Source organism: Panicum hallii, chromosome 3, assembly GCF_002211085.1.
Source record: "Panicum hallii strain FIL2 chromosome 3, PHallii_v3.1, whole genome shotgun sequence".
Classification (NCBI taxonomy): domain Eukaryota; kingdom Viridiplantae; phylum Streptophyta; class Magnoliopsida; order Poales; family Poaceae; genus Panicum; species Panicum hallii.
Window position 1 is genome coordinate 19,720,828 of NC_038044.1, and position 124,191 is coordinate 19,845,018.

Sequence of the window (124,191 nt, forward strand, 5' to 3'; positions counted from 1 at the left end):
GCCGCCGTTTCCCCCGCTACCGCCGTCGCATCATCGCCGCCGCGTCGTGCCGCGGGCCTGGGGTGCCGGTGCCCCGCGCACGGCACGGCCACACCGCGGCCCTGGGATGCCAGGACCCGCGCGCGTGTGTGCACGCCAACGCCGCGGGGCCAAGCCGTGTCCCCGCCTCGCCGCGTCTCTGTTAGACCACTCCGAGCCCGAACGTGCCCAGCCTCGCCATGCCTGCGCCACGGCCTCGCCGTGCGCATCCACCCCGCGATGTGGCCGCGACATCGCGTTCGCGTCGCGGCCAAGCCTGTGAGGCCTTTCCCCGAGCACCCTTCGGGCGCCGCACACGCACATCGTGGCACGCACACACGCACGCCCTCCTGCCGCCCCGAATCCAGACCCGCCGCACCAGATCCCGCGGAGACCGACGCCTGGGCCCGACCTGTCAGTGTGAAGGAAGAAGGCGGAGGCCGCCAGCGTGGAGGAGAAAACGAAGGAGAAGGCCGCCAGTGGAAGAAGGAGAAGGAGAAGGAGGCCAGTGGAGGAGAAGGAGGCGGAGGCGGAGGCCGCCAGCGTGGAGGAGAAGATGAAGGAGGAGAAGACCTGTCAGTGGAAGAAGGCTGAGCCGCAGGCCGGGCTGACTCCGCGAGCCTAAGCCGAGCCTGTTGGGCCTTGAGCCGGCCCATCACCACTTTTGGCCCAGAACCAAACCAAGTCCTTTTTCCTTTTCTTTTCCGGCCTGACCCGAGGGGCCCACCTGTCAGCCTCAGGGCGAGGCTGACCCGTGGGACCCGTTGACCATGGACCCCCTTGACCTTTGACCGTTGACCGGTCAATGTTGACCGGTCAACGATGACGTCAGCAGGGCCCATTGCTGACGTCAGCAGACCTGGACCCCCCTGATGATGTCATGCTGGCGTCAGCATGCCACGTGGCACGCCCCCGGATGCTGCCACGTGTCCCTGTTACCTGTTTTTCCTTTTTCCAGAAATTCTTTATTAATTTCAGAAATAGGTTTTCCCTTAAAAAATTCATAATAAATCGATCGGACCTCCGAAAATTATGAAACTAGTTCCATAATTCTTCTAAAATCATGAACCACCCGTTAGAGTAGGCATTATGGTGATTTGGATCTTATTTGTAGAGTTTTGTGTATATTTGCACCTTGGTCCCTACTCTTACTCGTATTTACGAATAGGACCCGACCACGAGGAGTTGACCGACGGCCAGGACTACCCGGAGGCCCAGGAGGACTTCGAAGAGACGCCAGGTTCACGCCCATGTACGATTTGAATTCCTATTAGGCATTGCTTGTAGATATGCTATCGCTGTATGTGTGCTTATATCGAGATGAACCTGCATGGCCTATTTTATGTACCTTACTCCTTGCCATCCTATCTCACTTGTTTATTATATGAAATGCCTGGTAAATCCTTGAATGTGTATGTGTGGGAAATGGATGGATAGTCTTGGCGTGTGTGAAGTGGTTCTCTGCAGGAGTTGGTGATTAGGGTTTAGTCGGGAGTGGGCAACCTAACTCGATCATGGATCGAAGGCTTGGGGTGTGTATCTGGGCACACCCTACGGAGTACCTGTGGCGGGTACAGTTTTGGTTACGAGTTTGAGGTGTTAGAGGCACCCGTTAAGGGTGCAGTCGTGGACCACCGTGGTGGATACGCTTTTGACGAAGATGCCCGCTTCGGCAATTAAGGACCGGGTGAGAGTAACTATAACTTGTGGGAATCTGTTAAGCGTACACACCACTTACCTATTATGAGGGTGGGCCCGGTCTGGGGTTAGCAAGCGCGGTACCAAGCCGGTATGAGGATCGAGTATCAGTGCAGGGGGAGGAGGTGCTGACCTCACGTTCCCCGAGACGCATGGGAGGCTTCACAGTCCCAGGGCGACCTCCCGTGGGAGGATGCGCCCAAGACCCGGGAAAGCTGGATGGTGCCGTGGCTCCTAGTTCCGTTTCAGTAGACCGGTGTTTCGTATGCTAGTCGGCTGATCTCCGGCTAGTGTCGATTCGAGTGGGTCCAGGTGTACAACCCCTATAGGGTGAAAACTATACGTATAGCCGCGTCCTCGGTCATGGACATCCCTACTCCTCTGTTGCTCTTATTAGTTAGTGCTACTCATGAATTCTACCTCCCTCTAGAATAACTTCCTGCCGGGGGGCAGTTGAGATGCGAGGAGAGGGAGTTCTCGCATCGACTTGGTGGTTTTGGAAGGTGTGTGTTGACCGGGAGTCCGGGATGCCGGAAGGGCCCGAGTCGGGAACGAAAGGAGATGTGTATACTTATATATATATTTACTGCATGCATAGGGAAACCCCAGCTTTACCTCTTGAACTCTGTTATACCCGTAGTATAGACCACGATAAAGCTTGCATTCAGATGGTGACGTTAACCTATCCCATTTCTTGGGGATAGCCTGGTATGATGCAGGATCCGATCCGGAGTTCGACCCCAACGACGACGGTTGGTACGACTGAGGCTCGAGCTACGCTCAAGTCGCCTGTGGAGGAGGTTCCCGAAGATGAAGGATGGCCGAAGACCTAGCTACCGTTTTGCGCCTTCTGCTTGTTCGATCTAGCCGAGAGGCTTGTAATAAATTCCGTACTACAGATCCTTTGGATTTAGGTAATAATTAAACCCGTATTTGACCTTATGATGAGTATGACTATGATATTATGCCTGAAATGAGTCCTGTATGTGATAGCGCTTGATCCATGGACTATCACGATGATACAGGGAGTCGGATTCCTCGATTCGGGAATCCGGTTCGTTTCAGTTGGTATCAGAGCCATACTTGACCGTAGCACGAGCCTTAGACATGGTCGGTAGACCTAGGGAAGTCTATACGATTCTATCCACTTACTATAACACCTTGGGCTATTTTTCGTCGATACCTTGACTCAGTTTTCCTCCACTCTTGAGTTATTCTCTTACCTACGCTGACTCAATTCTTACGTTCCTACGTAGGGTAGCAGCCGCGATGACGACCACGATGGAGAGTGTGAACCACGACCCCGAGCTGTACGCGGAGTACCACCAGAGGCGTGTCCTCAAATGGTTTGAGCGCGTGGTGGAGCACATCGGCATCGACCTGAACTACGTCAAGCTCTCCCTGAAGTCGACCACCCCCCCATACTACTCCAAGATCGCCACACTCGTCGTCTTACCAGACCCCGCAGTACCCAACTTCGAGGGTAAGATGGTCTACAGCTTCGGCGTACTCACCGAGACAGCCGTCCAGTCAGCCGCTAGGAAGATGACGATGGAGCTACTCGCCCAGTTCTGGCAGACCAAGTTTGTGGACTCTTCCTTCCGCCTGCTACCTCGGGTCGTCCTGCCCAATGAAGATCCCGAGGCTGTTTACTTGGAGATGCACACTACTCCGGTTCAGGAGACCGGAGGGGACCAGCCCATGGTCCACACCACCGGTTCTTACCTCTACGACCTGGACCACCTAGCTGTGAACCTTTCCCTGGAGAGCGAGCAGCTCCACCAGGGATTCTACGAGAGTGTGAGGCACATCCACGTTCTGCAGCACGAGATTCAGGGATGGAACCAGATCTACACCACAGCCCGGTGAGAGGCCCGCCGCAACCAGGTGTGCTACATGGAGGCGAACATGATGCGTCAGACCCAGACCCAGCAGAGGATGGCCGCCGAAGCAAAGCTACTCCAGACCGAGACCGAGCTCCAGAAGCTCCGGGAGGAGAAGGCCGAGTGGGAGCTCAAGGAGAAGGACTACCTCGCCACCATCAGCAAGCTCAAGGATCAGGCAACCGACAGTGAGGTCGAGTGCCGCCAGTTGCAGACCCAGGTGGACGATCAGCAGGACTTCATGACCCTTCACGGCTACCTCGAAGCTAAGGTGGAGGATCGGGTGAAGGAACTTGAGACCAGGTTGGAGAGGAACAAGAAGAACATCGCCTTGCTGACCCGCACTGCCGTGTACCTCCGCGACAAGGCCGCTCGCGCCTTGCAGACATGGGAGATTTCCGACACAATCCGCATCGACGAGATCCACGAGCTGAGGAACCAGCTACCCGAGGAGAGCCAGCGCATGGTGAGGAAGGAGGATTTCAAGCTCATCCCCATAGAGCTTCGCCTACACTTGTGCCCCCACGAGGAGATGCCGCCCGCGATCGAGACCGAGGAGGTGGTGGAGGCCGTCGCAGCCATCGACGCCATCTTCCTGGAGGACTACCCGGAGGACTACAAGCGCGTGCTGTCCTACAAGAAGCCGCGCGTCACCATCTACTAGGGAGTGGGTCAGTGTCTTAGGTAGGGGTAGATGTAGGATAAGTAGCCACCGATGGTCCATTCCGGCGAGGGTTCCCATGAGTCTTGTTCTGAGCCGATGACATGTTTCCGGCTAGCGTCCTATGATGTCACAAGATCAGGTAGACACGATAGGAGTCGCCACCTTTTTGTAAGCATTCACAATGTGTTCTTAGAGTATGAGTTGAGGGCGTTATCTTGAAGGCGTATGTGTTGACCTCGAGATAACACCGGTGTTTCCTTGTACTACCTGAATGATGTCTAAATGGATGGGTGTTGTTTCTTTTTATTCTCGCATCTTTTGGATAATTGCTTTTATTCTGAATGTTATTGCTTCTTATTCTTGCATCTCTTCAGATAATAGGCATGTTTTGCCCTTGTGTGTATTCTTTTACTTTGGGTGGTGAGTGCCGACGTTTACACGAGGGGATTCCCCCTACATCCTATACAGGAAATGTCGATCTGGAGATCCGACCGCTTGATGGCCCGCTTCGAACAAGCCGCTCAGGAGGAAGCCGCAGCCGAGGCACGCGGACGAGGCCGCCCGTTTGGCCGTGGCCGAGGACGTGCTTCCCCAGCACGTGCCCCGGCAGCAGGACGTGGAAGAGGCATAGGACCTACCACGGGTGCCGCACCCCGCGTTCTTGGGGTGGCACACCGTGGAGACGAAGCCGATGAGGAGGAGGTCGATGAGGAAATCAACGCTGAGCCCGCACAGCAGCCACCGCCACCACCGCCGATGCTCGCGGAGATCGTGGACAGGCAGACTCAGCTACTCCAGTGCCTGGCCGAGTCAGTTGATCAGAGGAACCAAGGGGCCCACCATCATGGACCGCCTGAAGAGGACCTCCAGCGCAAGATCGAGAGGTTCATCCGCCTGAAGGCCCCGACTTTCAGCTACGCCGAGGACCCCTTGGAGGCCGATGACTGGCTAAGGGTGATCGAGACCAAGCTGGACCTCACCAACTGCACCGATGAGGAATGCGTCGCACTCGCCGTTCACCAGCTCGAGGGTACCGCCAAGTCATGGTGGGACAGCTACTGTGACTCCCACAACGACCCAGCACACATCTCATGGGAGGAGTTTGCCAGGGCATTCCGTGAGCAGCACGTGCCCCGGCAAGTGATGATTCAGAAGGCCCAGGAGTTCCGTACCATGACTCAGGGTACGATGAGGGTGGAGGAGTACGAGCGCCACTTCACCAAGATGATGAGGTACACTGCAGACGACACCAACATCGAGGAGAAGAAGCAGTTCTGGTTTCTCCGAGGACTATACCACGGCATCCGTCAGATTGTGACGGGATGCGAGTACCCATCGCTCCGCAGCTTGGTCAACCGTGCCATTGCTGTGGAGAGGGAGAGATTGGGATGGGAAGACCGTCAGCGCAACAAGAAGCGCCAGACCGACCACCAGGTACGAGACCGGCCCTTCCAGAAGGCAAGAAACGCGCCACCCCTGCCACCGAGGAGCGGTTTCCGTTCCGGCTCCAGTCAGCCGAGCAGGAACTACGGTGGGGGAGGCAACCTCTACTCCGGCAACAAGACCCACGGAGGACAGAACCATGGAGGAGGCAGCTACCACCGCCAGCAGCCGGCACAGAGGACCAACAGTGGCTCGACGCCATTTGTTTGCTTCACTTGCAACAAACCGGGCCACAAGTCCTATGAGTGCCCCGAGAAGAAGACCTCGACTCCAGCTCGCGTGCCTGGCTCCGCCGGCAGGCCCGCTCAAGCCCCGTGCTCCGCAGACCGCGGCCGCCTCACCCACCTGACCGAGGAGGAGGCCTGGGATGCTTCCGATGTCGTGACAGGTGAGTACCTTAGCAACGGCTCTAAAGCCTTGGTGTTGTTTGACTCTGGAGCCACTTGCTCCTACATCTCTTCGAAGTGTGTTGCACAAAAATCCCTTCCGATGACCCCGAGAAGCCATCCTATCATCACTAGCTCCCCGCTGGGGGATCATAGGTGCACACTAGCATGTAGGGGAGTGAGAATCATGATTCAGGGACTGCCGTTCACAGCTGACTTGACAGTACTGCCATCAGAGGGGATAGATGTCATTTTGGGGATGGACTGGTTGACTGCACACAAGGGTTTTTATATCTTGCTCGCCCAGATTGGTGACACTGGAACACCCTAGTGGGAAGAAGATCGAGGTGGAACCGTTGAAGCCCCGAGATGTACCTCGAGTGTACAATTTGAACAACTTAGAGAAGAGGACACTCGAAGACGTGCCAATAATTTGCGAGTATCCTGATGTGTTTCCCGAGGAGCTGCCAGGTTTACCACCGGACAGGGATGTTGAATTCGTAATCGACCTTGTGCCAGGGATGGCACCGATCACGAAGCGACCCTACCGCATGTCCGCAGAAGAGCTCACTGAGTTGAAGACACAGCTGAGTGACATCCCGAAAATCTAACCCAGGGTTTACGCGCTAAATCTTCGTTTCGCCAAAACCCTAAAACCCCCCTGAAACCCTAATTTTTTCCGAGACCCGAAACCGGCAACCGAATCCAACCGCAGTCACGCCATCTTTTCCCTCGTTCCGCGTGCGAACGCCGCACGCGCGTGGCCGACCAGCCGCGGTCACCGCCGCGAGTTCCGCCGCGCGGTCGCCGCCGCGAATCCCGCCGGCGCGCGTCAATCCCTCCCTTTTTCATTATTTCCTTCCCCTTTTCTTTTCTTTTTTTTCCTTTCTCCTTTTTCCTATTTTCCCTTTTTCCTTCCCCACCTTTTTCCCCTTTTCTTTTCTCTTCTTTTTCCCCTTTTCTCCCTTCTCCCTCCTTCTTTCTTCCTCCCTGTTCCCCGCTCCCGAGACCCTGCTCCCGCGCGCGTGCCTGGCCGCACCCGCCGCGCCGGCCACCGGCCCCCCCTCCCCTCGCGCGCGCCTGTGCCCGGCCGCCCGTACCCGCGCGTGCACCACGTGCCGCGCCGCCCGCCGTGCCGCCCGTCGCTGGCGCACGCGCGCGGCCGCACGGCCGCCGTGGCGCACACGCCGCCGCCCTGCCCCGCCCGCACTCGCCGCGCCCCCGCCGCTGTGCCGCCTCGCCCGCCGTGCCGCCCCTGTGCCCGCACACCGCCGCCCGGCCCCCCACGTGCACGGCTGTGCACGGCCGCGCCCCCGCCGCAAGCCACGGGCGCCATTAATGGCCGCCCGTGGAGCCGCCCCGCCGGCCACCGCCTCCCCGTGCCGCTCGGCCGCCTATAAGTAGGCCGGCCGCGGCCTCTCACCCCCCACAAGCCTCCACCGCCGCCCCTGCCTCTCCCCCGCGCTCCACCGCTGCCCCGCCGAGCTCCCGAGCCGCCGCCGCTTGCCACCGCCGGCCCGCCGCCTCACGCCGCCCCGGCCCGAGGTAAGGCCGGGAATCGAACCCCCTTGCCTCCCTCTTCCTTTCCCCCCACGCGCCCGAGCCGCCCGAGCCCCGGCCGCCCGGATCGAGCCGGCGCCGAGCTCTCCCCCTCCCTCCTCTGTTCTTGCGGGCAGGAGGAAGAAGAAAGGGGCATTTTGCCCCCTAGCCCCTCCCCTTTTTCCCATTTTGTTAAGAGCCCTCCCACCTTTGTAAAACTTGCAGAAAAGCCCTTGGTTACTATTTCTTTTCAAATCTAATCCCTCCACCCTATATTATTATTTCCAAATAGACCCCTCACACTTTTCACTGCCCCCTAATATTTCTAGGATTAGCAAATAAGCCCTTACCCCCTTTAGATAATTACGAACAAGTCCCTGGACCCCCGTTTAAGCCCTGAAACCACCTTTAGCGCGTCATTTTATGTGCGAAACGACCTCCGATCGACCCGAAACTTTACCACGCCCTTTCTAGTATAGTTGTAGTCATGCCATTAAGAAACCACCCAAAGATATCATCCCTAACTCCGTAACTAAATTATTTCCGATTCGAGCTCAACGATAAAAGCTTTCAGTTCTTGTGCTTGATTGTGTGTCTGTTTGTTTGCGTCGTAGGACACGGAGTGAACGAGGAAGGCCTCGACTGTGATCAAGCGAACGAGAACCAGTTCCGCGACTCCAAGCTCGAGGGACAGTGCTACGATCAGGACCTCCCGCAAGAGTTTGACGATGGCAAGTTCAATTCCGCCCTTTGATGCATGTTTCTGTCCTAGTTTTTATAAACACAACCCAGTGGCCTGTTTTAAAAAATTGCATAGTTTTGCGTGCTGAAAACATGGTAGGATAGCCACCCTTGTTTGAGATAACCCTACCTTGACCACCTGATTTTACAAAGAAAATGTGTGTGTGTGGGAAGGGATGAAATGTGGTTTTGAAAGACGAGTCGGACGGGATGGATGGCATTTCTGTGTGAATTGCCGTTGGTGTGCTCGTACCTGTGTGGTAGGGCAAGGAAGGGAGATATCCATCCTGTCACCCCTAAGGACCGAGTTGATGTGACATCTCACCTAGCTTCTCGTCGTGCGAACCACTTGACCGTTGTATGGGCAACGGCTTAGCATAAATCCCACTAGTTAGCCTGATAGTCATCAGGAGAGCTGAGAGCAACGGGTGATCAAGGAGAAGGGATAAGCTCTGTGTGACTTATACCCTGGTCAAACCTCGGAGATAGGTCGAATGACCCCTTGGTGGATCCCGTGATGGCTTGTCAGGTCTAGCTAAGGTGGGTAATGGCTTTGTTGGGATCTGCACCGACACTAAGGTGATCGTGTTGTGGTACCCCACCTGTGGGTAAAGTTGTACACCTCTGCAGAGTTAAAAATCTATTCGAATAGCCGTGCCCACGGTATTGGGCAAGTTATGGTGTGGTCACATAACTAGTGTTTCTCTTTGGGAATGGTTGGGCTGGCGTGAGTTGTTTGGAAAGTGTCCGGCAGTTATGCCGTGTGCTACGGCGGACGGGGAGTCCGGTAGCAGTTTAAAACTTGGATCCTGTGTGGATCAACATCGTGTATTCTTGGTGCCAGAAAACTCGTTTTGGAAATGGATTTTAAACGAACCCTTGCATACAATTGAGTTTTTCGCAAACGAACCATAACCTACCCTTGTATCGTCCTGTGCATATGATTACTGTTATACCCCCCTTCCGTGGGTGCGATTGGACTTGCTGAGTACGTTTGTACTCACCCCTTTCTTACTTTTACAGTGGAAGACCCAGACTACGTCCCCGAAGACAACGAGTAGGGTTTCGTCCTGCACCCAGTCTTGCCTGTGGTTGAGGCCACCGTTGGATTCCGCATGGCGCAAGACTCTGATGATCCTCTTTTCGTAACTAGTGTAGTGGTGTGGGTTTTAGTTGTAATCCTCGCGATAGTGGCGCTTCACTGCCCATTACCGCGAAGAGTTGTACGGTGATGTACCATCTGTTGTAATAAAAGTGTTATCAGCCTCCTGGGACTGATAAATTAACACTTTTAAGTCTTCCCTGATGGGGGGACGCTTCAAAGGACCTGCTAGATAAATAGTACATCAGGCCTAGTGCATCGCCATGGGGATCACCCGTGTTGTTCGTGAGGAAGAAGGATGGAACCACGAGGTTATGCATCGACTACCGATCGCTGAACGCCGTGACCATCAAGAACAAGTATCCGTTACCCAGAATCAATGATCTGCTTGACCAGTTGAGAAAGGCCAAATTCTTCAGCAAGATTGATCTGAGATCCAGGTACCATCAGATGAAGATCCGGGAGTGTGACATCCCGAAGACAGCATTCGTGACTAGGTATGGCCAGTACGAGTTCACCGTAGTATCTTTCGGACTGACCAATGCACCCGCCTACTTTATGAACATGATGAACAAGGTGTTCATGGAAGAATTGGACAAGTTCGTCGTAGTCTTCATCGACGACATCTTGATCTACCCCGAGACCGCCGAAGAACATGCTGAGCACCTGAGGATAGTGCTTGAGAGGTTGAGGCAGAATCAGTTGTATGCCAAGTTCAGTAAATGCGAGTTTTGGCTAGAGAAGGTTGCTTTCCTAGGCCACGTGTTGACTGCAGATGGGGTTGCTGTAGATCCCGAGAAGATCGAAGCAGTGTCAGAGTGGCAGCAGCCGAAGAGTGTTACCGATATCCGAAGCTTCCTGGGTTTGGCAGGCTACTACCAACGATTTATTGAGAACTTTTCCAAGATTGCCAAGCCTATGACCGAGCTACTCAAGAACAACGTACCGTTTGTATGGTCACCCAAGTGTGAAGCCAGTTTTCAAGAGCTCAAATCCTGACTCACTACTACCCCAGTCCTCACTCTTCAGGACATCCGGAAGGACTTCGTAGTCCATTGTGACGCTTCTTGTCAAGGCCTGGGTTGTGTGCTGATGCAAGACGGCAAAGTTGTTGCATATGCCTCCCGGCAGTTGAGGAAACATGAAGAAAACTACCCTACCCACGACCTTGAACTCACAGCTGTAGTGCACGCCTTGAAGATTTGGAGGCACTACCTGATTGGCAACAAGTGCGATATTTATACCGATCACAAGAGTCTGAAGTATTTCTTCACTCAGGCAGAGCTGAATATGAGGCAGAGGAGATGGTTAGAGCTGATCAAGGACTACGACCTGAATATTCGGTACCACCCCGGCAAGGCTAACGTCGTAGCAGACGCCTTAAGCAGGAAGCACTATTGCAGCAATCTGATGGTTCGTGACGAGCAGCTTGCACTGTGCGATGAACTCGAGAGGCTGAAGTTAGAAATAGTAGAGCAGGGGCACCTGAATGCAATGACAGTCAAGTACGATCTAGAGGATCGAATTAGGCAAGCTCAGCGACGATGCCCAGAACTTCAGAAGCTCAAGCGAGCAATGCGAGATGGAAAAGCGACCGACTACAGGGTCGACGACCAAGGGACCATATGGCTGAAAGATCGCATATGTGTACCCCAGGATCAAGGGATCCGTGCCGAGATTCTGGATGAAGCACATAACTCCAAGTACACCATACACCCAGGGTGCACGAAGATGTACCAAGACTTGAAGGACCGTTTCTAGTGGAACGACATGAGAACGGACATAGCCGAATTCGTGGCTAAGTGCGACATTTGTAGGAGAATCAAGGCTGAACACCAGCGCCCTGCCGGTCTATTGAAACCACATGATATTCCCATATGGAAGTGGGATGACATCTGCATGGACTTCATAACAGGATTACCCCGGACTCAGAAGGGCAATGACTCCATTTGAGTAATTGTTGATCGTCTAACCAAAGTGGCACACTTCATCCCCGTCAAGACCACGTACACCGTGAGTCGACTATCCGAACTGTACGTGGAGAACATCCTGAAACTCCACGAGGCACCACGAAGTATAGTATCAGATCGAGGCCCTCAATTCACCGCAAAATTCTGGCAGAGTTTACACAAGTCCCTAGGGACTCAGCTAGATTACAGCACCGCCTTTCACCCCCAAACCGATGGGCAGACCGAGAGAGTGAACTAGATACTCGAGGACTTACTTAGAGCATGTGTGTTAGCCTACGGAAGTGATTGGGAAAAGAGTTTGTCCTATGCTGAGTTCACGTACAACAACAGCCATCAGGCCAGTTTACGGATGTCACCCTTCGAGGCACTTTATGGCAGGAAATGCAGAACGCCCCTAATGTGGTCGAAAATCGAGGAGAGATCGTATTTTGGTCCAGACTCAATCATAGAAGCTGAAGAAAATGTCGCCAAGATCAGGGAAAACCTGAAGATAGCACAGAGCAGACAGAAGAGCTACGCCGACAAAAGAAGGAGAGACCTCTCGTTTGAAGTCGGAGACCACGTGTACCTGAAGGTGTCACCGCTCCGAGGCACCAAGAGGTTCCATGTCAACGGGAAGCTAGCTCCGAGGTTCGTTGGACCGTATCCGATCATCCAAAAGATCGGAGGATTGGCGTACAAACTGAAGCTACCAGAAGAACTTGCTGGGGTACATCCAGTTTTCCACGTATCTCAGCTATGCAAATGTTTGCGAGTGCCGGATCAGACAATACCCCCAGATGCAGTGGACTTGCAAGAAACGCTTGAGTATGTCGAGTATCCCGTGAAGATACTGGCCCGGGCAGATAAAGAGACTAGGAGGACCTCCATCCCCTACTGCAAGGTTCTTGGGAGTAATCACACAGAACGGGAAGCCACTTGGGAGAAAGAGTCCGACCTGAAGGAGAAGTACCCACACCTTTTCGAGAACCAGGTAAACCTCTAATCTCGGGGACGAGATTCTTGTGAGGGGGGAGTCTGTAACATTCCATGTCAACCTTTAGAAAGTTTGTTTAACGAAAATCGTGAATTTCCAAAAACTTTTGCGAATTATCTTGGTTTGGAGGGATTGATGAATTTTATTTGATTGGATTTTGAATTGCTTGATTCAAATTGTGTGGGATTTGAATTTGAAAGGGCCAATCAAATTCAAATCCAAAACCTACCCTATAATACCCCTCGTGGGCCACCAGCCCACCGGCCAACGCAGCCCCAGGCCCAGCTGACCTCTTCCCCTTTTCCCTTTTTCCTTCCCCGCACGACACCGGCCCAGCGCCACCGGCCCAGCCCTTCATCGCGAACCATCACGCCCCTTCGCCTTCCTTCCGCCCGGGGCAGCTGACGGGTGGGTCCCACCCGTCAGCTTTCCCCTTCCTCCTGACCGCTCGTGACCCCGGCTCCCGCTCGCTCGTTCCGCCCCGCGTTGCCGCTCGCCCCCGCCTCGCGACAGGATAACGAAACCGCCGCTCCCCTTTTCGCCGCGCCCGCGCTCGCCTGCGTCATCCCGCGCGCGCCTGTCTCCGCTCCGCGACAGCGCAGCACAACCGCCACGCGCGCCCTTTCCCCCGCACCCCGACCGCCCGCGCCGCGAACCCTAACCCTAGCCGCGCTCCCTCCGCGCCGTGATGCCGCCACGCGTCCCGGCGCGGACGCCAAAAAGCCCCGGCCGCAGCCGCACACGAGCCCCGGCGCCGCGTATAAGAACCCTAGCCGCGCTCCTAAACCCTAGCCACCCGTGTCTCTTCTCCATTCTGCCGTCGCCGCACGAGAGGAAGAGAGAGGAGAGGAGGAGGAGGAGGAGAAGGGCTCGAGGAGGAGGACGCCGACGCCACCCCCGGAGCATCACCGCGCCTGCACCCGTACAACGACACCGATGCAGCCGCGCACCCTGCACGGCCTCGACCCGCCGGCCTCGCCTCTCCGCTACCCCGAGCGCCTTCTTCTTCAGCCCCGCCGGTGAGCCACACCGCCGCCGTCCATTTCTTGTCCCCCTGCTACCGGCGTGATGCCTAGCGCCGCCGAGGAACCCTCCGTAGCCCAGCCGTAGGACCACCCTTCCCTTCCGGCCGCCGTGCCATTCATGTGCAGGGACCCGTCGCGCCGCCGTTTCCCCCGCTACCGCCATCGCATCATTGCCGCCGCGTCGTGCCGCTGGCCCGGGGTGCCGGTGCCCCGCGCACGGCACGGCCACGCCGCGGCCCTGGGATGCCAGGACCCGCGCGCGTGCGTGCACGCCAACGTCGCGGGGCCAAGCCGTGTCCCGGCCTCGCCGCGTCTCTGTTAGACCACTCCGAGCCCGAACGTGCCCAGCCTCGCCATGCCTGCGCCACGGCCTCGCCGTGCGCGTCCACCCCGCGACGTGGCCGCGACGTCACGTTCGCGTCGCGGCCAAGCCTCTGAGGCCTTTCCCCGAGCACCCTTCGGGCGCCGCACACGCACACTGTGGCACGCACACACGCACGCCCTCCTGCCGCCCCGGATCCAGACCCGCCGCACCAGATCCCACGGAGACCGACGCCTGGGCCCGACCTGTGAGTGTGAAGGAAGGAGGCGGAGGCCGCCAGCGTGGAGGAGAAGTCGAAGGAGGAGAAGTCTGCCAGTGGAAGAAGAAGAAGGAGAAGGAGGCCAGTGGAGGAGAAGGAGGCGGAGGCGGAGGCCGCCAGCGTGGAGGAGAAGACGAAGGAGGAGAAGACCTGTCAGTGGAAGAAGGCTGAGCCGTAGGCCGGGCTGACCCCGCGAGCCTAAGTCGAGCCTGTTGGGCCTTGAGCCGGCCCATCACCACTTTTGGCCCAGAACCAAACCAAGTCCTTTTTCCTTTTCTTTTCCGGCCTGACCCGAGGGGCCCACCTGTCAGCCTCAGGGCGAGGCTGATCAGTGGGACCCGTTGACCGTGGACCCCCCTTGACCTTTGACCGTTGACCGGTCAATGTTAACCGGTCAACGATGACGTCAGCAGGGCCCACTGCTGACATCAGCAGGCCTGGACCCCCCTGATGACATCATGCTGACGTCAGCATGCCACGTGGCACGTCCCCGGATGCTGCCACGTGTCCCTGTTACCTATTTTTCCTTTTTCCAGAAATTCTTTATTAATTTCAGAAATAGGTTTTCCCTTAAAAAATTCATAATAAATCGACCGGACCTCCGAAAATTCTGAAACTAGTTCCATAATTCTTCTAAAATCATGAACCACCCGTTAGAGTAGGTATTGTGGTGATTTGGATCTTATTTGTAGAGTTTTATGCATATTTGCACCTTGGTCCCTACTCTTACTCGTATTTACGAATAGGACCCGACCACGAGGAGTTGACCGACGGCCAGGACTACCCGGAGGCCCAGGAGGACTTCGAAGAGACGCCAGGTTCACGCCCATCTACGATTTGAATTCCTATTAGGCATTGCTTGTAGATATGCTATCGCTGTATGTGTGCTTATATCGAGATGAATCTGCATGGCCTATTTTATGTACCTTACTCCTTGCCATCCTATCTCACTTGTTTATTATATGAAATGCCTGGTAAATCCTTGAATGTGTATGTGTGGGAAATGGATGGATAGTCTTGGCGTGTGTGAAGTGGTTCTCTCCAGGAGTTGGTGATTAGGGTTTAGCTGGGAGTGGGCAACCTAACTCGATCATGGATCGAGAGCTTGGGGTGTGTATCTGGGCACACCCTACGGAGTACTTGTGGCGGGTACAGTTTTGGTTATGAGTTTGAGGTGTTAGAGGCACCCGTTAAGGGTGCAGTCGCGGACCACCGTGGTGGATACGCTTTTGACGAAGATGCCCGCTTCGGCAATTAAGGACCGGGTGAGAGTAACTATGACTTGTGGGAATCTGTTAAGCGTACACACCACTTACCCATTATGAGGGTGGGCCCGGTCCGGGGTTAGCAAGCGCGGTACCAAGCCGGTAGGAGGATCGAGTATCAGTGCAGGGGGAGGAGGTGCTGACCTCACGTTCCCCGAGACGCATGGGAGGCTTCACAGTCCCGGGGCGACCTCCCGTGGGAGGATGCGCCCAAGACCCGGGAAAGCCGGATGGTGCCGTGGCTCCTAGTTCCGTTTCAGTAGACCGGTGTTTCGTATGCTAGTCGGCTGATCTCCGGCTAGTGTCGATTCGAGTGGGTCCAGGTGTACAACCCCTGCAGGGTGAAAACTATACGTATAGCCGCGTCCTCGGTCATGGACATCCCTACTCCTCTGTTGCTCTTATTAGTTAGTGCTACTCATGAATTCTACCTCCCTCTAGAATAACTTCCTGCCGGGGGGCAGTTGAGATGCGAGGAGAGGGAGTTCTCGCATCGACTTGGTGGTTTTGGAAGGTGTGTGTTGACCGGGAGTCCGGGATGCCGGAAGGGCCCGAGTCGGGAACGAAAGAAGATGTGTATACTTATATATATATTTACTGCATGCATAGGGAAACCCCAGTTTTACCTCTTGAACTCTGTTATACCCGTAGTATAGACCACGATAAAGCCTGGTATGATGCAGGATCCGATCCGGAGTTCGACCCCAACGACGACGGTTGGTACGACTGAGGCTCGAGCTACGCTCAAGTCGCCTGTGGAGGAGGTTCCCGAAGATGAAGGATGGCCGAAGACCTAGCTATCGTTTTGCGCCTTCTGCTTGTTCGATCTAGCCAAGAGGCTTGTAATAAATTCCGTACTACAGATCCTTTGGATTTATGTAATAATTAAACCCGTGTTTGACCTTATGATGAGTATGACTGTGATATTATGCCTGAAATGAGTCCTGTATGTGATAGCGCTTGATTCATGGACTATCACGATGATACAGGGAGTCAGATTCCTCGATTCGGGAATCCGGTTCATTTCAATGTCGATGCAGGAAGAAGTTCGCAGTGCAGTTCCACGAACGGTCACACCGGGAAGTAGACGAAGTAGTCATTCCCACGAACGGTCACGCCGGGAAGTAGACGAAGTAGTCGTTCCCACGAACGGTCACGCCGGGAATTAGACGAAGTAGTCGTTCAGGGAGCGAGCAGTCGCGTCAAGATGCTCCCCAAAAACCTGATTGCCCGCATCCCGTGCAGGACCTTCAGCGAGCAGAGGTCCCGGAGACCTGCTCTCGCTAGAGCTGTGCGCGCAGCACTAGCGATGGGAATGGTAGAAAGCAGCTGAGGGAGAAGGGAGAGGTCTCCTAAGCAGGAGTACCTGGATCAAGTGCTGAGGTGAGTGAGGATGGGAGTAGGGGGTGGTTGTTTATATAGGTGTGGAGGTAACTCAGGTTCCTTCTCCTCCTCGCCCTCGGCAAGTACGCGCTCGCCGACCATGTCTTGTGCGATGCCGCCTATCCCGCCGTCCCTCACTGGGTTAGGATGGATCTCCACGTCCTCTCGTGGATCTACGACTCCATCACCACCGAGCTGTTCGAGATCATCACCACCGCCTCGCCGTCCGCCCGCACCGCCTGGCTCGCCCTCGAAGAACAGTTCGTCGGCAATCGCGAAACTCGGGTTGTCCTCGTCGACACCGAGTTCCGCACCTTGATGCAGGGCGCGCTCTCCGTCACGGATTACTGCCGCCGGATGAAGACCCTCGCCGACTCCCTCACCGAGCTCGGCGAGCCCATCTCCGACCGCCTCCTCGTCATCAATGACCTCCGTGGCCTGAACGACCGCTTCGCTCACCTCCGCCCCTACCTCAAGCGACAGCGGCCGCTTTGCTCCTTCGCCGAGGTCCGCTCCGAACTCCAGCTCGAGGAACTCTCTCTGGGTGCTCCGTCCACCGTCACGCCGCCCGTTGCTCCTCCGCCGTCTGCCCCCACGGCCCTTACCGCCGGCCCCCCATCCCCTGCACCAACCTCGGGTGGGGGCCGTCGCCGCCGCAAGAACAAGGGGGCCAACGGAGGCCCTGTCCCTGGGGGCGGTGCCGCTCCCACCTCCGGCGCATCTCCAGCTGCCGGCGGCGCTGCTTGGCCCAGCTTCTACAATCCGTGGACTGGCACGATCCAGACGTGGCCCGGACTGCGCCCGCCATCAGCCACAGCTCCATGGCCGCAGGCTCTCCTTGGCGGCCACAGCTGGGAGGATGCACTGGCAAGGAGGACACTAGGTGTGGTGGGGGAGGCCGGAGGCAGGAGCGGGTAGAGCGAGCCGGTGCTATTGCACCTGCTGATCAAACACCTGGTCCGGAGGTCCTTCACAGAAAAATCAAAGGGATCAAACTCGACAGAGCAATTATTATCGGTTGTAAATTGGCGAACAGAAACAAGGTTTTTGATGATGTGAGGGGCGACAGGAACATTGTTAAGGTGGAGAGAACCGATATGTGCAGTGCCGGTGGACATGACTGGAAGAGCAGAACCATCCATGGCTGCCGCCTCCAGGAAGACGTCGCTCGTCACGAGCGCGCCCTGGCCGACGCGCAGCGCCTCCTCCAGGAAGACGACGACGCTGATGCCGCCGCAGCCGGCGGAGGCAACGCCCCTGCCGGTGATGACGCCGCTGACCCGGATGTCACCAGCGTCTCCGCCCTTCACGCCCAGGCTCTCGGCATCCTCAACGTCCGTGCTCTCATCCCGACGGTGCTTGACCTCGCCACGCCGTCCTTCTCCAAGTGGTGCCAAATAATTGTCCCTTCCTAAAGGATGCATATATTGGCGCAAAGTCGTAACGATCCGAGAGTCCTAGTCTCCTAGATAGCATTTGTGTGAAAGTGGATGACCTTTTTGACCATATTGCCATGCGCACACGTGTTTCCGTCATAAATTATACTACTATCCCATGTGCATGGTTCACTTACCACATGCTTCCTTTGAATTTTAAATCCTTATTAGCACGGTAAAAAAATATATAAATTGTAACAACATGCACGTGGCTACACACCACTCTTTCAAACTTCAAAATTCAATGCTACACATTGCCAGAGCCACCACACAAACATTGCATAACGATTATTTTTAATATATAACTACACATAGTTATGCATCACACATTCAAAATTTAAAATCTAACATACATAATTTTTTTCCCAATGTACATACAAGGTACCATAGCAAAAATAACACGATAATGAATATTTATATATATATAGTTAATTTTATTTTTCACTTGCAGTTTTCAAGTATTGTATTGTATATGCCTTGTACATCCGAGCTACCTTGGAAAACAACCACACTAACGAAAATTTCTTATATTGTTAACTTTCAGTCTCTTGACTTACATTTTTTTAAAAAAAGATTATTGTACAGACCATGTGCATCCCAGGTGCAATAGCACAGCAAAATATAGCATACAATTTCAAAATGCAAGCATCCCCAAAATTTACACGACTAGAAAAACTAGATTATCTACATCAACATTAAAAATAACATGTACCAAAGGGGCACTACCACAAAAATGGTTTTTAGAGGCGGGTAAAAACATATTTCTAGGGGTGGATGGGTACCCGCCCCTACTTCTTGCAGCTAGAAACAACTATTTGGGTAACGCACCCGCCCTAGAAAATCCATTTCTAAGGCGAGTCACGCCTTCAGCCGCCCAAAGAAATCGATTTGTAGAGGCGGGTGTGGGTCATGGCATGACCTGCCCTACAAATAAACTTTCATGAAAAAAATAGAAAAATAGCAAAAATAGCAAAATAAAAAAGAGAAAGATATTCTAGCCCACCGGCTACCACCACAAGTCCCTCTACTATGCACGTACAATTTTTTTGATGAAATATGCACACTTGTATCAACCGGGGTTCGAATTGTTTATCTCCTCTCCACCACACTATACAGTCACTTGTGAATTTATGAGGTATGTTATTCTTTTGTATTAACTCTGAAATTGATTTGTAGGGGCGGTTGATGCCATGACCTGCCATTACAAATCCATTTCCAGGAAGGATCGTCACCCGCCTCTGAAAATATATTTATATTTATTCCAAAAATTTATTTAAAAACTTTAAATATAGCAAAATAAAATAAAAAAGTAAAAATTTCTACACTATAGTTATTGTGAACTACAGATACATGAAAAATATACCAAGTATATTTCAGTTTATATAAATATAAAGATTGTAGAAATCTCGAAGTATGACTTGAGTTGTATGAAATACTATATAGTAATAGTCATATGTTGGGCATAACTATTAATTGATTCTTACGATTATAAAAGATCTTAAATGAATAATTCATAAACTATAAAGTTTTAGATCTTACCATTGTAACTTTAATATGGAGCTACTCTACATCGGAGGTTGTTTGAAAAAAAATAAAAAACTCTAGATTTTAAAATTAGAGATCTTATAATATTTTTTTAACTACTAAATGACTCTAAATGAAAAGTTATCAATTAAAAAATTTTAGGTCTCATCAATCTCTATAATTTTGATGTAAAGTTTGACTTCATCCGAGATTATATGAAAAAGTTACGAATTTATTTGTGTGGAGCCATTTGTAGGACGGGTCATGCCATCATCTGCCCCTAACATCATTTTGTAGGGACGGGTCATATCATCACCCGTCCTTGAACAGTCATCCGCCCTTTAACATATTTAGGGGCAACTGATGTCCCTAGAAAATGCTGTCTCAAGAAATAGTAGCGATTTCTAGGGGTGGGTGATGGATAAGGGCGGGTGATGGGTAATGGTGGCCATATCTAGGAGTAGGTGATGACTGTCCTCTAAAATGCATTTTCAAGGGCAAAACGGAAGGTACAATAACTTCGTTCTATTTCTAGGAGTGGATTACCTTTTGAACCGTCCCCAACAACCAAGCATTTCTACAGATCGAACGTGGGGTCGACAGGCACAAATCAGTTTGAGAAAAAAGATTGTAGATACTTAAATACATCCATTGATATGTCGTACAACAAGTCTAAGGACTTAATTGCAAGCTAGCATCGTCGCACTTTGCACACTTCCTCTCCCCTATCTATCCGCATTTATGTCTGGGTCCACTCCAACAGGAACCGCCTCGAGTCGACGTTACCCCGACCCGTCATCCCAAACAGCGGACTCCCATTCCCACTCCCACCACCTGAAACCCACGATGTTCCCATCGCGCTGCCCAGTCCCCCACACCTGCACGACCGCCGAGCCACACCCTACGCCCACGAACTTCCTCTTTAAACCCGGTATGTATGGAGACGCTGAACTCAAAACGAATCAAAGCAACCCTTCGGGGGAGGAAAAAAGAAAGAAAGGTGGTGGAGGATACAAGTCAAGAAACTATGAACAATGGATCAGAAGCCAATTTCGCTCGAGCTGGAAAGACTCCGGATAGCTTGACCAATGTGAGAATTAAGTTTATATCAGTGATCAGTTAGCTTGCAACCCTTCATAGAAAGATATCTCTTAGTAAGATAGATATAATTTTTCACAAGACGTTCCGGACCTTTCGCGAAGGGGTTTGAACCCTCAAGGAACATATCCTTTGGACACATACTTTCACCGTGTATAAATATGTAATGACACTATTTATTCAATCAATCAATGAACCATTTATATTCCATTCCGCACTCTATTTTCTACTTTTAATACGTTATCAGTCACGTACCGCTGGTCGGTGTTTTACCGCCACGCCCACCGAGGGATACCCCCGAGGTGGTGAGTTTGTAGTTAGGGTGTCGCCGAGATTAGAAACTCTAACTCGAAGGTACAAAAGAACGCAAGATTTTAGACAGGTTTGGACTGCTGAGAGCGTAATAACCTACATCATGTGTGGTTTGTATTGCTTTTGTTGATTATTGTCCCCAAGAGGGTCCCCGTCCGCCTTTATATAGCCTGGAGGGAAGGTTTACATGAAAGTCCTAGTTGGGTAGTTTCTTACCGTGTCCGACTAGTTTCACTACTGTACGAGTAATCCTACGCATTACGAGTAGTTACAACATATATAAAGCGTGGACTATATCACATCTCGTATCTAAAAGAAGTGTACCATGTGGACAGTCCCATATGCTCGGATCTGACATTGCTCTCCGCTGAGAACGAGAATGTAAAACAAGAAGCAAGGAAGCAAGATCGACGGCCAAACGGCAAACCGCATGCATTGATGAAGAAGACCGGATGAACGACGACCGCTCGCCGGCGATACGCTCGGCCAGAAAGAAGACCGGAAGATCGGCGGCCACTTGCCAGCGGCAACAACGAAGAGAAGCACAAAGTCCAGCGACGACGTCTCCGAGAACAGCCTGATCCATCGGCACCGCCGCAATCTCCTTCACGGCACTACAACCAACACAAGGCAATGGAAACAGATGCGCACACTGAGTTCGAAAAAAGAACGGGAGGCCGCCCAACTGCATCATCATGACACCAATGCAGACACGATAACAACGACCATGCTGCAATCTTCTTCACCGCAACAACAATCCCTACAGGGAGCCTTGCACGGAAACCAACACAAGGAAACAGGAAGCATAGCCTCCGTATCAGATGGATCAGAAAAAAAAAGGGGTCATTCGGCCTCCAGGAACACGATCTGTTTTTTTAGATATATTTCTTTGTCACTTTTGCTCTTGCATCGCTAATCGATAACACGCAAGAAAGTTTGATGCTATGTCCAACAAGAGAACAAGAACTAACTGCAGGAACAAAGAGAAAAAGAAGAACTCAGGCAAACCGGCCTCAAATTGGACGCATTTAATATGTTCTTACTTTTTGTGAGTTACCATGGCAGTGCGGTTCTTCAAATTCTGCATCAAGCCTTCAGTTTTTGTGTTCTCCCCAAACTGCTTTGTCACCGTCATAGAGGGTCACCATCACGGAGATAGAGCCCGTGCGGCCGCTCTCCAGTTGCGAGCATCGGGATGATGGCTTGCATGAGGCCCTCGACGACGATCCGGTATGATAATAGCGCTCGCCTGCCAGCGCTCTTGCGGCGGTAGAGTTCGCTCACCACGGCAGTTGCCGATGGACCACAAGTCCATAGTGGCGAAGGGATAATAATTTGTATGCGGAGTAATTTTACTCCTATGCACTGGTTATTAGACAAGAAATTTGAATACAGCAACTTTATTAATTTTGCAATTTACTATTGTTGATATTTTACTGCCACGCCCACCGAGGAATACCCCGAGATGGTGAGTTTGTAGGTAGGGTGTCGCCGAGATCAGGAACTCGAAGGTGCAAGGAACACATGGTTTAGACAGTTTCGAGCCGCCGAGAGCGTAATACCCTACGTCCTGTGTGGTTTGTATTGATATAGATGATGATCAGGTGATCTCCTGGATGATTCCCTGTTTGGATGGGGTGCTTATCCGCCCTTATATAGTCTGGGGGACAGGTTTACATGGAAATCCTAGTCGGATACAGCCCTAGAGTTCTACCCGAGTGGTTTAGGGTAGTTTCCTACTGTATCTGACTAGTTTTACTATTGCATGAATAGTTCTACTACACTACAATTAGTTACAACAGATGTAGGGTGTGGGCTATGTCCCATCCCTTATCCTAGGAAAAGTACGCGACGTGTACAGTCCCGTGTGCCCGGTTCTGACAACCGCATAAATTGCATTTTAACTAAAAAATTCTCTTAATTAAGTTTTACTTGATTAATGATATATTCAATGAAAAATATACTACATGTCTTTGACTTGGAACTAGAACACAAGGTGATGGAGATCTAGGCATTGGCTGTAATAAGTTCTTAAAAAAAATTATTTGCTCTAAGACCAAGCTTTTAATCAGCAAATTACATACCTATCACTGAGATGGCTACATATTATGATGATTACATACACGTGTGCTTCTAAGAAAATATTTTGCAGATATGAGATTGGTCTATACCTTAGTTATTTTGTGCATACTAATTTCAATGTTTAAGTCCTCAACTGAAACTCGAATTACATCCGTGTTAAGCCATGCAAATTCACACTCCACACCCTATTTGCTAAGCAATGCAAATTTAATGTGTATGTGCAATCACTATAGCATACAATGCATTTAGTGATTTGTTAATTTTGCAATTTATTACCTATTGCAATTTTAACAATAATAATTCATCGTAATTAAGCACCAAATGTCATGTTAAATGATCGATGAGCTTAATTCAAGCAGAATTATATGATCACAAAAATTAACCAATAAACACTTGATAATGCCTAACAAGCTTAATTAAAGAAATCAATTTAACTAAGCACCAAATATCATGTAATGACGTGCTTTATTGAAATGGAACTATATGCAAAAGACAAGTGTCACCTCATCATTTTATACAATATAAAATTTCAAAACCTTATATATTAGCCATACATAAGGTAGTACGTTGTTACTACTGTGGGATATATATATACTGATTATTCTCAACGTGCATACCCAATATTAAAGTTTAGAATGATTAAATGTTACACCTTTCTTTTCGGTGATTATCTTAATTTATATTTCATATTGGCCATACACAAGGTAGTATCATAATACTACTGCAAGATCTACGCAATCACATAGTGACTATCCTCAAAATGCGTACCTAATTTTGAATATGAATTAAATAAGGTCTACACCAATATGTTAACCACCCCCTAATAATATAACACGTATAAGTAAAGTCTAAGACATCTATTGCGATGACGCCAAACTATGCCTATAGCAGCGGGTTTCTCGCCCACTAATGTGAGGTCTATACCATTTAGGTGACTACCTTTGAGTTAAATTGTAAGTACATAATAACAGAGTTGATATCTAGACGATGACTAATATTCACATTTGATAATAGCAATGGTTTTTATCGCCTATTAACTACACGTAGATCAAGAAGCAATTTGGATCTATAAATTTTGCATATATTAATTCAAGACTCAGCTTTAATTCAAATTTAAGCATTCATTTTTGCTTAGTTAAATAGTAAAAAATAGTGCAACATATTTTTTCGACTATCTTGACTCAAATAAGCATGGCATATGTTTTGACAATGATCATTGCATCATCTATTCATCATAGAATAGAGTTCAAAACCAGAGCAATGACTTTTAATCACTTATCAATTATTGGATAGTCCACTTATAATCAAGTATCACCTTGGTTAACAAATATGCACATTAATAATTTTATGATATATAATTACAATTTAAGTAAATTTATTATATACATGATCAACTAATGTAGGACATGGCTAATGTTTTCACAATGGGTTTTTCTTTTTCCTGAACTCGCATTAAATCGGGATTAATTCTCTAGAATAGGCACTAGATGATAATGATATTATTGGGATGCTCATGACACCATTGCCACTATAGCTCTTCCAAAAAGAAGTGCCAACCCATTCCTAAAATAACAACATATGCAATATAGTGTGTTTCTTCTACTCAATTTTTTTTTAAAAAAATATGAGTATTCAATGGAGCAAGGTCCATCAACCTTTGCAATTTTCATTCGGAATTGCTAACGAAGAATATAATGTAATATCGCCTGTACATAAGCAATTGTTTACTTAGTCATTTATCATGATTTTAAGTTAAATGGTAATTTACAAAGCAATGAATCTCTAAAACACATATGTTACTTTTTTTTAAGTAAACGACTATAACGACAAATGTCATATTTGTCCAAAATTGTGGTTGTAAAACTTAGATTTTATGCCAAATTAAACATTTGGTTGAATCATTCCTCCATCTCATTGGAGGTAGTCGAGTCTAAGGGATTAATTTGAAGCTCACTTCAACAAATGAGACCCACAAGTCTCCATATTATCCTAGAATTAACATTAGTTGAATATTATACTACTACACGTACTGTATTGTCCATCATAAATATCATATAATTATGCATGATGTTCAGATTTTGTATGAATTAAAATTCATACTAAAGTTCATTTGGGATCCAACCAGATTGAAAAAGAAATTTGTTTAGTGGAGCACTGCACCGCTAATATGATCATGTGGATCATACTAGCGGTATTCAATTATTAATCGCGGATGCACTCATGCATCTAAATCCGAGAATACCGCTATATGTTTTTCAAGTTGTCCATTTATATGATTTCTTATTAAAATCAATTACTTAGAGTAATGTTGAAATATCAGCACTCAACTTGGTACAATGGATGGGAAAACTAAATACTCATAAAAATAATCCTTTCATATCATCTAAGTGTATTATACGTACATCAATCACATTAAAAAATATTGCGTACAAAATAATCTTTCAATCTTGATTAAATCATGATTTGGCATAATAGCCTTGGTCAATCGACCTAAGGGATGATAAGAAAAATTATTATCAATTTTCTTGGTCATAGTTTATATTTTCTGAATCCTCGGATTTTATAGGCACCTCATGTGTCACAAGGGACTTGATTTTAAGGCCCTCTTACCTTAAAATTTGAAAAAAAAAAAAGCCATTCAATGGATCATCTAGGTAATCTAATATGCAATATTGACGCATTTGAAAATAGTTTCACATGTGTCCCTTATAAGGCACCACAATTTAACCAAATTCATTGCTTGTATTTTTTAAAGCAAATTATCCCAGACAAGGGATCAAATCCATTATCATGGAATTATTTGGTTTTGAAAATTATATCATTAAGTACTTTATATCCAAATTAAGTGTTGGCCAATTGAATCTCTTATCGAGATAATTTAAATGTATGTCCAATGAAATAGAATTGCAATTTATCACGTCAAATTGGTAAATGCAGACCTACACACTGTATTATTATGAAAAATTCATTAAACTACAATCATACGGCTCCCTCCGTTGCAGTTAGTATATGGAGTTTTTGGCCTTAGCCAAATATTTCGCTTCTGCGTGTCAAATATGTTTTACACATATCGATATCACCACCTGTGTATACATTCACGGTATTGAGGATCTATAAGGAGGTATTATTATCCATCATTTATAGGTACCTTTGATCACTCATAGAGGATTAATTCACGGCCTAGTATACTGACTACACTGTTGAGGGTAGTTCCAGGCATTAGGGGAAGATAAATACCACACATATAATGCCTGGAATCCAAAGTGAATATTTCAAATTCAGCCCTCGAATCCATGTACGCACCAAAGAATATCTGAACCAACATCTTATATCTGTAACACATTACAAATAGTCTGCCACAAGCGTTTACTCATCAAAAGTGTCATCACGTCCGATCCTACTGATAATGTATCAGAAAGAGTGGAAGTACCTAACAAATCACTCAACTCCCAAGTCAAAATAAGAGGGAGAGAATTATGGTCATTAGGGATATAGCTTATTTCAAGCATCTATGGAAATAGGGGAGAGATCCTCCGGATAGTAAATGTGAATCAACATTATGTATGTTGTTAAGACACTTTGTGTATATTCAAATCCAAAGCCTATGAATATTGTTTAATATTCAAAAGCCCAGTACTTGTGGACATAAATTCAGACACTGGGTCAATGGAACACCCTGAATCCATCATCGTGGGAAATGAGATAGAGTTTTAGAGGGTGGATATTTTCACAAGCTACATTGTTGGCGCCATCGAATCAATCATACAAAGATTACAAATTGTCGACATATACTCCTTATAAAAATTATCATAAGCTGAATCCAGACCAAAAGTTCTAGGCAGAGTGTCCAAACACTCAAATTGGTCAAATAAAAGGTGACAATTAGGGAGAAGTGTTCTCATTCAATAGTGAGAAGTATTTAGGATAGTAATATCTTCTCATAATGCGTTCTTTATGGAAGCAAGGTGGTGAAATACCGAGAACTTGTAGCACATGGTTCCACGCAGAGAGTGAGCAACATACCTGCATGGTATGTGTGAAAATTATGTTCCTATATTCAATCAATGGCAGATCAAATAAATTTGATAGATTCAAATATACAATGGATTTTGTTTTCTGAATTGAAATTGAAGTTGCAACATATATTGTGAATAACTCAAGTCATGGAGACTTGAAAAGGTTAAGCTGATTGTGGTACAACTAGCCAAGGGAGTATCATCCATACAAGGATTACTTCAATTGTTATGATTGCATATGTGTTGGTTCCGGAAATGTCCGGCAGCCAAAACTACTCGAAGATGTGTATCACGCGTCGTGATCGGATGTGGCCTAGCACACAATGACTAAAGATTTATACTGGTTCGGGCAGAATGCTCTACATCCAGTCGGGGGTCAGTCGGATGTATTGCTTGAGCCCAGGTGCTCGTGAGAGTTGGGAAGTTACAAGCTTTCGAGTGAAAGTTGTGAGACTGGAAGATTGGATTTCCTATGTCCTCCTTTTCCTAGGCAGGTGACCATCCCTTTTATAGTCCTGGAGGTCTCCTTCATAGGGGTGCTAAGGTAGAAGAAATGAGGTAGAGAGAGAGTTCCTCGCTTCACCAGTCGGGGCCGCCAACCTTGTCAGTTGGAGCCCTACGACGACTATTGTCCTAAGTCCTACATCGTGGGACAGCCGTCTCGTCTTGTCCATGTGCGTTATGCTCCATCGATCGGAGGCCATGGGGACGTCAATAGGTACGATACGGCTATCACGCCCCGTCCCTGGCGCCTCTCCCGGTCACTTTATCGTGATGGGGGCGTTCCGGCCGTATCATGATGACGTTCTGCCCATCCCTTTGCGAGGACGGGTAGGTAGAATAGTGGCATGCTGTTGCCACAGCAGAGAGGACTGTAACCTACCATGGAGGGGGTGGATGGCCGTGTACGATAAATTGACCCCCAAGGCTCATCCTTATCCTCCGCACCTACTCCTGGAGCCGGCTGGCAAGCTGAGTCCGGCCTTCCGACTGCCCTACCAGTCAAGGAGGTGGGCACATGTTGGGCAAAACTCAACCAAAACCCCAGTCGGAGCCTAGGTACGGATCCGGCCTTCGACTGGTTTGCAATCGGGGACACGGCCTTGGTCACCCCGACCGAGTAGTCAGGATTGCGGACCGAGGTGGCCCAGATGAAGTTGTCGCCAGGGACGAATCCCGTGCCGAAGGCACCTGATGCGCCGTTACTCGACTTTACTAGTCGAGCCTGTTTGATGTAGCCGATCAAGGTGCAGTCGATGTAGTCACCAGGAAGTAGTCGTAGATGTAGTCGAAGTAGTCATAGAGGTAGCCGAAGTAGTCGTAGATGTAGTCGAAGTAGTGGGAGATGTAGACTGGCACTCATTCTACGCGCGGCCTTGGGCTGTCCAGTGAGAAGTGGGCCCACTGGGACCCCTGAGTCCTTGGACCCGTTAGACTGCTTTACAGTCGGGGAGACGAGCCTTGGTCACCCTGACTAAGCAGCCAGTTGGGGAAACGAGCTGTAGTGGCCCCGACTGAGTGGCCAGTCGGAGACAGAGGCCTTTGCCACCCCGACTGAGCAGCCAGTCAGGGTTGTGGGCTGAGATTAGACTAAATGAATTTATGGCTTCGCACGGAAGGGCGTCTGTCCCAAGCGAGGCCTTGGACCAGTCGATGGAAGTGGGCACGCTGGGACCCCGGGTCCCTGGACCCATCAATATGTGTGTCTATAAGTGAATTCTGAAATAAATTTTATCATCTCACCACACAAAGAAGCAAGCAATCATTGTACGATGGATTTTGAGATGAATTTAGGTAAAACCGAACTATACTTAAGTCTACAACTTAAGTATGCACATCAGTTTACCAATATAGAATTGATATTGTACACCAATATCTAAAAATATTGGAAAGTCATATCTATCAAAATTTGTAGTCAGTCAATCCTAAAAGATTGATCATTTTCCATAAAGACCGGGGATGTCATCCTTAGTATCATTAAAGAACTTATATATGTATCTACATATTGCAACAAGCCTAATGCTGCATTTGTAGATATTTTGCTATAGCTCAAAATAGCGCAACTCAATAACTCCATATAGATGGGAGTCAAAGAGGATATCCACATATATCAAATGGTAAAAAAGGTTTTGATTTATTATGAATAAATCATGATGTGACAAAAGTGGGATATCAAGACACTGGCTAACTAATCCTCATATTGTCAGACTATTGACTGATGCTATGGTAGTAAAAAAATTTATTGGCGTTATGAAAATAAATTGTAATGGCAACTTCACTTGTCATTCTAAAGCATTATTTGAATATGCATAACTTTATTGAATGATTAATTATGATTCCTTTGAATCATTTAGATTATCTACAAGGATAATACGACTTGTATTGCTTGGATGATAAAAGGTTATACAAAAACCGTATTACTAAACATATTGCTGAACTTCTTGCAAAATTAGATTATGAGATAATCTCATAAGATTCAATCACAAAGTTATTACCAACCACTACATTCTAGAAATGTAATTTTGAAATTGGTATACAACGACTTTATTTTTGCAAGGTTTAAGGAGACACTCTCCTTAAGTTATAACCTATTCAAAACATCATATTGTACTCTCTTTCCCTATATGAGTTTTTCCTTACAACAGTTTCTCATAAAGGTTTTTCTCATAAAGATTTTAATAAGGCAATATCAATACAGGAAAATATGTCATATCTCCTATATCTCCTATTTTTCCATAGGATTTTTAAAGGTGGTATTCAGGACATATTGCATGTCACATTTTCTGTTTTCCTACAAGGGTTTTTAAGAAGGTATCAAAGACATTATTCTTCCTCATATTTTTCCATTGGGTTTTGAGGGAGGTTATTAGATTATAATCCACAAATCATGATTATTGATCTCCAAACTTTCTTATAATTTTCTCCTTTCGAGGTTTTCTCATATGAGTTTGAGATGAGACAATAATCTATATATGCTATATCATTTTCTCCTATTTTCCCACTAGATTTTAAAGAAATTTAATAGCGTATCAATATACAATTTGCTTTCTCCTCAAATTTTTTCCACAGGGTTTTTAAGGGGTTTTTCCCATATAATAATCAAGGATGATTGAACAAATATTACACAAAGCATACAAGGAGCTAATTGATCAAGGGGGAGTGTTAAAATTAAGTTTATATTAGTGATCAATTAGTTTGCACCCTTCATAGGGAGATATCTCTTAGTAGATAGATAACCTTTTACGAAAGATTCTGGACCTTTCGCGAAGGGGTGTGAACCCCAAGCGACATGTCCTTTGAAGACACCCTCTCACCATATATAGATATATAATCACATTGTTCGTTCATTCAATCAATCAATAAATCATTTATTCATTCCATTCCGCACTCTACTTTCTACTTTTAACAACCAAGAAGAGAACTTTGGCAAACAGGTCGCTGTTTCAGCGGTTGATGTATTAGATTAGATCGGAGTATCGGACTTCTGTAAAACACAAGAGGGAGGGGGGAGGGGGATGCCGCGCTAGAGCTTTCCCTTCGTAGATTGCAGGCTGGCGTAAAGGAGTGCAAAAGGAAAGGAATAGAACGCCATCTTTATGATTCTAGTCATGCGGTAACATCATGTAAATAATCAATTGATTAGGTCGAACACAATCCGTCAATCTGCTGCGGCTTGTCGACCCATCGATCATGCGGTGAGGACGGTGGACTCGGCATCTGATACGTCTCCGCGTCCGGATCTCGCGCCGACTTCCGGACCCTTGCGGCCACGGCCCACCGTGCGAGCTTCTCTCCTCCTCTTCCTCCGGCACCGCCGTTGCCGCAGAAGCCCAGCCGCCGCTGCCGCCGGCGGAGCGTCTCCCCTCAGCTCAAGGAGGACCCTGCCGCACGACGCGCAGGAGGCGAAGTCGCCCTCCGCCCGGAGGCGGCGGACCGCTCCGCAGTGAGCGCACCAGCAGCACAGCGCCGAGGGTGCCATCGCCACGACGCGCGCCGGAGGAACGTGTCGTCAACCGAGGGATGATTTATGCGGCAGCTGGCTACATTTTTTGGGAAGGTTTCCGGCCGTTCGGCTCGGGGATCGGACGGGCTCGGCTTCGCTAACGCATCGTCGTGTTTGGTTTTCGGTGGACGAGCAATGTGCAATGTGCCTCCCTGAGTTGGTGTTTCCTTAAATATATAGTGCCGGGCGAGTCGGCATCGAGAGGCGGTTCGAGAACCGGAGTCAAGGTAGGAAACTTGGCGGTCATGGCTGAGGCTTCTTGACAGCCAAGGTTCCTGTGTTTCTTGAGTCCTATACACACGGACACGGAATATACAGCTCAATCAAAGATTCACGTCGATTTTTCATAATAAATAATAAAGAAAGCAAAGAATAAAGCAACGAAGGCGTCATGCGAAGGCAATGATCCAAACCGGTCAACGCGGGATAAGCCTGTCCCTCCGGACAGAGGTTGCGATCAAAATATCATATGCACAAATATAGAACCTGGGAGTCTACGAATCTGAAGCATATATAAGTAGTTGCTAGTGCCAGAAGTATCAAACAGATTCAAAAGTGGCTATCTAATTTCGACGTCCACAACCAAAAAGGGGAGGAACTCAAAACTAAGGTTCATGGCACCGAATGCACATCGCTCCAGCTGGAATTTACAACAATGAGTACACCCGTATTTACCTCTTGCTGAATATAGCAAGAACCGTAGGCTCTTCAAGCATGGTTCCGTGCATTTTATCTCTACATTACACGGCGCATTTTAGAGTTACCTCCTGTTTTCCAGAAGAGGCTCCACAAGGTTCACTTGTTTTGATGGGTTAGATTCACCTTCAGTAGGTTTCTTCAGAATTCCAGCAGGCTGCTGTCCTTGGCGATTCTGCGCTCCCTGGAGGGGCAGCAAAATCAATAGGTTTACTAAGTTAGTAACTCACAAGTTATAAATATATGGTAATTCTGGACTAGTGATGAAAAGTTCACAGAAATGCCACTGGTAACTAGAAAAGGAAATATATCCAGCCATCTATACAAAAAAGGGAAGTTAACCTGTCAAAAGGGGAATCTGCTGAATAAATATGCTACTAGTCTACAAGTTTTGAGTCAAGTGACTGTTATTGCAAGTCCATTTAGCACGTGATTTCTGAACTGACCAAGCATATATTATTTGCATAAATACAATATTACAAAAACATTAGATATCACTGTCAGCTGACATCCTGTGTAACCAATAAAATATTGTGGAAAAAGAATATGTGGAAAAGATTAATGAACAGCAAAACCACATCAACAAACAGATGAGCATTTTTTGTAACACTCACACAGCATATAAGCTATCTTGAAGCTGAACTTAAAAGAACTTCACTCGTAGTTGATAAAATGTCCATTCAACGTGAACTTTGTCCATCAAATCTTCTGCTTAATTTCTTAGTGAATGAATACTTAACAGGTTGAACCAACTTGAACAACTTAATTTATAACAGAAAAGGATGAAATATAAATGTTTGGACATGAACAATTAGCATCCAACACTGCAATATCTGGCTGAGGTGGCTGCCTGGTATCCAGGCCAAGGACATTCAGCACAATCAAGATATCATATTAATATTTTATCTACTCTCCAGAAAATTTACATTGTCATTCTTAAATATCACATATAAATAAATTATGATAAGAACATCAACTCAGTAGCATGATGACAAACTTGTGCTAATACTATGAATGCCAGATACCAAACTTTCTACAGCCAGCATGGGTTGCAGTTTACATAACCATAGCAGAAAAGTCGCACTTACTGCAGCCTTTTGACCCGTTAATCTCCTAACAGATGGAGCCCTTGCAACCGACGATGCAGCAGCAGCAGCAGCCACTCGGATTCTGTAAGGGAGTGAGAATTAGTTGCTTTCTACTTAGCATATGTTGAAGAATGGATAAAAAAAAGTAGTATATGTGCAGTTGAGGCATACCTTTTATGAACATCAACATATTCATCAGTCTCATCCACTATCTCCTCCTGCAAAATTGAAGAACTTGAACTGAGACACATCATATAAAATGGTATTCCCTCCATTGTTATAAATGGTATTTCCTCCATTGTTATATGACGTTTAGGACAAGCTACCCAGAGGAATAATACATTTTTACACCTTACCTGCAGGAGTTCTTCAAAGACATCTTCAAGTGTGATGATACCAACAACCTCACCATCCTCGATATCCTCTGATGACCTAGGTACTGTGTTCGATGTTGGGTTTCCATTAACCTGCCTGTTATGTGGTCTTTCAATATCAACAACCACATTGTCTGCCCTTTCTTCAGCATTAGATAACAAGGGAGCAGTCAACTGTGCTGGCCCAACTGCTTCCCTGTTTGGTTCAGTTTTCTCAGCAGGTGGTTCAGTTTTGGGTTTAGCCTTCACAACAGCAGCCATATGACTACTTCCTTTCTGAAACTCATTGAGTATATCATACAAAGGCATGTCTGAAGGAACCCTGGAAAAGTTAGTATTAAGTTATTGACCCAATATAAGTCATGGAGAAAGTGTGTTAATTTACTGGCATGATACAGCAAAGAAAACATTTCAAAACCACTGAAGCAATGGTATCACATACTGAAACATAAAGATTCTACGCAAGAATAAAATCCAACAGATGAGGGGCATACCTTGGAATCCTTCTAATTGAAACAGCACTAACTGGTGTCTCTGTTTCAGCACGAACAGTCAAAAGACTTTTCACCTAATCAAGTTCAAAATGCTTATAAGTTAGTTGAGAATCCAAAATAACTGAATGATAATCAATGGCATCAATGAAACATTGAAACATACCAACAGGAGACCAATAATATTTTTAGGGTTTCCCGAATATACAGGAACACGGCTGTGACCACGAGCAAGAATTTTGCCAATTGCTTCCCTGCGAACACAAAGGGACCAAAAGACTGTTGTAGTTTAAAAAAGTTTCTAGTGGCAAAATACGAATAATACAGTGCTCTGGATACATATCGTGCAGAAATGTCAATTGTGTAGGTGAAACTCAAAACCTATGATATTCTAAGTTTACATCTGGACTTGATGTCTGTGGTTAGTCCAGTATGCCCATGTTAGTGTCGTGGTCCGTCTGTTGTGTAATGCTGTGTATCGTGGGCCCTGTTTGTGTCAGTGTTCATTGTGTATTTCCGTTGTCAGTGTTGTATGGTGTTTCTGTAAACTCTCCTTAATGAAATATGTGCATGCTACATTCTCGAATCGGCTAGCAAGTTGCTAGTATAGATCGGGAAGTACAAGACAGCACAACCAGAAAAGTGCCAGTAATGTCAAGTGCTCATTTCAACTTACAGCCAACTTATGCACATGGAGCAGATGATTTCCACCCACCCGGCCAACTGAAGTTCACAGAGCAAATATGGGATGCGCAAATTGTTGTGATTCACTTAATCATAATATATTGATAGGTAGATTGGCATATATGAGCAGAATGACAGGACTGTGTGTCCTTTGATCAATATTTAGCAGCCAGTCTCTTCATGCTCATTTGACTGCACTCGTAATGTCTAATGTAATGTGGGCATGTAAATGGAGTAGAGAATTTTCGACTGCATATTTCCTTTTCTCTTTCTTTTACTTTCTTGTTGGTGGCTCATGTTGGATTTCGCCTATAGCCAACCCCAACTTGCTTGGGACTAAAAGGCTTTGTTATTGCTATTGTTGTTGACCGAAAGTACGCAGAACAAAATATGTGATGGACCAAAGTTCGGCACTATCTGTGTCTGACTCTTGACTCCGAAAAAAAAATGTAGGATAATATACTAGTGATATCCTTCCATGTGTGCTATATGATTGCACCCCTAACCATCACTACAGACCCTAATTAATGATGTAGGGAAACAGAAACAAATAACAAAAGAAAATGTGAGCATAGCACAAAAAACATGAATTAAGATCAATAATAAGGAACATGAGCATGAATTGTGGTACAATAAGCGGCGATGTAGTATTACCAATCCAGCTTGGAATCCACATCTAGCGAGAAAGTTGACTCAATAGGTGTCATAGCTTCTGCAGCAGTCTGCACACACAAAGCAATAAGATTCCTGTCAAATTCAACTAGAAGCGTTTAGGGTTCTGCCATTGTCAACCAATTAAGTGAACTGTTCCTCAGCATGCACGGTGCTGCCAAACCTGAATCACCATGTCACTTTGCTTTCTAAGCAGTCAGCACATATATGAACTGAGGAACCTTGTATCGGATTTAACACAAGAGGAACTTGCATGCTGTTATTTGCACAAGAATTGCAACATAGATCAAACCATTTCCAGTTGAGCATCGTAACATGGAACTGGAAACCATTGTGCTTACAAACAAAAATAGAGAGATATAAAGAAAAACAAATTGATGTCTAATACAGGATATTAATAGGCATCCTAGCTTAATGTTGAAAGCTAACAGATAGAAGACAAAAGAGAATTATAGCTCATACCAAGGAAACTTTATATCAAGTACATTTAAATTTGGATATTATTACCAGTGTTCCCTTCAGATATATGCATTGTTTCTGTACTGTGAAAAATAGGTCTCAAATTATGAATATGATATATACCTTTTCAGTCAGATCCAAGGCTCCGCTTATGATTGTAGTCTCATCATGCGTAAGCTCTCCACCCTTGCCAGCCTGTCATGGTAGAGGCTACACTGTCATATACCCCTGGTTGAGCATGAAAACTTCTCAAGAAGCAGAGTGATACGATAATGTTACCTCTTTGCTATGGATTGAAACTAGAGCTTTCAACTGAGCTCGCCTAAAAAGTGCAGACTCATTGTGCCCAAGAGCACAGTCCAAGAGCTGAGGGCAAAAGCATACTTCAGTAGCCACGCAACAGACCATAAATCAAGTAAACTTTAAAAAACATAAACAAAAGATCATCGAACAAAAGAGTATCCAAAGATGCATACTGTGGTAGAATATGCAATCAGGTCATCTTTTACTAAACACTAAAAACACATTATATTAAGGTCTGCAATAAATCAGAGTACAGCCACTCCGATTTAGTCACTTTGATATTCAATCTCCAGTGAGGTCCCTGCATCATGTCAAAATCTGCATTCAATTCCTTCACTGAATTGCATACGAAATTAAATGCAGACTTTCCATGACAGGAACTTAGCATGTTCATATTTTCTATATGTAGAAGGGCAACTTATCACAAGTCACTTTAGTAAAAGAAGCTTGATACCTGCTGAACGGAAGGAGATATCAAGCTTCTATATCAGCCAACTCTTAAGATAATACAAAGTGTTAAGATAGAACTGCCAGTTACACCTGTACTGAGGGCCAGTATGTAGGATACTATCGCTAGATTCAATCTTCTCACGAGACAGGATAATAAGCTTGACAAATGGTAGAAAAAGAAAATCTCAACACACAACTGATCGCTATGGGGGGGAAGAATGAGAAGTGAGGACCAGTGTGCACTTTTTGAGGACTATAACATGATGACATGGAGTAAGGTCACAAGTTAAAAGAAAGACTTCACTGATCATTTAAGCATTAAATGTGCAGAAGAAACAGCTTGTAGAATGCTCACTGTTCTACAAAAAAAATATCATGTTTTTGATTGGCTCCTAGAAAATATCATGTTTTTAGGAAGCAAGATCAATAAATCAATACCTAGTTACTTACCAACAGGAACAGACAAGAAATAAAGAAAACATATGGACATAAGGAGAACTAACTTCTTTTTGCAGGAAACACATGTATGGAATTTATAAATATTCACTAAATCCACCTTTCCTATTTACATAGTTCGTACTAACTATTTTTTCTTTGGAAGTATAACAGAACTGCTTCCAGTGTGTAGCATCTACTAAGCAAATTAATTTTTCTTTTCCTAAGAGTATTAAAAATATTTAGTAGCCAATATATACAAACTGGCAAGGATGAAGTTTTTCTGAATAGAAGAGAAATAACCAATATTAAAACTAGCTTTAGCTATGACGTGTAATAGGTCGTCAAATATCTCGCATGCAAGTTGCTGGGGTTTTCAAGGACAGTGGAAACCAAAACATCGCTCTGTAACCAAGTTCATCAGCTATGCCATAAAGCTGAACAAAAATATGACTCTGAAATAAAGGCTTTATCATAATGTAATTCATGCGTTTCAAAATATATGCCATGACAGGAGCGCATAGAATTGCAGTATAGTAGGAACATAGAATTGAATCGTGTGATTTTGTTGATTTACCTTCCCAATAGGGTAAGCAATTGGGTAGCAGATGACCATGAGGATCCGTACAAGCCATACAAAGTTAGCACCCACTGCTAGACCATATCTGGTACAGATTGCTTGTGGTATAACCTGGTGTTGGAACACTACACAGTCAGTCAGACTATACAGTGAGCAAATAGTGAATTTTGGACATCAGATGAATACCTCTCCAAAGGCAAGAACAAATGTCACTGACAATATTACAGCAACAACAGGATGAAAAATCCTGTCAAGAAATATAGGAAGTGCCTGCAATGGTCACAGTGAGGTAAATGGAAGAGTCAATGGTTGAAGATATAAGAGAAAATATTGTGTAACATATGCTCTACCTATCAATGACTTTGAAGTTAAGAAATAAGGTGGATAGTGACATAAAGGAAAAAAGGGTACATAAGTGTCAACTAAGTGAAAGAACTCTCCGATAAGAAGCATGATAGCACATTTAGAATGAAGCAAATAATAATGATTGGACATACATGCATCGACTGTGATGCAGTTGGACTAACACTTAGCACCAACTTCCCCTGCAGTTGGATGATGAAAGAAAATAGTAGTACTCATGCATGACCACCGGAAGAAAGAATTTTGTGTAGTGAATGCAACAAATATTACACTCAATCTTATCTAAGCTTCGTCAACTCCCAGTTTCCAACATGCAAGATAACCATAAAATGGATTGCTGGAAATTTTATGATATGGTGAAAAAAAAATTGAACAGATACAGGCAACTTCAGAATACTATCTCTCTCTCAATAGTGAGTTAAAAAGTAAAAAGTGTTGATGCCTGCATAATTCATCAGAAGCTTCAACCAGAAAGTTCTGATGTTACCATACATTCTTTTGGCAAATGTACAATTGTAGAGTGCAAAATAGTGTGATGATTGATAAGATTCAATCCAAATTCTCTACCTCCATGGCAACAGCATTACACAACAGCAGGGTAACAAGAAGCTGGTGCTGCTTTTGAACAACTGGAAGGATGGCAGCTGCAGCAAATAAACAGCACATGTGAACAGCTGAACTATCAATCAAACGGGAAATATAATAACAGTGCTGGATTTCAAAAGGGGAAGACCAATAGAAGGTTGGTAACTAAAAGGACGTGCTAGAAGAGACAGTGTGTAGCCAGTCAAAGTGACTAAGCAGCGTTATTGCCACATTTAAACTGAATGTTGCCCCCGGATGCATTAGATGAACTCATGAAGACAGAGGCCGAGAAATGCCACTTACACTTCAGTGACTAGAGCAACCCAAAGGAGAATACATTATGAAAAGCTATAGCAGCATGCTACCCTGATAAACAAACCTGGTAGACCCAGGAAGCTCCAGGGCAGATACCTTTTATGCTTGTCCATTACATACTACCTCCAATTCCCAGTTGCCTGATGTATCATTTCATAACTCACCAGAAAGAGGTGAATCGATAAAGACAAATCCCGTCCACACTACTTTTTTTATTCCCTGGTTTCCTTACTAACTTTTTTGTTTGTTCTGCTTCCCTTTCCAAACATTTTTATAAGTAAAATGTCAGTATTAGCATCCCATCTTATCCTCACTGCCATAAACGCTACTTTCAGAAACCCAGCAGCCATACAATCGGGGCCAGAAAAAATCAGCACAGAACAACAAAGACATTCTAATCTTCAAAATTGCAGAGAGAAACTTGACAATTCAGTATGATGCTCTCATCCCCATTTACCAACGTAACATGCTGCAACAATATGACCGTCTACCAGAAGATCACAAAACCCGCTCCTAAAAAACAGCGAACAGATCGAGCAGAACGAAAGGGAACAGGGGGGTGGGGGGGCAAATGGGTAGGGTTTCGGATCGGACCAGCCTGCGCCTTCTCGGCGTCCGTGCCGCTGCGCTGGAGGATCTCCAGCTCGACGAGGCCGAGCGACATGAGCCCCAGGGTGAGCCCGGACATGATCCCAGCGAAGAGCACGAGGAAGCAGGAGATGCCGGCGTACGCCCACCACTCCAGCGACCCGAACGCCGTGTCCTCCCCCTGCACGATCAGCGCCATCGCGCCCACCCCCGCCGCCGCGGCCGCGCTCGACGCGGGCCGCGCCGTAGCCGCCACCACCCGCACCGCCGCCGCCAGGCTCACCGCCCGCGCCCTCCCCGCCGCCGCCGCCATCGTCCCCCGCGCCCGCGCCCGCGACGATGAGTCAGAGACAGAGACAGAATCAGAGCCCCCGCCCCCCGCGGCCCCCGATGCGTGGGCACCGTATAAGCAGGTCCAGAAACGGGGGGGCGCTCGCTCGCGAGTAAGAGGACAAGATGGCGCGGCGTGGAGGCCGCGTGATGCGGCCGCGGCCAGACTGGGGTGCTGGCGGCCGATCGGACGGCTGGTGGGACGCCACGCGGGCGGAGCGGCGGGCCACGTGGACCCGTCACCCGGCTCAGGCTGTGCAACCGGACGACGGGACACGGCGACACGCAGCACACGTCGTTGGCGTTCAGAGAGAGCTTGGTTGGGAGGCCGTCGGGGTCGTCGCGGCGTCGTGCTCGCGCTGGCACAGCTGCGCTCGGGTTTGCGAGAGGGGACAGGGGAAAAAGAAGGCCTCATGATGGCTTGGATTGATACAGATAGCAATGATGTGATCGCGACACCGCCTTGCTAATTGAGTTGGCTGTCTCCGTAATGGAAAATGTTGACATGAAAATGTCTATTTCTAGAAGCGAGATAACGCAGCCACCAATTGCACCAACGTTTTCAAACTTATGCAGAAGAGGAAATGGCTTACACAAAAAAAAAAGGTGGCCTTCAACAACTTTTTTTTGGTTGTAGAAACGCTCTTGGTAATGTGTAAAATTGGACCAACTTGCTACTACGGATATTGTGAGCGTAGCGGAAGTCTTCAAACAAGTTTGGAAGTAAATCCTTTAAACTTTAGCTTTCAGGCAAGTCACACATCTATGTGACGTGGCTTGTCAAAAGAATATCATAAAAAAGGGACGTGATGAGCCTTTTTTTTTGTATTTGTGCCGTATTATAGCCATGACGAGTTGTTATCGGTTCTTTAATTTTGGACAAAAAAATGTCCATCTGTCCTTTTTGTTGAGTACTACCATTTGTCTTGTATATAATCATGGACTCGCGTTCAAAATGGTTTTTTATATCGCGAGTGATGCTAATGCTGATATTTATAGTTTATTTTATTTTCCTCGTGCTTGGACTGGAGCGCCATAAGGATAAGAAAGGCACTTTACGATAAAAAGGTTGATGCAGTTTTCACCTACCCAAGACACTTCTCCATAGAGTACTGGTTGCGTGAAATGCAGAGTGGACGCAGAAGTATCGATGTGTTATTGACACTATCGGCAATCATTAAGAAAGCATAGATGATTCAAACATTCTTAAAAAAACAATCACGAGTAGATCAACATCAGGCATGACTACAAGTAAATAGCTTTATGGTATGATGAAAAGAGTTCTGAACCTTGCGGATGGCTAGGCCCATTTTGACCCTTGTGTCCCTGTCTTCTCCCCAGCCACAAAGCCTACCAAGGGCGAGCCCGTTTACATTTACAGCCCGGTTCACACCAAGGACGACATCAGAGCTAGCTGATCACTGAACAGCAGCAGCGGCAGCAGATCTTCCCCTGTGCAGTCTCTTTGGGACGGCGCAAAGGCCTGCTTAGCTATTTGCTTGTTCGTCGAGATCGAGTTGACTCGGATCGGCTCATTAATCTTGAAATCTTAGCTGAGCCTGAAAACCTCATGTATCATCTGGGTGTTTGGAAATGGTCGTACGTTTTGATTCGTTATTTTTCTATGGCCTTGTCTCCTTATCTGTTAAGCTATTAAGGTGTTGTTTGGTTGGATGATATTTAACATAAACCGATTACATACAGTAAGCAGTACTGTTCCGGCCATTGGTTTCCAATGGTATGTCGTTGGTTAACAATGTAATCAAATCTTAGCTAATACATATTTTGATCTTTTGGGATGGACTTTAGCACCTATTAACACTTATATTCATTCTAAATTTTTTTAAATTTTAGCTAAAGTTTAGTATATTCCATTAGCACTCTTATTTAGGTGAGTTAGTGCTAAATTTTAGTACTTTAGGATATCAGCACTTGAATCAAACACCCTCTTTGTTACCGTCGCTTCTACTCCAAAATCAGACAAAACAATGCAGCGCCACTCAGCTCGAGACGCGCTTTACCTGGATCTCCGACCACTCGTGCAATTCGCCGGCGCCTTGTTGACGATTTTGTTGCTCAGCTCACCGATGCTGGAACTGGAGATCCGCCCGCCACTCGGGGTTTTCCACCAGCGGCGGCGCTGACCACGCTGCTCCGGTTGGCCGATCTCTTCATGTTTACCTCCGTCGGTGGCAGACTGGCAGCAACTGCTGACGACGCAGCGGCGGCGACGTCAGCCGCTGCCTCTGCACCACGGCCGGTGACGATGGGTGCTCCAGCTTCAGCTTGAGGTCGATGATCTCTCCTCCAAGCCCCGCTTCCTCGCGGCCGCGACACCCGTCATCATTACCGCCGCCGGGCAGGCCGGCTGGAGCTCAGTCTCCTTGAACCCAGCATCGCCGCGAGCATTGGAAACCAGAGCCAGAATCTTCCAGCTCGTCTCAGATGATCAACGGTGTTGCTGCTGCTCCATCGACCATCGCCAAACTTCCTCCGAAAACGGGCCATTTAGGGTGTGTTCGTTTCCGGGTACCTAAATTTTAGAGAGGTCACGTCAAAGAGAATCTTATCATTTAGAAGTATTAAATAAAATCTAATTATAAAACTAGTTGCAGAACCCTAGTGCTAATTCGCGAGACGAATCTAATGAGGTATATTAGTCCATGATTAGCGAACAATTACTGTAGCATCACTGTAGCAAATTATGGATTAGTTAGGCTCATTAAATTTGTCTCGCGAATTAGCACCTAGCTGTGCAAAAAGTTTTATAAGCAGATTGTATTTAGTACTTCTAAATAGTAAGATTCTCTTTGATGTGATGGGTCTAAAGTTTAGATAATAGGAAACGAACAGGCCCTTAGGTTTCTATTTCCATTACAGCTTGCGAACCAAACAAATTAAAGGTTTCGTTTGGCTCCAAATGCGAATAGATGAAAGTGCTAAACTTTGGCACTAAACTATTTTGGCTCCAAATGCGAATAGATGAAAGTGCTAAACTTTAGCACTAAACTATCTAAACAGGAGTGCTAACAGGGTGGGCCAAACTTTGGCCAAGACTCAAAAACTCGTCATGCGCTAATATGTGCTAAAGTTTAGCACTGCTCCTCCAAACATGCCCAAATAAAGTTGTGTTGCAAAATCTGAACCAAATATCACCTAAGTCAAAGTTCTACCTCAGCCTGAGGCGGTTGGTTTGAGGAACGAGATAATCTAGGAGTCTCTTCTTACTCAGTACAATATTGTTTGATTTGATAATGGAATGGACTGATCAATTGCTCCCTCATGCGGTCGTGCCTCATAGGCCATCACGCACGCGAGGGATGGGAGTCATCGGATCGAAATCCCCCCTAGTTTAGTCTTGATACAAATTCAGACCCGAGAAAAATCATCAGCTGATCAAAGATACGCCTTATCCTCATGGAGACCAGGTGGCCGTACACGTATTATCCTGCCGGCGCATGGGAGTTTGCCAATAATATCGAGAGCTTCAAAATTCGACGTGCTCAGGCCATGCGTTCATTATGTTCTTTCCCGCTGGAAAACTCCAAGAGCTTCCGGTTTCGGACCATGATCACGAAAGGCTAGGAGGACCCGTCGACGTCGAGGACTCGAGGCCACGGGCACCTCCTCCCGCGCCCTCGCGCACAATCAAAGTGCTTGTGTATTCCCGGACATGCCCAAACGACGCGAGTACGCGGCATATATACGCAGCAAAGAGCAAAGCCCCGCTTGCTGGTGTCGTCGACCCGAGCGGTCTTATCAAAGGCATGAGTTATATATATATCATGAAAATACTTTTCAGATGAATCTAGTAACCCAACCCAACTTTAAGGTTTCAATCTATGAATATATACAAAAGTTTAGATATCATCGTTAAAAATGAAAAATATTGACTTAGGATGAACCTTTATATACTTTATATTGAGGAAGTGTCGAAGCCTCTGGATGCAAATCCCAACTAATTTTGCCATATGACAACTGCTCCCTTTATCCTAAAATATAAAAATATAAGAAATACACATATTCAACATTGTACTATTTGATCAAATTTAACCTTAGCGTAATTTAAATTTGTTTACAAAGACAATACCATCATATTGGCGTTTTAAAGATAATACCATCATACTGTACACACACAAACTCCATTGAACCATACGTGAATACGTCCATACTAGACTACATCACGAGCATTTGCCCACGGTATACGTGGCCACGAATCACGAGCACCCCTGTCAATCTGTGAATTCTTCTGAAGTTCTGAATGGAGCAAGCTAGCAAAACGAAGTACAAAGGAGGGCTGCCGTTCCACTCCAGTCATCCCTCTCCGCTTCGACACAAAGGGGACAAGCTCGCTCGCGTCTCGCCACGCAAGATGCCGCTGCGCGCGCCGCCTCTCCGCCTCCCCCTCCTCGTCCTCCTCCTCCTCCTCCTCGTCCCGGCCCTCGCCGATTTCCCCGACCGCTACTCCTCTCCGCGCCCGGGCGCGAGCGCCGGGCTCGGTAATGCGCCCGCGCAGGAGTACCTCGACCCCACCTACCCGACCCCGCGGCCCCCGCCGTCGGCGCCGTCCTGCGTCGTGCCGGTGCTCTCCTACTCCTTCGCCAACACCTACGGCGCGCCCCCCGCCACGGCCGCGTACGCGCCGCCCGCGGGGTGCCCCGCGCCCTGGTCCCTCGTCGTGCTCTCCTTCTCCGCGGCCATCGCCGGGGACCAGTACGACCGCGTCGCGGCCGTCTGGCTCGACGGCGCCGAGCTCCTCCGCACCACCACCGCCGAGCCCACCCCCGATGGCATCCGCTGGACCATCCGCAAGGACGTGACCCGCCACTCCGCGCTGCTCCGCTCCCCGCCCGGCGGCGTGCTCTCCGTCATGCTCGAGAATCTCGTCAACGACCAGTACACCGGCGTGTACAACGTCAGCGTCTCCCTCGAGTTCCACGGCGTCCCGGCTTACCTCGCGGACGCGGGATCCTCCTCCTCCGCCGCCGGCGCCGTCGATTCCAACCCACCGACGCCGACGCTGCCGGAGTCGTACTTCCAGCCGGCGGACCTGATCCTGCCGATATCGGAGGCCACGGGCAACAGCATCGGCTTCTGGTTCCGCATCCAGAACTCGTCGGACTCGCGCTCCAAGCTCGTGAGCGTTCCGTCGAGCACCTACCGCGCAGTCCTGGAAGTCTTCGTGTCCCCGCACTCCAACGACGAGTTCTGGTACTCCAACCCGCCGGACATCTACATCCGCGAGAACAACCTCACCACCGGGCGGGGCAACGCCGCGTACCGCGAGGTCGTCGTGAGCGTGGACCGCCACTTCGCCGGCTCGTTCGTCCCGTTCCCGGTCATCTACACGGGCGGCATCAACCCGCTGTTCTGGCAGCCCGTGGCGGCGCTGGGCGCGTTCAACCTCCCGACCTACGACGTCGAGCTGACTCCGTTCCTGGGCCTCCTGGTCGACGGCAAGGCCCACGAGATCGCCCTCAGCGTGGTGGACGGCATCGCCGAGTGGCTCGTCGACGCCAACCTCCACCTGTGGCTGGACCCCGCCTCGTCGAGCGTGTCCGCTGCGCTCGACCGGTACAGGACGCCGCGGCTGTCCATCACCCGCCGGTACAACACGCGGCTCCTGGACGGGAGCTTCAAGATCCGCGCCAAGAGGAAGTCCCGCTTCAGCGGGTGGGTGAAGTCGTCGTTCGGCAACTTCACGACGGAGGTGGAGACGGAGCTGAAGGCGACCAGCGTGGTGGAGTTCACCCACCAGGGCCGGAACAAGACCGTCCGGCTGCAGGCGGAGCAGGAGACGGAGATCACCGTCCGGTCCTCCGAGACGCGGAAGGAGGTAAGCAAGGTGGAGACGAAGGCCAAGTTCCCGCTTTGGCTGGAGATGGTGACCGAGGACGGCGAGAATGGCACGTACGTGATGAAGGCGAACCTGACGCACTCCCTGAGCATCGAGACGGACGCCGAGGCGGAGGGGCTGTTCGAGCGCGAGGCGCGGCTCGCCGACGAGCAGGCCGCGGCGGGGTGGATGCTCGTGAGGGACCACGACGTGCTCAACGGGTCGGCGGCGACGACGCAGGCGTACCGGTACAGCGACGGCGCGGGGCGGGTCGAGCGGGCCATCGACACGCTGGACGGCGCCGTGCTGAGCGACAACGTGACGGAGAGCTACAGCGCCCTGGATGTCGCGGCCTCGACCTCGACCGCTGCTTGCTGCCGCGTGAGGAGGTGCCACAGCATCGTGGCGGCCAGGTGCTCGGACGTCGCCGCGATGTAGAATCGAGCTCCTCAGATTTCAGAGCGAGCCGTGCTTCCTTTTCTTGCAAAGATGGCGGCTTGCTTCCATTGTGTTATTGGGTTTGGGTCCTTGCTGTTTGTATGTAGTTTCAACTTTCAAGTGCACGCGTGGCGGAATTTGTCAGCAGTTTTATATGTCCTGATGATAAACAAAATAAAACATTGGAGATGTCTCCGAAGACGTTAATAAAATGGGGGTTCCCTTGTTGGCTTGTTGCTAATCTTCTGGGCGAGGTCAGACTGCAAATTTCGTCCATCGGTACATGTATTTCAGAGTGTGCTTGGATTCATGCTCTAATTTTAGTTCGGATTATATAGAATGTTTGAATGCCAAATAGATGGATTAGATACAAGGTAACTATAAAACTAATTATATAAGTTGGTGCTAATTCACAAGATAAATATATTAAACCTAATTAATCCATCATTAGCATATGTTTCCTGTAGCACAATATGACCAAATTATGAACTAATTAGCTTTAATAAATTTATCTCGCGAATTAGCTTCCATTTATACAATTAATTTTATAATTGGATCATTAATATTTCTAATTGGAATCAAACATCCGATATAACGGACTAAAGTTAGTTCTGTGAAACCAAACAAACCCTTACTTTACCTATATGCTCTCGGCAAGCAAACATTACATCATCCTGATCGATCCATCTGGTGGTGACACTTATCCTGTTTAGTTCGATTATTGTTGTCGCGAGATCAGGTAAGTGAGCCTGCCAACCCAAACGCAACGGTACAACAGCAGCCAGGAGCCCAAAGAGCATGGGCAAGCCGTTCGCCGTGCCGTGAAGGGGACGAGGCACCGATCTCAATCTTGACGTCGACTCCGGCACGTAATTATTGTGTGATCGACACCGTTGGGTCAGCTGGATCAGCTGGGGGCGGCAGCAGAGCACCAATGGGACGCCGGGCGGCCCCCCTCGTCTCCTGCCCCGCGCGCCAACCAATAGGCCGCGCTCGCGGCTCTCCCGTTCCCACCTCGGGACCGGTCGCGCCAACGCTTTCCCAGTTCCCTACGCCCCGCGTCGCGTGACCACCTGCCCGCGCCCCCCTCCAATAAGTAGCCGCTGGTCCTCCGCCGCCCGGGCGACGCTTCCCCCAGGCCGAGAACCCTCTCCACCCTCCCGGACTCCTCGACGAGTTCGTCGTCGAGACTCGAGACCCTATCCTTCCCGGCGGCCGCGCCCGATCGAGACAGCCCACACGCACACGACGGGCGCGTCCTGTTCTTCTTCCGAGGTCAGGCTTAACCCGGTTGCAGATTATTGCAGCCGCCTGATTCGCTGCTACTTGGGCTGGCGACGATCTCTAACGCTCGATCGCCTCAGGTTGGTGACCGTGCGATTTCGCGTGTTGTTTGCAGGGTGGGGGAACGATGGCGGAGAACCTGGTCTTGGACGGGCTCTTGGAGGTGTTCCCGCAGGTGAGTGCCGCCTAATCCAGTTCATCTAGCCATCTAGGCCGCCTTCAATTTCCTCTCGCTCGATCGATTCCTGTGATCCTGTCCCGTGCTGCCGAACTCGATTAGTAATAAACAATGATAAATAAAGGAAAAAAAATACAGATCTGCTACGCAGAGTAGTGCACCGTATTAACTTTGTCCGGACAGTTTGTCATGTTGCGGTGCGAATGTGTCATCGGGGACGGGGGTAGCAACGCTGCTGATTGTGTGTCGTTGTCTGCGTTGACAAGGTCCAAACCAACTATTCAGCATTACTTAGCGAAGAAGGTAGTATTGACCTTTTTTTTATAAAAAAAAACTTGTGAAGAGAATTTGGTAACGAAACGGTTAGACCTCTTTAGACGAGCGGGAATGGCATTCGGCATAGGTTTAATTATGGAATCATGATTACTATGAACTTCTAAGGGACCGAATGGTGTTTCTTAATAGAAATTTATAACTTTTTGAAGGGTGTGCCATATTTGTTTATTTATCAGACTGATATGGAGTTTTGGGTTACTGTTTGCACATTCATCTGATTCAGCCTATCTCAAATATCCAGTGATCTAGGTTCTTTTTAACTCGCCAACAGATTTGTTGCCTGACATATATTGATAAAGGAGAGTATAAATTGATCTAGTTGTCTTCTTCCAGAAATGTGAGAACCACCCAATTTAAGATCATTTTAAGTGAAACCGTCGGTCCTTATCGTAAAGATGAGAGCTAACACGCGCTCGTACAAATGGCACGCCACGTGTTAACCCACATCTAAACTACCAAGGACCAACTTAACTTTTCGCCGAAAATAATATTAAACCCGGTAGTCCCGGTATGTGCTCCAACATATGCCCAAGATCATGCATGCACATACCGTCATAAGCTCATACGTCACCGATGATCCACAAAGAGCCAGTTTTAATACAAAGTTAAGCAACGAACCATTACAACATTAATATAAGGGAAGGTTCCAAATCTTAAGTTTAAAAGGTTCAAATAAGGGATACAAGCCTCGGGCTCACAAATAACATTAGAAAGAGATAAAAACCATAGAGCTTAATGTTTAACATGATAATCCCAAGTACGATAGCGCAGCGGAAAATATAACGAGATAAAGTAATGGCGTCTTGCTCAAGGACACCATTATAGCCGTATCGGCATACTCCTTGCCCGCGCCGGATTCGACGGGGTAGAAATGGCCAAACACCACTTCCGGCTCACCTGCAACTTGGTATAATATAGCAACATGAGTACAAAGGTACTCGCAAGACTTACGCGAATAAATAATAATCAAGGAGTATGCATATGAAGGCTCTCAAAGAGGCTTTAGGGTTAAGTAATATTCGTTAAGCATGAGCTCCCTAAGTTGTAACCGTTGAACATCACGCCTAACTTGCGCGGAGAGTTACCTAGGTCCACCGGCGACACCACTAAGCCTCTCTACAAAGCCCTATGGCCACACATCTAGCACCGTGCATCAACGATTATAACTAGAGGGTAATCGGTTTATCCACCCCATGAATGGATATGTGGTAGTACGATGATAAGTGCTCAATTTCCAAGGTCATCCACGGACGGTCCTTAACCAATTCGAGCGGACTATGCCTCCGAGACTCCTTTCACTAGGCCCTACCTTCCGCTCGAATCATGACATAACCATCTCGCTAACCCCCTTTTTCCAAACTTCTGACAATCAACGAATAAGCATGAATATACTAGGAGTAGTGTAGTGAACAAGATAACCCTATTCCAATGTATCTTGCAAGTTTAAAAGCCAACTCTAAGCATGACTAAGCCTTTGCTAGATCATTTGGTTGCTACTACACGTGACAAGGACATGAGGGCGAAAACAAGGAAGGTCATGACAAGTAAATAGGATCGACGATGCAATAATTAAACATATAGAATATACATATATACCCATTGAGATAACTAAGTCTAATCAAGTTAAAAAGGGTCAAGGGATCATGCTTAGCTGCTTGCCTTGGTTTTCTTCTTGTTCCACAACAAATTCAGCTCCCGGCTCGGTCTCAACGGTCTCGGTGGGCTCAACGGGTGCGTCCTCCGGCGTCTCAGTCACTATAATGCATGAATGAGATGTATGCATTAGGATGATGCCAATGATATGAAAATGAGATGACATGCAATGGCATGGCAATAGAAGAAAAATTTTACTCCAACACGAAAGCAATACGACCATGGCACAACAAGCTCGATTGCTACTTTTAAATTCTAGGACCGAGGCGAACTTTGCTTAACAAGGCATCTAACAAGCATAAGTCATGATTTAAATTGGGCACACAGGGGATCTCAAAATAAACTCATGATAGTTGAAATTGCATCAACAACATCTTTGTGGAATTACTTATGTTATTTATAATTTTCAGCTGCTAGACTCAAGTTAAATCTTAAAAGGTACTCAAAGCATCTCTATAAATTCTTAAAGAATTACTAGAGACAAAGAACATGATAATAAAAGTAACAGAAGTGGTTTTACCATTTTATCAATTTTCAATCAAAAGTTACACATTAAACAATTTTGCAGGCAGAATTTAAGTAAACACATTAAAACTCTAGCAAACAGCATGAAAACACTTGCACCAACTGTATCATCATCTAGTACTTTCAGTAAGGATTCTAACAAAACTTGATTTAACATTTTTAGAGCATCACAAAATAAGTTAAGCATTTAACTATGTTTAGAAAGAATAAATTATAACTCAAGGCACAGAACTTTAACATGCTCAAACTTAATTTCTATAAATAGATCTATCATAGAGGAGTCAAACAAATCTAGTTTCACAATTTTTAGAGACCTATAACATTCTGTATGCAATTTACAAATAATAGCATGAAATGACAAAAAGAAAAAGGGGCGGCAAGTGCTAGATCTACCCAGATCTAGCGCCCCTGGGCACCGACAGGCGGGCCCAGGCGGCCAGCGCACGACCCAGGCGAAGTCAAGGCCAGCCGTGGCCTTGACTCGCCATGGGCGCGGCTCATGCGCGAACGCGCGTGCGCGGCGCGACGCCGCGGCGGCCAGCAGGCGGAGAAGCGGCAGGGGGGCGCGAATGGGTTGGTGGAGGCGCGCGCGCGGAGCGGGACGCCACGGGGAGGCTCACCTGCGACTCGGATGGGCGGCGCAAAGCGGCGGGCGGCGATGCGGCGGAGCACGGCGGCGGCGGAAAGAGGCGGGCGTGGGGAGGTGGTTGTGGGCCGGGAGAGAGACGACGGAGGGTTGGGGCCGGGTGTGGAGGAGGAGGGGATGGTGCACGCGCGCGGGATTGAGCGGAAGTTCACCGACGGCGGAGGATTGTGGCGGCGGGCGGAGCGGAGGGAAGAGGAAGAGGCGGCAGAGCGTTAGGGTTTGGGCTGGGGGAGGAGAACAGGCGCGTTTGAATGGGAAGAGAGGAAGGCGAGCGGGCGGCAGCGAGGAAGTGAAGGGGCGGCGGCCACGCGGGCCCAGCCAGCGGCCGCCGGCGTGCGCCACCGCGCGGGCGCCCAACGGGCGTGGGAGAAGGCACGGGAGACGTGGAGGGGGCGGCTGATGCGCGGGCCCGAGCGCGCGGGGAGAGAGAGGAGAGGCTGACGGGTGGGGCCGGGAGGAAAGGAAATACCCAAAAAAGAAAGGCCCAAATTTAAAAATCTAAAAATGGTACTTCCCGGGCTCCAAAATTCACCAAATTTTTATTGGAGTAAGATCACACTACCAAGAACATAATTCAAGAACAAACACTCAAAAATCAATTAAATATTGCCCACAATAATTCATCCAAAACTGCAATTTTCAAACTTTCCAAGAATTTTATGGCTCGGGAGAGACATCTAAAAATTGAGGAAAAATATCTAAAAATCACCATTTGAAATCTAGTATTTGAATAAAATCTTTGAGGGCATAGTTACATAGAAAAATTTGATCTTGCTTCACAACTTTCACTTAAACCACACAAGAAATGGATAATCACTAGGTAATCAAATGCACATGATGCCCTTGATGCTTGGATGATGCTCATGATGATGTTGTTTAAATTTTTAACCACATGTTTTATTTTTTGGGGCCATGACAATTCTCCCCCCTTAGGAAAATCTCGTCCCGAGATTTGGTAGATAGAAAACGGTAAGGTTTCGGGTGTAGTAAGGCCATATTCACCTAGACAAGATAAATATCGAAGAAAGGATGTACAAGGCATGGGTGGTGTGGCGTGGTATGACATTCCTAATTTCTCTTTGATGGTGATTGTGTACACATATATGATATCTAGAACGATGAACTTCATAAAGAAAGTTGGGTGCGGTGGGGAAGGGCTTGAGGACTCACTCATGGAAGAAGAAATCGGGGTAGTCTTGACGCAAACGATCCTCACGTTCCCATGTGGCTTCGTCTTCGGAGTGGTTGCTCCATTGGACTTTCACAAATTTCACCATACTTCGCTTCACCTTCCTTTCAACATGATCAAGGATGGCAATAGGATGTTCTTCGTAGGTAAGACCCGCTTGAAGATTGAGTGTTTCAAGGTCGATGGCGTCGGTAGGAACACGAAGGCATTTCTTCAATTGAGAGATATGGAACACATTGTGAACGGTGGAAAGTGATTGGGGAAGATCCAATTGATAAGCCACCATTCCAATTCTTTTAGTGACTTGGAAAGGTCCAACGAAATAAGGTGCCAATTTACCCTTAACCCGGAAGCGACGGGTGCCATTGTAAGGAGAGACCTTAAGATAAACATAATCACCAACCTTGAAATGGAGTTCACGGCGGCGACGATCGGCATATAATTTTTGGCGGGATTGAGCAATGCGAAGATTTTCGCGAATAATCTTGACTTGGTCCTCGGCATCCTTCACTAAATCCGGGCCAAAGAAAGGCCTTTCCCCGGATTTGGACCAATTGATAGGCGTTCGACAATGCCATCCATAGAGAGCTTCAAAAGGAGACATCTTGATACTTGCTTGATAGCTATTGTTATAAGAAAAATCCACGAATGGCAAACAAGTGGCCCACTTCTTCTCATACACTAGAACACAAGCTCATAGCATATCTTCAAGGATTTGATTCACTCTCTCGGTTTGGCCATCAATTTGAGGGTGGTAGGGTGCTATAGGTAAGGTCGGTCCCCATGGCTTCATGAAGATTTCTCCAAAAGTGGGCAACAAATTGAGGACCACGATCGAAGACAATTGTTTTTGGAATACCATGAAGACATACAATACGAGTAAGATACAACTCCGCATATTGCTTGGCTTGATAGGTAGTCTTGACCGGTAGAAAGTGAGCCGATTTGGTTAACCGGACAACGATTACCCAAATGGAATCATACCCATGAATAGTCTTCGGTAACCCGGTGATAAAGTCCATCCCAATATTTTCCCACTTTCATGATGGAATACGCAAAGGTTGAAGAGTACCGGCCGGTTTGAGATGCACGGCTTTAACCCTTTGGCAAACATCGCACTCGGTGACATATCGAGCGATTTTCCGCTTCATGCGAGTCCAGCAAAACCTTTGCTTGAGATCTTGAAACATTTTAGTGCTACCCGGATGAATAGAGAATTGAGAGTTATGAGCTTCATCAAGAATTAGACGCCTCAAGTTGTGATCCTTAGGCACGACAATACGCTTCCCAAAGAATAGGACTCCTTGATCATCACAAGAAAAACATTGAGCTTTACCCTCCTTCATTAAGGTACGAATTCGGGCCATACCTTTGTTATTCTTTTGAGCTTCCTTAATTTGATCATAGAGATCGGACTTGATTATAAGAGCACCAAGATGACCCTCCATGACCATTCCCAATACAAGTTTCCGGAATTCATCACAAAGAGTATGAAGAGGAGGTCCCATGGTCAAACAATTGCATTGGGCCTTGCGGCTTAGTGCATCGGCAACAACATTCGCCTTACCGGGATGATAGTGAACTTCAAGATCATAATCTTTGATTAATTCAAGCCATCTACGTTGCCTCATGTTGAGATCGGATTGGGTGAAGATATATTTAAGGATCTTATGATCGGTGTAGATATTGCAATGATTACCTACAAGATAGTGACGCCATATCTTTAGAGCATGGACAACGGCCGCAAGCTCCAAATCATGGGTTGGATAATTTTCTTCATGTCGCTTGAGTTGACGAGAGGCATAAGCGACCACTTGGCCTTCTTGCATAAGAACACAACCAAGACCGACGCGAGAGGCATCACAATAGACATCAAAGTTCTTGTGAATATTTGGTTGAGCGAGAACGATAGCGGTAGTAAGATGATCTTTGAGAGTTTGAAAGGCTTCTTCACAAGCTTGGGACCATTCGAACTTGACCCCATTTTTCAATAATTCAGTCATAGGCTTGGCAATTTTTGAGAAGTTTTCTATGAACCGGCGATAGTATCCCGCAAGTCCAAGAAAACTCCGGATATCGGTGATATTTCGAGGTTGTTTCCATTCAAGAACATCTTGCACCTTGCTAGGATCGACGGCGACTCCTTGGAGAGAATGTGACCAAGAAAAGATACTTTCTCAAGCCAAAACTCGCACTTGCTAAACTTGGCTTTTAGACGATGCTTCCGAAGTTTTTGCAATACAATATGGATGTGGCGAGCATGATCATCTCGAGTCTTCGAATAGATAAGAATGTCATCAATAAAGATGACCACAAAGATATCAAGTTCCTCCATGAAGATACTATTCATCAAGTACATGAAATACGCCGGTGCATTGGTGAGGCCAAAGGACATGACGGTGTACTCATAGAGACCATATCTAGTAGAGAAAGCCATTTTTGGAATATCTTCTTGGCGAATCTTAATTTGATGATAACCCAACCTTAGATCAATCTTGGAGAAATAGCAAGCTCCCGAAAGTTGGTCAAATAAGATATCAATTCGAGGGAGTGGGTACTTATTTTTTATGGTGACCTCAGTCAACGGACGGTAGTCAACGCACATCCGTAAACTATCATCCTTCTTCTTCACAAAGAGAGCCGGGCATCCCCAAGGAGAGGAGCTCGGACGAATGAAACCCTTATCCAAAAGGACCTTGAGTTGCTCTTTCAATTCTTTTAACTCATTAGGAGGCATACGGTAGGGACGCTTGGAAATAGGAGCCGTCCCGGGCATTAATTCAATAACGAACTCCACCTCACGATCGGGAGGCATGCTCGATAATTCTTCTAGAAAGACATTCGAATACTCGCAAACCACGGGAATATCGCCGTGGTTTCGGTACCCGACAAGGCATAGAGACAAGCTTTCTTTGTGGCGAGAGAGAGAAGAACCCTATTCCCGGAGGGGTGCAAGAGATCGATGGTGCGTGGCCCACATTTGATAACCCATCATGTTTCCCCAACCAATTCATCCCAAGGATCACATCTAAGCCTAGCTTATCAAGGATGAGGAGATTTGCTCGAAAGGTGGCTCCCACAATAAGAATTGGGACTTTATCTACAAAATGTTTAGATATGATTTCCCCACCCGGTGATTCTATGTGGTATGGTTGTGGTAGGGTTTGCATTTGGAGTTTGCTATGCATCATGAACTTCTTGTTAATGAAAGAAAGGGTTGCTCCGGAATCGAAAAGAACAAGGGCGGGATGAGAGTTTATGAGAAGCGTACCCATGAGCACTTCGGCATCATCCGGAACCTCCTCCGCGGTGGTGCAATTGAGACGGCCACGCTTAGGAGCTTGCGATGGCTTGGCTCCTTGTCGTGGGGCTTGCGGTGGAGGGTTGTTGGGTCTTGGTGCATTAGAGGTGCCGCCTTGCCTTGGAGACGGACAATACTTGGAGACGTGGCCCATGCCACCACAATTGTTGCACGGACCCCTTATGGCGCCGCTTGGGTTGTTCCAAAAGGCATTGGCCGGCCTTGGAGGTTGACCTTGGGGTGGTTGAGGATGACGTACGACCCACATAGGGCACGGTGGTTGCGCACCCGGCGCACGAGGTGGGGGAGGTTGAGGCTCCACACGTGGGCGGGAGGAGCTACCACCCGCCGAGTTGGGAGCGGGACGCTTGTGCTTGGCCTCAAGTCTCTTCATCTTGTGCTCAGCGCAGATAGCAATGTTCACCAAGTCATTGAAGTCATCAAACTTGGTGGTAGAGAGCTTGTCTTGTAGTTCTTCCGAGAGGCCGTCATAAAATCTCTCCCGCTTCTTAGCATTGGAGGACACTTCGTCGGGTGCATATTGAGAGAGAGCGTTGAAAGCATTGACATTAGCCATCACATCCCGGTGGCCTTGAGTGAGATTGAGGAATTCTTTCTTCTTGATGTCCATGATACCCTTGGGAATATGGAAAGAGCGAAAAGCCGTCCGGAATTCCTCCCATGTGAAACGGTGATTTGCGGGTTGAGAGGCCTTCCGATTCCGCCACCAAGCCCCCGGGGCATCATGGAGTTGGTGGGCGGCGAATAAGACCATCTCATGTTCTTCACATTAGATGAGATTGAGCTTCTCTTCGATGACATGAAGCCAAAAATCCGCATCGAGTGGATCCTTGGAGCCACGGAAGATAGGTGGCTTGGTGCGGAAGAAATCCCCAAATTTGTTCACTTGTGGTTCTTCTCTAGGAGCTTGAATTCCCACATTGCCCAAATTGCCAATACGATTGACCAATTGTCCAAGAAGTTGAGTTTGTTGGGCAAGCACATCCGCAAGAGTGGGGTGGACGGGAGGGTCGGGAAGATTGTTGTTGTTGTTGTTGTTGTTGTTGTTGTTGTTGTTGTTCCCACCCGAACCGTTCCCGCGGTTCGCGCCGGTTCCCACGGTTCACCCACATGCTTTATAATTATTATATGCGTATGCGTGCATGCATGCAACATATGAGTGCAATATGTCGTTGCCTCGCGTCGTTACCACGCAATAATATAGGGGCTCATAATTAACTCTTTAGGAAGCACGCATGGATAGTACACAATTAACTTGCATAAATAAACTACTAATAACACATCGAGGCGTAACCATAACCATGAGACCAACTTAACTTTAGTTCACAAGCATTCAATAAAGTTCAACCAACACAAAATGAACGCGTCTTAACGTCCTAGCGCTTAATTCCTCCTTACAACCGCATTACCTCAAGTGCCATGACCCTCCTACTAGCATTTGGACTAATGGGCGACTTTCCCTCTCACTAGTCAGTAAACAAATCATGGGTCAAAAGGCTCCGGGAACCCCAAAAGATTCGCGCGGGTGGCGGGCTTCATATGGAACCGACACACGGGCAACCCCATCGAAATGGGATTGTACAATCCCTGCGTCTCGGCCCATGTACCCACCACATGCGAAAAGCGGTGCGACGGAGGCGCCTCTTCATGCGGTGTGTTCCGCATCCAATCGTCCATGATCCTCCTAGGCAACTTCTTCGACCGAAGGTAAGGCTCCACTTGGTATTGGAGGCGGACGAGATGACTCCTTGTCTCCTCCAACACCCATACCAAACTCTGGTGCGCCATCTCATAGGCGGAAATAGTGTCCGCCATGCACTTCTCCAAGGTGTACGGCCCATCCGGAGGCAAGACAACATGAGCAATGGGAGCCTCGGGTCCCCGCACCGAAAGGTAGGTGAACGGAGCCTCCCAAAGCTCGCGGTGCTCATGGCGAAGACGGGCGATGGCTTCACATGCCACCTCTTGAATGACCATCTGCACTGAGGTACCACAAGCGTAGAAGTTGTACTTCACGGCTCCCACCACCAACCTTGCCTCAAGGTGGAGGCTCGCCATGTAGACCACCAAACCAACACCATAGCCGCGAGCATAGACCTCGTACTCGGGCTGGAAGAAGTAGTGCGACCTCCTCAACATCTCATTGAGGATCGCCGGGAACCCAATCGTCTCCGGAGCGCGAGTCGCCATGATCAACGTGGCCATCTATCCAATAAGACATGAGAGATTAAGCATATTTAATTAACAGGTGAAGCATTAGAGAGAATAATAGATCTAAGACAAAGGGAGAAAGTTAGCAATCAATCCTTAGGTCCAATATTTTACAAGAGTAAATATTAATGTAAGTACTGAAAGGACCAACACTAAGCCTAGAGGGGGGGGGGGTGAATAGGCCTTGTTCAAATTTTTCCTGAAAATCATGGCAGAAAAACGTCAGCGGCCGGATGATCTGGCTCATGGTCGGATCTTCCGGGTTCCGGATGATTCGGCCCAGGGTCGGATCTTCCGGGCGGCGGATGATCCGGCCTAAGGTCGGATCTTCCGGCCGGGAGAAAATAACCAACAACTAAATTCAAAATATACTTAACTTTTGATGATTCCCTTTGAATACAAAATTGGTAAAAGGTATTGCAAAGCCTATGCAGGAATCCAATATACGAGATCTACACCTATCTAGTAGATCGGGTGGAAACAAGCTCAAGAACGATATGAACAACAATAAGTAAATGGAGACACAAGATTTAATCCGAACTTCACTCCACAAAGGAGCTACGTCTCCGTTGAGATGCTCACAAAGAGCCGGGCTGTCATTAGCCCCAAGTCTCTCACAATCAACCACAAAGCAGGATTGAGTTACTTACTATTGATCTCACAAAGAGAGGGGTAATACAAACTTCCGGGAGCTCAAAACACAAAGGAATGGGAGCTTACTGGCACCTCTAAACGTCTAGGAGCTGGGCTACAAGAGTAACAAACGCAAATCAACGAATCAAAAGATGCTTCAAGTGCTTCTTGAGATGAACAAGTGAAATCCCACAAAGTGCTCTCTTCCCACACCCCAAATCTCACTCCCTCTCAATCCCTAGGTGAATCCTTGCAAGAATCAAGCTCTTTGATGGAGGGGAGGGTTGAAATGAATGCTGTGGAGGTGTGTTAGGTCGTGGGAAGCAGCAGGAGTGAATGAGGGGGGTGAAAGGGTATAAATACCCCACCCACCTCAAGTGACCATTATGTGTATTTCTGAGGGGTACTGGATCATCCGGTGTTAGTCTGGATCATCCGAGCGAGCAACAGAATAGGTCAAAATACACTACGCAACTCCCATGGCCGGATCATCCGGCCTAAGGTCAGATCATCCGACCCAGCACTCATTTAAGCACGAAAAGCTCTCCAGAATTCCCAGGGCCGGATCATCCGGCCATGGGGTCGGATCATCCGACAGGCGACAAAAGGTTTCAGGCTTAGAGGCCGGATCATCCGGCCTAGGGTCGGATCATCCGACCCAGGACAGAGGGGAACAGCCAGGCAGACCGGATCATCCGGCCTAGGGCAGAGGAAAATTTGCTAGCAGGCCGGATCATCCGGCCTAGTGCCGGATCATCCGTCCTAGATGAATTTAGAAGGTAGATTTTCTCAAGAAAGAATTTCATCTCAAACTGAAGCACTTTGACAACCTGGATCAATCGACAGCATCCCCATTTATAGTACGGTGGTCCTATACTCAAATTCAAGATGAAAATCTGAATTAAATCACTAGTGAACTCCACCACCATACATTTTTGAATTGGGGACCTTCTTTTCATCTTCTTCTCAATTCTTTCATTTTATTTCTGCACACAACTTCATCAAAGCATCATATCCCAAATTGTGATTGAAAAGAATCACCAAAATCAATTAGGGGCCTAGATGCACTTTCAATCTCCCCCTTTTTGGTGATTAATGACAACACCAATTTGGGCTCACAAGGGAGGAATAAAATTGATGAATTGTAAACGACAAAATGGAAGAGCTCCTCCTAAATATGTGCATGAACAACTCAAAGTGGTCTCAAATACCAATGCACATATTTAGGTGAACTCCCCCTAAGACTTTGCATAGAAGTGCTCAAGTATGATGAAAATAACCGTGATGCATATGACAAGATATCCAAATCAACAAAGTGACAAATAACATTACATCATCCACACGCATCAAGCTAATAAAAAATCAAGTTCATCATCACACAAGCAAATAAGTCTTACAAATTATCAAATAGGTTAACAAAGTTCACGATCACCAAACATGACACCAATACATAGTTCTTACATGTCCAAAGATAAAGTTCGATAAGACATAAATTAAGATAGAGTGACGATGATGGCACCCAAATATCACTCCCCCTTTGGCAGAAAGCACCAAAAAGGAAGCTGTTCATCCGCTCAGTCGGACTCGGTCTCGTCATCGCCGCCTTCTTCCTCTTCCTCTTCATCACTATTGGCTTGACCCTCTTGGAAGGGCATCTCTTGTCCTCCATAGTCAAGCTCAACATCTTCACCAAATTGATACTCTTGAGGTACATAATCATCCCAAGGATTGTAGATGGATGGTGGAGAAGGAAAGTCTCGAGGCTCACGAACGGGAGAATGAGAAATGTCAACTTTGGCCATTAGCTCCTTTTGCCTCCTGTCTAACTTGAGGAGTTCCTCATCCATATATCTTCTATGTTCTCGCATTTCATGTGCATTTTGGCGACACATATTGAAGCAAGCAAAATGCCTTGAGCAATAAAGGATAACTTGCCTTTCTTGGACTTGGAAGCCTTGCGCCCGCGAGAAGTAGATGGAGCCGTAGGAGAAGGAGGAGCAGCTCGCAAAGATGATGCACCGGGAGTGAAGTTTGAAGCATAATCACCCAGAAAGGGTCCAGAAGCAGGAATCCCCGAGCCATGACCGGCAATATGAAGAGTCTGTTCGATCTTTTCTTTGTTTGACCGATAGGCCATGTGAATGGTGTTGTGCACTATGTTGAGCTGAGTTGCCGCCTTAATCATGTGAAAGATGTACGGAGCATAATAGCATGCACTAGATGAATCAGATGAACAAGCAATGATCTCATGCCAAATAAACTCCATGATAGCAAACTTGGGACGATCGGGGGCCATTTGAGCTAGTAGGTTCTTGGCTCTAGAGGATATTTATCTGAGTCACCACCTCTAGGAGTGAGAGTGAACCTAAAGAGAGTGTTGACCATCTTGTAATAAGGAGTGAGCCCCTTGATTTGCCCAAACACTATATCTCCATAAGCTCTATCATACATGAAGTGCATCTTGGAGGGCTCAAGTTCATTGCCTTCATGCAAGTCAACCTTGGAGTTGTCACGACCCACAATATAGCCACCCCCGTAAACTGTAGAGTCTCCAGTTTGACCAAATAAGATACTAAACTGAGCCATGTTGTATCTGAATCGCTTTCCTCCGATTGACCAATGGATGGTTCGCTCATCTTGCTCAACAAATAGTGTGGTATAGAATTGAGCCACAACCTCTTCATTCCAATCACATCTGAAACTCATGATCTCCACAAGATCCATCTCACTGCAGTGATCATACACAGCCTCAACCACTTCCTTAACCGGTGACGACAACCTCTTCAAGTGATCCCAATCAATCCACCTCATCTCAGTGGTAACGTGTTTCTTGGTCATGATAACTGATTCATACCAATCAGCTTGATGAGGAAACCAAAAGCGAACATCTCCAAAGAAACTGCGCTTAACATGTCTAGGATCTTCACTATATCGAAGCGTTGAGATAGAGTTGCCACCCCTCTTGTAATTCACCATTGAGGGATCATGGGGGCCACAAGTTGGACGCATGATACTTCAACCATGGTTTCTAGATATGAAAGATCAATATCATCATCATACTCATCTATTGGACGGCTAATACTTGCTTGCTTCATTCTGGGACGACCACTAGAACTTCCTGCAACCGTCGAGCCTCTCCCTTGAGGAATTTGTGCACCACGTCCTCTTACATTCCTCCGAAGGATGGTTTTCTTTCTTGTCTTTTCTTTAACGTACACCTCTCCATCGGAACCGGTTTCATACTCCGTAGACTCGGAGTCGGTGGGAGGACCCTTCTTCTTGGTCACCTTTTCCCTCACCATCTAGATCAAAAGATTAACAAGAATTTAGGATATGGATCGAGAGAATGATATAAATTCATGAGCTTGTTGTGCATCTCAGGGCAGTACGGATGATCCGGCCCTAGCTCGGATGATCCGGGAGCCGGATCATCCGGCCCACCATCGGGTCATCCGGCCCTGCTCGGGGATGAACTCCAAATTCGTAAATCCGAGAAACTAGCCCATCAAAATGTATGAAACTCTAGGCATGATCTCTAGATGGGTAAAGAAGATGATTCACCGGAGGAAATCGCCTAAGACATCCTACATTGAGAGATCGGGGCGAGAGGATTTTGAAAGAAATACCTTCGAGTTTCCCGCGCGATTTGAAACAAAGTTCCAGAGTAATGCCGAATCTTCCGATACGGAGGAAGCAAGGCACAAGAGGGCACGAAGAAATCTTGGTTGGGTCGAAAAATCGCCGCGCAAGTTTTGGAGAGAAAAGGGGCCGGCGGATGAAAGAAGAGGTGATGTCTAGGGTTCGAAATGGTCGGTTCCTTATATAGGTGAAGTGACAGGGCCGGATCATCCGGATCCGACGACTAACAGAGATACACGACTGGAGAGGCCGGATCATCCGATGTAGGGCCAGATGATCCGGTACGTAACAGAGGCAACCCGGACGAAGGGGCCGGATCATCCGGTATAGGGTCGGATGATCCGACGGTCGACAGAAGATAACATAATAGAGAGTCGGATGATCCGGTGTTGAAGCGTCCCCTCATCCGAGGTGACTAAATGTGATACAAATATCAGTCCCAAGAGGCTGATAACATATTTATTACATCAGATGGTTCATTACCGTACAAACCGTCGAGGTAGCGGGCACTGAAGCGCCACTATCAAGAGAGATAACATAAGAACTACAAGCCAAACTAAAGTGCCAATAAAATCTAAGATAACATCAGAGTCTTGCGCCATGGTAAGCTTTCTGTGGAGACCCTAAACCACAGGCAAGGTTAGGTGCAGGACGGCAACCTACTCGACGTCTTCAGGAACGAAGTTCGGATCCTCCTCTGTAAAAACTAGGCAAGAGTGAGTACATACGTACTCAACAAATCCAACCACACCCACTGGGGGGGGGATAATAAAGATCATGCACAGGATATATCAAGGGTAAGGCTAGGGTTCATTTGCGATAAAGCGAGGTTTTACACTTGCAAAGGTTTATTTAATAAAAGAGTTTTCTCAAAACATTTCTATAATATTCGAATAATAAGTGGGGTTGATCCTACACAAAGGATCCAAGTTTTAATGCTACCGGACTCCACGTCCATAGTAGCTCACGGCACAACTGCCGGACACTTTCAAAATAACTCACGCCACAAAACCAACCATCCCAAAATGTCTATTGAAGTGACCATGCCATAACTCGTCCAATACCATGGACACAGCTATTCGAATAGATTTTACACTCTGTAGAGGTTGTACACTTTACCCACAAGTAGGATACCGCACTACGAACACCTTAGTGTCGCTGTGGATCCTAACAAAGCCATTACCCACCTTAGCTGAATCTAACTAGCCAACACGGAAGCAACCATGGGGTTAATGACCTATCAACAAAGTTATAACCGGGACATAACTCATACATATCGTATTCCTTTTCCATGATCCCCCGTTGCTCACCAGCTCTCCTTTTGGCTAGCAGAACAACTAGTGGGGTTTATGCTAAGCCGTTGCCCACACAACGGTCGAGTGGTTGTACGATAAGTGGGTTAGGTAAGATGACACCTCAGTACATCCTTACATTGACAAGACGGACATCTCCCAACCATGCTCAACCACAAAGGTACAAGCTCACCCGTGGCATTTCACACAGGAAACACCGTCCATCTCATCAGATTATATCCTTCTTTTATTTTCCCGAAATCCCATTTTATCTTTTATAACACTCACACCTTTATTTTCGATAAAGAGCGTTGTGGTCATGATCAAAATATAATAAAGGGAATAAAAGGTCCTAAGCATCTCTAGCAGTAGTTAACGTCCAGCAGAGCAAACCCTATATAGACATTAATCTAGGTCATCAAGGAATCGTCATAGCAATCAAGGGGTGGCTATCCAACTATGTCTTGCAACAATGCATTTTATAAAATAGGCCAATAGGTTGTGTTTATAAAACTGGGATAAATATACATCAAAGGATGGGAATGGACTTGCCGTCCTCAAAGCCTTCCGGAAGCTCCTCCTCGAGGTACGGGTCTTCGGGCTCCGGCTCGCGGTCCTGCTCCTCCTCCGTCACACCGTCGGCTATAACACACAAACAATCACACAATGAAAACAAAGTTCGCTGATGAGCTAAAAAAAGAGGGAAATAGAGAGCTTCGATTAAAAAAATAGAGAAGACTATTATATTTGTCGGATGTGGATCCTGAGACTTGGAGAGAATATTTGATGCGTGGTCGAGTTTGGAATCGATTCGGAACATAATGTCGCATGAAATGGAGAGCTGCGTACTGCATAAGGAGGAAAAGTGGGGGGGGGTATGCACAAGTCTGCCTTTCTTCTTCCTTTAGATAGAACAGGAGGGGGGGAACGGTTGGAGGGGGGGCGGCCAGGCTATGGGCGCCGGCCCCCTGGTGCATGGCAACGCCCGGGGAGGAGGGGAAAACGGAGAGGAGGCCGAGGGGGTCCGATTCCGGCCCTCACCTCGTGCAGAGACGGTCTACGGAGGGCTGTCCACGGAGATCGGTGGTGGCCGGCAATGGTGAGTGGCGGCGGCGAGCTGCAGCGTGAGGTAGAGGAGGGGAGCTACTGGGGCGGTGTGGGCGGAGTGAGGGGCGGCTTGGGGTCTGATTTATAGGCCGACACGAAGAGGGGAGTTGGCCGGCATGGGAGGGTCACGGACAGTACAGGAGCCTCGCCATTAATGGCGTCCGGGATGCTCGGGGACAAGTCGCATGCGAGGGCGAGGGGACGGGACAGAGACGGGCCGATGCAGCAGCGGGCCGCACGCCGGCTTGGCGTGCACGGGCAGTAGGCACGCAACGGCACAACGAGTAGCAGCGGCCGTGGCGGCCGTGGCGTGACGCGGGCGGCGTGATGCGCGTGCACAGCCAGCAACGGGGGCAGCGGCGGGTCGTGCGCTAGCCCGCGCCTGCGCGCAAGGAGCGGGCTACAGCTCGAGCAGGCAGTAGGCAGCACAGAGGAGAAAAAGAAAGAGGAAACCAACAAAAAAAAGAGTCTGGGAAAAAAAGTTAGAAGAGAGAAATAAAATGGATTTGAACAAAATATGAGAAAAGAAAAGAGGGGACACGCGCACGGCACCGACAATCATGGCCGGGCAGGCGCACGCGGCCGACCGCGACACGATGGTGATGTAACAGGACGGCAGGGCCAGTGGAAAAGGAAAAGGGACGGGCGGCTCCGCGGAAAAATAGGAAGAGACTGCGTGATGTCGGAACGGCGGAAAATCGGGAGGTGGGCTTCGGGAGCTCAAGCGGCGGAAAAGGTTTAAAAGATTTTTAAGCGAGTGATTGGTAATGCAATTTAAATAAGATAAAAATACGGGCGTTACAGGTGTAGGGCCGGATGATCCGACTTCCACCAGAGATAAAAGTCTAGGTGATGTTGATTTGAGGAATTTGATCCGAAGAAGATGATTGGAAGTATGGACATATAAGACCCTTGAATTAAAATGATCAGCCACATTCATCATTACATAACTATGATCATTTGAGCCAAGGAAAGATCCAAAGATCTCAACACCAAAGATTTTTGAAAAACTCACACAAAAGAATTTTTCTTAGTCTAAGCATCAATACAAGGTGTATACAACAAGTCAAGTTAAGTTACGAGAATCCAAAATATTTAGCTCACTCCTCAAAGAACAAAACCTTTGCTCATCGAGAGGCTTTATGAAGATATCGGCTAGTTGTTTTTCGGTTCCTAGATGACTTAGTGCGATATCTCCTTTGGCTTCGTGGTCTCTAAGGAAATGGTGTCTTATGTCAATATGCTTGGTTCTTGAGTGTCGGACCGGGTTGTTGGCTAGTTTAATAACACTCTCATTATCACACAGGAGAGGAATCTTTTTGTACTCACAACCGAAATCACTCAAGGTTTGCCTCATCCAAAGCAGTTGAGCACAACAAGCACCGGCTGCAACATACTCGGCCTCGGCGGTGGATAGCGCAACGGAATTTTGTTTCTTAGAACTCCAAGACACCAAGAACCGACCAAGAAATTGTCAATTTCCTATTCTACTCTTTCGATCTACCTTGCAACCGGTATAATCCGAATCGGAGTACCCAAGTAGGTCAAAAGTGGAGCCCTTGGGATACCATAAGCCAAGGTTTGGAGTATGCACTAAATATCTAAAGATTCTTTTAACAGCCACTAAATGACATTCCTTAGGATTGGCTTGAAATCTTGTACACATGCACACAATAAGCATAATATCCGGCCTAGATGCACAAAGGTAAAGAAGAGATCCAATCATGGAGCGATATACCTTTTGATCGACCGGTTTTCCATCTTCATTGAGATCAAGATGTACATTTACAGCCATAGGAGTCTTGATGGGCTTAGCATTTGCCATGTCAAACTTCTTGAGCATATCACTTGTATACTTGGTTTGACATAAGAAAGTTCCGTTCTTCAATTGCTTGATTTGAAAACCAAGAAAGAACTTCAATTCACCCATCATGGACATCTCAAACCTCTTTATCATGATCCTACTAAATTCTTCACAAAAATTTTTATTAGTAGAACCAAAGATAATATGATCAACATAAATTTGGCAAACAAATAAGTCCTTATCTACTTTTTGAATGAAGAGAGTAGAATCAGCTTTGCCCATTTCAAAGCCATTCTTATGAAGAAATTTCTTAAGGCATTCATACCATGCTCTTGGAGCTTGTTTGAGCCCATAGAGCGCCTTATGGAACTTGTACACATAATCAGGAAATTGAGAATCTTCAAAACCAGGAGGTTGCTCTACATATACCAACTCGGAGAGAGGTCCATTTAAGAATGCACTCTTCATATCCATTTGATATAGCTTGAAGTCATGATGGGCGGCATAGGGTAGAAGAATACGAATGGACTCAAGCCTAGCCACCGGAGCATAAGTCTCACCAAAGTCTAGACCTTCAATTTGAGTAAAACCTTTAGCAACCAATCTAGCCTTGTTTCTTGTGATAATGCCATGCTCATCTTGCTTGTTCCGGAAAACCCACTTTGTACCAATTACATTTTGCTTGGGCCTTGGAACCAACTCCCAAACTTCATTTCTTGTAAAGTTATTCAGCTCTTCTTGCATTGCAATGACCCAATCCGTATCACCAAGAGCATCTTCTACCTTAAGAGGTTTCAAAGAGGAAACAAACGAGTAACATGCATAAAAATTTACTAAACGTGAACGAGTAGTTACCCTTCTTCGAATACTCCCAAGGATATTATCAACGGGAAGATCCCGTTGAATACTTTGATAAACTCTTGGGTGAGGAAATATTGATTGGTGTTGAATAGGCTCATCATCATCGCCCTCATCATGAGAACCATCAACTTGAGCATCTTCACCACTAGCTCCCCCTTGATCATTGCCACGATCATGATCGTCACTATGAGCTTGATCTTGATCTTGAGAAGAACTTGGTGGTTCGACTCTTGTTGATGATGATGAATTAAGATTAGGATAAATATTCAGAGCTTGGGTTTCTGCTTGCTCTTCTTCTTGATCTTCATGAGGTCTTACTTCTCCTAGACCCATCTTCAAGATGGATTGGTTTGGAGGCTCTTCATTACCTATAAGATCATTTTCAACTTGCTCTACTTGAGAGCCGTTTGATTCATCAAATTTCACATCTACCGTGACCTCAACACACCCGGAGGTTTTGTTGAAGACACGATAGGCATATTCGTTAGTACCATAACCAAGTAGAAAACCTTCATCGGCCTTAGGTGCAAACTTAGAACTTTTGGTTTTCTTGTTAAGAATATAACACTTGCAACCAAAGACTCTAAAGTAATGCACCAAATCTAAAGTAATGCACCTTTGGCTTGTTACCGGTGAGGATCTCATATGGAGTCTTGCCCAAGTACTTTTGAAGATAGAGACGATTCACGGCATGGCAAGCTGTATTAATTGCTTCGGCCCAAAATGAATCCGGAGTCTTATATTCATCAAGCATAGTTCTAGCCTTCTCAATAAGAGTTCTATTCTTGCTTTCAACAATGCCATTTTGTTGAGGAGTATAAGGAGCTGAGAGCTCATGCTTGATCCCTTCTTCATCAAGATATTCCTCCACATAGAGATTCCGAAACTCCGAACCATTATCACTTCTAATATTCTTAATCTTTAATTCACACTCATTTTGTGCTCTTCTAATGAACTTTTTGATAACCTTTGAGCTTCACTTTTATCTTGCAAGAAGTATACCCAAGTGTATCTAGAGAAGTCATCCATAATCACAAGACCATATTTATTCCCACCAATACTAACATAACCAATTGGATCAAATAAATCCATATGAAATAGTTTCAAAGGTCTTGAACTAGTCAATATGTTCTTGGGTGGATGAGGAGCACCAACTTGTTTCCCGGCTTGGCAAGCACTACATAACCTGTCTTTCTCAAAAGTAACATTTGTTAGTCTTAAGATGTGCTCACCCTTTTGAAGTTTGGCCACGTTTCTCATACCAACATGGGCAAGCCGGCGATGCCAAAGCCAACCCAAGTTAGATTTTGCCACTAAACATGTCTTAGGTTCCACTTTAGTAGTTGTGAAATCAACTAAATTAAGTTTTCCCTTTAAACGACCTGTAAAAGCAATAAAGGAATCCTCCCTTCTCAAGATGGTCACACCCTCATTAGTAAAGAGACAATTATAGCCTTTCTCATTAAGTTGTGAAATAAACATTAGTAAGTGATGAATCTTTTGAGATAGGGATAACACCTTGACCAACAACATCACCGTGATTATTATCACCAAACATGATTCTCTCAATAGGCGAATCATATTCTTCAAGATTAGTAAATATTTTCTTCTCTCCGGTCATATGATTTGAACAACCGCTATCTAGCAACCATGTAGGACCACCGGAGGAATATGCCTACAAAATAAATCAAATCTTGATTTTAGGTACCCAAATGAGGTTGGGTCCTTGAGGGTTAGATCGAGACATCTTGGGCACCCAAACACTTCTCATCATTTTCTTGGCATGAGCGCCAACATACTTGACCACCATCTTCCCATTTTGATCCCACATGACCGTATAATTAATTGTGTAGTTGGAAGATGGTTTGCGCTTAATGATCTTCTCTTTTTCCGTGAGATTGGTTGAGTCCTTGGCAACCTTGCTAAGAATCTTAACCAAGGGCTTTGCTTCAATGTTGTTCACCCTTGACGCACCATGAGCAATGTTCATCAACTCTCCAAGATTAGTGCCTCTCTTGAACAAGGGCACCTCATATCCATTTATTTTTCTTGTGCCATTTGACCTTACACCTCGTGTGAATCCGAGTCCATCCTTAATACTAGGACATCTCTCGGCCTTATATGCCGGATGTGACTCGAATACGCTCTTATCTTTGGCTTTACTCATGTCAACCAACTTGTTCAAATTCCTAATTTGAGCATCTTTCACTTTGACTTTTTCTTCTAGCTTAACAAGGTTAGTTACACAAGATTTGATATCAATTGAATAACATCTTAAGCAACCTTCACTAGTGGAAACATTTGGATCATGAGTTGTTTTGGAGTTGGTTTTGACATTTTTCAAAAGAGTATCAAAGTTAGCTTCAAGATCTTTATATTTGACCTCTAGGCTTAAATGCCTTTCTTGAAGCTCACTATGTGCATTCTTTAGATTAACAAAAGAGTCATTAATCAAAAATGATTCCTTAGACATCCTCTTAAGTGAGTCATTGGCACTTGACAAGTCAAGTGTCAATTTATCAACCTTCACCTTTTCCTCAACTAGAGTTTTCTTAAGGGCAAGGTTTCTTTCCTTTTCAAGGATAAGCAAGTCTTCTTGCCTCTCGAGAGTCTCTTTTCTCTTTTCCAATTTCTCCATTAGTTTTTTAATTTGTTTATAGCCCTTTTTGCCAAACCTATTTATCATGTTTCTTTCTAGTTCGGTCTCCTCTTCATCTAGGTTATTTTCTATGTCACTAGATGTTGAGGGAGTAGATGATGAAGAAGCGGAAGCATTTAATACCTTGGTCCCTTGAGCCATAAGGCAAATTGGAAATTCATCATCACTTTCAGAGTAGTTGTTGAAGAGTCTTTGAGTTGGTGTAGGGGCTTCAATAGCAAGAGTTGCTACTTCTTCTTTGTTGGAGTCATCACTTCACTCCCAACCTTCACCAACATGAGCATTGCCATGTTTCTTCTTGTATTCCTTACTCTTCTCCTTTTATCATCGTACTTGTCTTTTGACTTATTGTCCTCCTTGTCATTTTTCTTGTGAGGACAATCGGCGATGTAGTGACCTTTCTCACCGCACTCATAATATTTTCTTTGGTGAACCGGCTTCTTGTCACCTCTTCTCTTCATGAACTTCTTGAAGTTCTTCATCATCATGGCGGTCTCTTCATCGGTGCTATCATTGTCACTTGAATCTTCCTTCTGCTTTGACTTTAAGGTCTTCTCTTTTGACTCATTCTTCTTGCTTGGTTCGGCTTTTAGAGCATTTGCCTTGACTTCACTTTGTTCAATTAATTTGGACAGATCTCATGGAATTGCAACTTGTTGAACAACTCCATGGGTAGCATATGCTTAAATTTTCTCTTGTCTCTAATCATGGTTGCAAGCATTGGATTCTTCGAAGCATATGCTCTAAGCATTTTCTTGGTGACTTTGTGCTCATCCCAATCCTTACTACCAAGCGATCATACATTTCTTTAAGACTTTCATTCTTCTTCATGACAAATTTTTCCTGAAAATCTTGGTAGAAAAACGTCAATGGTCAGATGATCCGGCCTAGGGTCGGATCTTCCGGGCGGTGGATGATCGGGCCTAAGGTCGGATCTTCCAGCCGGGAGAAAATAACCAACAACTAAATTCAAAATATACTTAACTTTTGACGATTCCCTTTGAATATAAAGTTGGTAAAAGGTATTGCAAAGCCTATACAGGAATCCAATATACGAGATCTACACCTATCTAGTAGATCGGGTCGAAACAAGCTCAAGAACGATATGAACAACAATAAGTAAATGGAGACGCAAGATTTAATCCGAAGTTCACTCCGCAAAGGAGCTACGTCTCCGTTAAGATGCTCACAAAGAGCCAGGCTGTCACTAGCCCCAAGTCTCTCACAATCAACCACAAAGCAGGATTGAGTTACTTACTATTGATCTCACAAAGAGAGGGGTAATACAAACTTCCGGGAGCTCAAAACACAAAGGAATGGGAGCTTACTGGCACCTCTAAACGTCTAGGAGCTGGGCTACAAGAGTAACAAACGCAAATCAACGAATCAAAAGATGCTTCAAGTGCTTCTTGAGATGAACAAGTGAAATCCCACAAAGTGCTCTCTTCCCACACCCCAAATCTCACTCCCTCTCAATCCCTAGGTGAATCCTTGCAAGAATCAAGCTCTTTGATGGAGGGGAGGGTTGAAATGAATGCTGTGGAGGTGTGTTAGGTCGTGGGAAGCAGCAGGAGTGAATGAGGGGGGTGAAAGGGTATAAATACCCCACCCACCTCAAGTGACCATTATGTGTATTTCTGAGGGGTACTGGATCATCCGGTGTTAGTCTGGATCATCCGAGCGAGCAACAGAATAGGTCAAAATACACTACGCAACTCCCATGGCCGGATCATCCGGCCTAAGGTCAGATCATCCGACCCAGCACTCATTTAAGCATGAAAAGCTCTCCAGAATTCCCAGGGCCGGATCATCCGGCCATGGGATCGGATCATCCGACAAGCGACTGAAGGTTTCAGGCTTAGAGGCCGGATCATCTGGCCTAGGGTCGGATCATCCGACCCAGGACAGAGGGGAACAGCTAGGCAGACCGGATCATCCTGCCTAGGGCAGAGGAAAATTTGCTGGCAGGCCGGATCATCCGTCCTAGATGAATTTAGAAGGTAGATTTTCTCAAGAAAGAATTTCATCTAAAACTGAAGCACTTTGACAACCTGGATCAATCGACAGCATCCCCCTTTATAGTACGGTGGTCCTATACTCAAATTCAAGATGAAAATCTGAATTAAATCACCAGTGAACTCCACCACCATACATATTTGAATTGGGGACCTTCTTTTCATCTTCTTCTCAATTCTTTCATTTTATTCCTGCACACAACTTCATCAAAGCATCGTACCCCAAATTGTGATTGACAAGAATCACCAAAATCAATTAGGAGCCTAGATGCACTTTCAATTACTCAATTTTATTTCGCTCTCAACCCCTTTAAGCAAACTTTTAAGTTCACCTCATGGAACCTCGGCTCTGATACCCGCTGTGAGAACCGCCCAATTTAAGATCATTTTAAGTGAAACCGTCAGTCCTGATCGTAAAGATGAGAGCTAACACGCACTCTCACAAATGGCGCGCCACGGGTTAACCCACATCTAAACTACCAAGGACCAACTTAACTTTTCGCCGAAAATAATATTAAACCCGGTAGTCCCAGTATGTGCTCCAACATATGCCCAAGATCATGCACATGCACATACCGTCACAAGCTCATACGTCACCAATGATCCACAAAGAGCCAGTTTTAATACAAAGTTAAGCAACCAACCATTACAACATTAATATAAGGGAAGGTTCCAAATCTTAAGTTTAAAGGTTCAAATAAGGGATACAAGCCTCGGGCTCACAAATAACATTAGAAAGAGATAAAAACCATAGAGCTTAATGTTTAACATGATAATCCCAAGTACGATAGCGCAGCGGAAAATATAACGAGATAAAGTAATGGCGTCTTGCTCAAGGACACCATTATAGCCGTATCGGCATACTCCTCGCCCGCGCCGGATTCGGCGGGGTAGAAATGGCCAAACACCACTTCCGGCTCACCTGCAACTTGGTATAATATAGCAACATGAGTACAAAGGTACTCGCAAGACTTACGCGAATAAATAATAATCAAGGAGTATGCATATGAAGGCTCTCAAAGAGGCTTTAGGGTTAACGAATATTCGTTATGAGCTCCCTAACTCCACGCCTAGCTTCCTAGCATTTTAATTTAACTTGCCCAACCCACCTCAAGTTTTAGTTAATTAAGTTAACCAATCCCTAAACATCATCAAGAGGTAATATGTAACCAACCACATGACCAAAACTTCTACGAAGAATTCGTAGGATAAAGAGAGCTTGCTCATAACCGAGAGCGCGGCAATTCAAATTGATTCAATAACCTTGCAAGGGTGTACATATTTACCCACACGACACAAGGACCATGCGACTCACCCAACCGATCATGTTGGGCAAGGGGGTACTCGCATCAACCTTTCCCGATAAGTTGTAACCGTTGAACATCACGCCTAACTTGCGCGGAGAGTTACCTAGGTCCACCAGGGACACCCCTAAGCCTCTCTACAAAGCCCTATGGCCACGCATCTAGGACCGTGCATCAACGATTATAACTAGAGGGTAATGGTTTATCTACCCCATGAATGGATATGTGGTAGTACGATAAGTGCTCAATTTCCAAGGTCATCCACGGACGGTCCTTAACCAATTCGAGCGGACTATGCCTCCAAGACTCCTTTCACTAGGCCCTACCTTCCGCTCGAATCATGACATAACCATCTCGCTAACCCCCTTTTTCCAAACTTCTGACAATCAACGAATAAGCATGAATATACTAGGAGTAGTGTAGTGAACAAGGTAACCCTATTCCAATGTATCTTGCAAGTTTAAACGCCAACTCTAAGCATGACTAAGCCCTTGCTAGATCATTTGGTTGCTACTACACGTGACAAGGACATGAGGGCGAAAACAAGGAAGGTCATGACAAGTAAATAGGATCGACGATGCAATAATTAAACATATAGAATATACATATATACCCATTGAGATAACTAAGTCTAATCAAGTTAAAAAGGGTTAAGGGATCATGCTTAGCTGCTTGCCTTGGTTTTCTTCTTGTTCCACAACAAATTCAGCTCCTGGCTCGGTCTCAACGGTCTCGGTGGGCTCAACGGGTGCGTCCTCCGGCGTCTCAGTCACTATAATGCATGAATGAGATGTATGCATTAGGATGATGCCAATGATATAAAAATGAGATTACATGCAATGGCATGGCAATAGAAGAAAAATTTCACTCCAACACGAAAGCAATACGACCATGGCACAACAAGCTCGATTGCTACTTTTAAATTCTAGGACCGAGGCGAACTTTGCTTAACAAGGCATCTAACAAGCATAAGTCATGATTTAAATTGGGCACACAGGGGATCTCAAAATAAACTCATGAGAGTTGAAATTGCATCAACAACATCTTTGTGGAATTACTTATGTTATTTATAATTTTCAGCTGCTAGACTTAAGTTAAATCTTAAAAGGTACCCAAAGTATCTCTATAAATTCTTAAAGAATTACTGGAGACAGAGGACATGATAACAAAAGTAACAGAAGTGGTTTTACCATTTTATCAATTTTCAATCAAAAGTTACTCATTAAACAATTTTGCAGGCAGAATTTAAGTAAACACATTAAAACTCTAGCAAACAGCATGAAAACACTTGCACCAACTGTATCATCATCTATTACTTTCAGTAAGGATTCTAACAAAACTTGATTTAACATTTTTAGAGCATCACAAAATAAGTTAAGCATTTAACTAGGTTTAGAAAGAATAAATTATAACTCAAGGCACAGAACTTTAACATGCTCAAACTTAATTTCTATAAATAGATCTATCATAGAGGAGTCAAACAAATCTAGTTTCACAATTTTTAGAGACCTATAACATTCTGTATGCAATTTACAAATAACAGCATGAAATGACAAAAAGAAAAAGGGGCGGCAAGCGCTAGATCCACCCGGATCTAGCGCCCCTGGGCGCCGACAAGCGGGCCCAGGCAGCCAGCGCACGACCCAGGCGAAGTCAAGGCCATCGTGGCCTTGACTCGCCACGGGCGCGGCCAACGCACGCCCGCGGCGCGACCCGCGCGCGAACGCGCGCGCGGCGTGATGCCGCGGCGGCCAGCGGCCGGAGAAGCGGCAGGGGGGCGTGAACGGGTTGGGGGAGGCGCGTGCGGAGCGGGACGCGACGGGGAGGCTCACCCGCGGCTCGGATGGGCGGCGCAAAGAGGTGGGCGGCGGTGCGGCGGAGCACGGCGGCGGCAGAAAAGAGGCGGGCGTGGGGAGGCGGTTGTGGGCTGGGAGGGAGACGGTGGAGGGTTGGGGGCGGGTGCGGAGGAGGAGGGGGTGGTGCACGCGCGCGGGATTGAACCGAAGTTCACCGGCGGCGGAGGATTGCGGTGGCGGGCGGAGCGGAGGGAAGAGGAAGAGGCGGGGGGGGCGTTAGGGTTTGGGCCGGGGGAGGAGAACGGGCGCGTTTGAATGGGAAGAGAGGAAGGCGAGCGAGCGGCAGCGGGGAAGTGAAGGGGCGGCGGCCACGCTAGCCCAACCAGCCGCCGCCGGCGTGCGCCACCGCGCGGGCGCCCAACAGGCGCGGGCGAAGGCGCGGGAGACACGGAGGGGGCGGCTGACGCGCGGGCCCGGGCGCGCGGGGAGAGAGAGGAGAGGCTGACCGGTGGGGCCGGGAGGAAAGGAAATACCCAAAAAAGAAAGGCCCAAATTCAAAAATCTAAAAATGGTACTTTCTGGGCTCCAAAATTCACCAAATTTTTACTGGAGGATGATCACACTAGAAAGAACATAATGCAACAACAAACACTCAAAAATAGATTAAATATTTCCCACAATAATTCATCCAAAACTGCAGTTTTCAAACTTTCCAAGAATTTTATGACTCGGGAGAGACATATAAAAATTGAGGAAAAATATCTACAAATCACCATTTAAAATCTAGTATTTGAATAAAATCTTTGAGGGCATTGTTACATAGCAAAATTTGAACTTTCTTCACAACTTTCACTTAAACCACACAAGAAATGGATAATCACTAGGTAATCAAATGCACATGATGCCCTTGATGCTTGGATGATGCTCATGATGATGTTGTTTAAATTTTTAACCACATGTTTTAATTTTTGGGGCCGTGACAAGAAAGTTAGAAAAATTAGCTATGCCTGCAATTAGAACCTTTTTTACTTCAATCTTCTACAGTTCACACTGAAAATTCGTAAAACATCGGCCACTCTTTAGATATCATTAGGAGACATGCTATGCACTCTCTTTGGATTTACTGTTGTTTCAGTTGATTAGTTGTATGTGTGTTTAGAAATTGTAGACCTCCTACTTTAATCCAAATTTGATATATACATGCAGGTTGACTTCTCGACACTGATAGAAGTTTCCATACAATTTAAGGATGACATAGATTCGGCGGCAGATTATGTCATGCAGAATGTCCTCCCAAACATTATCCCAGATCCCAGTCTTCCAAACCCAAATGACGATTTATATATTCATGGTAAAGTTTGATCCTATTCTTTTAATTATTTGATTCTTCCTTCAAAGAATTTTATACAAAAGAAACATTCAGTATAAATTTATATCGTTTTATGCTGCATATCACCTTTATTTTGACTAAAAAAATGCCCGAACCCACCTTTTTATGCATATCTTCCTGTTCATATGTTGGATCGATAGTCTGCAGTCTGCACTAGGCCCTTCTATTTACTTGACTAAACACAGTGCTTTTCCCTGTTGGGCTACTGACCACAGCAAACCTCTTCCTGTCCTGTGGTTTTGATGTTATCTCGTGTATTATTGGCACCTGGAAACTTCACATATTTTTGGCAGTCAATGGCTACTTGGGACAGGTGCTTGCAGTCCTTCCAATACGGAATGCTGGCTTACTGATAGTGTTTCGGTTCCCTTAGGATCTTGTAGTCTTTACTAAACGTGCTGCTGAGTTAAGACGTAACACATAGTCATGGCATTGCCTCAATTTTCTTTTCATTTCACTTTTTTGGTGTTGACAAAATTCTTCCTCAGGACATCAGCTGGCATTTGATGACACAAGAACCCAGTTAGGGCTTGATCCAGAGTTAAATGATGCAAATTCAAATTCTGTACATTTTGATCAGAACGACAATGAAAAGGCAGATAATCTCATGGCAAAACTATTGAAGCAACCGTCAACTGGTTTATGTCCTGAATTTTTTGACGTTCCATCAACATCTGGTCAGAATTGTGTATCTGAAGAGTTCAGTGCAGTCTGTCTGCTAGCTGATCTCCAGCTGCATGCCTCTTCTGAGAGGAATCTTGAAATTTCAGCTTCTGAAGGTGATATGTCACTGCATGATGATGGTTCACCTCATGTGACCCTGCGATCAAGCTATTCTGTTAACCTTGAGTCCCTTGATAATGTTATTGCTGATGAACATTACAAAAAGGTAAATGTATTATCTATTCGTTTGAAGTCAGAAAGCATTCTAAGTGTTAAAGTTGTACCAAGTGAAAACAATCTTTGACAGTTGATAAGAGTTGTGGAACCAATGCAAATTCAATGATAAACTTATAGTATGTTAAAGAACAATGGTTACCAGAGGCTGAATATCGCTGACTGTGTAGTCATATAGATTATGTGGTTTCTTTGTCACTTCAACACTAGAAACCAAAGCTGATTACGAATTTCTCTTTATGTATGACACAGAATGCTTTGATGTCAAATGTTGCTGCAATAAGTGAAATGCTACAGGAGGTAGAGCTAAATGAAGAAAAAACAAAACGTGCTATTTCAGAAGCAAATCAAGCTGGCAATGATATCCTTGCGAAAGTGGAAGAACTAAAAGAGATGACAACTCATGCTATGGAAGATAACAACACGGTTGTTTATATGATACTTTTTATGAGTACAGAAAACATTATTGTGGTACTTATATTTGTGTTTGTTAGTTGTCTGGAAAGATAAATCTTTGTTTGCAATATGCAGGTGGCAGGGGAGATTTTTGCTGAAAAATCTATTCTAGCAACAGAAGCACAGGAGCTTCAAACTCGGTTGTTCAACATTTCTGAAGAAACCAAAAGCTTTGTGGTGACTATTGACGAGGTAAATTGGAATTGTACCAATTGATATGTATTTCATTAAAATTGTAAAAGTAGAAAATCAACACTTAGAATATGGCACACTACACAAAATGTAGTTTAACGTTCACTTCCTAATTAAGTGGTGTTTCATTTGGACGTTGCTTTCAGTTGCACAATTATAACTAGGCCCTCAACTTATGTGTTCTCTGCAATTGCCGATACTATACTAGTAATGCTGCTCATAGTTTAAATAGTGTGTTTACAGCCAATTTTAAATGGAGGTTTGTTACACATTAGGAAATTGTGTTGCCTTTTATTTTTTTGTTCATTTGGAATTTTTCAGGACATTACTTCCAATCCATGTCAGTTGGTGAATGGAAATGTTTCTCTAGAATTAAGATGAGTTTATTCATGTTAGGAATCTTTTCGCTAAGTCCTCGGCATCATAATTTATATGCATATAACTTAGATTCTTCTGGTTGTTGAAACATTCTTCTGAAAATTATACTTCTCATTCATGCTATGAAGATGCACAACACTCTTCAAAGAAGACTTGCTGCTGCGGAAGCAGAAAGTGCAGCTGCTGAGAGGGCAAAACTTGAAAGAGAAGCATCAGCTCAGAAAAGTCTAAGAGAACAGGAACTCTCGCTTGAAGCTGCAAAGAACCACTCTAAAAGGCTGGAACAACAAGCACAAGAGAATGCAAAGGTAACGTAACTGGTATTTCATGAGAAGCACAGTAAAGCTTGATTCACGCTTTAGTAAGCAACTGCTAATATGGATGCATTAATTTGATACAGCTGAGACAGCTACTAACAGACAGAGGCCATGCTGTGGACGCATTGCAGTAAGTTTTGTAAACAAATGTTGTTATATTGGAATGTTGAACGCTCAAACTCTTGGTTTTTTAAATAACTGACATACCCTTTTCTTTAATCTAGTGGGGAAATGATTGGAATCTTTGACTGCATAACACAGCTTAAGCTAAGAGTGGATATGCAGCTCCCTGTTGGTGAACAGTGGCAACATGTTTCATGGAGCTTGTCTAGCTCCGCTGTTGATGCACCAGCACAAGTTCCACTGGTCTTGTCTAGCTCGGCTGTTGATGAACCGCAACAACAAGCTCCATCGATCTTGTCTAGCTCGGCTGTTAATGAACCACTGCAACAAGTTCCGCCAATCTTGGCTTTTGATGAAGATCTGGATCAAGTTTCATCAACGTTGTCTAGCTCGTCCTTTAATGGTAACGGGCCACTACAACTGGTTTCATCAAGATTGTCTAGCTCGGCGAGATCAGCATCAGACAGAAGTTCGGCAGGATCATTAGCATCCAAGAGTAGCTGGTCGTCTGCTGCAGAATCGAGTGCATGTGGTGTTTCTGGGGGCGATTTCGCTTTGGACGACGGCTGGGATGTCGTCGATGATGAAGAGACCATGGTGACCCCAGTAAGAGTCAAGAGTACACCTATGCTGCTCTAGGTTTACTAATTAACCAGTATGTGCTGCTCTTTTCATGAACAATTTATTAGCAGTTGTGCCTTGAACCATATCTTTATCGGGATGCATACATTCTTCTATGAAGTCGAAATTTGTAATGTTTATATGGTCTGCATAACCGATGCTCCGCGGCCGTTGCCCTGTTTTGTTGTGATATGTTGACGCTGTTTGCTCGTCGCTTCCTAACGTTGTTTGTTCATTCTTGAACCGGCTTTAGTCAGGCGCAGCAGCCATAGACTCCTATCCAACTGGTGTCATTGTGCGTATTTACGTACTCTCTCCGTCCCAAAATAAATGTAGTTTGAGGATTCAAAATTTGTCTCAAAATAAGTGCAGTTCTCGCTTTCCAATACAATTCTATCTCTATCTCTCTCCCCCTCTATCCCTCCTCGTTTCATGTGCACACTCTACTTTTTTACCTCTCCTTAGTTCTCGTATCCAACTTCTAAAACTATACTTATTTTAGGTCGGAGGAAGTACGTATATATTTGGAAAAATTGAAGAGACACCATGACAGAAGAGGAGCAGGCACGCAACAACCAAGTAATGTTCTGCTAGCGGCAAGTCGCAATTGAAAAACTAAGATCAATAAAAGTGCAAGCAAATCACAGTGGAAAACTAGTAGGATCAATAATATATAGCAACTCTGTTCCTACTCGGATTCATGGACAGTTTCGGATTATAGACAGCTAACGGAAACTGCCATTGATCAACTTCCATTCATGGACAGTTCGCAGAACTGCATCTTTCTTGGGTAGTTGGGTCATTTCGCGGCAAAAGCATTTAGAGAGAGAGAGAGAGAATTGTTACCGATTTGTCTTGATTTGGTTTTATCCTTAGAACCATCTAATCTAATATAGGTTAAGATGTGTTTGGCAGAGCTCCCAGAATTGATTCTCTGTTGAATCCAGTAGCTCTACCAAACAGTTTTTTAGAGAAAAATGATTCTCTGCTGATTTTATAAAATGAATTAAGAGATTTTAGAATCTAGAAAAAGTAGCTTCTCCTGATTTAGTGAAGTGATTCTCTGTTCTGATTTTATAAGTTTATACTAGAGAATAAAAAAGAATCACTTTCAGCTATAAAATCACTTTGATCAGAAAATCAGTTCCCATAGAGAATCAGATTGAGCTCTATCAAACACACTCTAATATAAGAATAAGATGATTGAGTAAGCCTCCACCTAGCCTTAGTTGAGTTGGTAGCCTAAGTTGAGTTGGTCTGACTTTGGCTGAAGGGTGGATCAACAGCGCCACGTGGAAAGAGAAGGGCAAAAAGGTCGTATCATATTACACTTGAAGCTTGGAAAAGTGCGTAAAGATTTTTAAAGTCCGAACAGCCACTGATTTAAGTGGCATTCTGTGAAGTGTGAATAGCAACTGTTTGGACATGGCGTGCTACTTCACGGGTCCCCGACTCCCCGTGAGTTCCCGCCCGCACGAGGAAACCTCGGACCCATCTGAAGCTGGGAAGCAAAGCTGAGGCGCAGGGAACAAGCGGGGGCTGCATGGAGAAAGAGAAATATGCATCCTCGTACACAGGCACCACGCGCGCTAACCATGACGGGCGGCGACGGCACAGAGCGCGAGCGGCGCCGGCGGCAGACACGTCGTCAGGCATCCGGTGGTGTCTGGTCGTGGAAGAACGGGAAGGCATCTGGTGGTATCTGGTCGCCAGGCGCGCAACGTCGCGCCGTCGCGTGGCCGCGGCCGGTAACGAACAGCCGGCCGGTGGGCACGCTTGGTGGCCGAAGCTCCATGCGTCGGCCGCCGGGCCGCTATATATTGCCCATCTACGCAAACGCTGCCTGAAGCAGACGCCTCAGCGTAACACACCTACAGGAAGAGGGGGTAGTCCAAGACTCCAAAGTTTCTGTCACCTTGTTCCTTCAACTTCAGGTACATCTTTTTTGTCTTTTCAGCCCTTCTCGGTTCTGTTTCCTAGTGGAGAGTTTGTTCACTGATAAGAGGGGGAGAGATTTTGGTCTAGATTTAAGCACCAGTTCAATTCTTATCTTCAAACAAGCAAACTGTAGCATGATCTTCAATTCTTATCTTCAGACAAGCAAACTGTAGTATGGATCCGGATCACAGTTTGTTATCTTTAGGTCTCATAGACTCATACGACAAGCAACATGCATAGAACTAAGGAAAATGCACATTCCATCTGTGTATTTGAGAAAGTCTTGTTTATTTAGCATTGGGAGAATACAGATGAAGAATTAATTCGGCATTTGAGCATATCACGTTTTCAAAACAAAACGTTACTATAGTGCTTTTGTGCTTGTCGCGCAAAACCAAAAACCACCCAAAGGTAAAACTTTGTTTCCTTGAAACTGAAATAGTTCAGACCCTTACGATGTTTCCACTGTCACCTCCATCAGACTAGAAACCTGCTCGCCGTTGATGCTTTAGCCTTGTACACTCTCGGCACACATACAGAAAAAGAAAGATGCTAATGGACTGCACTTCGAATGGCGTCTTCAGTGGCACATCCAACGAAGTTCACATGCATAACAGGAATTCTGGCGGCTAAAAGGCACTCTAGCTACTCTGTCTGCAACTGCAACATACATAAATTAAACCTCGTGGATGCCCGGCTTCAACCCGTCACTTTCCAGTAACACCTCGTGCGGCTTCCTTGCGGCCAGGGACGCGCCACGATGCCAGGATGAACTCCGCTAGTAATGACAACCTGCAAGAAGGATTTTCTTATCTCTAAATCCTTTTGTTATTAAACGAAATCAGTTTTGAAGCACCGTACCGCATGTCACTTGATATCAGCAGGCCAAAGAGACGATGGCTCGTGCCGATTCTACAACGCCTGACGAAACATATATATATCGTCGTTCGTTTATGTTCGATTTGAAGCGTATGCACCAAGGATTTATTTAGATTATAGCTTGATCATCAGAGAAAATTAAAGAACCTAAAAAGAAAAGATTTTGAAAGAGGCCCTGGTGAACTAAGAAAAAGCGATCGCCGCACTTCCACTGCTGCGGCGCTGTGTGTCGAAGGCCCGTAGCACCACAAGCACGCGCTGGCAACAGACGATCGTCACACCCGGCGGTCGCTCTCGGTCCGTACCTCGTCGATCGATCGGGTTGGAGCCGGATTGACCACACATAGCATCGCGCGCGAACAGTAAACAGTTCCGTCCCCTTCGACGATCCGAGGGTATATAAAGTTTCAGGCGCGGCGAACGAATTGAAGCTAAATGAGCTAGCCGCCACTGCACGCCGGCCATGACGGGGAAGGGGAGGAAGACGAAGAGGAAGCTGGAGAAGGTGCGGAGCGCGGCGCGGCAGCAGGTGGGCAGGCTCTACATCATCGCCGCCTGCCTCGCGCTGCTCGTCTTCGGCTGCCGCAGCAGTAGCAGCAGCCACACCAAGCGTACGTGTACATCGTGTACCGGTCGGTACAGATCGATGCTGCATTACTACTCTTCTTTTTTTTTTCAAGAACGTGCATTGCGCTTGCTTACGTATAGATGGTGAACGAGCATTAGGAAGCTCCAGTACCCGCATTGCATTAGGCTCGATCCAGTCCTCCATATTTAGTTTCAGGGATCTGTAAGAAATAATGCAGGGTACAATGCAAAGAACTGCGTGAACTCTTGTTGGAGGTCTAGGCGGAATTGCAGAATTAGGCGGGTTCTTCCGACGTAGGACAACAACATTAGTACATTACCAGTGGAGATAGAGCAATGCATTAGTCATGTCTTCGGCAACAGCCCGGCGCCGCGCCAGCGAGATGCCGGCCGGCCGGAGGAATGTGTGGCGGTGAGCCAGCCGCTGTACGTACGGTGGCGCGCTCGACGGCGACGCGGACAGCAGCGGTGCCGCGCGCGTGGAGTTCCGCGCGCCGCCGGCGGCTTCAACGCGGGAAGGCACCGACGCACCGACGCGCGGCGCCAGAGAGAATGGCACACGCGGAAGAACAGAGAGCCGGCCGGCGGCCATCCTCGTCCGCACAGGCCAGGATGAATGTGCCTTGGGCCGTATGTTGCTGCGCGGTCCAGCCGAGATTGCCCAAACCACTTCTGTTCCACATTGGGCTGGTGGCAATCGCCTTATTACGCCCTTACCCAAACCAAGCCCATGTGGAACTTTTCTGAATTATTCTAATTTTTTATATTATTATTATTATTATTCTGGTCTCCCTAGCTATGTTTTACAAAATCTAAATTAATTTGCATGACTGCAGGGAATAAAATCAAGAAACATGGCAAGAGCAGCAATGGCTGAGTGAAGAGTAGTAGGGCTATATGGAGCAGATTATTGATACCACTATCTTTGTCCCGGCATTGCCGGTAAGCTGTCGTGTGTGCTGGGCAGTGGACACACAGCTGAACACGGAAACGACGGGAACGCTTATGTATGATATGTGCTGGACAGGGGACAGGGGACAGTGATCAACGTACACGTCACCGTCACGTCACGTACGTAAGGATTCTGTACATATACGTATTACATGAGGTGTCAATTAAGGAGGTTGCTGATGAGGGCAGCTATACATTGTGGTGTGAGTGTGACTTGGGAGCGAGCCAGCCAGCCATAGGGAAAGCGTGTCAGCATCCTGATATGATCTGACTATAAATTGGGATAGTGATTTATCGTCAGATCATATCAGCATCCAGCAGTGAACACAAAGTAAGCAAAGGAAAGATGGAGATAGACGAGAAATCTAGGGTTCTGATCTACTATGAGATAAGCAAAGAGAGAAGAAGGAAATAGCACCAGCAATGCTCGACTTCCTTTCTTCCGTTGCTGCCGCCGAGTGAGTTTTTCTACAGAACAGCAGTGGTCTTTGACCGTTGTACGTCAACAACCACGTAACAACGGGAATGATAAATCAACGAAGTAGATCAACATTTATTCCTCTCTGTCGCCTTTTGGTGCCCATTTCTTCAGACATGGTGCTTGTCTTCTTCCGAGCCTGACAAGGCGTTTCCAATAATCTTTTTCTTACTTTGTGTTCATTGCTGGATGCAAAATTTATGTTATTGATGATGCATGCTTGAGTTGTTAAAACAACATTGTATATTTTTTCGTTAAACTTGTCATCTCACTAAGATTCATACTTATCAGATATATATGTGCTGCAATTTTTATAATAGTTCTTGTGTAAAAATCATCAATCATCACATGATGATGCGGATGCAGTGGCCAGAATGCTATTTCGATTACCTTAAAAGTACATCTCATGCATGTGGCATCCTAATAAGGATGTTAATTTTAAGCGCGTCATATCATTTGAAAGAGCGGTCGACCAGCAGCGATTCATGTAGCACAGAACAACATAGCCACGGGCCCATGCAGGAGCAAGATCTTGACTAAAGAACATAGCACATATGTAGCACTGAACTGATACACAGTCCATAGAAAACTCAGACCTTTCTTTTTACAGTTGGCTGACGACATCAAAAGTAGCATTACAAGGACCTTATAACGAATGGAGATCCATTACAAGTTTACAACAAACAAAAGCATCACGAATCCAGCCATCTGAAAACTACTTTTTCTTGCGGGGGTCTTCAAAACTACTTATATAGTTTGGCTACTTAATTGTGCGTAGAACCAGTTTTTTGTGTATCATCCATTATGTATAATGCTCATCACAGAGCTTAGACACCGCCAAAAAAGAAGAGATACCGTACCTTTCCCAAATTTCAGTCACAAAACCGATCGAGCATATATATCAGTGGATCGAACATAAGTAAATTAAGTAAAGGGAAAAGTTCGGTTCACACCTTTGAATAACAAAAGTCCAATTTTCAACCTTCAACAACAAAACTGAAAAATAGAGGCTATCCAACCGTCGAAATCAAATAAATTTAGCCCTTTGGGTGGTTTCAAAGGTGGTTTTTTATTTTTTAAAAAATAAAAAATATTCAAATTTAAACTAAAAAATTCATAAGAAATTCATTTTAAATTAGAAAATATGAAATGGGTATCAAAATTTTTCTAAAAATGTAACCAATCTATTAATACTCTACTTGTGAATTATTTGGATCCAATTTCTTCATGTTCATAGTATTTGGTTACTTGTAGTTATTCCAATTAATTTTGAATAAATAAGATTCAAATAAAGCAATAATAGATAGGCGTTGACGTCAAAATTTTGCAAGTACAAATATGGAAACATGGAGAAGCCCGTCAGAAGCCGATGTAGAAGGTCAATAGCTTGTTCGGTCCAAGCCGTTTGAAGACTTGGTCAGAGCTGCCACATATAGTCAAAGGCTCGGTTGAAGGCGGCGTGACGTAGTATCGGTTACGAAAATGGCCGGCAGCTAAACCTACTCGAAGTGTGTATCGTGCGTCATGATCGGATATGGCCTAGCACACAATGATTTGAGATTTATACTGGTTTAGGCAATCATGCCCTATGTCCAGCCCTGGTGCTCGTGAGAGTTGGAGAGTTACAGGCTTTCGAGCGGAAGTTGTGAGATTTGAGAGACTATGGTTTCTGGTGTACTGGACGGAGGGCCCTCCTTTTATAGTGAAAGGGGGATCTTCTTTGCAGGGAAACTAAGGGTGTAAGGATAGAAAAGAGAGGACTCTCGACCTCGCCGGTCGGGGTCGTCAGCTTCGTCAGTTGAGTCTGCCCATCCCGTCAGTCGGAGTCTTCCGGTGACCACCCTCCAAGTCCTGCGTCGTAGAGCGAGCGTCTTCTCTTGTCCCTGTGCGTCATGCTTCATGAAGGGAGTGGTTGGCCGTGTACGACAAGTTGATCCCGAGGCTCATCCTTATCCTCCGCACCTATTCCTAGGACCCGCTAGTACGCCGGGCCTGGCCTCCCGACCAGCCTGCTGGTCGGGGAGGTGAGCACATGCAAGGTGGAGCCCAGTCGGAGTTCTCGATCGGAGCTTTGGTACGGACCCAGCCTCCGATCCTGCCCACGGTCGGGGACATGGGACCTTGGTCATCCCGACCGAGCTGTCGGTCAGGGTTGTGGGCCGAGGCAGCCCAGATGAAGTTGTCACCTCGTACCGACGGGCGCTTGTTCCAGGCGCGGCCTTGGGCTGATCAGCAAGAAGTGAGCCTGCTAGGGACCTTGAGTCCCTGGACCCGTCAAGTAGTTTTATCTCATTTTAAGTCGAGTTTAGCATAATCAACAAGGAGTCTTTATTTTCAGAGTATAAATAGGAGCAGTCATGTTTTGTAAAAGAAATAAATTATCAATCAATACAACTTTTCTCGGTACTTCACCAAAACTCTAGGAGTAAGAGTAGTGTACTTTTTCTCAGTGAATTCTTTAGCAAGTAGGGCCGCATCAGATCGATCTCCGGCTCGTTGGTAAGTTCCTATCTATCATAGGCTTTGGTTACTGGCGCATCGCTACAATCTCGTCTAGTTCAATCTATCAGTTTATCGATTTCTATCAAGTTCTTATAAGGCTGCATCGATTCTATCTCTTACTAGATCTTAATAGATTTTACAAATTATCTGGTGATAATTATAGATTTATCAGCTCTCATCTAACCTTTTTATGCAGCAATCCGATAGCCGATCTTTTCATAGATTTTCAATAGAACTGTCGAGCTATCTTTAGTCCTGGACTTTGTTGTGGGTAATCCTATCGGCTAGTTTGTTTTGTTCTAACTTTTGTTATCTCAAGCTGTCTCGGTTAGGTTCGATCCATAAATAATAATTTTAGGTCAAGTCTTACCGGTTGGATTTGCTTACCAAATAACGATAACAAGATTATGATAGTTTGATAGGAATCAATCGGCTCTTTTAGGCGATCTTGAATTTAATGATAAGCATAAATTCTAATTTAATTGGATGCATCAGTTAATTGTACTCGGTTTATCGTCCTGCTGTTAGCGCCGTCTCGATTGAGTCCGATCCGACAATGGCGACGGTAAATTTAGTTTAATTAGATGTTTGTATCTAGTTATAAAGATTTTATTCTTAATATTATTTCATCATAAACCGGCTTTACAGTCGATGCTTGAATATATGTATCGGATGTCCTAGCTGATAGCTCTTTGGAACTCTTCGGAATCCCAGCAGGTGCGTTCTTTATTATTTACTGATTAAATTTCTTTTTTCTCTTATCAATTACAAGTCAAATTGACTGGCATGCCCTGAACCTAATTTGCAGGACCTGCACTTGAGATAAGCAGAGCTCCCAGATCTTAGCGTGTCGTGCTCCGCAAGACTCACCATTCGATTATTGCGGCAACAATAGGTTACATTTTTAGAAAAAAATTTGGTGCTAGTTTCAAAATTTTCTGATTTAAAATAAATTAGTTTTTATTTTTTTAATCTAATTAAAAAATTTAATCCTTAAAAAAATACAAAACCATCTTTGAGTTTAGGTGCCAAACTTGTCTGGTTTCGACAGTTGGATGGCCCTCGTTATCCGGTTTTATTAATTAACGTTGAAAATCGGACTTTTTTAGGATAGTTCGAAGCGTAAATCGGAATTTTTCTTAAAGTAAAACTGCCCATCTTTCCAATTACTAACCTGATTAGACTCGATGTGGAATCAACTGATCTTATCTTATGCAGTAGCTCAACAGGATGAACACTATTTAACAAGATCAGGAACTGATGGCTGATCAGGACGCACGCGATGGAGGACTCTTGCTTCAGTTTTTACCAGAGGACCCGCCGGGATTACTGCGCGAAGCTTGTAATATGGGTCATCTCGGAAGTGCGTCCGCAGCATGCTCTTCCCTGGCAGCATGGCTTAGCGAGTGGCAGCGGCGACGTTGATCGATCGCCGGAACCTGGCCGCTTTGCGCGGCGGCCTGCCTCGACCGACCGCCGTGGCGACCGGACCCCCCCCCCCCCCCCCCGGCAGAATCTTTTTGGCGTAAAGCTGGTGGTCGAACGAGCGCCAGTGGAGTCTCATGCATGCTGCCTTGAACAGGGCCACTGCTGAAGCCGGCACGAAGTCTCGATGTGCTACTACACTGTGCCTTCTCTCCGCCGGTGAATGGCCAATCAGCGACTCAGCGTACGCTTGGTACTCTCGATATGATACGCTAGATACAGTGTGGAGTGCCAGCAAATGATTCCATCATGCAGCTAGATAGATGTGGTTATCAGTGAACTACTCCAGGGGGGGTACGGTGTCCAATCACCATGCACAGGTGGTTTAAGATCTGTGGGTTCAGCTACTACTCCTTAATTTAAGTGGAGAGCAAAGAGGACACATCACTCATACTGTCACGGCAACAGTTCTCGATCCATTCGAAGCCACATACTTTTTGTTGCTAAGGATGTCTCATTTTGAGGGATGATTAGGCGACAAGATGAGAGCACAGGATTGACAGGCCAGTAGGACGTGGACATGTTAATGAATAATTTACGATCCAATGCAATGCAAGACCAGTTGTGTAGCTAGCCAGCTAGATAGGGATCACTTCCGAAAGTACTTCTGCTTGCCGATATATAGGCACGTACTGGTCCTAGGTTCCATGTGCTCTTGGAAAACAAGTATGTTGAGACATGTCTATACAATCCTTAAAAAATGTTAAATCCGGGACGTACAATACACAAACCGGACATACATGAGACTACATAGAAGTACGACAACCACCAATGTATGCGCTGTATATGGCCGGCCTCTTCTTTGTTACAGTTAAATTTGTTATATTAAACTTCCTAACAGGAATGGTTTTAAGCCCTAGTGAGCTATATTAAAAATATCTCAGGAGCACGCAGTATTACCAAGACTTGTTTGGCCCCTACACCCTGATGACAGTGCATCAGAAAAGATAGCCACCAAACCCCAGCTGTAACTAGCACAACCCGACCTGTTGTACCTTCTCTATAGTCACAGTCTACAGGGGGGAAGCATCTTCATCACTCGGAAGAGCCGATCCAAGAGCTTGTATATATATAGTTCAGCACCGAGAGTCCGAGACCCATATCTTTGCGCCTCACTACAACAACATGCGGGCTTTGTGTGGTTGTGTTATCTTGCATGCCCTGTGAAGCCTAGTGGCTAGCGCGCGCACATATAGATCTCTACTCTGCCTCACATGCATCTACCCGACCAGCTTGCCATATATCCACCAGCTGCAAGATCATAGCTGCTGCATATGGAGGAGGGGAATAGGGAGGGTTCGAAGCTGGGGAGGCTGAGGAGCGCGGCGAAGCAGCAGAAGGGGAAGCTGTACATCATCAAGAAATGCATCGCCATGCTCATCTGCGGCAGCCCAAAGTATGTATAGTCAGTGGCGGAGGACGCCGAAAATTTTAGGTGTGGCGGACGGGGCTGCGGGCGGCGGCGCGCGGGCCTGCGGCGGCGGGGCGGCGGGCGCGGGAGCCTGCGGCTGCGGGACGGCGGGCGCGGGGCCTGCGGGGCGGGAGCCTGCGACTGCGGACTGGCGATGGATTACTAGATTATGTCAAATATTATACGGAAATAAAGGTTCACAATAAAAATATGGTTTAGAAGTACCTCAAATGAAGAAAAACACGTAAAGTCCGCATCAAATCAACAATTGGACCAAAGAAGCTGTCAAACAAAGAGAAATATAAATTAGTAACAAAATATTAGAGTTAAAATATTAAATGTAATACAAGATACACAATTAGAGTATAGAGTTATACCGGTATATTTATTATTAGTTGCGTCTAGGAGACTTTGGCAATTGCATATTTCTATCTTTTTTCTTCTGAAAAGCCTTCTTGATAGATTCAAGTTAAAATCAGATCAATCAATAGAAGATCATCAACATCCTTCTCGGAACATTTCCAGTCCTGGGCACCAACCGAATTCTAGTGAAGAACCACATAATTCAGCGTCTCGTACTCGAGCACTGCATATTTGGAAACAAAACTGAACGAATACAGCAGGCTGCCCCCAATTCTCTCCGTACGTCTTATGCTAACTATGAAGGAACGAGCAAACAACTCAGGAGCACATACGGCCAAAAGAAAAGGAGGAAGAATTTCTCGTTCCAGTTCTCTCTTGCATCACAATTTCTAGAAATGTTAGCATCAATAACCCAGAACGCCAAGAGCGGAAGAAGTGAAAAATTCACATCTTCCCGGGAGGTGGGAATGGCAAGGAGGTTACTTACCTTGGTCTTGACGCATCCGCGGCGGGCGGGGGCGGGGCGGGGGCGGGGGCGCGGGGGCGCGGGGCCGCGGGCGGCGGCCGGCGGCCGGCGGCGTGCGGGGCGGGGCTGCGGGCGGCGGGGGCGGGGGCGCGGGGGCGGGGTCTGCGGTCGGCGGGCGGGCGGGGGCGGGGGTGCGGGAGGCTGCAGGCGGCGGGCGGGTGGGGAATGGGATAGGGTAAAATTTTTCTGTTGTTAGGCTGGGCCGGGCCGAGGTATGGCGAACGCCATACCTCGCCACACTGGGCCCTCCGCCCCTGTGTATAGTGTATACATCATGCATTGCTTACATCCTTTCCCTCATCACCCATTTGATAACGGTACTGTTAGTAGCTCCTCGGATGTCCCGGACAGGCCATGCATGTTGAAACACTTTCTTGCTCAAATAAATGCCACAGATAATAATCAACAATAATAAATTAGGATTATTCGGCAGTCAACAGAATACATAGAGATATTAGTTGTCTTCTCTGCAAATTTAGGGGACAAAAAAAATCCAACAAATATCCAGCCAGGAGTGCTCAAAGTTGAAATAATAATAAAAACCAATTTGATTTAATCTTTAAAGATTTGTCAGTACTATTTTTTTCATTCCTCGTGGCAAACCCATCTAACTTAATTAAAGAAAACAAGTTCCATGAAACAAGGGAAAAATAATGCGTCCATATGTATGCTAATATATACACATTTCCATGCAGTTATGTACTTGGATTTTTATCAGGCCAATCAACTACATTATCTTAATGTTAGAAAACAAATAAGATTGGGACTCAATGATGACAATGCATATGATAACAATTTTCTCAATACATAAGCATATATACGGTCAGCCGAGACGGCATACTAATGTTACCTTGGAGAGCACATGTGATACTTATTAAAGATCAAAGGGTTTCCACAAGTGGAACTGGACCATATGTTGTCCTTAGCAACACTGGAGCGGTAAGCTAATAGAAGGGACACTAGTTACTTACTGGGCGTGCTTTCGTTCTGTCAATCATATTTGAAACATGCATATAGGTAAAATAAAAGGAACATTTTAAAATTTTGGTTCTATCTTTAAAATTCAACTTGAGAAATATATGAAAAACTCAGTCATGTTATCTAGATAATATCTTATATTGTGCAGGAAACACAAATATGCCCTTACTCGGAAGATCACCTATGTGCACACACAGGTCAATATAGCTACAGAATCAATTTCTAAAACAGTTAATAGCTAGAAAAGAAAAGGTTTCTAGAACAGTTGAAAAAAAATCAACTTTTCAAGGTTGCGCTCAACCACTATATTCGTCCTATGAGCTAGAGCAATGCCCAGTTCATAGATTGTCTTGCATGAGAACATTTTACAGAACACATTTTATGAAGGTATGGAGTGATCACAATATCAAATCAAGAGACATTACTCATCAATCTGTTTCAACAATGTGCATCAAACCAATTTGTTGCTCACTAGCTAGTGGTTTAGATGCTGAGCATCATTAAGATGGATATATAACTTGGTGCTTACAAGAATGTTGTATTGAGCCTCTAGGCGTTTTATATATAGTACAAGAATTGTAGGGGGAATACTGTCTCCTAGAGATATCATAGTATCATGTCAATATATATGTATATACCAATATATATACTCTAAGTCTCTTAACATTTTTTTTTTGCAAAAATATGTCTAACATTGTTAGCAACACGTGTGATTCAGGTTAGCTAATAACCACTGTCCATGTTCCCTTTATCCAAACGCAAAACTAGAAAACTGAATAAATATATAAATGGATGGAGTAAATAAAGAATTGGAAGAGATAGGAGAACATGAACCAGTAATAATCACAAATGCCATTAGAAAGTGACAAAATATTGCAGTAGTAACTAGTAATAGCCGCATCCATGCTATCTATGTTTACCGAATCCGATAACAAAAGAAAACGAGGAACATCAATAAACAATAATCATGAAAACTAATCTTACTCAAGAATTTAATTTGAACCAATTGGAAAAAATTAAAATAGAGAGTTTTATTTGGAGCTACACATCTTGTTCCTCTGACATCATCGCGTAACACTATGTGTGTTCTGCACATATGCTGCCATTTAAAAATAATGTGATATACACTAATATCCAGCTTGTCGTATCACAAAAATATGTGCAGGTCATAGATGAACACAAAAGGACATCAACACTACTAGCAATCGTCTCCTAAGATCAACCCTATTCTCCCTCAAGCTTGAAACAGACATGATTTTATATACCAGAGAGGAGAGAAGAACAAGCTATAATTAACATGAATGGCATATATATGATGGAAGATATATGGAAATCAAGAAACCGGCGGAGAAAGGAAACTCGATGAAAGTACAATGATAATAACAGCATTATGTATCATCTTATACGAGTATATATGTTGAAGACAAGAATTACCAACAACGAATGTAGTATGTGCATGTGTATATGTGTTCCCTGCCCTGGATTTACAAAAGTGTATAATGCTTGATAAGGTTAATGAAGGGTGTTTGCGTACGTCACGGACCCCATAACCCCAACGTGCCACAAGCAAAAAGTTTTATTTGCTGGGGACAAATCCACATGGCATTGTAGCACACCTGGACATTATATGTTGCATCAGATCAGACAACACATGGCATTACGGTGGATTTTTGAAGCCCTTAATTTTCTCCAAAATGAGAGTTTTAGATTAAAAATGCAGAGTCAAAATAAGCCAAAATGTGTTCATTCTTCAAGAGTTAAAATTGCTATGTTGAAAAATAGAGAAAATCTATTGCATGGATTGTGTGATCATCTCATAGTATAGATTTAATTGAATTTGTATCAAGCTTTAAATTAACTGAATTCGGAATTTAAGATTCTAATGAACTAGTAGTTTGTTTGGCATATGAGCGTTCTGGGGTTCATCATAGACTGGTCTGCTTGTTTCATCAGAAATATTCATCAGGAGATTAAAGGATGAATTTAGGGAGCAAGCGGGAAGAAAAGTAGAAAAGAAACAATTATTAAATATAATCAATTTCTAGTCCATAATGCAAGGTTCTTCATAATATGCATCTCTTTGATCGTGTTCTATCCATTCTAACCATGCGCAATCCGATAGCGAGGACTTTGCTTGTGCCTCAAGATAACTTCTTTGCCTTCATATGTCCACTTATCTAAATATTTGTGTCACCCCACCCGCCACTCTCCCCGCCCCCACCCCAGTCCAACATTATTTATATGTGGCCTTTTTGACGGATCACCATAATTCCAGGAAAGTTCTCATCTAGTTTGATACTATTTCAGATATAATACTTTTTTAAGGATAGTGGGTTTACATTCCAAGCTCCACATAAAGCCTTCCACTTTTATAGATGAGTAAAATAGGTCGAAAGTAATCTAATATAGGTTTCAGTGACTTCTTTAGATATTAGTTTTTCCACATAAAACCATTATGGGTTATTTTATTTTGCTTATTCATTACTGCTTGTCTAATCTTCCACGATAAAAATGTAGCCAATCACAACTTGACATTTATTGCTAAACACTTGAGATAGAATAATTGAGTACATGGATGGTTGTTAAAGGGCAGCACTTATTTCTTAGTATCCTGTGTTCTGGACTTACTCGAGGACGAGCAAGGTTTAATCATTGGGTCTGTTGACGTATTATTTGCATACGCTTTTAGCCCAATATTTTCTGAATATTAGCTTGAGTATTATACAAATATTTTTTATTATGCATGACACTCTCGATCTTTTTCACTTTTGTTTCATCTTTAGTCCATGTTCTAAGGTTGCTAAAAAATAGCTCAAAATGGTGTGATTTGTGCAAAGCCCATCTGAAAGCAAGAGCTCGAGAGAGAGGAAGCGGAAAGGAAGCGGAAAGGACCCTATGTGGGCCAAAGCTGACACACATGGGAGTCTCAAGCCAACCCACATGCAGGCCATGCCAACCATATTGTGTTCACATCAAGATATGGAAATCCAAGATATAGAAAGCTTGGATAACGAAAGTGGAGGTATAGAAAGCTAGGTTTTCTTGGGCATAAAGCGTGTAAAGATATAGATCAAGTAAAGAATAGTATATTATCTCTTGGTACCATTGTTGGAAGGTTTCTATGCGCACGACCCACATGCAAGTAACTCAGAGGCATCCAGATGGCCCAGATGCTACCATAATTAAGATTGAGTAATTTTGGAGCACTAGGAGACAAAAGGAAGGTCGGCCGATTCACTTGCTATACATAAGTTGATCGACTTACCATATTTAAGTGTTGGATGGAATTACCTTTTGTACTACTGCCTCCTCAAGTCCTTGACTCATTTTGCATCATCCATCGGAAACTTCATGAAACCGAGGGACACACACCATAGTCAGCCGAGGACTTCTACCTGTCTTCAAGTTGTCTAGGAGATAGTTTAGGCTTGATCTTATCTGGTGTGATCACACTGCATGATAGGCTGATTGCATCATGCTAGAGTTTAGGAGCCACACTACTACGAAACAGCATATCCCAAACGCCTCATCACCGCCGGTTCAAACCACACCGGCGGTGATAACCACCATCACTGCCGATTCGTAATGCAATCCGATGGTGATAAGTACGACGCGTATCACCGCCGGTTCGTAATACGATCCGGCGGTAATGCGCTCACCATCATATTATATTTTTCTCCCTCTTTTACTCTTCTCTAATCCATTCCTTTTTTCTCTCTCTTCCATCCTCTCCTCCCCGCTTCCTTTGCTTCTCTCCTCCCCGACGCCCCTCCCCTCCTCCAGTCCCCCGCCACCGCTCGTCCGCACCTCCGCTCCTCTCCTTCCTGCCACCCCACCCCTCCTCCAGTCCCCCATTGCCTCTCCGCTCTTCCCGGCCCCTCGCTCCGCTCCCTCCTGCAGCAGCGGGAGGGGCGGGTGCTACCGCAGCGGCAGTTGGAGGGAGGCTCCATGCGGCGGCGGCGGCGGCGGCGGCGGCCGAGGAGCAGCAAAAGGGGCTGCCCCGTGCGGCGGCCGGGGAGTAGCGGGATGGCGGCTGCACAGCGGGGGCCGGCACGCGGGAGGGCTGCCCGTGCGGCGGCGGCGGCCATGGAGCAACATGACGGCGGCGGTGTAGCGGGCGACGCAGCACGAGGGCGACACAACGGGAGGTCAGCAACGGTGATTTTTTTTTACTGAGCATCACCACCGATTATAGACCCGGCGGTGATAGTGACTCCTATCACCATTCACTTTAATCCAACGGACCGCAGAACCGGCGGTGAAACCTTTTTAGAACCGGCAGTGATTGGGTATCGTGGAGCAGTGCCATGTGCTTCATCGTCAGAGGTATGATCTCGGTGGTAACTAAGTTACTATGTAATGTATACTTCTTTGCTTGAGTTACTATCGATGTTGTTTGCATCTTTACTATAGTTATAGATTAATTTGGCATACTTCTTGTTATCATTGAGAATAGATCTAGTATGTCAATCATCCCCGACAACTAGACACGTGTAGGGATGTCTCCCATAGAGGGTTCTCTTAGTTCGAGCACCGTGAACCTCTTGCATAGGGCCATCATGAAAATTAATCTGATCCAAGGAATTAGTAAAACAACCATTATCAGGGGCAGACCAGAAGGCACTACTATAAAGATTACTTTGGATGCATGACATAATTGCTCTTTTGCTAGAACTACAATAAAAAGGTGTTTTTGCTCAAGTTTACATTTTCTTGTGTTATCTCATTATGTAGATGCAATGTGATCTTTCTCTTATGCAATATGCGCTGAATTATTTTAGGGCTTGCTTATCACGTTAATTAGATAGAAAATCCTAGATCAATTTTCTGTGGATTTGATATTAACCTCGGATGATTATTTTAAGAGAAAAATCTAATGTTATCATCATGTGCTTGCTGTTTACAAATCTTGTGGATACGAGGCATCGCAATCCTTCGCGGAGGGAGAACATCACTACCGATTTGTGCTTTGAACGGGTAGTGATGCTCACAAGACACCTGATCTGCCGTTCAGAAATGCATTTTTTTATGAAAAACGAATTCACATAATAAAGAACTAAAACCTGTAGTAGTCTCCCCTCCTGCATGCATGCTTTGATCTGTAGAACGTATCAAAAGTTCAAAACCCTGCGGTCATCAGCATGCATGGACTATCAATCTCCGAACCAGACCAAGTTCTCTCCAAAGACATGCTGCCATTAAGAAATGCATTTATTTCTTGGATGGGAAAACGGTTTTTTCACATAAAAAACAAATAAAGCGGCATGAGACGACCCGATCGATGGATCCGCGCGCGCTGGCCCACGAGGGCGCGCTGGCATGTCGTCGCCGTCGGCCATCCTCGTGGGTCGCGCGTGCCGCTCTGCGTCCCGCTGCCCATCTATCGGATCGGACGCGGATGGATCCCCACATCTCGCACGACCACCGATCCCGCGACGAGTGGCGCCGCAGCTAGCAACGTCGCCCCGAACGCTGACCTAACAAACCTCGACCGGGCGGGGAGCATCGATCTCTTTGCCGAAAGCTAGCTAGCTAGTCACTGTTCGCCACGGCGGGGCCCCTACCCTCCCTGGCATGCTGCCAATGCAGCAGGAGGCACGAAGTCGACCTGGTACATGACGGTTTCTGTCCGCTGAATGCTCCATCGGACTGCCATGGACGATGACACCACAATATCGTCTGACTATGCATGGCTGCCTCTTCCACTATCTGAATAGACTATGGCTTGCATCCTAATATATATAAGTGTGTGCCGTCCAGTAGACACCAGAGGTGGACAGGTGGTTTGGCATCTGTTCATGCGATTCTCTTTCAGTGGAGAGCAGAGAGGACACACACTACTCGTACTGTGCTTATTTGTGTGACTAACACGTACTAATCGATCGTTGCAGGTCACAGGTTAAGTGTCTAGAGCTGCGGGTGCATTGGATTGGCTGGGAAGCTAAGGTCTCGTGGTTCTGTTGTGCAATAGAAGCAAAGCTAGGGAGAGAGATTGCATAGAAGGTGAGTTAACTAGGGATCACTTCAGCTTGCGGTCCTTCAGGGGCGGTGTATTATCACAACCAAATTGAGGCTGGAGATGAGCTAGTAGTGATGGGGACCCTAGTCCTAGGCACCTCAGTCGGACTCTCTAAATCATTTTTAGGTTGGCACTGCGCAACCAGATTCCGACCGATCGAGGAAGGAATAAAAAAAACGGCAGCAAAAACTTGTGTTTGGAGGTAGAGTTATAGGGAAATATTCTACTTGTTTGATGGGGCAACCGTCACGAAAGTTCCAATAGTTAATAGGGGTTTAAAAAAGTACACACTTTAAGAAAGAGGTTTAAAAATTTGGAGGTGCAAATTATATTAGCGCCCCTAAGAGCTCCCTAATTTTGCACCCATTAAAAAATTAATTAAAAATGGAACTAATACTGAGAATTTGGATTCCAGTATCCCTCTTTCTGAATACGCGTATGGCTCTAAGGTTGTGGAGCAGAAGACCTATATACCTCAGTTGTCACAAACGTATTATCATATCCGCCAATCAGTAGCGCCCTAGCCTTTTTACAATTCAACTGCCCCTTTTCAGCTTCAACAACCTAGTATCGGAGGACCTAAAAGCCTAGCCAGTTACTGGATCTATTTCCTTTTTCATTTGATGCTGTTGAGTTTTGTAGACGTGGACTTAAACTCTGGTTTTCTGTAACCTCATAATATAATAAGATTAATATTAAGGATTTTGGCATTCTTGTCCCTGTTTCGAAGTCAAATGGTGATTTTGCCCTTATTTTTTCGATTGTGCGATTTTACCCCTACTTTTTGAAAATGAAGGCACCACTGAAAAAATGAGGGCAGAATTACCATTTGACTTTGAAAGAGTGTAAGAATGCCAAACCCCCTTAATATTACTACCTCCCGTCAACTTTAGTTGACATTATTTCAGGCAAGATATGTGACTTGCATCTAGCTCATTTTTGTTCGATGAAGTATCAGTTTTGATTACTGGAGGGACTATATATATAGTACAATTTTGGTATTATGAATGTACTTATGATGATTGATATATATACATATATAGTAATATAGCTTTTAGAAACTGGGAGTTGAAAATTTTGGCAGGGGTATTATTACCAAAGCAGTTTGCTCATGCTTGTTTTGTAGGCCATCCCTCCTTTAATTTTCTCGATATAAGCCCATAATTGATGCATCAGAAAAAAAAAACAAAAAAGATACAAGCCACAAAACCCAGGTGCAACTAGCCCGAACCGTCTTGTCGTTATTCCAATCTCTACAGTCTATACCGCAGCATAATAACTGGAGCTGGTTATATATATTTGAGCATCGACGAGACCCATCTTTGCATCACCGTGTGTGCAGCATCTGGGTTTGTTTGTGTTGCTGCTTGCTCTGTGAGGCTAGCCTATTCAACTAGAAAGCTCATCCGGCCGGCATGGCGGAGAGGAAGGAGACCTCGAAGCTGGGGAAGCTGCGGAGCTCCGTGAGGCAGCAGAAGGGGAAGCTTTACATCATCAAGATGTGCATCGCCATGCTCATCTGCGGCGGCCCAAATTGAGTATGCATCATGCGCGCTGCTTTCATTCCTGAACCTGTATGGATTTTAGTTTTGATCGAGTCATCAGGAAGCTGCTAAGCGCTTGCTCCCTGTATATCCCATACACACCCAGGTGCCATCATATATGCTAAACAAATATATATCAATGCAGCATCTTCACTATGAATGTGCTGCATATATATGCATATGCTAAAGCTGAACTACGACATGAGTTGTAATCCGCAGAGAATTTGCATCCCAACTGTTGATGGATCCAGTACAGTACTGAAATGATATGTCTGCACAAACTTAAATTTTAGCTAGTTCGTGTGAACTCTCCTTATTCTGATCTAATGATCAAATATGTACTTTCTCCATCTTTTGACTCAAATATGTTGGCTACAACTAAAGTAATTATTACCTGCTGCCTTAGTTATCTTTTCTCTTTAATGAAATTTGAGACTAAAGTACTTAATTGATTGAGCAATGAGCACCATGCATGCAGAATGCATACATGCATGTATATTCTTTCTCTTTCACGTTCTTCCTCAGTTAGTCCTAGTGTCCAATGTCTCTGGAATCAATCATAAAGTTATGATCAGTAACGCAATTTATCGATTGGTTCTGTGGTAGTGTCTGTTAATTTATGCTGACGTATGGGTGTAAACATAATCCTGCATATCTATATATCATACAAGTCCTAGTGGTAAGTGCTCGATGCTGAAGCCAAAACTGTTATACTATATTCACAAACTTCTAATGATTTCAGAACTAATCCCCCATTCCTTTCATGCAAAAAGTTACTTTTTTCTTTACAATCTCATAGAAAATTTATTAATTTAAACCCAAATCGAAGATTCTGAGGAATTGATTTTTTGTCTGAAGTTGTTCTCATACATATCAGTACTGGTACAGTTGGTGGGCCGGAGTTGATCCGATCCATATATATCCATAGGTCGCTTGCAAGAATAGTCTTCCAACCCTTTTCTTTCTTGTGAATTTCGTTAATATTACACAAAAATTAGCATAACATGTAAGGCAGTGTGCTGGATTTTATGTACCTTCATGTGGTTATTAAGCTGGTACCAAATACTTCCAAATTCATATTAATCAATATTTTCAGTCTTGATCCATGACCCAGATTAATTAGTAGGTAGTGCCAAATACTTCTAAATGTTCTTTCATCCAGTCCCAGCATATTTTACAACATAAGGGAAAATTAACCTATATAAAATGTTCTGATAAGTAGGAAATACATTTTTATGGCAAAAAGCAATAGATTATTGAAGACATTGCCAAAGGATTTCTTGATATATAGCTCCGGACTGGTTTCAGTCAGTTCTTACCTCTTACACTCTTCTGGCCTACACTATCTATCCTTAAGGTTTACTGTTAAATAGGCATTTAATCGCAAAATCCATTGATTCAGGGCAGTGGATGATGATACTGTAAAAGTTAGAATACATAATATTGGGTCTGAGTGAGCAAAATATATGATGAAGATGACCCCACATTTTCTAATTGACTGAAATGATAATAGAAGACTGGAGTTGAACAATATGGATGTTCGTTTAAAAAAAACAATAAGGATCGAATTCGTGGCAGAGAGGGCCAATGATAGTAAAATCTTGAATGCTGCAAATGGTTTTATGACAAGTGGTTGAAATATTGGCATTACAAAAATATTTTGGTGGCGATGAAGCCAAACAATTCTGCCACTTGTAGATGAAAATATCTTTTGTGGCGACGATGCCAAACAATGTGGTATAGGTAAGGATGGAAGCGGATCGGATACGCATGGAATCGAATTTGGATAGCACTTTTTACCATATTTTAACTCGAATACGGATACGAATTTGGATATTCTTGAATACGAATATAAAAAGGATGCCACGGATTTGGATTCGAATTCGGATATTTACTCGATATGTAGGATAAAATTTAGCTATTTTCTTTATTAATAGTTTTAAAATATAAAATTGTTATATATATATGACAATATAACAAAAATAGCTAGTCAAAAATAGCTTATTTATCAACAAATATTTTAATAAATAAATATAAAAAATAAAAATAGAAATAGAAATGTATTTTCAATAAATATATGAACATTTTTAATTAATATATAATAAAAAGTTATAAAATTAATTTCACCCATAAATAGATAACACAAGAATATTTATGAGTAAAATTAATCTTCTTATAACTTTATTATAAAAATTAATAACATTGGTTATGAAAAATAAATATGACTTTTTAAATAGTTGTACTGAAAATGGATACGGATAGTGTCGGATATTGTCAAATACGGATGTAGAATCGGATAGAGAAAAATAATGAAAATCGGATTTGGATGTATCCACTTTACTACAACATTAAATTTGAATACGGATACAGATATCCATATTGATGTTTAAGTGGATACGGATATCGGATATTTCGGATACCCCCATTCACATTCTCATCCCTAGCTATGGTTGAATCTCATTGGAACTAATAATGAGAATAATTGTCTTGATAAAGACAGTTCAATAAAAAATAATTGAACTTTTGCATGGAAACTCAACCCCTTGATCATCAACGCATACACGAAGAGCTGATTTCGAGAAAACACACATTATGAATTCCTTTCTCAGTTACTCCTGCATCACATCGATTTATACCACGTGTTTATGAGAAGTGAAAGTGTTTGACTGGCCCCAGTACTAAAGTTACCAGATAATATAACATCAGTCCCTGATCACCCTGATTCTAAACACGCCAATTAAAGCATGTGGCATGGGCGACCACCGTCCATTGTCCCCTTTGGTCGGAGCACAGCCCGGCGAGCGAGTAAAGAGAGAACAGACGACGGCGACAATTCTGTACAGAATCAAGAGGCGGGTGAGTGAAAGCGACCGGGCAACTGATAATAGTAATTATCATAGTCGTCATTAGCAAGAGCGACAAAGAGCTTCACTGTTAACTGCTGTGCTTGTCAACAGACCAATCATAGCCTGGCCCTGAAAAACGAAAAGCTGCATGCGGATGGTAGGGGCAATAATGCAATCGTACGTGTGAAAACAAATTGAACGGAGCCACAGAGACACAGGCTACGTGCCTCTATCTCCTTGTCTTTTTTCTTACGAAGTAAAAAGACCCTCTATTTCCTTGTCACGTTAACAGTTTGCTAAGGACAGGCGCACGTGCCGTGTTGAGGTGCATCACGTGGACGCGGACCCATGCATGCATCGGACGTACGTCAAACACCTTTGTCACTCTTCTGTTCAGATAATGATTGGAACGGCGACGACGACGCTGATTGGCAGTGAAACCTACCTGAGAACGACGGCAACTGTTTGTGGCTGTGCTTCTTCGACTCGCAGTTGGCCATAAACGACACGAGGCAGAGATAGAGCCCTGGGTGGATGGACACGCTCGCAACAGCACTGGATTGGTAGCCGATCGACGACCTTGCTTACATTGCGAATCCTGTGCAGTAAACGTCGTTTCACGATCGAGAGCTCTCGATCGGCATTCATGCCATTGCCGCCACAGCATCCCGAGTATTGTTAGGATGGAAGATCATGGACCTCCAGGGGCGGATCCAGTAGTATGGCGAGGTATGGCGAAGTATGGCAGTCGCCATACCTGCTCACCGGCGGAACCCCCACTCGTCGCTGTGCTGTTCCACCTGCCTGCAGCCCTGCACTGAATTTGAAACGTCCTCCTGTGGACTTTGCTCTCCGCAGATGGCCACAAGTGTTATGTGATTTTTTCTCTCGATCAAAGCACCACAGCACCAGGTATAGCAGCAGGCCAATAGCGGTGATACGACGACGGTGGCCGGCGTCCATGGTGCAGGCTGGTGCAGGGCTGCAGCTTCGTCAGCAACAGGCAGCGCACATGTAGGGTGAGGCCAAAGGTGCGTTCAATAGACTAGTGGCCTGTGCGCGGAGAGAGAGAGAGAGTGAGAGAGAGAGAGAGAGAGTGGCAAACAAGTAAAGAGGTACTAATGGAATTAGAGATTAAATTGTCTATTTTTTTCTAAATATATTTTAAGTTGACGTACTCACATTTGACTTTGGCCATTTGTAGTTGGGGACTTCAAGGGAACCTCATTAGTATACCTCATCATTTCTCGGGTCAGGCCAGGTTCGGGCTGGGCCGAATGCAACTCGACATGTTTTTCTGCTGGCCTGAGCCCAACACCCGAGCCCGCCCGACGCGAGACCCGACGGCCTGCAAGCCGGGCCGTGGGTCAAAACCAACACAGACATCTATACCTTATTTCATAGAAATGACTGTACATAATTCAATTGACATATTAAAAATTACAAACAGGGAATCCGAGAAGCGGATCACAATTCACAAATAACAAATTACAAACAATGTCACAAGCTCACGAGTCACAAGTACAACATTACATAAATAAAAATGACAAGTCTCCAACTACCTCGCAAGTTCGCGGCCTAGCCGCCCGCTTGCGACCTTGCCGCCCCCGCCCTGAACGGCGCAGCTGTAGGGGCGCACGGCACTCATGCGGCCCATGCGGAGGAGATAGAGGAAGGCAGGGGCTTGCCGCCTTGCCGGAGAGGGGAGGGGGTAGCTTGCCGGTGTTGGGAGGAGGCGGCTTGCCTGCTGCCTGCGCCCGTGCGTCGGCGGCCAGGGGATGGGGCTGCTGGGTGGGAGGACAAATGGGGAGTTAGGGTTAGAAACGTCGTTTTGATTGGGCTGGACCGTTAGGAGTTTACACTACATCAAACTGAAATTACCTTGGCGGCTACGACTTTCCTTGGTGGTGGAAATGAAGCCGCCAAGGAAAATGTGATTTTCTTGGCGATAGTGCTTAAGAGCCAAGGAAATATATATTTCTTGGTGGATAACAAAAACTGCCAAGGAATTTGCTCATTTCCTTGGCGATTTTACAGGACCGCCAAGGAAACTGAGCATTTCCTTGGCCATTTTCTTGGGCAGCCAAGGAAATGATATATTTTCTTGGCAGCTGGCAGCCAAGAAAATGCATGTCAAAGTATACTTCTTACTTATTTTCACTTAAATATATGTAAGTTTTAGTTGCCCGCACCTCTCACCCTGCTATTCCCTCTTTCTTAGGTCCCATGGCAATTTGTAGAATTTTTTGACCAAATTTAAATACTATTATAATTATTATGTGGTCATTTGAAGATAGAAATTTGTATTTTCCATAGAAGACAATTTAATTTTTCATCTATCTCCAATAAATGGGCTAGAATGGACCATATGAGTCTAATTATATTTTTTATCTAATTTTAAAATCTTATTGGAGGTACACATAGTTCGACTTTGGATTATTTTCAATAAGCACGTATAAATTTATTTAAACGGTACAAAATACCAAATCTATTCAAAAAAATCTTGGTCTTTCCTAGGCGGTTTTTGGCCGCCAAGGCAATTCCGTTTTGGTGTAGTGTTATGGGCCGCATAGAATGGGGTTTTTTTGGCCCGTCAGGCCGGCCCGCGGGCTAAAATTGCAGCCCAAGCCCGACCCAAATTTCTGGCCGGGTTAGAAAATAGGCCCGTGCCCCGGCCCGTGCACTTTTCAGGTCAGTTCGGGTCGGGTTTTTTCGGACGGGTCGGTTCGGGTTTGTCGGGTCGGGCGACCCTGATCAGGACTACTCATTAGTACTGATGCTTGATTTGTGCATGCATAAGATAGATGATGGTAGAATTATGGGATTGTTAAATCCATGCAAAAAAAATCTAGGAACGAAATTTTGTGTTCCTTATTTTTCTTAATTGTCATTTATGTTATGACAATTAACTTTGTATTGTTCGATGTCATTCTGTACTATTAGTTACGTAGTCTTGTGGCGTTTATCTTCCTTATCTGTAGGTTGCCCTCCTTTCTATGATACAAGGCGTTCTCATGAGGCAAATTCTATGACACCATATCTAATTTTAATAGTTTTACTAGCATGGTGCCCGTGCGTTACTACGAGTAATATAAATTTTATCCGGATCCACATAAGACCACCAACTTTGTCTCTTTTTATTCACTCCGTGTACAGATCGTGCCGTGATCACGTGAGGCATTTATTGTCAGGGTTTCAATTGAGATTCCGATTGATTTGGCCCGGTTCTGATTGGAATTCCGATTGATTTGGTCAGATTCTGATTGTGATGCCAATTAATTTATCCGGATTCCGATTGGGATTTTAATTAATTTAACCCTACTTTTAAATGGTTTTGGATCTTAAATCAACGTACAATCACTTGAATTCCGATTAGAACTTCGATTGACGGACCAAGAAATTATTACTTGCTTAGTAATAGTAGAGACAGAGATAGAGATTGTTTCTTGTTTTATGTGTACTTGTTACAGTGATTTGTAGTCCTAATTTGTCATAGGTGGATTTAAGTTCTGGATCCGCCAATGTGGACCTCCCGTCTTAACTATGAGTCAATTCCCTAAATACCATGAAAATTTTGATGAGTTCCTTGAGTGCCACAAAATTTTTCAAATTCCCCTCAGTCCTATGAAAACTCTGATTTATCCCTAGTATGCCATTTCTATATAACAGCAGTTAAATGGCCATGAAAAAGACTCATTTGCCTCTTAATGGAATGAAGTATATCTGGCCTTTTCTCTTACATGCCATTTCAAGTTTATATCATATGAAAAAAAACAGAGATGGAGACATTACAAATCCAAGTAAATTGATGTCTTATACTGGGAAAAAGTCAATTTCTGATATCATATGAAGGTCAATCTCTTCTGAATCCCTTGCAGCACTGGCCTTGCATCTCGTGCTAAAACGCCGCAAGTACCATGGCTGGGACATTGCGACCGCTTTTGCATCTTCATCCAGTGTGCTTCAGATCAGGGGCGAAGCTATATAGTGATTAGGGGATGCTAATGCACCTCCTAAAAATAGAAAAACAGTGATTATGTTCAGATTTTCACCATATTTGCATTCCTCGTGACTCAACTCTATCTATGCACCCACAAGTTAAGTGCACCTCTAAATTTGCTCTAGCTTCGCTACTGCTTCGTATCACAGAGAACAAGTCAAGCAGCTCGACGAAACCCAAGGTCTGCACCTGGCGGGGAGGCACTGGCATGGTGACGCAGTGAAGGTCCTGGTCTCCGCACGCGGGAGCCTCCTGGACCTGGCCGCGAGGGAGGCGGCGCCTGGCCGCCCGCGAGGACGCCGCGCCTGGACGCCCGTGGGGCTGCCGCGCCTGGACGTCCGAGGCCGCTGCGCCCACCGCGCCTGGATTGCGAGGGGCCGACGGAGGGGGCCGTCGACTCCTCGGGGCCTCGGGGGCTGATGGAGAGGGCGACGGGAGATTGTGAGAGAGGAGAGCCGGGTGGATAGAGGGGGAGGATAAGGTTCTGCAAGTGGGCCCTTTAGTCAGTGAAATAGGGGTACAAATGTTATTTCACGTGACGCCAATTCCTCTTTTAACGTTGTTCCGTTAAAATCTAACTGATCCCTGTAAATCAGAGTTTTCATGGTACCGAGGGGAATTCGGAAAATTTTGTGGCACTGAGAGAACTCATCAAAATTTTCATAGGATTGAGTGAATTGGCTCCTTAACTGTACCCGTGAGACTGAGTCTGTGACCTCTGCATCTTGCAAAGGGGAAGAAAACTGTTGATCATCTGTTCAGGGCCTGCAACTTTGCACGGGCGTGCTGGAGCCCCACTGGAACCAGTATGCCAAAACACCTCCGGCCCTTCCAGCCAGGCGCTTCGGCCGGCCCTAGCTTGAAGCGATCCCTTGACTGTTCCATTCTTCGTGGAATATATAGCGTCCCATGTCCTGGAGCGTTTGGATTTTAGACTGTACGGAATGATTGGATCTTCAAGCAATGAACTTGCCAGACTGCTCGCTCAGATTTGAACTCTCGTAGTTCAGCTTTCTTCTCTTTTTCTTTTGGCTTCTTTCCTCTTGTTTCCTTTTTTGTATTTCGTTATCTTTGTTACTCCTACACCATGCGCCAGTAGAGGCGCCGTCGAGGTGCTCAGCTTGAAGAAGGCCAGCATTGCTCCGAATAAATCCAGTTTTTGCGTTCAAGGCTCACTGAAGGCGTTTGCCTGCAGCCATCGGAGATGATGCCGGCAGCCGGCAACTGACGTGGCAACTGCTATGTGTGTCCGTAAGAGCGTATGGGCCATCGATGTTTGTTTAATGGGCCGGGCCGCATTGCCTTTCGCTTAGCAGCCGGAAGAATCCTCTCTGCCTCAACCCCTCCATGCTACGGGCAATCATCATTGTCAGCGTTTTAAAAACGGCTGACGCGATGCAATTATCGTATAGGATGGGATGACAGCACGGCCCGTTCCATCGATTCCCGTTGCAAACCATCCACCGGAGCGGAGCAAGCCGAGCGCCGCCTACCACAGTTTGCCGAGCCGATTCGCCACAGTCACCGGCCGTTGGACCAACCCGAGGCCGCCACGAGCTTCCCTCACCGATCTGCACCTCTTCCACCACCTCACATTGGCGTTCCCCCACAGGATGTCACTGCCCATGGAGCAGATCGAGCCGCCACCACCGCCATCTTCTCCGTCCTGCCAAAATTCCGGCCAGTTTCGTCCGTCCGGCCGGCCTAGAGGAAAAACGGGAGCGCAAGAACGGAGCGGATTGGGCCTCGGCCACCGGAAGCGAGCGCGGGGGAGGCAAGAGTGTCGCGAGGAGGAGGCGAGAGATGCGGCGGTGGCGAACGCGAAGGGGAGGGGGAGGCGAGAGCGGAGCGAGAGGTGGAGCGATGGCATGCGTTTTTTTACATGGTAGGGGCGGCGCGGAGGCAGAGCCACGGGGTGCGATGAGGACACTGCGTGCTTTTTAGTAGTAGAGATAGATCTATATCCATATGTTGCTATGGAAGCTAAAATTTTTCCGATCATCAGGCATTACAATCTAGCAATACGCTGTTTTGACCCAATACACACGCATCTACTTTGAATGAACTAAAACAAAAGGCACATGAAAAATTTTAAAAGATCAAATTTTGAACTTATATTCCGTTACTGAACTCGTCAATTGAACCATAGAGGATCTGCTCATTCCTAATCCAATGATCCGGAATCCATGCTCATTTATCAGGGTATATATAAAATTTTATTTCTAAAACATCATGCCTCCTTTAACAAAATCTTCATGATTGTATCTCGTGGCAATAGCAACCGGCATAACCTCCAAACATGACACAAAAAATAAGACACTGTCAAAAGAAATTTTCAAAATAAAAAAAGAAATTAATGACACAACTCAACATTATCAAAAGAATTTTCATAAAAAATTACACACTGGATAAGACACTGATGGGAAAAATTATAGTATTTATGATAGAAATGTTTAACTACAAAATTCCATTAACTCTCTATCCAAGATCGTATATGCACCTCCAAACATCCTGTGATAAAGTTAATCAGAAAATATCACCATATACCATATGTAGCATCCACATTTTTGTACTGTTTACTTGAGTAAATAACTACTTGCTAGCTAATACTAATATTTAATTTTCTCTTAATTCATCAGATTTTTCCAAATTCTTAATGTCCTGCAAAAGCATTTAACAAGATGAGTCTACCGTTAAACATATCACAAAATCTCAAAATTAAGGATCCGTTTGGTACGGCTCTAGCTTCTTCTCAAATAGTTCTCGCTCTTACTTCTCCAATGAGTAGCTTTTTCTAGCTCTTGATTGGTTGGTTAGAAAAATATTTGCTAAAACAGTTTCTCGTAATCTTTTATGAAATAGAACGGATCAAAAGTCCATAATGCCCTTATCTTCTTTTCTTCTCTTTTCTTCCTATTTCTTTTTCTTCATCCATTTTCTCTTTCCTCCCTTTTATTTTTCCCTTTCATTCTTTTTTTCCCTTGCGGATCTGCCTACCTTATCCCCTAACTGCGGACTGCGATGGCTCCTTTTCTGGTCCCCTTTTCTTATCTCTCTGCACCGTTCGCGCAGCCGCCTATGCCTCGAATCACCTGGCAAGCAGGCTCCACGCCTCCACCTCGCGCTCGCTCCGGGCATAAAACCCGAGCCCGAAGACCAAAACCCGAAAAATCCAAGCCCGAACCCATTCAGCCCATTACCCGATACCCGAACATGTTTCTCGGGTTGCAATCGTCAAAACCCGAACTAATTTCGGGCTTTTCGGGTTTAGGGTCGCGGTACCCGAACTACCCGTTTAGCCCATAGTTTTTTTCTTTCCGTCACATCTCGCGAGTTGCGACTCCACCGCTCCACGGCCCAGCCCACATTCTGTGAGTGTGATATTCTGTTAAGTTCATGTCCAAACTACCCATAATGTTGATGTTTTTGTTAAGATTTGCTGTTCAAATGCTGCTGTAATTTTGGTTCATATTTGAGTAGTTCGGGTAGTACGGGCTACCCGAACCCGAACCTGAAGTTTTCGGGTACCCGAATTTTTGGGTAGTAGCCTGTGCAGGCCCATTTCGGGCTTAGGTTCTGAAAGCCCGAACTTTCAAAAGCCTGAATAACCCGACCCGAAAGTTCGGGCTAACCCGAACGCCCGGAGTGACCTCACGCCAAGGAGCCGCCCTTGCCTTCCCGCTGCCGTCTCCAGCCGCCTCCGCTCCGCCTCTTGCTCCTGCTGCCTACCTCCTCGTGCTCTGTCGTTTCTTTTTCCTCCTCCTGAAACAGGCGGCGGTTCCTGCGATTGATGACCAGGGGCGGCGGCGGAGGCCGGAAACGAGGCCCTGAAGGCGCAAATCAGCGGATCCGGCGATGGGCTACCCGATGTCACTAGAGGTGCCGCTCCAATCCCGGCAATGCGCCCTGGAGGGACGACGCTAGGACCGCAAGGCGCTCTGCCGCCGCATGTGCGCCTCCAGGTGCGGCGGCGCATGCGTGACCAACGGCCCGGGCACGCCCGGGGTGGCGCCCGCCGACGGCAGTGCCCCGCCGACTGGTGCACTGGCAGCCGCTTGGGCGGGCCTAGCATCGGGCACGTGGCCAAGTGAGCTGAGGCGGCGGCCGGGCAGGCGGGGTGCGCGGGACGGTCGAGCGAGCAGACGGCGGCACAGCGGGCGCATCGAGGCCAGCTGCGGCTAAGCGGGCGGGCTGTGTTGCGACGGTCAGGAGGGCGACAGTGAAGACTGCGACAGCCGGGCGGACGGGCTCCGGTGCAGTGGGCAGGCGTGCGGCTGTGACGTCCCGAAAATTTGCTAAGAAAATCACACGCTAAAACGTTTTCGTCGAAACCCTAACCCCCGAGCCGACACCGAATCCGGCCGCGGCCCCGCTCCTCATCCTCCTCGCGCAGCGTGCGAGCGTCGCGCGCGCGTGGCCTACCGGCCATGGTCACCGCCGCGAATCCCGCCGGCACGCGTCATTTTTTTCCATTTTCTTTCCCATTTCCTTTTCTTTCTCCTTCTCCTTTTCTTCCCCCTTTTCTTTTCCCATTTCTTTCTCCCTTTTTCTTTTTCCATTTCTTTCTCCCCTTTTCTTTTCCCTACTCCCTTCTCCTCCCTTCTCCCTCTCTTTCCTTTCCCCTTGCCGCGCACCCGAGCACTGCCCTGGCCGTGCGCCGGCCCTGCCCCGGCCGTACCGCGACGCACGCGCACGCGCGCCGCGCCGTGCCGGCCGCCGCTCGTGCCCCCGCCCTGGCCCGCGCCCCGCCGCGCCGTGCGCGCACGCGCGCGCCCTGCGCCGCGCGTGCCGCGCCGCCCGCCGCTGGCGCTTCGCCCCGCCGCGCGCGCTGCCACTCCCCCTGCCCCTGTGCCGCACTGCGCCCAGCCCTCCCCACGTGCAACGCCCGGCGCCCTCGCTGCCACGCCACATCGCGACGGCCGCGAGCGGCCAAACGCCATTAATGGCCGCCCGCGGAGCCGCCGGCCGAACCCCCCGCCCCACCGCCTCTGCCGCCCATAAATAGGGCCGAGGGGCGCCCCCGGCACCCCACAACCGCCGCCGCACGCCCAGCCCCCCCCCCCCCCCCGCCTCCATTGCCCTAACGCCGCCCCCGCCGGGCTCCTGAGGCCGCCGCCGCCCGCCCCGTCGTCCCACCTCCACACGCCACCCCGGCCCGAGGTGAGGCCGGGAACCGATTCCCCTCGCTCTCCCCTCCCTTTTCCCTCACCCCCGGGCCGCCATCGAGCCCCGGGCCGCCGGGGACGGCCGGCGCAGGAGCCCCCCTTCCCCCTCCTCTGTTTCCCGTGGGGACAGGAGGAAGAAGGGGCATTTTGCCCAAAGCCCCCCCCTTTTCCCTGTATTTCCCCAAAAGAACCCCCCCTCCCCTATTTACCCCTTTTGCTAAAGAGACCCTGCTCTTTCTAGCATTTCAAACCGAACCCCTCCATTACATAAACCTAAATATAACCGACACCCTTTAGCGTGCCCTGAGTATTTCTAGGATTCGCAAATAGATCCTTACTCCTTCCGGATAATTACGAACAAGCCCCTGGACCCCTGTTTAACCCCTGAGACCCTCTTTAACTCGTCATTTTATGCGCCAAACGATCACCGATCGACCCGAAACTCTAGCACGCCCTTTCTAGTATAGTTCTAACCATGCCATTAAGAAACCACCCAAAAATATTACCCCTATCTCCATAACTAAATTATTTCCGATTCAAGCTCAACGATAAAAGCTTTTAGTTCTTTCGATTGATTGTGTGCTTGTTTGTTTGCGTCGTAGGACACGGAGTGAACGAGGAAGGTCCCGACTGTGATCAAGCGAACGAGGACCAGTTCTGCGACCCCGAACCCGAGGGACAGCGCTTCGATCAGGACCTCCCGCAAGGATTTGATGATGGCAAGTTCAATCCCGCCCTTTGATGCATGTTTCTGTCCTAGTTTTTATAAACACAACCCAGTGGCCTGTTTTATAAAATTGCATGGTTTTGCTTGCTGAAAACATGGTAGGATAGCCACCCTTGTTTGTGATAACCATACCTTGACCATCTGGTTTTATAAAGAAAGTGTGTGTGTCTGTGGGAAGGGATAAAATGTGGTTTTGAAAGACGAGTCAGACGAGATGGATGGCAATTCTATGTGATTTGCCGTTGGTGTGCTCGTACCTGTGTGGTTGAGCGAGGAAGGGAGATATCCATCTTATCACCCCTAAGGACCGAGTTGATGTGTCATCTCACCTAGCTTCCTGTCGTGCAAACCACTTGACCGTTGTATGGGCAACGGCTTAGCATAAATCCCACTAGTTAGTCTGATAGCCATCGGGAGGGCTCAGAGCAATGGGTGATCAAGGAGAAGGGATAAGCTCTGTGTGACTTATGCCCCGGTTAAACCTCGGAGATAGGTCGAATGACCCCTTGATGGATCCCATGGTGGCTAGTCAGGTCTAGCTAAGGTGGGTAATGGCTTTGTTGAAATCTGCACCGACACTAAGGTGTTCGTGCTGTGGTACCCCACCTGTGGGTAAAGTTGCACACCTCTGCAGAGTTAAAATCTATTCGAATAGCCGTGCCCACGGTATTGGGCAAGTTATGGTGTGGTCACATAACTAGTGTTTCTCTCTAGGAATGGTTAGACTGGTGTGGGTTGTTTGGAAAAGTGTCCGGCAATTGTGCCGTGTGCTACGGCGGACGGGGAGTCCGGTAGCAGCTTAAAACTTGGATCCTGTGTGGATCAACACCATGTGCTCCTTGGTAATTAAAAACTTGTTTTGAAAATTGTTTTAATCGAACCTTTGCATATAACCGAGTTTCCGTAAATGAATCTTGACCCTAACTTTGGACTGTCCTGTGCATTGATTTCTGTTATAACCCCCCCCCCCCCCCCCGTGGGTGTGATTGGACTTGCTGAGTACGTTTGTACTCACCCCATTCTTACTTCTTACAGCAGAAGATCCAGACTACCTTCCCGAAGACGTCGAGTAGGGTTTAATCCTGCACCCAGTCTTGCCTGTGTTAGGGCCACCGCTGGCGTTCCGCATGGCGCAAGACTCTGATGACTCTCTTTTCGTAGCTAGTGTAGTAGTGTGGGTTCTAGTTGTAATGCTCGCGATAGTGGCGCTTCACTGCCCATTACCGCGTAGAATTGTACGGTGATGTACCATCTGATGTAATAAAAGTGTTATCAGCCTCCTGGGACTGATAAACATCACTTTTAAGTCTTCCCTGATGGGGGGGGCGCTTCAGGTGGTATCAGAGCCGTAGGCTGGCCGAAAGACGTGACCCTAGACACGAGACCCTTTTCCAGGCCCTAGGACATGTTCTAACTTAGTTCTTTACCTGCACAAACACTCACCACTGGTTTTTGCCCTGTTCCAGATGGCTGACAATGGATGGGTTGACGGAATCTGCCACGCAGAGCCCGGCCTTCCCAAGCTATTAATACTCAGCCTGGAACGCATCGGAGTTATGGAACCACCAGAGTATGCCTACCGAGAATACACCTCCAAGAGCACCCTTCGGTGCGACATGATGGTCTTTGTAGGAAAAAGCACCCGCTACCCTGACGTGGACCCTGGTTTATCTCCACCTCTGGCTTTCGCTTCCCTGACACCTACCGAAAGGCCGCCCGTAAAGCCCTGCGACGACTGCGTGTGATCTACAAGCACCACCTTCAGCGGACTCCTATGGGATTTTTCCCACCTACTGAAGGAAGAGGACGCACTTGGATTGCCCGAATGAGAGGACTCGGAAGAGAAGAAGAAGACTTAGAAGATACGGTCTCCCACCTATCCATCTACCTTACCGGCTTGGATGAACTCTACCGCGAACAGGCGGCACAACTGAAGCAACTAATCCATAGGGCAGAAAAAGCAACCCAGGAACTGGAAGAACAACAGTTAAGAGCCGCACGCGCCGAGTATTCCTTAGCCGCCCTCCAAGCCCAGATGCAAGAGTACGAAAACCGCAGAGGAATAGGGGGATGGATAGAGGAAGAGGAGGAACCCGAGGAAACCCATTGGGATAAAGGTACTCAGACTGAAGACGAGGTGATGGATCGGTGCCTCCCAATAAAGAAGCGCCCTATCAGAATCGAGGAAGAATCCCCATGATAGGAGTAGCACTCCAAGCTAGAACCCTACCCTAATAACCACGTATCCATGGAAACTGTACTCCCATGTTGTAATAATAAATGTTATCTACTCCCTTTTATACCTGTGCTAGATTGTTTACCCTATCCTTGTTTCAGATGGCTGAGGAAGGATGGACCCAAGGCAATTGCCAAGCTGCACCTGGCTTTCCCAGCCTTTTTATCAACGCCCTGGAAAGCCTTGGTGTTACGGAACGCCCAAGGTACTACAGCAGAGAGTACGAACACCATGGTACCGTCCGCTGCAGGGTGATCCTGGTCATCGCCAGGAGCAACCGCTACCCCGACATCCAGCCGTGGCGAGTGACTGCCACAGGGTTTAGGCACCAGGACACCTACCCCTTGACCGTCAGAAAAGCACTCCGTTATTTATGCTGGATTTTTGAAGGACACCTCGCCGCCACACCAGTGAGGTTCTTCCCGCCGGCCATCAGAACCCCAGTTTGGGAAGCACGCATGAGAAGTCTGGAACGACGCCGCCATGAAGAAGACCCTCTGTACCAAGTGGCTACTTATCTAGCCGCCTTGGACCAACTCTTTGACGAGCAAGCCAACCTTCTGAGGGAACAGACCCATCGAGCCGAGCAAGCAGAGCTCGCAGTGAGACTACAGCAGATCCGAGCCGCCCAAGCCGAGGCAAGTGCCGCAGCCGCGGTCAGCAGCGAAGCAGTCGCCCAAGAGAGCCTCAGGCAGGTCCGAGACCGGCGTATGCAAGAATGGACCCAAAGTGGAACACCAGTCCCGGCAATCGGAGAAGACCATGTTTTACACGGGACACCCGTCATAGGATGGGGACCTCTCTTTGGAAACACACAAGCCCCACCCGAGAACCCTGAAAGTTCTGCTGTCGCCGTTGAAAGGGGTGCTGCAGCGCAACCCTTGACAGATGGGAATACAGAGAACGGCGAGCAAGGATTACTCACACTCCCCGCCCCAGAGGAAGGCAAGCCCCGCGAGTAAAGTAACCGACGCCACCCTAGTGATGTACCCCCAGCCTCTTTTGCTTAAGTCGTGCCCTTAGGCCTGACCCCGAACGAGTAGTACGAGACCTAGTCTTTCCCCCAAGCTGTACCCCCCTTGCAGTAATGAAGTTGTTTGTGCTTGCTGTTTGTAATGTTGTGTGCTGGTTTGTTGTGTGCTGCTTGTTTATGCGATTACTGGCAGGAGGTAGATTCTGCCTTATATACGAATTAAACAACTTAAACATCACATAATCGTAACCCCACTCTACCCAATCAACAGATGGCTCCCCGAAGCGTCGCGAGGGCCTCCCGTAGCCGGAACCCCGCAGCCGCTGGTGCTGAAGCGCAGCCTGTTGGACAAAATCTTCCTCAGGGAGAACAGGAAGTAAGCCAGAACCAAGGAGAGAATCAAGGAGGAGAGCAACTACCACCACCCCCACCCCTCGGAGACCTGGCACAGATAATCCACAACCAGACCCTCATACTGGAAACACTGGCCAACGCCCTTATTAACCGGCAGCCACAAGAGCAGAACATGAATGGCAAGCTGACAGCTTTTCTGAGGACCAAGCCGCCCACCTTTGCTGGATCCTGCAACCCTTTGGATGCAGACGACTGGTTACGAGTAATTCAGAGGAAACTCAAACCGTTTGAATGCCAGGACCGAGACAAAGTCCTTCTGGCAGCCCACCAACTCACCGGAACAGCATTAGCCTGGTGGGAAAATTATTGTGCCGCAGCTGAGGATGCCTCTACCATCACTTGGGAGGAATTCATGAAGGAGTTCCGCCGTTATCACCTCCCTTCAGCCACCATGAAGCGCAAGGCGGATGAGTTCCGCGCACTGCAGCAAGGAAGCATGACGGTGGAAGAGTACACTCACCGGTTCATAGAGTTGGCCCGATATGCACCGGAGGAAGTGAACGACGATGACAATAAACGAGACATGTTCAAGAAGGGACTGAACCCAGAACTCCGGACCTTGCTTACCCCTCAGATCTATCCAGACTTCAATACCCTGATGAACAAGGCTATCCTTACGGAAAGGGCCAAAACTGAAGAGAGGAAGGATAACAAACGCAAATTCCTGGAAAGTAAGGCCCGCCAACAGGACCGTTCCCAAAAGCCGAGGAACTTCAGCTACACTACACCAAGATCTCAGGCCCCAATGCAGTATAGGACTCAGTCTCAAGTGACAGGACCACGGGCCCCTAACACGCAGCTTGGGAGCCAGAATACCATGAGGGCCCCGCAGAGCAATGCAAGCCTGGTCGCCTCCGACAACAACAATGTTAGGGCCTGTTTCAACTGCCGTGAGACAGGGCATTTCATCGCCAATTGCCCCTATGCCAAGAATAAGCCGGCTACATCGGCCTTCTCCAACACGGTGAATGGACCCAGACCAGCCCTGACCGGTGCCAACCGAGTGCCCATCCACAACAGCGACAACAGTCAACAGATGAAGCAGCCCCAGCAATCATTTGGACGAGCCCGCGTCAATCACATCGACGCGCAGGAGGCTCGAGAAGCTCAGGGCGTAGTGCTCGGTGAGTACCTAGTCAACTTAGCTCTGGCAACGGTACTATTTGATTCTAGAGCGTCGCACTCGTTCATATCCTCAAGATTTGTGGAAAAACACAAAATATCTACAGTACTACTAAAAACACCCCTATTAACCCGGACGCCTGGAGGCGACATCAATTGTCAATTAGGTTGTCCACGGGTGAGGATCAACTTAAGTGGGGTAGAATTTCTAGCAGACTTGGTAGTACTTAAGTCTGGGGGAATAGACGTGATCCTTGGAATGGACTGGTTAAGCCGACACAATGGTCTCATAGGCTGTACTGACAAGGTGGTACACCTAACAAACCCCGAAGGAATACGAGTAATCTGCCATACCCGGGAAAGTGAGGTTAACCCGATGGTGTTTACCATAGAAGCCAAGCCCTTAGAAGGAGTCCCGGTAGTAAACGAATACTCAGACGTCTTCCCCGAAGAACTTCCCGGTATGCCACCGGACAAGGATATAGAGTTCGTCATAGACCTTATCCCTGGAACCTCCCCTATCGCCAAGAGACCCTACAGGATGGCAGCCTCTGAGCTGACGGAGTTAAAGAAGCAACTAGAAGAACTGCAACGAATTGGCTTCATCAGACCAAGCTTGTCGCCATGGGGAGCCCCAGTTCTGTTTGTCAAGAAGAAAGATGGGAGTATGAGGTTGTGCGTAGATTACCGAGCACTGAACGAGGTTACCATTAAGAATAAGTACCCCCTCCCCAGGATTGATGACCTTTTCGATCAACTAAAAGGAGCCAAGTACTTTTCCAAGATCGATCTAAGGTCAGGGTATTTTCAGCTCAAGATTAGAGAAAGTGACATCTCTAAGACAGCTTTTGTCACCCGCTACGGGCAGTTCGAGTTCACCGTAATGTCCTTCGGACTAACCAATGCCCCTGCCTATTTTATGAACCTCATGAATAAAGTATTTATGGATGACCTGGATAAGTTTGTCGTGGTCTTTATCGACGACATACTTATCTACTCCAAGAGTATTCAGGAACATGAGCAACATCTGCGGGTAGTATTGGAAAAGCTGAGAATACATAAGCTATATGCCAAGTTTAGCAAGTGTGAATTCTGGCTAGAGAGAGTAGCTTTCCTTGGTCACATTCTGACCGCGAAAGGCGTAGCAGTGGACCCAGAGAAGGTCAAAGCAGTCTCCAACTGGCAGCGACCGACTAATGTTAGTGAAATCAGAAGTTTTCTTGGATTAGCTGGGTACTATCGGAGATTTATAGAGGAATTTTCCAGGATAGCCTGACCCATGACGGAACTTCTTAAGAAGGAGAAGAAGTTCGACTGGACAGAATCTTGTGAAAGGAGTTTTCAAAAATTGAAGCAAAGGTTGACAACTGCCCTAGTGCTGACCCTACCAGACATTCATCGGGATTTTGTCATTTATTGTGACGCATCCCGACAAGGATTAGGGTGTGTGCTGATGCAAGACGGGAAAGTCGTTGCATATGCTTCCCGCCAACTCAGGACTCATGAGCAGAACTATCCGACCCATGATTTGGAATTTGCAGCCGTAGTGCATGCCCTTAAAATTTGAAGACATTACTTGATTGGAAATAAGTGTGAGATTTACACCAACCATAAGAGCCTGAAGTATATCTTCACCTAGCCGGATTTGAACTTAAGGCAAAGAAGATGGTTGGAGTTGGTTAAGGACTACAATTTGGAAATCCATTATCACCCCGGAAAAGCGAATGTGGTAGCCGATGCCTTAAGTCGGAAATCCTATGGACCCAAAGATGACCATCTGCGCGAGGAAATGGCACGATTAAATGTGCACATTGTTCCTCGAGGTTCCAGCCACGTGCTGAACGTCCAATCAACACTAGAGGATAGAATTAGAGAGGCTCAAAGCTCGGATCAAGAGTTAGTAAAGATCTGCAAACAAACTGGAGAAAACAAAGCACCGGGTTTTAGAGTAGACGATAAGGGAACGTTATGGTACGAGAATAGGATTTGTGTACCCCAGAATGGAGACTTCTGGCGGATAATCATGGACGAAGCCCATAACTCGGCCTACTCCATCCACCCAGGATCCACCAAAATGTATATGGACGTAAGGCAAAAATATTGGTGGAATGGGATGAAGGCGGATATCGCACGATTTGTGGCTCATTGTGATACTTGTCAAAGGATCAAGGCCGAACATCAAAAGCCAGCAGGACTATTGCAGCCCCTACCCATTCCGGTTTGGAAATGGGATGAGATAGGAATGGACTTTGTAGTGGGTCTACCTAGAACACAGAAGGGACACGATTCTATATGGGTGATAGTGGACCGACTCACTAAATCGGCTCATTTCATACCCGTAAGGACTAATTACGGTGGAGAAAAGCTGGCAAAACTTTATGTGGAAAATATAGTAAAGTTACATGGGGTGCCTAGCAGGATTGTATCAGATAGAGGAACCCAATTCACCTCTAGGTTTTGGAAAGGCTTGCATCAAGCCATGGGCACCAAGCTGGATTTCAGCTCCACATATCACCCACAGACGGATGGTCAAATCGAAAGGGTAAATCAGATTATGGAAGATATGCTGAGAGCATGCGTCCTAACCTATGGAAGGGACTGGGAGCAGAGTCTGCCTTATGCGGAATTCTCGTACAACAATAGTTACCAAGCCAGCTTGGGCATGTCGCCATTCAAAGCCCTCTATGGAAGGAAGTGCAAAACTCCCCTAATGTGGTCAGAAGTTGGAGAACGTGCCCTAGTAGGACCCGCACTTATAAAAGAAGCAGAAGAAAAAGTAGCGGAGATCCGCGAGAAATTGAAAGCGGCCCAATCCCGACAAAAGAACTACGCAGACAAGAAAAGGCGGGAAATAAGTTTCAACCTAAGGGATTTTGTTTATCTCAAGGTCTCACCTATTCGAGGGACCCGAAGATTTCAAGTACAGGGAAAACTAGCCCCTCGGTACGTTGGACCGTACCAAGTTCTGAAGAAAGTCGGAGTCGTAGCATACCGATTGGAGCTACCAAGAGAAATGTAGGATATACACCCAGTGTTTCATGTCTCACAATTAAGAAGGTGTTTGAGAGTACCCGAGGTAGAACACGTGCCAACAGAGGCAATAGACCTGCAACCCGATCTGCGGTACCAGGAAGTACCGGTCAAAATTCTAGACACTGTCACTAGGAGAACAAGAAACTCCGAAGTACGGATATGCAGGGTTCAATGGAGCAGACACGGAGTAGAGGAAGCAACTTGGGAGCCTGAAGATGCCCTAAAGAAGGAGTGTCCCCATCTGTTTAGGGACCAGTCGAATCTCGAGGACGAGATTCATTTTAAGTGGGGTAGGTTTGTGACGTCCCGAAAATTTACTAAGAAAATCACACGCTAAAACGTTTTCGTCGAAACCCTAACCCCGGAGCCGACACCGAATCCGGCCGCGGCCCCGCTCCTCGTCCTCCCCGCGTAGCGTGCGAGCGTCGCGCGCGCGTAGCCGACCGGCCACGGTCACCGCCGCGAATCCCGCCGGCACGCGTCATTTTTTTCCATTTTCTTTCCCATTTCCTTTTCTTTCTCCTTCTCCTTTTATTCCCCTTTTTCTTTTCCCATTTCTTTCTCCCTTTTTCTTTTTCCATTTCTTTCTCCCCTTTTCTTTTCCCTCCTCCCTTCTCCTCCTTCTCCCTCTCTTTCCTTTCCCCTTGCCGCGCACCCGAGCACTGCCCTGGCCGTGCGCCGGCCCTGCCCCGGCCGTGCCGCGACGCACGCGCACGCGCGCCGCGCCGTGCCGGCCGCCGCTCGCGCCCCCGCCCCTAGCCCGCGCCCCGCCGCGCCGTGCGCGCACGCGCGCGCCAGGCCCCGCGCGGCCGCGCCTCCCGCGCTGGCGCTTCGCCCCGCCGCGCGCGCTGCACTCCCCTGCCCCTGTGCCGCACAGCGCCCGGCCCTCCCCCACGTGCAACGCCCGGCGCCCTCGCCGCCGCCACATCGCGACGGCCGCGAGCGGCCAAACGCCATTAATGGCCGCCGCGGAGCCGCCGGCCGAACCCCCCGCCCACCGCCTCGGCCGCCCATAAATAGGGCCGAGGGGCACCCCCGGCACCCCACAACCGCCGCCGCACGCCCAGCCCCCCACCTCCATTGCCCTAACGCGCCCCCGCCGGCTCCCGAGGCCGCCGCCGCCGCGCCGTCGTCCCACCTCCACACCCACCCCGCCCGAGGTGAGGCCGGGAACCGATTCCCCTCGCTCTCCCCTCCCTTTTCCCCCACCCCCGGGCCGCCATCGAGCCCCGGGCCGCCGGGGACGGCCGGCGCAGGAGCCCCCTTCCCCCTCCTCTGTTTCCCGTGGGGACAGGAGGAAGAAGGGGCATTTTGCCCAAAGCCCCCCCTTTTCCCTGTATTTCCCCAAAAGAACCCCCCTCCCCTATTTACCCCTTTTTGCTAAAGAGACCCTGCTCTTTCTAGCATTTCAAACCGAACCCCTCCATTACATAAACCTAAATATAACCGACACCCTTTAGCGTGCCCTGAGTATTTCTAGGATTCGCAAATAGATCCTTACTCCTTCCAGATAATTACGAACAAGCCCCTAGACCCCTGTTTAACCCCTGAAACCCTCTTTAACTCATCATTTTATGCGCCAAACGATCTCCGATCGACCTGAAACTCTACCACGCCCTTTCTATTATAGTTCTAACCATGCCATTAAGAAACCACCTAAAAATATTACCCCTATCTCCATAACTAAATTATTTCCGATTCAAGCTTAACGATAAAAGCTTTTAGTTCTTTCGATTGATTGTGTGCTTGTTTGATTGCGTCGTAGGACACGGAGTGAACGAGGAAGGTCCCGACTGTGATCAAGCGAACGAGGACCAGTTCTGCGACCCCGAACCCGAGGGACAGCGCTTCGATCAGGACCTCCCGCAAGGATTTGATGATGGCAAGTTCAATCCCGCCCTTTGATGCATGTTTCTATCCTAGTTTTTATAAACACAACCCAGTGGCCTGTTTTATAAAATTGCATGGTTTTGCTTGCTGAAAACATGGTAGGATAGCCACCCTTGTTTGTGATAACCATACCTTGACCATCTGGTTTTATAAAGAAAGTGTGTGTGTCTGTGGGAAGGGATAAAATATGGTTTTGAAAGACGAGTCAGACGAGATGGATGGCAATTCTATGTGATTTGCTGTTGGTGTGCTCGTACCTGTGTGGTTGAGCGAGGAAGGGAGATATCCATCTTGTCACCCCTAAGAACCGAGTTGATGTGTCATCTCACCTAGCTTCCTGTCGTGCAAACCACTTGACCGTTGTATGGGCAACGGCTTAGCATAAATCCCACTAGTTAGTCTGATAGCCATCGGGAGGGCTGAGAGCAACGGGTGATCAAGGAGAAGGGATAAGCTCTGTGTGACTTATGCCCCGGTTAAACCTCGGAGATAGGTCGAATGACCCCTTGATGGATCCCGTGGTGGCTAGTCAGGTCTAGCTAAGGTGGGTAATGGCTTTGTTGGAATCTGCACCGACACTAAGGTGTTCATGCTGTGGTACCCCACCTGTGGGTAAAGTTGCACACCTCTGCAGAGTTAAAATCTATTCGAATAGCCGTGCCCACGGTATTGGGCAAGTTATGGTGTGGTCACATAACTAGTGTTTCTCTCTGGGAATGGTTAGACTGGTGTGGGTTGTTTGGAAAAGTGTCCGGCAATTGTGCCGTGTGCTACGGCGGACGGGGAGTCCAGTAGCAGCTTAAAACTTGGATCCTGTGTGGATCAACACCATGTGCTCCTTGGTAATTAAAAACTTGTTTTGAAATTATTTTAATCGAACCTTTGCATATAACCGAGTTTCCGTAAATGAACCCTGACCCTATCCTTGGACTGTCCTGTGCATTGATTTCTGTTATAACCCCCCCTGGGTGTGATTAGACTTGCTGAGTACGTTTGTACTCACCCCATTCTTACTTCTTACAGCAGAAGATCCAGACTACCTCCCGAAGACGTCGAGTAGGGTTTCGTCCTGCACCCAGTCTTGCCTGTGGTTAGGGCCACCACTGGAGTTCCGCATGGCGCAAGACTCTGATGACTCTCTTTTCGTAGCTAGTGTAGTAGTGTGGGTTCTAGTTGTAATTCTCGCGATAGTGGCGCTTCACTGCCCATTACCGCGTAGAGTTGTACGGTGATGTACCATCTGATGTAATAAAAGTGTTATCAGCCTCCTAGGACTGATAAACATCACTTTTAAGTCTTCCCTGATGGGGGGGCGCTTCAGCGGCATGGCGGGCGACGGCAAGGCCGGCGACGGCCGAGGCGGACGGGCTGCGGCGCGGCGGTTGGGCGGGCGAGGGGGCGTGATTCTGCCGGCAGAGCCAGGGGAGCTAACGTGGACACTGCATGCTTTCTAGTAGTAGAGATATCCTCCACCCAAATATTTATCTTCTACTACTGTCGCTTCACATTTCTTTGGCTCCCTCTCCTCTCACCTCAACTCGCTCTACCACACGCCATCAAGTAAGCAGTGTCTCTTGTGACATCACTATTCGCTACTGCGTTCCGCGCCCACCCACGCAGCGTGGCTGATGAACTGAACTGAGCCTACCACGGTCAGCAGCTTATTTGGAGGGGATCGAAGGCAACTATGGAGGAACCTAAAATCTTGTAATTCTAATAGCCTTCGAGCGAAATTGAATGTCGACTAAAATCTGGTACTATTTCAGTCATCTTATTATATCAGAGCAGCCAGTAAAGAAAATATTTAGGGGGAAAAGAATATCAAAAGCAACTCCGGTCATGTCCCTTCCAAAGAAAAACGAAAATACCACAGAGCGAACGTGCGCCCAGCGTTCGTTATCTGCAGCCAACAAACCGCGCGCCGTGATTCGTGCTCCGGTCCCCTCTCCACTGTATTGCACATGTATTCGGCTTTTTGGGAGAATGTATTGTTTTGATCCGGTCCCACAGAATCTTTCCACTGGGTGCCCGCGCGGGGGCCGGCGGCCGCGGGACGGCTCGCGGGGGCCCGGCCGGCGGGGAGCGGCGCGCGAGGGGCCGGCGGGAGGGGTGCAGGCCGCGCGGGGGGCGGCGCGGGGGGCCGGCGGGGAGCAGGCCGCGCGGGGGCCGGCGGCCGCAGGCGCGGGGAAAGAGGGAGCGGTACCCTATCTCACGCGTACGGGAGAGACGCGTCCGGTCGGATTGGGAGAGCGGGATGGTTCCGCATATGATGCGAATAGTCGCATCTTTTGGTTCCCGGAGCCGTTCCGTTCAATTTCGATTGCAACCAAACGTCCAGAAAAAAGGAGCGGAGCGGTTCCATTGTGATTCGTTTTCCAACCAAACACATCCTTGCTCTCTCTCTTCCTCACCCTCTCTCCCCCTGTCAGGCGCACTATACATAGTCTATCTCCCACTTTTTTCTTGCTTGTTCACTGTGTTTTTTACCACTGCTCTGTCATGTTAAGTTTTCACTTTTCTTTTTTCCCCCATCACGGGTTTATTTTTTGTGATGGCACACATCGGACCTTATGCTCTGATCACCAATTCATACAAAGGCTCTCCATAATGGTTCTTCAGTTACAAAAGCCATCTTAAAAGAATTTGTGTAACTACCAAGGGATAGAATTATAAAAACCATCTTGAAACAGTTCGTTTAACTACCAAGGGAGGGAATCTTATGTCAGTCAAATCAATGACATGAGCGAAGGCAGTAGGCAACTTGGCTTTATTGTCCTTCAAATCAAGAATCTTGTAGAGCAATTACTCCTTGAATTTTGGATATTGATCTGCAATAATACATATGTAATACTCCTTGAACTTTTGATATTGATCTGCAATAATACATACTGTGGGATTATATTAAAATATAACTTTGTTCATGATAGGCAGAGTGCAAAGTTCACAAACCTCTGATAGGATCTAGAGTGACTTTGGAACCATCAAAGTTTCAAAGTATGTGGAAGAACTTGAATTAGAATTTTCTTTTTAACTGTAGTTTCATTCAACGAATAGTAGGATTATCTACTGGGAATCATGAATAGTATGTAGAAATAAATGGCATGTCATGCTTGATCTGACAACTACAAACTTTTAGTATAAGACAGTTGGGATCTAGTCATATTTGGCATGAAACACACAAAAATTTATACCAACTTGAAAGGATTGCATCCACTAAAATGCATTAGGATTTGAATACTCATGGATCAAGCCTTTTGACTATTTTTTATGTGCTTTCATTGACAATCTCAAATGCTCCTTGTGGCTAAGAATCATCATTTAGGCCATGACATCATAGCAATCCTACAAAATTAGAATTTGGCATAAATCAGTGGTAACCGTGATACATCATTCAAAAAGAGAGAATCAGATGTCCAAGTAATGATTCAATACAATTTTGGCTCCAGATTCTAGGATTCAAGCA

The 124,191-nt window shown here is 46.6% G+C and overlaps 3 protein-coding genes and 2 long non-coding RNA genes across 7 annotated transcripts; 2 read left to right on the forward strand and 3 right to left on the reverse strand.

Annotated features, from left to right (window-relative positions):
* Positions 1-31,615: 31,615 nt before the first annotated feature.
* On the reverse strand, positions 31,616-39,675 carry LOC112885001 (DUF21 domain-containing protein At4g14240-like). Its single transcript, XM_025950664.1, has 13 exons — positions 39,235-39,675; positions 38,308-38,384; positions 37,564-37,647; positions 37,375-37,488; positions 35,889-35,975; positions 35,733-35,804; positions 35,133-35,200; positions 33,961-34,048; positions 33,798-33,871; positions 33,286-33,625; positions 33,101-33,147; positions 32,930-33,011; positions 31,616-32,025 (listed from the first exon to the last, which is right to left on the reverse strand). Exons 1-13 carry the CDS (start codon positions 39,539-39,541, stop codon positions 31,906-31,908), a joined length of 1,560 nt encoding a protein of 519 aa, XP_025806449.1. The 5' UTR covers positions 39,542-39,675; the 3' UTR covers positions 31,616-31,905.
* Positions 39,676-43,813: 4,138 nt separating this feature from the next.
* On the forward strand, positions 43,814-46,044 carry LOC112887852 (peptide-N4-(N-acetyl-beta-glucosaminyl)asparagine amidase A-like). The gene has a single exon (XM_025954137.1). It carries the CDS (start codon positions 43,820-43,822, stop codon positions 45,830-45,832), a length of 2,013 nt encoding a protein of 670 aa, XP_025809922.1. The 5' UTR covers positions 43,814-43,819; the 3' UTR covers positions 45,833-46,044.
* A 788-nt stretch (positions 46,045-46,832) lies between these two features.
* LOC112883798 lies at positions 46,833-78,800 on the forward strand. Of its 3 annotated transcripts, none has more exons than XM_025949029.1 (9): positions 46,833-47,107; positions 47,197-47,291; positions 75,493-75,637; positions 76,165-76,565; positions 76,826-76,999; positions 77,105-77,221; positions 77,728-77,907; positions 78,000-78,046; positions 78,141-78,800. In XM_025949029.1, the coding sequence occupies exons 2-9, from the start codon at positions 47,244-47,246 to the stop codon at positions 78,676-78,678; spliced, it is 1,650 nt and encodes a 549-aa protein (XP_025804814.1). In that variant the 5' UTR covers positions 46,833-47,107; positions 47,197-47,243; the 3' UTR covers positions 78,679-78,800. The 3 variants fall into 3 exon arrangements, with proteins under 3 accessions (XP_025804814.1, XP_025804813.1, XP_025804815.1); XM_025949028.1 differs by having other exon boundaries at positions 46,834-47,107; positions 47,232-47,291; XM_025949030.1 differs by lacking the exons at positions 46,833-47,107; positions 47,197-47,291 and having other exon boundaries at positions 75,567-75,637; positions 76,173-76,565.
* Positions 78,801-88,975: 10,175 nt separating this feature from the next.
* Positions 88,976-89,416, reverse strand: LOC112887824. The gene is made up of 3 exons (XR_003227631.1): positions 89,270-89,416; positions 89,118-89,174; positions 88,976-89,040 (listed from the first exon to the last, which is right to left on the reverse strand). It is a non-coding gene; the product is annotated as an uncharacterized LOC112887824 (long non-coding RNA).
* Positions 89,417-104,840: 15,424 nt separating this feature from the next.
* On the reverse strand, positions 104,841-105,648 carry LOC112886978. The gene is made up of 2 exons (XR_003227468.1): positions 105,358-105,648; positions 104,841-105,181 (listed from the first exon to the last, which is right to left on the reverse strand). It is a non-coding gene; the product is annotated as an uncharacterized LOC112886978 (long non-coding RNA).
* Between the last annotated feature and the right edge of the window lie 18,543 nt (positions 105,649-124,191).

What these genes read in the sequence shown, in the direction of transcription:
- LOC112887852 (XM_025954137.1), top strand. Translation starts at nt 43,820, where the DNA reads ATGGAGCAAGCTAGCAAAACGAAGTACAAAGGAGGGCTGCCGTTCCAC.
- LOC112885001 (XM_025950664.1), bottom strand. Translation starts at nt 39,541, where the DNA reads ATGGCGGCGGCGGCGGGGAGGGCGCGGGCGGTGAGCCTGGCGGCGGCG. An exon ending in ATATTATTGGTCTCCTGTTG is followed by an intron (nt 33,872 to 33,960) that starts GTATGTTTCAAT and finishes GAACTTGATTAG; the next exon opens with GTGAAAAGTCTTTTGACTGT. An exon ending in TAACGGGTCAAAAGGCTGCA is followed by an intron (nt 32,026 to 32,929) that starts GTAAGTGCGACT and finishes CTGCCCCTCCAG; the next exon opens with GGAGCGCAGAATCGCCAAGG.
- LOC112883798 (XM_025949029.1), top strand. Translation starts at nt 47,244, where the DNA reads ATGGCGGAGAACCTGGTCTTGGACGGGCTCTTGGAGGTGTTCCCGCAG. An exon ending in TGACGATTTATATATTCATG is followed by an intron (nt 75,638 to 76,164) that starts GTAAAGTTTGAT and finishes ATTCTTCCTCAG; the next exon opens with GACATCAGCTGGCATTTGAT. An exon ending in TTGTGGTGACTATTGACGAG is followed by an intron (nt 77,222 to 77,727) that starts GTAAATTGGAAT and finishes CATGCTATGAAG; the next exon opens with ATGCACAACACTCTTCAAAG.